This window comes from Alnus glutinosa, chromosome 5 (assembly GCF_958979055.1).
Source record: "Alnus glutinosa chromosome 5, dhAlnGlut1.1, whole genome shotgun sequence".
Lineage (NCBI taxonomy): Eukaryota > Viridiplantae > Streptophyta > Magnoliopsida > Fagales > Betulaceae > Alnus > Alnus glutinosa.
In genome coordinates, this window is record NC_084890.1 from 27312027 (window position 1) to 27456205 (window position 144179).

At 35.5% G+C, this 144179-nt stretch overlaps 12 protein-coding genes across 14 annotated transcripts; 7 read left to right on the top strand and 5 right to left on the bottom strand.

Moving 5' to 3' along the window:
- Positions 1-19509: 19509 nt before the first annotated feature.
- Positions 19510-24817, bottom strand: LOC133869893 (uncharacterized). Of its 2 annotated transcripts, XM_062306986.1 has the most exons (5): positions 24436-24817; positions 22936-23076; positions 21344-21418; positions 20140-20281; positions 19510-19565 (listed from the first exon to the last, which is right to left on the bottom strand). In XM_062306986.1, the coding sequence occupies exons 1-4, from the start codon at positions 24787-24789 to the stop codon at positions 20174-20176; spliced, it is 678 nt and encodes a 225-aa protein (XP_062162970.1). In that variant the 5' UTR covers positions 24790-24817; the 3' UTR covers positions 19510-19565; positions 20140-20173. The 2 variants fall into 2 exon arrangements, with proteins under 2 accessions (XP_062162970.1, XP_062162969.1); XM_062306985.1 differs by lacking the exon at positions 19510-19565 and having other exon boundaries at positions 20030-20281.
- A 1323-nt stretch (positions 24818-26140) lies between these two features.
- LOC133869805 (uncharacterized) lies at positions 26141-30375 on the top strand. Its single transcript, XM_062306875.1, has 4 exons — positions 26141-26663; positions 27433-27573; positions 29196-29273; positions 30097-30375. Exons 1-4 carry the CDS (start codon positions 26361-26363, stop codon positions 30307-30309), a joined length of 735 nt encoding a protein of 244 aa, XP_062162859.1. The 5' UTR covers positions 26141-26360; the 3' UTR covers positions 30310-30375.
- Positions 30376-48326: 17951 nt separating this feature from the next.
- Positions 48327-52060, bottom strand: LOC133869619 (uncharacterized). The gene is made up of 4 exons (XM_062306661.1): positions 51370-52060; positions 50137-50277; positions 49311-49391; positions 48327-48624 (listed from the first exon to the last, which is right to left on the bottom strand). Exons 1-4 carry the CDS (start codon positions 51961-51963, stop codon positions 48511-48513), a joined length of 930 nt encoding a protein of 309 aa, XP_062162645.1. The 5' UTR covers positions 51964-52060; the 3' UTR covers positions 48327-48510.
- A 1998-nt stretch (positions 52061-54058) lies between these two features.
- On the top strand, positions 54059-55649 carry LOC133869191 (uncharacterized). Its single transcript, XM_062306149.1, has 3 exons — positions 54059-54361; positions 54889-54928; positions 55474-55649. The coding sequence occupies exons 1-3, from the start codon at positions 54059-54061 to the stop codon at positions 55647-55649; spliced, it is 519 nt and encodes a 172-aa protein (XP_062162133.1).
- Positions 55650-58340: 2691 nt separating this feature from the next.
- LOC133869707 (uncharacterized) lies at positions 58341-69024 on the bottom strand. The gene is made up of 4 exons (XM_062306771.1): positions 68338-69024; positions 66071-66211; positions 59002-59082; positions 58341-58674 (listed from the first exon to the last, which is right to left on the bottom strand). The coding sequence occupies exons 1-4, from the start codon at positions 68944-68946 to the stop codon at positions 58564-58566; spliced, it is 942 nt and encodes a 313-aa protein (XP_062162755.1). The 5' UTR covers positions 68947-69024; the 3' UTR covers positions 58341-58563.
- A 1738-nt stretch (positions 69025-70762) lies between these two features.
- Positions 70763-74606, top strand: LOC133869689 (uncharacterized). The gene is made up of 4 exons (XM_062306757.1): positions 70763-71118; positions 71931-72077; positions 72222-72299; positions 74125-74606. The coding sequence occupies exons 1-4, from the start codon at positions 70816-70818 to the stop codon at positions 74350-74352; spliced, it is 756 nt and encodes a 251-aa protein (XP_062162741.1). The 5' UTR covers positions 70763-70815; the 3' UTR covers positions 74353-74606.
- A 2534-nt stretch (positions 74607-77140) lies between these two features.
- On the bottom strand, positions 77141-79557 carry LOC133868567 (large ribosomal subunit protein P2y-like). The gene is made up of 4 exons (XM_062305496.1): positions 79410-79557; positions 79231-79330; positions 77773-78008; positions 77141-77319 (listed from the first exon to the last, which is right to left on the bottom strand). Exons 2-4 carry the CDS (start codon positions 79316-79318, stop codon positions 77293-77295), a joined length of 351 nt encoding a protein of 116 aa, XP_062161480.1. The 5' UTR covers positions 79319-79330; positions 79410-79557; the 3' UTR covers positions 77141-77292.
- A 10180-nt stretch (positions 79558-89737) lies between these two features.
- LOC133869192 (alkaline ceramidase TOD1) lies at positions 89738-93260 on the top strand. Its single transcript, XM_062306150.1, has 4 exons — positions 89738-89999; positions 90101-90304; positions 90568-91128; positions 92557-93260. The coding sequence occupies exons 1-4, from the start codon at positions 89738-89740 to the stop codon at positions 92907-92909; spliced, it is 1380 nt and encodes a 459-aa protein (XP_062162134.1). The 3' UTR covers positions 92910-93260.
- A 2566-nt stretch (positions 93261-95826) lies between these two features.
- Positions 95827-96186, top strand: LOC133869193 (probable leucine-rich repeat receptor-like protein kinase At1g68400). Its single transcript, XM_062306151.1, has one exon. The coding sequence runs from the start codon at positions 95827-95829 to the stop codon at positions 96184-96186; it is 360 nt and encodes a 119-aa protein (XP_062162135.1).
- Positions 96187-97253: 1067 nt separating this feature from the next.
- Positions 97254-97919, top strand: LOC133868698 (uncharacterized). Its single transcript, XM_062305677.1, has one exon. The coding sequence runs from the start codon at positions 97291-97293 to the stop codon at positions 97744-97746; it is 456 nt and encodes a 151-aa protein (XP_062161661.1). The 5' UTR covers positions 97254-97290; the 3' UTR covers positions 97747-97919.
- A 1311-nt stretch (positions 97920-99230) lies between these two features.
- Positions 99231-102737, bottom strand: LOC133869814 (nuclear intron maturase 1, mitochondrial). 2 transcript variants are annotated; one of them, XM_062306891.1, is made up of 2 exons: positions 99825-102737; positions 99231-99539 (listed from the first exon to the last, which is right to left on the bottom strand). In XM_062306891.1, the coding sequence occupies exon 1, from the start codon at positions 102708-102710 to the stop codon at positions 100590-100592; it is 2121 nt and encodes a 706-aa protein (XP_062162875.1). In that variant the 5' UTR covers positions 102711-102737; the 3' UTR covers positions 99231-99539; positions 99825-100589. The 2 variants fall into 2 exon arrangements, with proteins under 2 accessions (XP_062162875.1, XP_062162874.1); XM_062306890.1 differs by having other exon boundaries at positions 99231-99640.
- A 29094-nt stretch (positions 102738-131831) lies between these two features.
- Positions 131832-134292, top strand: LOC133867677 (large ribosomal subunit protein P2y-like). The gene is made up of 4 exons (XM_062304434.1): positions 131832-131924; positions 132006-132105; positions 133423-133649; positions 134107-134292. The coding sequence occupies exons 2-4, from the start codon at positions 132018-132020 to the stop codon at positions 134131-134133; spliced, it is 342 nt and encodes a 113-aa protein (XP_062160418.1). The 5' UTR covers positions 131832-131924; positions 132006-132017; the 3' UTR covers positions 134134-134292.
- The last annotated feature ends 9887 nt before the right edge of the window (positions 134293-144179 follow it).

A 144179-nucleotide genomic window follows, 5' to 3' on the forward strand; every position in this document is an offset into this window, starting at 1 on the left:
GGCTTAGTCCAACCAGTTTCAACAATACTCCAACAGTCAATAGATTTTAAAAAGAACTGCATAAGAGCTTTCCAATAGCCATAGTTCGTACCATCAAAGGCAGGAGCAATATTAAGACTTTAAGACATTTTATCAAATAGAAGTCAAAAAGAGTAACACTCAAGAATTGAATTTAAACAGAGTGTACCAGGCTCTGATACCAATTGAAAAAAATAAAGTGACTTCTAATATAAAACAAGTGTGTGTGTGTGTGCATAAAGTGTTAACAAGAATTTTGTTAACGAAGTGGAAACTCAATAAGAGAAAAAACACTCCGGAGCAGCCAAACCCAGGATATCTACTATTCAAAAGACAAGACTAGTTACAAAGTAGTAGCACTCACATACCCCTGATGCAGTGGTCGTACCTTGCACTCTAACGTATAACCCAACACGAACGCCTCCCAACCAGGTCTTCTACCTAAAGGGGTCTTCAATGGAATCATTTACCTTTAGGCCAACCCCTAAGATAGACTTCAGATCAGCGCAGTAACAGCACACACAACAATGGCTTAAGAGAGACTAACTCACGATAATAACTTTACAATATAACTCTCTAAGCACTAAGGAATTCAATACTGAATTCTTGCAGTTCTCTAGCCTAGGGACCTCTATTTATAGGCTGCAGGTTCAAAAGAGCATTTGGCTTGATAAACCTAGACCCCGTCCTGACGATAGACATAAGACGTCCAGAAGGACAACTGTACGATCGGCTTCCCAAAATTTCCCTGAAATTCTTTCCTGTTTTGAGCCGTGTCTGAACGTTGTTGCCTTGTCGTCCGGACGGTCACACTTTAGCTGCACGCAATTTCCATATCAAGGCTTCGCGCGTCCGGACCAAGGGAATGGTCATCCGGACGACTGATCAAATGCACGCAATTTCCATATAAGTAGATCACGCGTCCGGACCATGAAGGCTATCGCCCGGACGTCTGAATTTTGAGTGCGCAACTTGCCATATGGATGAGCGCGTCCGGACGGGAATCCACATGTCTGGACGGTTGCAGCGATCTTCCCATATCTGTGTTTTGGAAAGAAATCCTATAGCTGGTCGAACACTGAGTGTCGTTCGGACGTGCTGCTGAAACGTTCGGACGGATGCAAGCTGGAACAGTTCGAAGCTTCTTGATACAGAGGAAGGTCTGGACGGAAAGTTCTCGTCGTCCGGACGAATGATGCTTTGGACAGTTGGGCGTCCGGATGGTATATCACGTCGTCCGAAGGGCTAAAAGGGATCCGATTTTTCTAACTTGTAGACTGTGTAGAATCTTCTAGATGACCTCTGAATAGCAGAATCCCTGTTTAAAAGCATCATTACATAAAAGTGATTTTGTCCAACAGAATGAAGCCAATTACAAACTAACAAGTAATGACAAGCATTTCAATGAAGACAATGAAGAGTTATTCATAGTTGAAGATAATAATAATTAGAATGATATATTGAATACAAAACGTTAGAAGATGTATAGTGAGATAGGGGGTGAATAGTTGTAATCATTCATAATTGTAGAAGAGGTTGAATGGTTGTGTAGTTGCTATAAATATGAATACAATGATCCAATAATATTCATAGGGAGAAACTTGTAGTTCTAAAGAGGAATAAGAGCAACATGTAGCCCTTTGGGCTTTATCTTGTGGACGTAGGTCACAGACCAAACCATGTAAAGTCTTTGTTCTTATTTTCTTTATTCCAATTTTCATTATGTATTTCTATAGCATTATCTTTTCTTTCATGGTATCAGAGCCTTCTAATGCACCACTGCTGTTTTTCTTCGATCCTCTATTTTGTTTTCTTCTCAATGGCTATCCCACCATCTTCTACGATTCTGTCATCTTCGTCAACCATTAATGGGTCCACATAGTTAAATTCTTGCTTTATAGTTTCTGCTCATTGATAACCAGTTCTTTTTTTTACTATCCCTATCATTAGTAGAATGACACACCAATGATGTGGTGTTCTTCACCATCCTTAATGCCCGTTTTGACTTAATGTCTGTTGATTCCATTTTGGCCATCAAAACGTCAATTCCTCTTATGGCTTCAACAAGGTTCTTCTATATCAAATATTTTTCTCACCAAATCTTCCATGCAACTTTCTATTGCATTGTATCTCTTATGGTTACCCTCTTAGTTTCACAAATCAAAGCCCCTTCTATCCCATACCCGAGTGTAACGAGGCCAAACTTCACTCTCTCCATTGTCTCTCTCCCAAATATGCAACAATATTTTCAACATAAATTAACTCGCAACAACTATTTAATGTGGCATGTTCAATTTCTTCCCTACTTCAAAGCTCATCATCTCCTGGTTATGTTGATGGCATTCTCTTATGTCCTGAACCCATGTCTTTGAATGATTTATATGCCTATTTATTAAAGCATGAAATGTGTTTAGAGTACCTCTCTACTTCTCTAGATCTCTCGGGCTCCTCTGCCAATGCAACCTTTCTCACTCATTGTTTCTTTCACTGATTATGTAAACCACTACCCAAATCTCAAAGGACTTTTCCTTTCTCGGCTCACTTTACCCAACCTCTAAATTAGGTTAATGGCTTTGTTTAGGGTCTCTTTGTTTTTACTGTTTTTCCTTGGGTCCACACTGCTATGCATCCATGCCTCAGTTTTTCTGCTGACCCCTACATCTTTCTACCTTTTTGTCTCTTACATAACTGCCTCCATCTCGAAGTTCCTCAACAGATCTCCTAATGATTTGGCTTGGAATTCAAATGCAGTGAAATTCATAGCAAGACGGTCTTCTTAGCACAAATTGTGCAATTCATCCAAAGAGGAATTGGACTTATTTTTCAACTAAATGATCAATTGGGATCTTTTTCTACTTCCCATCTCTCAATTTCAGAGAGTCTCTGCTGGCTTTGGTAGTTTCATTATTAATAATTGGGATATAACCGCAATTCCCTTTGCAAACCCAAATGGCGTCCCTCACTCTTCGCTCCAAACTCAACGTTTGTCCCTTTTCGTTGAGTTTGCGGGGGCATGTTAAAGATACAGCTCATATTAGTAATGACAAGCATTTTAATGAAGACAATGAAAAGTCATTCATAGTTGAAAATAATAATAATTAGACAGATGAAGAGTTCGTATGATACATTGAATACAAAACGTTAAAAGATGTATAGTGAGATGAGAGGTGAATAATTGTAGAAGAAGTTGAATGGTTGTATAGTTACTATAAATATGAATAAAATGATCCCACAATATTGATGGGGAGAAATATGTAGTTCTAAAATCTTACACTATTATTTTTTTTTTTTAAAAGGTATGACATGGTGTGGTGCAACGTCAGCGGGGATGGACGCTAGAGGGACAACAGAGTGTCGAGTAGAATTACTCGTACAATTTATACCTTCTCAAGTCTACCTGCCCCCGCCCCAATCCCCAAGCCTTGCCTTGGAAGATACGGGAAATGACAATGGTTGCGTCCTTGGAGTTTTTTGTTGCACCTCACATTCCCTTGTCTTGCCTTGACATTCAAAATATAAAATCTTAAAATTAAGATAAAATCCTAAAATCAAGAGCATAAATTTTCTACAAACTGGATTGTGGGAATATTCTTTGAACCCAATCTTTAAAATGTCATGTTTCTCTTAACATGTGAGAAGTAATTTTTTTTTTTTTAATAGCATGTGTTTCTCACATAGTTTTTTATTATTATTATTATTATTATTAACATAAAAATAAAAAAATAAAAAATAAAAAATAAAAACGGTGCTTCTACATGATCAAGGGACACATAATATTTTTAAATACTGAGGTTAATGAATTTCTACACCTGAATTTGTAAGAAATTTATGTCCTAAACTTAAACAATTTATCGATCTTTATGTATAAGGTTTGATCCACTCAACTAACATAATTCCATTAATGTGTCTGTACTCTCAAAGCCTATCTACTTGAGCTAAGCTTTTTACGAATTAATTAACCCATACTTGGGTAGGGGATCTTTCATTCTCAATCCAATTTCAACTCACCATTTACCAATGAGAGTGACAACGACAAGGCAGTTATGTTTCTATCTATATCATGAAGGTGCCGTGGTTGGAGCATGCATGCTTACTGTCCCGTCTCGGAAACAAACTTAATTATTGGCTTGTGGAATGACACCTTTTAATAGTTATGGTCAACAGTCAAACTTGAACTTCTGAAATCACTTATGGGCAAACCTAATCAATTATGCAATATAGGAAAATGCTAAATGTACAACTCCTTTGTACAACTTGGCCACAACCCACTCACAATGGGGTGGGTCCCACCCCATTGTGAGTGAGGGTTGTAGCCAAGTTGTGATGGAGTTGTACCCCAATCAACTCCCAATATATATATACCTTCATGACAAGGCATTGATCGTGACAGTTCATTATACTTTAAAAAAAAAAAAAAAAAAAAAAAACTGAGCAGGATTCCAATTTCTGATTTTGATTAATTTGAAAATTCTGTCCATATGCTTAAGTAGCATATATATTCTGAATGAAGAAAGTTTTAAATTAAACTGTTTTGCATGAATGATCGAATTGCTAGAACTGTAGAAGGAACGGGCTTGGAAGGTGGTTTTCTAATGTTTTGAGCTCAAATGGAAGAATTATTTCACACAAAAGAGTGAGAGTATATTCTTTTGATAATGGATAATTACGGCTCAATAGCATGTAAAATGGAACAAAAACAATTCTTCCATTTTGTTCAAAGTATATATCACTTCTCTTAGGTAAGGTATACGTACGACCTTTGTTTATAGTAAATGGACGGAAGCAAATTAAGGTCCCGAATATGTTATTCCTTACAAAAGAAATATGATACTGATTACCTTTTACTGACTTTAATTAATTGAGGAATAGCTGCTAAAATGGTTTCTCAACTGAAAATATGCAAAGGAACATCTCCTAACCTCTGGTACTTTTGTTCATGATAAATTCTAAATGTAGGGCTAGAAAATATCCGGAAATTTTCTCCATTATAAAAGAGTTTTTAACTAATCTCCTTTGACTGCTATGAGTTATCTGCTTCTTTTAGATGAATATTGCCATCAATTATAGAGAATCATGAGTTGGACTAAATTACTGTCATCCCCTTCCTTTAGATGACAATGACAGAAATGATGTGTTGAGAAAAGAAAGGAGGGAGAGTTGGGAAAGTTGACTGCATATTTGAGTGGTGAATAGACAACTCTCAGAAACTTTCTGATTTCTTTGGGGAACCGTTAGGGGAGCTGTCAATGGACCACGTCTTTGATGATTTCCATGGAAAATATCAAAACAATGTACTGCAATGTCAGCTGCCGTTCTTTTCTCAAAGAAAAGAACGTTAGACATGTTGGAATCGTTGGAAATGTCTACCCATTTAGGTTTTGTTTAATGTCAAAATTTGGTACCGAAATTCAACGGTGAAAAAGGAATCGGTAATTTATAACAAATGAAACTCAAGCAGCGGTTCGATATACATAATTGGGTGAGACTAACCAGAGGTGGAGGCTAAAAAGCTTAGTGGATCTCAAAGTTTTAGCAGCTAGCTAAACCGCTGCTTATATGTTAAATTAGCATCATCTTGTTCTTTTTTTCAAGAATTAGCCAAAATCTTGATCCGCAGCATAAAAACCAACGTTGAAATATTCGTATAGGTTGCTACTAAAAGAAATTTGTGAAATGTCAATGACTACCAGTGCCATGCAAAGTACCTTAATTTGTTTTATGACCATGTCTTTGATGATTACCACAAAGAATATCAAAACAATCTAGTGTAACGTCAGCTACCGTTCTTCTCTCCAAAGCTACCGTTCTTTTCACCAAAAGAACGTTGGACATTTTGGAATCGTTGGAAATGTTATAGTATGGAAATGCCTACCCATTTAGACTTTGTTTAATATTAAGATTTGGTGCCGAAATTTAAAGGTTCAAAAGGAATCGGTAATCTATAACAATTGAAACTTAAGCAACGGTTCGATATATATAATTGGGCAAGACTAACCAAAGTTTTAGCAGCTAGCTAAACCGCTGCTTATATGTTAAATTAGAACCATCTTGTTCTTTTTGTCAAGAATTAGCCAAAATCTTGATCCGCAGCAGAAAATCTAACGTCGAAGTTGTATGGGTTGTTACTAAAAGCAATTTGCGAAACGTCAATGACTACGAGTGTCATGCAAATCACCTTAACTAACTTGTTTTATGATTATGGCTTTGATGATTACCATAGAGAATATCAAAACAATCTAATCCAACTTCAGCTGTTGTTCATTTCTTTGGAGAAAAGAACGTTAGACATGTCGGAATCGTTGGAAATGTCTACCCATTTAGGTTTTGTTTAATATCAAGATTTGGTGCCGAAATTTAAAGGTGCAAAAGGAATCGGTAAAATCTATAACAAATGAAACTTAAGCAACGGTTCAATATATATATATCATTGGGCAAGCCTAACTAGAGTTTGGAGCTAAAAAACTAAGTGGATTTCAAAGTTATAGACGTTAGCTAAACCGCTGCAGGCATTGCTTACATGTTAAATTAACACCATCTTGTTCTCTCTCTCTCTCCTTCTTTTTTTTTTTTTTTTAAAAAAAAAAAAAGAAAAGAAAGAAAGAAAAAGAATTAGCCAAAATCTTGATCCGCAGCATAAAAACCAACGTAAAACTCGTAAGAGCGATTTGTGAAATGTCAATGACTATGAGTGCCATGCAAAGCACCTTAACTTGTTTTATGAAAAATTAAGCATATATATAGCGATAACATCATAATTTCATATATAAGGAGCACAAAAAGAAAAAAAAAAAAAAAACACTTGGAGTACTTTCAATAGTCCAATAGCAATAGAGAAGTCACATATATATATAGGATTGCATAAATTTGTGAGAAATTTTAAACAATATCGACTGTGAGTGACTCCAAAGAATATTGTAATAATTGGTTGGTTTGATAACATCATAATTTCAAACCTACTCCACTCTTAGATCACCTAGGGCCTCTTCCCTCGATCCTCTCCACCCCACAACCATCATGTACATTGTACACCTCCAGTTCTTCTCTTTCTTACTTCCTTTTCTTCTTATTCTCTAGTTTTTCTACTCGTTTGTTTGGGGTCATATGAGCCACCGCTCTTTCTGGATCTCCTCCATCACAGTTCTTTTGGATCTCCTTTATAAAATCTTTTTGGTCCGACAAAAATTTTAAATTCGAATATGAACCTAAAAAATATCTAATTTTGTGATTTTTTTGCCTTATTGGCTCAAATGGTGTCTCCTTTGCATATATACATTAATTACCTCTTAGTCTTTCCGGCTAGAACTAAGTTAAATAGGGTTTCCTTTATTAATACCCACGACGTCCACCTTGGGCCACTCCAACTAATTTTGCTGGCAGCTTTTCCCAATTGCTTTCTTCACCTTCGAGGATCCATTCTATAGCTGTGGTTGGATCAATGTTTAGATTAAATTTTGTTTTTTATCTTTTGTATTTTACATTTCTATAATTTTTTGTGTTTTTTTTTTGTGTTGTTTTTTTTGTGTTTTTTTTTTTTTTTTTTTGTATATGTGTACTTTGCATATATATAAAATTAAATTTAGAGAGCGATTTTAAAATTGTACCCCACTACCTATAATGAGTATGAAGCACCCTAAGTAGAAACAACCAAGAAACTCGGCCATGTTCAAATCAAAATTAAAAACTGACACATCTTCCTTCCTACAGGGTTGATACACAAACTATAGAACTTTGTAGGACTGGAAGAATTATAATAATGAAATTGGGGTTTTCTTTTCAAAAAGTCAAATAAAAAACATTCTAATTTTTTATTACTATTCAAATAAAAATAATAATAATAAATTCACTACAAAATAAATTTCTTTTTCATTTTTTTATAAAACAATTCCAAACTTTGTTTATACTTTATATCCTATCAATCACTTCTTACTAATATTCAAACAAGAATTTCACAACACAACCATTTATCAAACACACACATTTTACATATTTAAGGGCTTGTTTGGCAAGGGAATTAAAATGTTCCCTTTCCCTCTTCACTTATCCAAAAACAATTAACTTCAAAACATTCTGAGCTTGATTGACAACTATTCCCAACTCTCTCTCTTTTTCTTTTCACTTCTCTCAAAAAAATCAAATAAAAAACATTTTAACTTTTTTACACTTTTTATATCACATCAATCATATTTTATTACTAATCAAATAAAAAAACTCACTACAAAATAAAACTTTTTCACTTTTCTATAAAACATTCTCAAATTTTATATCACATCAATCACTTCATACTATACAACACACAAATATTCCACAACACAATTCCACAACAAATATTCTGGGCCTGTTTGGTAAGTAATTTTGTTGGAGAATATTTGTGTGTTGTGTAATAAGAAGTGATTGATGTGATATAAAATTTGAGAATGTTTTATAGAAAAGTGAAAATGTTTTGTTTTGTAGTTGGCTTTTTTATTTGAATAATAATAAAAAATGATTGATGTGAAATAAAAAGTGTAAAAAAGTTAGAATGTTTTTTTTTAGAGAAGTGAAAAAAATAGAGGAAAAGTTTGAGTAGTTTGCCAAACTTTATATCCTATCAATAATTTTTTTATTATTATTTAAATAAAAAAAATTCACTACAAAATAAACCTTTTTCACTTTTCTATACAAATTCTTTTTACTTTATATCGCATCTATCACTTTCATATCACACTACCAATTTTTTTTTTTCCCTACCAAACAAGACAATGAAACTCAAATAATTTAGTGTATGCTACGCCAAAAAAAAAAAAAAAAAAAAAAAAAGAAAAAAAAAAAGAAAAAAAGTAAAAAGGGTAAAAAAACAGGAGAACTTGTCAAACACACCTATCTACGTGCGTATCTTGCACGATCTAAGTGCCAAATCTTTCACAACCCTCTTTTAGGAGAAGTACATCCTGTTGTTAACTCAAAGTGACAGAAAAGTCTTCTATAATTCCCCTAAAAGTAAAAAAAATAAAAAATAAAAATAAAAAGGTAAACTAACGGCCACAGATTGATTGAAAGTATTATGGGGGGGGGGGGGGCGGGGCGTTCGACATGACAAGTGACAGGGCAATGTGAATCTAGTTACACTTCCTTTCGCTCTTTCTTGCGGAACCAAAAGGCTGCACCCCACTCTGTTTTTTCTGAGTCCTACTTTTGTAGGACAGTACCCAGAGGTGCTCTGATTTCAAGGCCTCATCGCAGCTCGATCCAGTCCCAACTACCGACACGTGGGCGGCCTGGGCTGAATATCCAGTACAAAGCTTGGTTAGGGTGATGCCGTGTCCCCCCCTCATTCGTTCCTTTCCTTGTCGGTCAAATAATTGTTTGGTTAGGCACAGCTGTTCATGGTATCCAGGTTGTCCAACAACCATATCCAATATCAAGCGCCCTTTCCTATCTCTTAACTGTCTATTTCGGGCTTTCAATTTTATGATAATGGCTCCTTTGTGGTGGCCAATGGCCATGCCTAGGGCCGGCTCAACTCTTCATAAATTAATAATTGTATAATAAAAGTTTATTCTAAACAAAGATTTTTTAACGTTCCAAAAAAGATTCCCTCGAATGAAATATTTAAGGGAATTGCTGAATGGGAACACTCATCCGTCCTCCATCACCTATATATAATAAAAAAATAAATTTTATTAAAAAAGTTAGCTTTGATGGGACATCAAAGCCAACTTTTTAATAAAAAATTATTTTTTTACAATAAAATGCTCACAGGGGATGGATGAGCGTCTCCTGTGTAGCAAGTCTCAATATTTAATGGCCTAAATTAGATTTCTTAATGTCCTATTCCTTATAACTCCCATCCGGTAAAAAGTTAACAAATAATCTCTAATTAAGTCTTCAAATTAATAATTGTATAATAATATTTTTTTAAAAATTAATATAATAAAAGTTAATAATAATAAAAAAAAACTCTAATTAGGCCTCAATTATGGTAAAATCTCTAAACATGAGCTCGAGGATTAATTGACTCTAGACATGTGATCATTTCAATTCTTCTTGTGTATACAATTCATGTTCATAAAGAATGGAATTTCTTTGAAAGTTAATAATTAAAGCCCTCATCGTTATAATTTTTTAAAGTATATAAATTCTTGGAATGTCAACTTGTTCACTTTCTCCTTTTCACATTCATAAATTGCCAATAGAACATGAAAATTTTGTCTCCAATATGCTCCAACACTAAATCACTCTTCAACGCCCAGATTTATTGGTATCATATTCCAATACAAATCACTCTTTATAATTTTCAACTCTCTCTCTCTCTATCCCTCTCCTTCTCCCTCCTACAAGTCTTATTCTTTCAAGTTCTTAAATCAAGTGATAAGCCATTTTATATCTAATAAGTGATAAGAAAAAAAATCAGTAAAAAAAGGTTAGGCAATACGTTCAGGTTTGAGAATAAAAGTTCGAGGTAAAGTAAACTCACTATGGAATTACAAATAAACTTTCCTACATGATGTAACAGATGAAAATTGAAGATGTTCTCACAACAAGAAATGATATGATTTTCTGACATGATGTGAGTGATATTTCCAATGCTAAATTATGTTTTATGTACCAAGCATGTTGTAACTATGAAAGATGATGAAACAATATAGTATGTTATAATATATGGAATGAGTTATGATTACCATGAGAAGGGAGTCGGTAGGCAGTACGAATTACTCGGTAACGGGTTCCGATCTGAGTATGGCTACCTTGCAAAGAGGTGTCGGTATGTGTTATAGTTACTTGATGATGGGTCTCTAATATCAGTTACGGTTACTGTAATGCCTGAGAAATTAATTAACTTCATGTTTCATATCCCAATCTTATTTCACAAGAGATAAGACTCAGGGATCTCTATTCCTAAAAAAGATAATACTGCGCAGCGAAAACATTAAATGTTATACCAACATTAATTACAACCAGAGCATCTACTAGGAATCATTACATTAATTGAAATCACACTATGCATATCATCGATATAAAATATCAAAACTAAATCTTAATACACAATCAAGCCTCAAATACTAAGCCTATAACAACACCCAAAAGTTTTAATTACCATGAATGATCTTCAAAATCTTGCAATCAGTACTCAAGTATAACCGAATTGATATCACTACGGCAAATTACCGCTTCAGCCTTGAGGTCCATCTCAAAAATCCAACATATAAATGTAGTCCAATTATAAAACAATGTAGACAGTGACATGTTATAATGTAGTAAACTTAGTTATTTATAAATCGCATACATAAATGCAATGTAATAATTTGTCATTTGACAATGTCATCATAGATACAATATAGATATACTATATGTTTTAATTCATGTCATAACTAAACATCATATGGTCTACCCATATTGCTTTTTATTAGATGAGAAATGATCCATACACTCATTTCTCACAACAGCCCCACAACAAGCTGACGTGGCTGGTAATATTTTAATATTTTTTACAAAAAGAAAACAAAAGAAAACAAAAAAAATAATAAAATATTCCCAGCTACGTCAGCTTGTTGTGGGGCTGTTGTGAGAAATGAGTGTAGGGATCATTTCTCTTATTAGATATTAATCGGCTCTGATACCACTTGCTATAGAGATTGACACATTGAGGGTCCTTCAATGGAGATATGCTACCTTTACAACTTATGTACAACTCTTGTACAATTCCAATATGCTAGAGTTGTACAAGGATTATATAGAAGTTGTAAAGATATCATATCTCCTTTCGGTGAGACCATAGTATAACGAGTATAGATACCACCAAACCCAAAAGCTGAAGCCCTATAAATTTAAACTCAATTATGATATATTAACCACTCACACTTATGATATATTTCCACTCAATCATTTTACACTCACGTGTACACTCAACACAGTTATCGTATCTCCCTACACATTATATCCAATGAAATCTATATTAGTACTCCATAATAAAACTGAACACACCCATGACCACATAATGAAAATTGGATAGAATTTTTCTTCCTCTTCAATATTTCTTTTCTTAACTTGAAAAAAGAAATACAAAATAAGAATTAAATATTTCATAAAATCGAAGATAAAAAATTTATTGAAGAAAGTGGATTAATTATACAAGTAGGTCTAGAAGTAATAGAGGTTCAAAAATAAAAATTACAGCACTAATTAAGACCCATCTAAATAAACTAAGCTTCGAAAATAAGCAGATGAACATTAATGTAATGAGAGAGGTGAGCTAGCTTCAAGCCTCCCAACCAATTTTTTCTGCCTACTTCATAGTTTTGTGTGTGATGTTCGTGAGAGAGAGAGAGAGATGCCTTCCAAGAGAATTATTTTCATAGATTCTTTCTTTAGTTGACTTTTAAAATTCAAATCCCATACGGTATTTGAAGTCACTGGTTTGGAAGTTTTTTAAAATTTGGTCTATATCTATGACTTTCTAAAGCAAATAAAGACCCAAATATATATATTATATATATATATATATATATTCTTCCTAGTTTTGGGACGATCATATATTTTTCTTACCTAGCTTTGGGGCCATGGCCCGCCAGCTCCCTTAACTCCGCCACAGCCATAGAAAAGCTTTTGGGCCATATTTTGGTATTTGTGAAGAGATATAATTACAAAAAGGCGTACATTGGTAGCACACATGCATCATAAAAAAAAATAGTTGCATATCTTTTCATTTGAATCTCTTTAATTCTCCTCTTCTTCCTTCCACAGTTCCACTCACTCACTCACTCAATTATAAAATAGAAAAAGAAAAGTAATACATAGATAGTCGAAAAGCATATCCTCATTTGGTTGGGTTGTTGGAACCTGGACTTTACGGGAAATCACGTGCATGCAGACACTCGCGCAGACATGATTTGCACTCTGATAATCCTATGCTTGTTGCGCTGGTCGGCTGGTTCTTTACAGGACGTGTGTCGGCAACTGACGGTGAAACGTGGAGAGACTGGGACAGAGGAATGAGATTGCTGAAGCACGCGGTACTTCATAAAGGTTGGCAAATGGGACTGAAAGGATAAGATATGGAAATGATCGACACCTACGTACAGCATGCAGTCAGGTCTCGTCAGTCTTAAAAACCCCGCAAATATCTCGACATGCCAACACTGTTGCTTAGTACTGTAGCTTGTCAAGGTCTCGGTAGCTCATAAATCCAGTTCATCCACGCTGGAGCTCTGGCCCAATTAGGTTAGGTGGCAATCGAGTAAGGTGTGGCAGGCATTCAGTTTTATCCTAGCTCGTTTATTTTTGGGATTATGAATTGAGCAAATTAACTAGTGTGGGAGCATCTCTATCTTCTTTGGTAGAGATTTTCAGCAATATTTATCTGTTAAAGCTGGTCTCAGGAAATTCACTTATTTGTTAGGATAGGAGGGCTCCATATATAAAAGCTCTGCTCACTTTTTTTTTTTTTTTTTTTTTTTCTTCAATCGGATTGTGTTAAAATGTCACTTGTCCTAAAAGCTGATAGTATATAATAAATTTAATAAACACGTAGAATAAATGTGAGGTGAATTGTTGAATCAATATTTGAACTTATGACCTTAAGCTCTGATACCATGTAGAATACAATATAAACTAAAATAATATGAAAGAGGAGACAAAGCGGGAGCGGAAGAGACGTATGGGCTACATTTTGATCAAATTGTATTATAGTAAACTGTATTATAAGAGTGATGAATAAGTTGACCTAAACTAATTAAGGAATGAAATAAACCCTACAAGGAATATAAAGATTCGATTACTATCAAACCTAAGTGCGAAATATTTTTCTAAGAAAATAAACCAACATAATATAAAATATATATTCTAACAGCTAACAATTCAGATAAAAAATTGCTGAAATCCGAATCCACATAGAAAATATGACAAGTGACTAAAATTAGTAACATGTCTATTTTACACGTCAGTACTAATCAGTGGCGTGTTAAACTTTAACACGTCACTAAATGCCATTTAGCAACGCGCTGATTAGAGACATGGGCAGCAAGTCACTAAATTCTTGTTACTAAAATCCAGTTTTCTTGTAGTGCACCTCCCTAAGGAAGAGATCATTTATTATAACACGTCACTAAATGCCATTTAGCGACGCGCTGATTAGAGACATGGGCAGCAAGTCACTAAATTCTTGTTACTAAAATCCAGTTTTCTTGTAGTGCACCTCCCTAAGGAAGAGATCATTTATTAAAAAGAACTTAATAATATCAAGCGCACAGTTATATGTTTCATGTGAAAGAACTATAATGAGAAATTAAGACTACAATTACGGGGGTTGTAATAAACAAGTCAGCTAATATTAATCGTTGGTATTTATGTATGTTACAATTTCACTAGAAACCGTATCCTTAATCCTCCTCATTAATTTTGTGAATATAATGCCCAGTAGGTTAGGTGGCAATAAAGAGGAAAACTTCTAATTAAAGGATTAAAGCTTAATTACGGATGTGTTGGGTAAATGGTTGTATTGTAAAATTTTTGTTTGAATAATAATAAAAAATGATTGATGTTATATAAAGTATAAAAAAGTTTAAAATTATTTTATAAAAAAGTGAAAAAAAAAATAAAAATAAAAAATTGTATACGTACATATTTGAAATATGGATTGATTTTGAGCAGCTCTTCTAACATAATAGTAGTTTTGATTCTTATTAATATTTATGATTTACCTCAAAGGGCATTCAAATCAAATGAAAAAGGATAATTAATAGTGATTCGATTGATGACTTGACTTATGAACATTTTGAACTTTGTTTAGCTAGCTATATCAATAACACCTTATAACTTGAGTTTTTTTTTTTTTTTTTTTCTTGCCTAAAGAGAATGTGACCACATGCAAGTGTGGTGATTTACGTCAACTTATTTGTAACAGCATACACGCGTGCTAGCTTTTGCGAGGACAGAAAGTATATAGTATGATACATATGGTTTCAAATTGATATATATACATACACACGGGAGTTATAGCAATTAGTTGTTCAAATTGTTAGTAATTAACTGTTTAAATTACTAGTAATTTGAAGATAGAGTATATGTGAGATCCACCTGCATGCTCGGCTAGTACTTAGAGCACAACAACTTCTCTAAATTCTATTTCTTTCTCTCGATGTGGAAAAACTCTTACAAAATTGATTGAATTAGATTCCCTTATTGTTTCTTAAGTTTAGGAAATATGAAAACCAAAAGTAGTACTTAAGATCTAAAGAAGCAGAACTTGTTCCTTCACATTATTTTAATAGAAAAAACTCTCTTTGCTCTCTCATTCCTCTAATATTTATTTAAAATAATATTTAAATAATTTTTCTTTCATCTCTCTTTCTCTAATTAGTATAGAAAAATGATAAAAAGAAAAAGTTATTATATAGTGTATTTAAATAAGGAAGTAAAAAATAATTTTTAATACCTAAATTAATGAAAGTTCAAAAATAAAACTACGGCTAGTAATCTTATATGAACTAATGAACCCTTTTATATTAATTAATTACTTAATTTAAACAGTTAATTGACGTGAATCTTATCCATATATATTACATGGCCTACTCATCATGACCACCATCTTTGCACCTAAAAGGAACCTCGAACTTACCAAATAAGGAAATAAAGCCATTATCGAAGTTTGTATTTAGCTGCGTAGATGCACTAAATTTTAGGAGACAGACCGCATACGGTTAACCCATCACGTGTTACAGCCGTGGCCATTGGCAGCTCGTGGCATACATATATGGCTAACTCTCATCTAATCATCTTCCTGCTCATGATCCAAAATCACATTCCCCGCGCTGTCCTTTGTTCAGGATAGGGGAATTAATAACTGAATCCCTCCACGTACGCTCGTTGACGGATTTATGGGTAAGGGAAACACTGCCACGTGTTTTATATAGCCTAGTCATTGCAAAAAAGAACACGTAAGTCTAACTTAAAGGATAAAAAATCTAAGATGATTTGATTTTTTGAAATTAAGGGATTAGATTTGTATATGAATTTATTTAAATATCGGTAAAACTTTATAAATAAAACATTGTAGAATGTAGGTCATACGCCGAATCACCTTAATATTTATGTGTTTCTCTTTTTTTCATCTCTTTATTTTATTATCAGTTTCTATAAAATGCTCCTTCTCCCGAACTATAGGTGGAGCCAAACCGGGTGGCAAGGGGGGCAAGCGATTCTCGTAGCTCGTATAAATAAATGTTTCTTAAGTTTAAATAATTTAATAAAATTGTTCCATGTCCATTCTTAAAAAAATGCACCCCTGATCATCTAAACAATGACAGTCGTCATTGAACGTATGAAGTATGACATTCTAAAATTAAAGCCAGCGAGATTCAAGAAGGAGAGAAGGGAATGTGTGCTTAAGGTACTTGTCAAACAAAGAGCTTACGTAGAGTTAATAAGCTTCAAAGTTTTCAAAGTGATGGTGTTAACCTCAAAACTCAAAAGGCAATCAAGAATTTTTTTTTTTTTTTTTTTGGATGCTTAAACTTTTCAAACATATATAGATCCTCCGTATCTTCAAACTTCAATTTTCAAAGCGCTTAAATGTCCACATGTGACACACTTCTTCAAAACTTTCAATGGGGTTAAAACCCCACGCCAAGGGAACTAGCTAGCTGTTGTATGCTGGAGCTCAAGAAACAAAAAAAATCTACTATGTAGTGGAAAGACAGTGCCTAGAACAGAGCGAAAAGCCAGCCATTTTCTCCTTCTTTCAACACAACAAGCTAAGGGCACTCTCGATGTCTAAATGGATTATCTATTTACAACTTTAAGCCAGAATAGATAACAAAAGTGCTAAAAAGAGACTCCATCAATTTATGTATTCCAACTCTAGAATAAATTTTTCTTAATTCTATAAATAGTGCAACTTTACAAGTAGAGTTATACTATTCACTTATCTATTTTTTTTTTTATTCTTTATCTCTATCTTTTTAACTTTGTTTTTTTTTTTTCCTTTTTCCCTCCACCGCTCCACATTTTTCCTTTTTTTTTTCTTCCTTTATAGTGGAGATCTAAGGGAAAGTGTGTAAAGTAATGGAGTTATCAAGCGGAATCCACGTGAAAAAAAATACTATAATGAAAAATAATAATAATAAAATAATATAGAGTTAAGAATAGATAATCGGATGTATAGTGTATTTTAAAATTCATTAGCTAAACTAGATAAAATAGATTTTAATTAGCTATTCTAGATTGAAAAATAGATAAGCCTTTAGGAGTGCTCTAAGGTAGCCCACGTCCATAGTATTTTCTGCTTTCAATTTTGCAGTTTCACACGATCTCCAAGTGCCACTTTACTGCATATAGTTTCTCTATTCTTTTCTTTTTTTTTTTTAAAAAAAAAAAATAGGTATGGAATCAAATTTTTATATTTATTATTAAGAAATAAAATTATATATCTAAACTTTTATAGTTAATTAGACTGCTCTTTAAATTAAGTCTTGGTGAATATATATTTCTTTTTTACATATTTTAATTGTATAAAATATATAGTTATAGTTATTTGAGATTATGAAGAACAATAAATGATTCTATTAATTAAGTCCCCTCAATCAAACTCTAAACAAGCTCGTCGAGGTAGATTTAGTTAATCTACTAGTAAATCATTGCTTAGGAAGAATACTTTCTTATTACCATTCCAATGAGGGATAATGAAGAATCATGTAGCGACTTCAAAATATGAAAACTCAATGCGGACAACTGAATAAATTAACGTTAATTAGGCGTGAAAAAATAAGTTAGAAGTTATATTTATATGTTTCTAACGATAATTAAATTTTGTTGAATTGTTTATATATATATTTTGCTAGTTATATTTTCTAATAATTTTAATTAATTTTTGTTATTTTTTCCCATTAAAACTAAAATTAGGGCTCCGTCACCGCTACCATACAACGCTGCGCACTACTTTTTATATGCACTGTTTGCATGGGCGTGATATATAAGAGGCACGTATCTACTATGCCGGTTGGGCTGGCTGGCTGAAGCATGAAAAGTAGCTAGTTCTGGAGGGCCGATCTGGGCCTGATTTTCTAGTCCCATTTAACCTTGATACCTGCCATTATCCATATATAGAGGATCCCTGCCAAAAGAACGGCCGGTTTACACAACGGATACATTCAAATATAGAGGGTTTTACATGGAAAATCTTGTTTTTTCTTTTCTTTTTTCAAAAATTACAGGAAGCAAATTGGATAATTTAAGGTAATAGATAGTTATAAAATCTCCATATTTTACCTCAAGATTTCATCAGTTAGGTATTTTTTGGTAGAATGTGACGGTTTCTTCACGTTGTTGTAATTTAAAGGAGAAAGTCCACGTACTGATCTATAAAACTACCACTCAATTAATAATGTCTCCCTAAACTTTAAATTAAGACAATATCCTTTTCAAATTACCAAAATTTGTCAATATCTTTCCAATGATGGAAATATCTTTAATAAAATAAAAATTAAAAAATCTTAAAAAATAACCTATAAAAACAAAAATCATATGCATAATTTATGTGGGTGAAAATTTTATTTAACAACTACAACATCAAAACCGAATTTTGTTGACAAAAATATAATGATATATATGATAAATGTAAAACAATGAAGAAAGGTAGAAAAAAGGGGACAGTTTTTGGTCTCATGAGTCGTTACTAATTATAAGATTAACAACTTAAATGGATAATAATGCATGCATTTGTTTCTCAGTTTTTTGCTCTAGTAAAGAGATTGCAATATCCAAGATGCTTTTCTTCCTTCTCTAGGGACATGGGTAAAGGTCTGCTTGGATTTGCAATTTTAAAAAGTGTGATTTAAAAATAGAGATTTTTAAAATGTGGGATTTTAAAAAGTGATTTTTAAAAACGCAATTAAAAGTTTGAGAAAATTACAGTTTGACATTTAAAATCGCAGGTTCATTTTTAAAATTCTGCGTTTTCCAAAAAGTACTTCCTTGGTGCGATTTGAAAAGACAATTTTCTGCATTTTCAAATCGCAATTTTTTAAAAACGCAATTCCCAAACGATTCATTTTTTTTTTTTTTTTTTTGCAATTTAGTTTAAAATCGCACTTTTTGTTTATGAAATCGCAATCCCAAACGTACCCTAAGTAGGAATGCTCCGTGGAATCCACCGTATAAGATGTTGAGATTTGTGTATAAATCTAAAATAGAATAAAAGCGGAATAATAGCGAAAGTAAGAGAGAGAAAAGAGACAAAGAATTTATGTGATTCAGTCTATGACCTATATCCACATGGTAAAGTTCAAAGGGCTACATTGTGCTCAATAACTTGATTATTTACAATACATAGGTCCCTATTTATAATTGAATAAATAGGGACCTAAATCGACTTATACAAGGAAACACAAATCGACTTAGACTAAGAAATATAAATCAATAATATTATATTTAGAATAAATAATCCCCCCTCAAAATCAAGATGGAAAACGGAGGTCGGTGGTGAAGACTGACGGATGTTGCCAGAGGAGACAAGAGACTGGCGAGCGGCAGGTGGTGACAGCCGATGGTGTAGACTGATGAACACTGACTTGAGCCTGAAATTGAAAAATGAATGATCCATTTCTTCTTCTTCTTCTTTTTTCCTTTTTGTTTTTTTTGGAAAAGGGGCCGACAACCGGCCAAAAATTGAAAAGGGGCCGACTACGGGCCATAAAAAAAAAATGATGAGCACACTTGGGCGGTTATCGGTAGGTTCTATGGGCCTAGAACCGACTAGGGGCCGACTGCGGGCCAAGAAAAAAAGATGAGCCCAATTGAATGGTTATCGATTGGGAGGCGTATTTTGAATATATTCTAACATAAGATCGATATTTGAAAAAAGATTTTATTGATATCCTTTGGATGCATTATATGAAATTCATATAGAGAGGGACGTTTATATAGGATCGATGGAATCTTAGACTAGAGATAATTCATAAAAAAAGATTCAAGCATAAACCTATAAAAAATTGTGGAGATTATATCTCAGCTGCCTCAATCAAATCGTAGAGATAGAATCTATTAATTAAGATATAATGCACTATTGATGATCTAGTGATCTCATTTCAAGGTACAAATATTATCACGCGCGCAATGCCTGTGATTTGACTGATAATTAAAGGCGATAACCTGAGGTTGCGCACATAACATACAGTTTGAAACATCACTCTATATCTATAGGTATGTCCAATCCTCCTTCAATGATAGTTATAAACTTTTCCCACCAATTCTTTGCTTCCTCGTTGTTATCCAACATAGTATATACAATAGCCTGCAGAAGCAGAGAGATGGAATGAGGAGAAATAATTTTCAATTTTTGTTGAAATATTATATGTTTTTATGCGAACTTCTATTATGACATCTACAATATTAGAGTTTGTGATGCAATCGATCATGTCCTATATATATTGCGATTTCACCAATAGCGTTTCAGCTCAATCACTACCAAGAAGTTTTGTGTCAACAAGAGTTCTCAGTTTTATCTCTATTAGTTAGTTTTTGTTTTGTTCACAGTTACCATGTTTTAGTAGTCTTTGTGTTGTGTGTTTTATCTTATGTTTATTTGTTAGTCTTTGTCTTGTTCGTACAACTACTATGTTTTGGTGGTTTACGTCAAGTATGTTTTATCAAATAAGTTGGTGGGTTATATAAGATGGTGCAACGATGTTATAATTAGAGACCAGTGGATAAATAGATTGATTGAAGAGTTATTATTTCTCTGTTCGGGTGCGACTCCTCTCCCATTCTGTAGAAAGACTCTACGTACAAATAACCCATAGTTAATTAGCAAGTGAGACCCTGTTCATGTAGATCTATTTTTATTTTTTTGTTGGCCTTCGTTTATTTTAGATTGTTCCTGTGTAAGTTTGTCTGACCATTTTTTAAAACCTAACAAAAACTGTTAGATAGTACAATATGCAAATTTCTTTACTATTCAACATATTAAACTGTTGAGGAATGCTAGACCTCCAATCCTTTTAGTGTCCTTCTGGTGTCATTCTATACTGACATGACACCCTGTATTTTTTAATAAAAATAGGAGAGAGAGAGAGAGAGAGAAATCAAGTTGTAATTTTTCTTTATTAAAAACAGGCCGATGACATGTTAGCATAGAAGGACACTAGAAGAATCTCTAACATTTCTCTAAACTTTTAGGATATGCATATTTTAACATAACAAATTAACCCCACTACAATTTAAATTTTTGGATAAATGGTAATTAGGGAAAAAATATTTTTGTAAGTTTCTTTTTGTTCCAAAATATGGCTGCATGTAAAACTTAAGGAATAATTTGTCCAACAAAATTCATCTTAACAATGTGGAATGCATGAACCTTATAAAGATGAAATCGAGCATCGGAAGGGTGAAGTTGGTCCTTGAGACACTTATGAGCTTCTTCGTATTTTGCCTGTATAAGAAACATTAATTCAATCTTTACATAAACAAGAAATAATTGAGAAGAAATAAAATAAAGAAGAAAACGTACTTTACGGTCTAACCAATTAATCTATCTTGTTATTCGGGTTCTTTAAACAGGAAAATTTTAATTAAGGTTTGGCCAATATATATTGTTAATCAAGTTGTTAGAATAATCGTTAAATGATTAAATTTGTCTCATCAATTTAAGATTTATTTATTTATTTGGTATCATTACGTTAGGCCAGGTAGGATTGAATTAAGCAGCACTTCTTCTTTTATGGTTTACAAGTTGCCATTAAGCCAAAGCAACCAACATATATAAACGTTGTGTTTTGCAATAGATTATGGTCACAATAAATAACACAAACAATCACACACAAAAATTTACACGATTCTCTCGATATAAGGTTTGTCTATTTTCAGAGATAATCAAGAAGAAATTCAGTAACTGGAGATGGAATACAAAATAATGGCAAAAAAAAAAATACTCAAATTCTAAATTCTAATATACCAAAATCTCACTTTCACACGCAATATATAGAACCTTTTTCTGGCCTCTAACAAAAGAGAACTTTCTCTTTGTTCATCTTGTACATGTTGAACTTTGGGGCTTCTTTCTTGTGACGGCCAGAAGAGTACTGCCTGTGTTATTGTCCCAATGACAAAATTAAGAGCTAAACCTATAAAATATGCTCCTAAGAGCACTTCCAATGGCTTATGTATTTTTTAATCTAGAATAGCTAATCAAAATCTATTTTATTTAGTTTAGCTAATGAGTTTTAAAATGCACTATCCATCCGATTATCTATTCTTAACTCTATATTATTTTTTTTATTATTTTTCATTAATTTTTTCATTATAGTGTTTTTTTTCCATGTGGGTCCCGTTTGATAACTTCACTACTTTACACACTTTCCCTTAGATCTCCACTATAAAATGAAGAAAAAAAAGGAAGAACGTGGAGTGGTGGAGGGAAAAAGGAAAAAACAAAAAACAAAGCTAAAAAGGTGGAGATAAAGAATTAAAAAAAAAAATAAAAAATAGATAAGTGAATAGTATAATTCTATTTGTAGAGTTGCACTATTTATGGAATTAAGAAAAATCTATTCTAGAGTTGGAATATATAAGCTGATGGAGTCTCTTTTTAGCACTTTTGTTATTAATTTATTCTAACTTAAAGTTGCAAATAGATAATCCATTAGGAGTGCTCTAAGTCGGCTAGGTAAGTAGTATGTCGGTTAGGTCTTTTCGTTGAAAACAAAAGTGGTGCATTCAAACCCAAAGTATTCCCACCATAAGACTTTAAGGAATGGATGATCCAAGTCGAAAATTATAAGCACCAACTACATGTAGTTGCTATCCAGAGTGTTGTCTTTTGTGATTTTAAGGAAATAAAAGTTTGTGGTTGAGCAGTTGAAAATTGTAAAGTCTTAATACATATCTTTAAAATTGCAGTGCCATGCCAGAAGGCTTTTGTTTGCAGCAGGGGTCAGGGAAGTTACATACCTGAAATATGAGAACTTCTGCTAATGCTATGGACAAATTGTATGCAGGCTCAGGATCATCTTCACAATTCTGAATTGCTTGTTGTAGTAGTTCCTCTGCCTCAGTACCCTTCCTTGATCTCAATAGCTGCATTGCCTTCATCTACAAGCATAACATCGAACAAATAGTACAGCATGGTACATTGTTACTATTGCTTTCAAATTAAATGGTTCAGATTTTGGTATTTCAACATCTATCTCTTTTAAAATATGGTAAATATTGAGGTTATAAACATGGTAAATTCTTAATTGTTCAAAGCAATGATTGAAATTTGAGGAAAACGATGTGCAAGATAATGAAACCAAACATTTTTGTGAGGAAATCTACGTAATATAGAATACTTTAAAAATTCTAGAAAATCTTGATCCATCAGTACCTACTATCAACTATTAAGGATTAGTAGTAAATGATGCTTAATTACTTCTTAATCTCAAGTGAGCTGAGGGTAAATACTAGTTAGGTCAAAATGAATATGTCGCCTTTGTCAATATGCCTAAGGCTGAAGATCCCAACCTTACTCTTCATGAGTCCATTTCAAATTTGCAACAACTCTAATGTTCCCGTAACATGACTTGTTAATTAAGTAAGACTTAACACGTCTCCAAGGGATAGCTCAATCGGCTGGGGACTACACCTCATATAACGGAGGTCACTAATTCGAATTCCTCCTCCCCCTCTTGTGTGGGCATATAAAAAAAAAAAGAAAAAAAAGTAAGACTTAACACGTGAAATATTTAATTAATATGAAATATAAAGTGTAGAGTCAGGGTTCAAATTTATAATCTATACTCTGATACCATGTGAAGTGTAGAGTCAGGGTTCAACCTTAAGCTTGGCTTCCATTAGCGGGCAAACATAGTACGAATAAGCCAGCAAAAATCCAGTTTATATATATACATATATATTATTAATAATAAGATACCATACTAGATAGTACTTTTACTAACTTGTAGTAGAAACCTATAAGATGTAGCTTTGGAATGATACTGAGAAAAGGTGACTCCTCTATCCCTAGTTCAAATCTGATTTCAAAAGGAGTAATTTCAAGGATCTTCAGAAGTTGAATGTAAATTTACCTAGATACCGGTATACAAACTTTAGGTTGCGTCATTGCAGTTAAAATGCATTGCAAATTATTAGCAGGATAGGTGTAGTATTAAATCACTAGTTATCTCGAAAGATTAAGTTAATAGTAAGTGATGAATTTAATAATTTAATTTATATTCTAGCATTCTTCTTCACATTTGGAATTAAACTTTTTCTTAATAAGTGAGACCCAACACATGAAATATTTAATGGAAATATGAAGTAAATTGATAGAGACGAGGTTCGAACTCAGAATCTTCATTTTAATACCATGTTAAATTACTATCTGAAAAGCTTAAGTTAATAGGAAAATGTATATTTAATCATTTAATTTATATATATTCTAACAAGTAATTAGTAGGGAGAGAAGAGGACCTTTAGAACAGCAACATCTTCTACCGAAGGCCTTGAAGGGATGAGGATGAAAGTGCTCCCCTTTTGGAAGTCTATATTACTGGAGGCTAGGTAGGCACTCATATCCAAAAATGACTGAAGCGCAGCCTTCCCGCCCATGGGGAATGCTGATGCCCTAACAGATGGAGCTTTCTGCTTAATTATGGGTCTGGAGTCATGCCCCTTCAGCTGGCTTGTGGAAGCATTAGAAAGCATAAGAGAAGAATGGCTAAAGGTGAAATAGGGCCTGGTGGCCCTTGTAGTGCTCACTGTGGAAGGGATGCGTTGGGCCAGAGAGGGCAAGGGGCCATAGTGGAGGCAAAGTGCAGATTCCATGGAAGGTTTCTGCTATTAAAAAATATAGCGCAGGCTAGCCTTTGAAGAATTAAGGATACTTGTATTTATTGGTCATATCTTTGAAATTCTTTTTGATTCAGAATAAAGAGCCATTTAGGAGTGAAGCATGGTATCTTTTATTGCTTACAAAACCTGCAGTGCAAAACTGGCAAGGTATCTCCCTTTTGTCCTTCCACTGTCAATTTTATTCGTTTCCCAATTAGACTGCCAAACATGTGCAAGTAAGAATCTGTCTTAGATAGAGATATATTAAGGCCTCATTTAGTAACACACCTTCACCGTTTTCTTTTGAGAGGTGTTTGGTTTTATTTTTTTTACATTATTGTTTTAAATCTACCATTGAATATGTAGTTTCTATATGTGGTCTCCTAGATTCGATGGTTGATTTGTACATCTCTTGTCCATCTGTAGACAAGAAATGTGCAAGAGAATGAAATCAAACATTTTTCTTTCATTTTTCATTTCTACTAAAAAAGTAAAAACATTATATTAACAAACAATTTCAACAAAAAAAAAAAATCATAAAAAATTTAAAGCTAATTTCACATTTATTTCACATCAAAACATTTTTTCAACCAAAACACATCCGAAAAAATGTTATGAAACGCCACCTAAAGCATTGTGAATATTAACCCTTTCGAAATTCTTTAATACAAACTTTGGATATGTAGAACTCTTACATGAAAATCGGTTTGTAAGGGAATAGTGTCCAAGAGCTTATATAAACATGGTTAAGATTATTCTTAAGCCATGTACGATACTTAGAATCATAACATACTGCCACACTCCGCAACTGACGTCCACGGTGACTCACTCAATCGGTACTGACCCGATTGTAGCATTTTTTTCTTTTTAGCTCCACTTATCTATTAGTATTTAATGGCTTAATACCATGCCAATACATAATACCAAGACATTTTAATCTCGACTATAAGTCGCCCCCACGGTGACTCGACCACAAAAGTCACAACCCCGTCGATCCCATACATCAACGTGATAATTGGCTTTGATAACAAATTATACAAATTTTGAGTAAAACTCACCTTTGAAACCGGCTTACAAGTGGATGATGCCTAATAGCTTATATATACACATGATTAATTATGATTGTTTTTAAGCCTTGTAAGACATTTAGAATCGTAACATTCATTGATAGAAGATATTATGCTGTCTCCAAGAAGCTGCATTTATGCTTATACTCTTATAATCTCTTTTAATCCGGTCCTCAATACATAGGAACCATTTCTTCATGTCTCTTTTTTTTTTTTTTTTTTTTTTTTTTTTTCCCTCAATGGTAGATGACAATTATTCTTGCTTCCAATCTAGGAAAGGAACTGGGAACGAACCTTCATACAAGATCTCAAAGATTCCTGAAACTGCATAAATTTCTTTACCCTCCGTGCAAGACTGAGAAATTAATCATTCTATCTCTTCCACTTGTTTGAGAAAAAAATTCATCCAATATACATGTTCTTCCTCTAAAAGAGAGAGACACAGAGAGAACACCCCTGAACAGAGCAAAATTGATTGATTAATGTGCATATTCTCTCATGCGCCTCAATCAGAAGTTTAGAGATAGAGCAATGACTATGGCAATCGCAACACCCGTTTTCATATTTGCGAGCATTTTTGTTGCATGGGCTTTAGCGAGTCGTGCTAGGAAGAAAAAAACTAAGATTCAACGTTTTCCTACGAGGTCTACGTCCATCGGAGCTCTCCACGGAGGAAAACTCGCCTTGCACAGATTGGCTGATTATCATGAAGCGCAAGAGAATGCAGCAGCACTGCACACAGCTGAGACAGAGTTAAAGAATCTACTTGAGCAGGAGCAGCCTGACTTTGAGCAGCTCCAGGTTAGGCATTTCTATATATCCATACTTGCCAGCGTTAGAAAAATTCCGACCGTCAATTTCTTCTTTTGGAAAACTTTATTTATAATTCTAGACCATTCATTATTTTTGTAAAAAGGTACCCAACTGTCAATTTAAGATATTCATCTTTCAATTTTTTTCAATTTCAACAATCATTCAGAATTTTCCTTTAAATCCTATCAAAATTCACAAAATAACCCTTTGTTTATTTATTTTTAAAAAAAGATTATAAAAAATTTTAAAGATTCAAGCATAGGTATTTTTGCAAATTCTGTTAAATTCTGACAAACATCTAATCCTAGCAATTTTTTCGTTTTTTTTCTTTCCTAAAAAAAAGAATGGGTATTTTGGAAATTTTGACAAGATTTAACAGAGTGTTGAAATTGAAAAAAATTGAAAGATAGATATCCTAAATTGACACTTTTTAAAGTTTGGATACCTTTTACAAAAGTGATGAAAGATCAGGAGTTATAAATGTTTTTTTTTTTTTTTTTTTTTTCCCATTTCTGCTTTACCAAACATACCCCTACCATTTATGGTGAAAATACAATTATGTCTTTAGATTTTTTTTTTTTATTATTTTTCAAAAAAGAAAAGCTTCCCTGGTCATGGACATTAAGGGGGGCTATGTGAAAGAGCTACACGTTTGAACGAATAATTAAGTTTAGTTTCCCTTATCTTAAAACTATTCATGGAAAACACAAATCATCCTAACTTTCTGGGTTTATTTCGCTTTCCATTGGGGATGAAGCGAACGGTGGCAAAGCTGGAAATGAGCGGGAAAGAAGATGATGCCGTGGAAATGTTAGAAAAAGCAGTGAAGGCACATGAGGTGAAGAAACAAGAAGCCTATGAGATCGAAATGTTGCTCGTGGAGATGCTCATCTACAAGGTGATTAACGATAAGTATTAAGAGTAGGGAACTATAAATGTCTCTACTATTTTTTCTCGTATGCTCCGTTTATTTTAGAATAAAATATTTTGTAGCATTTGGCCGGTGTGACCGAAAAATAATTGTTAATCTAAAAATATTTTCGGTTTGACTCAAAAAGCTTTTTTAATTTCGGAAAATAATTTCTGTTTTTAAATTTCGCAAATCATTTTTTGAGTTTGAGTTTCTCCTTCTTAAACTGCTGGACTTCCATCAAGCCAACATCAAGCCACCACCAGGCTCCCCCCCGAACTACCCTTAAACCATCACTGAGCTACTCCAAACCACTACCGAACCACCCCTAGACCACCACTGAACAATCACCGAGCTACCTCAAATCACCATCGAGACAATTCGAACCACCCCCACGCCAACGCCGAACAACTAACGAGCCACTATTGGGCCGCCACTGAGCCACTCTCGAACCACCGACGGGCCTCCACCAGACAATTGCTAGATCTCAATTTTTTTTTTTTTTTGAAATGTCCACACAAGAGGGGGGAGGGGGGATTCGAACTAGTGACCTCTGCTTCATGAGGTGTGGTCTCCATCCGATTGAACTACCCCTTGGGGACCAGATCTCAAATTTTTACGTTAATTTTTAAAATTATTTTATATTGTGAATAACAAATTGTTTTTTATAGGTTAATATGATTGAATGAAAATATATATAAATAAATTTTTTTAAAAAAAGATTTATAATTTTTCGTACGCACCAAACATCAGAAAATAATTTGAGCGAAAAACATTTTTATATAAAATGATTTCCTTAAAACATTTTTTACCGGAAAAATTTTACGCAGAATGTACATCAAACTTGGGGGAAGATGAGTCAATGTACATCAAACTTGCAGTAATTAATGAGAGACCAACAATATTCCAAAGTTTTGTAACAACGTAATGTACGTTATTGCAAAGACAACAGGACTTTTATTAATAATAATGTTAAATATTCGTTTGAGTTTGTGATTTCAAAAAATATAATTTAAAAATCTGATTTTAAGAATAAAGTTAAACGTTTGGTAAAATTGTAGTTTAACCTTTAAAATTGTGTATTTTTAAAAATACATAATCATGCCTACGATTTGAAAATACTGATTTTTCTACATTTTCAAATCGCATTTTTATAAAAATGCATTCATATATAATCGATATATTTTCTAGAATTTGGTATGAAATTACACTTTTGATCTATAAAATCGTAATGCCAAACACATTACTAGCAACAAATCTTGACTAGAACCTTTATCTTTTCTATAATGGTAAATCCCCAATGTTAAAAATACCCCAAAGCATCAATATCTTTCATGTTTCATGATAAGAGCTAAGCTCATTAACAAGGGAATTATAAATATCATGATCATAGATATGGAAGTAGTTCCAATTTGTAATTCATATGTGCATTCATTTAATTACTCGAAATGCTTTTCCATTCTTATAGAGGATTTGTGTGGTAGGAAAAGGAAAATAAATCTATTTTTTCTTTCTTTTTTCTTTTTCACTCTTTGGGATCTAAAGGTTTCTCACTTGACCGTTTGAATCTAACACATGCCTGATTTCTTATTGTTTTGACATAACTCTAGGGAGATTTTGAAAAGGCTTCTAACTGCGAGTGCTTGAAACATGAAGAAATTTCTGATGCTCGACGTCCACTCTATAAGGTGAGGACTTCTCTTTTGTTTTCTTGAAAACAAAGCTAAAAATGATAGAGTTAAATCCGAATTCAAAAGCTGGACATCTGCTCTTGCTAGTTTCATTGAAGATCACCCTAATGCAGATAGTTTGATATCCATATATATGATGGAGTCGGGCAAAAAGTCTGCTTTCAATATGAGTTCTCAAATTGAAATCAATTAGCATCCTTTAAAGTCCTTAGGATAACTCTATTGTGGAGTTCATAAAATCTAACCATTAATATTTAATTAAGTTATTGAGCTTTTTGCTACCTCGACACATACTACATTTTAAAAGATTTTAAATGTTCCTTAATTAATATTGAATTACGTCATACTAGAATAGAAACAGCGCTTTTATCTCATTTGTTGAAGCAAAATGTGTGCGAATTAGCCTTTTTTTTAAAAAAAAATAAAAAATAAAAAAAAGGTTTTCATGGCTGATTGACACTGCAACATCAACAGAGTAAGAAAATGGTGGAAACCACTTAAATTGAGTAATACTACTCTTTGCACCTATTTCACACCGGTAATTCACGTAGTGGGTTTTAAGTGGCTTCTACTACCAACCACTTAAAATACATCACATCATCCAGTGCAGAGTGAAACTAACTAATGGTTTGGGGCTTAAAATATACTGCGGCACAAATAACTTTGTTAACAACTTAACATGATATTTGGCAAGAAAAATGTTAAGATACTATAGTTTTATTATAACTTCCTTACAAATTCATGTGGTAATCCATATATATAAGTGTCACGTGATAGTAATTTACTAAATAACATTTCTCTTGTGAAATATATTACGCAGGGTATCATTCACCTCATGTTAGGTCACCCCAAGGAACAAGCCAAAACATGTTGGAAAGATTTTAAGAATTTTCAAGAACACTTTCAATGGCCACCTAATTTGAAAGATAGCCAAGTCGACAACGACATTACCAATTTCAAGAAGTTTGAGAACGTAGTGAAGTTACTCAAAGATGATATCCACAAGGCGCATGCAAAGAAAACACAAAAGTAAGAAAGATATATGTTAGGTGTACAACAATACTGATGTGTCTAGTATTTTAATTTTTTTTTAAAAAAAAATACTAGACACATTAGTATTATTATGCCATTGTTATATAAAAGTTGTACAAATAACATATTTCAATAAGAAATGATATTTCATTAAATTAAAAGCAAAAGGAAGTTACTCCATATATATATATATATATATATATATATACATACTGTAATTTTTTCCCTTTTCTTTTTTCTTTTTCATTCCTCACACTATCGCTTTTCTTCCTTCTTGGATTGGGTTGGATTGGTGAACATGAGCAGTTGAAAATTTTATAGCACCTTTTTTTTTTTTTTTTTGTAATTTGATTTGTCTTTTCAATCATTATAAGTATTAATTATATGATAAGGAAATCAATGATATCCTATTTATTATATGCTACCAACATTCTCAAAAACTGTCGAGTAGATACTCGAGCTTCTGAGATGGAAGGCGGTGGCAGTTGGAGGTTGGATGTTGGTTTTGAGGGAGCAAGGTTAAAAAATAGAATATAAGAAAAATTGATTAAAAATATTAAAGAATATAATATAAAAATATCAATCTCCCTACAACTGTTTACTTGTGAGTCTTTGACTGCTTGCTTTTTAAAAACCAATAATTTACTAATTTTCTTGCCCACAAGCAAGAGCTCTTTAATACCCCAAGAACAATTCAAGAAACCAATCCAGAATATAAAGAGCTAAGACTAGCTAATATAGCTTTTAAATTTGTCTAGCTTTTATATGGACATAGCCACATCATCATCATCTTTAAACACAAGGTCCATAAATCACAGTACACATGCTAGCTACAAGCCTAACCAAACTAGCAAGTACACATGCCTAAATTTGTCTAGCTTTTACATGGACATAGTCTTCCCATCATCATCTTTAAACACAAGGTCCATAAAGCACCGTACATAAGCTAGCTACAAGCCTAACCATACTACCAAGTACACAGGCCATGCACCTACTGGCTACAAGTCTTATAATCCCCCATTCCTATTTTTCAACTTATTAAAATTATAAGAAATTATCTTTTTGCATCTTTAGTACATTTCATATATATATATATATATATATATATATCAACCATTTAATTTTTAGTATTCACATATAAAACACATACATCCGAGAGCATGTCAAAGCAATATAAGCTATACAAAATCATCATATCCAACCAGCTATAAGTATATACATACATTCCCTAGTAAATCACATTATATAAACATCAATAAAACACCATGCCATGCATACCTTCTGAAAAAATAATAATGTGGCTCCTAATTAACGTGTTTGTATGATCAATTGTGCAACAAAATATTAAACGCGAAATTTAAAAAAGACAAATATTTTGTTGACGAAGTGGAAACTCTTATGAAGAGAAAAACAACTCCGGGGCAACCAAACTTAGGAAATCCACTATTCAAAAGACAAAGCTAGTTACAAAGCAGTAGTACTCACATAACCCAATGCAGTAGTCGTACCTCTAACTCTTCCTAACCAGACCTCCTGTCTGAATGGGTCTTCAGTAGACTCCTTAAAGCTAGACTTCAATGGTTGATCAAATCACACAAATAAAACTCTAAAAGAGCTAGCTGATCTCACAATCTCTACCTAAACACCCTTTCTTAGCAAACAGAAATTTGGTACCGAATTCTTAAAGAATATATGCCTAGAGGCCTCTATGTATAGGCTTTAGAAGACCTAATACAATTCTGATTCGAAGTTCTTTAGGCAGCGTCCGAACCAAGACAGTGAGCGTTCGAGCGGCAAGCAGCAACCAACTTCTTTTCACGCGAACTCACGCATTTCTTCATTAAACTTCAGTCATCGCGTCTGGACGGCCTTGCCCTAGCGTCCGAACGGTTGCATGATGTCTTCACTGTTTGCAGCCTTCAGTTTACTGTTCGGACACCTATGCGAACTGGTGCTCTCGGTGTTCCTATTTCAGCAGAATCCTAATATGGTAGTGATTTTGTTAACAAAATATAGCCAATAAACTAACACTTTCTTTTATTCTTTTTATTTTCATTTCTTTATTTCTTATATCACTATGAGAATTAGCTCTCAACAGTTTTAAGGAACGTCTTTTACTTAACATGCATATCATCATGAGGGACAGGTCCCTTGAGCTGTGAGAGTATGCTTAATAAATAACTTGGGAACTAGTCACCCATAACAACATTAGGTTAACAGCATCGAAGGGTGACCCTCAAGGACTGGTCGCTTATTGTGATGTTAGAGGCTAACCCATATACATTAGTCTCTTATGCTTATCTCTTCATTGGTGCTCATGTTCATGATGCATGCAATAAAAATAGCTTTCCTTTACTTTCACATCCGTGTAAGATTTAACATCATTTCTTCAACAAGTTAATAAAACATTTCTTAACACATGTGAAATCATTGAAATTACTCATAGAACATCTATCCTCATAAAATGTTTGGCTTGATAAAACGTATATATTTCATGCTTTAAAAACAAGTCAAATATGGTCTTTTACTCAGTAAGTAATATACTTACATATCCTTGACAAAGCTTGTAAAAGACCTCCCAACTCAAGCCCTTGCAATGCACAACTGCAATTATCACATTGCATGCCACCATTAAACTCAATTCTCCACTAAACTTCAAATATAGACAAACCCTCTTACCTCCCGAATTCCTAAGCACTAAGTACCCATACAAACTCTAAGGGCATTTATGGTTAAAGACAACTATAAGTCCAATTAACCCATACAACAACCAATTTAGGGTTTACAACATAAACCCCTAACTTTACACAATTTAGAAGAAATTTGGGTTTAGCTTATACCTTGATCGAACATTGTGATTGAAGTTTTACCATGAAACTCCTACCTGATGTTCTGGTATACATTAGAACCCCTTTACACACGAAAACCCTAAATAAGTTCTTAATATTGGGCTTCACACTAAAAAATTCACAAAATTTATGAAAATATGGGGTTTCACGATTTTACCTCAAATTGATTAGTGAATTTGATGTTCCAACACCGAGAATCACGTTTCCGTTGTTGGAATTGATGTAGGAACCTTCATGGATTCAAATCCTCAGCCAAACCCTCAAACCCTAAGAGAGCATGGAAGAGAGATGAGACAAATGTGATTTTTAGGCTGAAAAATTGAATTCCAACTATTTATAGTCGATTTTGGCCTTTCTCGTCCCCTTTCAAACAACCCTATTTTTAACACTCTCTTGAAAAACTTAGATGATTCCCTGTTTGAACGGACTTAGAGTGGGCTTGGAACGGGACATTTTGGTACATTTTTTCCAATTCACTATTTGAACAGATTTAGAACAGGACATTGTGGAACACCTCCGTTCGAACAGACTTACAACGGGGCACGCTGGAAAGTTTTACTGTGCATTTTAATGGCATGTTTGAATTTGAAACTTCTTAATTCGAACCAAAGATTGTAAAAACTAAATCTTTCTTAATTTTTTTCTTAAGTTTTATTTTGTTCCATTCATTCTAATTACTTATTCAATTGATAATTTTAATTATTTTCCTGGGTATTACAAACTCCCAAAGACTAGCCATGTTTCACTACAAACCATAGAAAGAGGAGAAAAATCAAATTTCTCTATAAGTCAAGGAGTGACTAAAAAATCAAATTGCCTTAATTCTACCCATTTTCTTAATTTTTTAAATTTTTTTTTTTTAAAAAAAAGAGATATTATTTTATTCCCACAAGGGTAAAATGGGTAAAATTAGGTCATGACACGTTATGACCTAATTAGATATTGTTTTAGTCCTATTATTAGCATGTTATGTCTTTGGTTAGTTAGTGTTTAGCTTCATTTTCGTTAGTCTAATCTCCTAGTTGTAGATTTAGCATCTAGGGTTAATATGCCAGTTTGTTTATGGACATTGCAAGGATGGTTTAAACATTAGGTCTGATATCTTGTTGGATTTGTATGGATAACCTTCTGTTTTAGAGCATGTAAGTAAACACGAGTATGTGAAGAATTCATGATAGATCTAGTGGTGAGTTGGTTGTTTAAAGTCTATGTCTATGATGAGATATGGGTAATACGAGGACGGTGCTTGTGTTTAGGATAGTGTTTGGGTTGTTGTGAGAACCTTGAAATGTGTTGGATTGAGGTTTAGATAGGCCTTGGATTAAAAACCAGGTTTCTATCGAGAACCAAACATTCAATGTCAAGGGAAAACATTCAATGCTTCTAACCAAACTATCGAGGCCAGGTAGGAAGCTCATTTTGAAATAGCTTAGGTTTTAAAACAATTTATCTTAAGATCAGTGACTGATGATGAACCCTTTCATAAATTTGGAGGTTAAAGAATATCAAGGAAATTTCTCAAATGATTTCAACTTGGAAGGTGAGTAAAACTCACTGTATAAGTGGATAAAAACTTTGTTTCCTTTTATTGCAAATAGAAATAATAAATGTTATTAAAAGTACAAAATGATGATATATTCTCTACATGTTGTGGGCGTTGAGCATATTTCAATCGCTAAATCATGTTTCCCTTATCAAGTATGTTTTATCAATGCAAAGCTATGAAATAAAAATATATATGACATGCCAACCTTAATTGTATGAGGGTAAAGGTACAAATATATTACGCTATCATGTGGCAAGGGTACCAGTATGCTATAATAACTTCCACAATATGAGGATTTATACATGGATATGCTATTATGATGAAATAACCTCCATCGTATGATGATTTATATACGAGTACGCTAATATGATGAGATAATGATTCGATGATGGATATGTGAAACATCGTTTTCTCTAATTTCGTGAAATGAGTTTATGCATTAGGGTGAAAATGTCAAGAATCATGCATTGCTTTATAAAATGCTCACTTCATATCTTATAAGAAACATATGTGAAAATCCTCTGAGGGCATGGTGTCTTGAAATGTCATTTTGGGTTTATTACAAATGATTATTTCATAAATTACTTCTATACGATACTTTCTCCCTAAGTCTCAGATTTACACTTTACTTTTTTTCACCTGTAAAACATTTTTGTTTTATAGAAGAAGCAACTAAATCTTAGCAAGGAGGATCTTGAGGCAGAAGCGGCCATTGGGCATAATGTTAGTAATTGGTTAATACTTGAGGACTCATTGCCGGATTTTGGAGGCCGCCAATTGTAATTAGTATTTTTGGGTACATTGTAGACTAGAGTTTTGAGACATGCTTGTGTATAAAGGTTTAGCTTGGATTTTTTGTAATGATGTTATGTACCATACAATATAATTAAATGTGATGATTCGTAGTTGGTAGCGTTCCAACCGATGATTAAAAATACAGAATTTTGATTTTGAAACTTTATCGGTTTTCACAACTACGTGAATTTTAATATTTGTAACCACTCGCAATAGTATGAGACTTTGCAGAATAGGACTAAAGAGGGTATCGAACCACAAAGATTGGGGGTTATTTGGTTATGAAATACCTGAGACGTTATCCAATTTAATTTGAAAAAGATATTTTGTTTTGATTTTTATCATTAAGCTAACATAAACTAAAAACAATTAAAAATTGAGAGATTTAAGAAAATGTAAAGTATATGGAATTCATTTCACTCAATCCTCATACACATGGCATATTATGTCTATCTCGAATTTCCTTCACATGCATAATACGAGCGCGTAATGATTGTCAATCACACAACGACCTCAATATGAAACTACTTTAGTTAAAAGGTAATAATAACCCATCTAGTTACACAATACTCATCCAACTAAAATCTATGCATGAATGATTAATGCTCTCTAGTTAGACTATAAGACCTCTCAATTAGCATACATATCTATGGAGAAAGCATAAACCATCTTAGTTTCGCACATATTATCCACATAAAATTACACTATAATGGAAAAGCATCTAAAAAGCATTTTAACTAAAAAGATGTGGAGTAATACATGTTCCCTAGCATGATCTATCAAATTCACATAGATTATGTCAAAAAGCATCATTACATAGCTATCTCTAGGCTATGTAATCATTAGACATATATATAGAAATCCAAGAATAACCTAATCAAGCCATGGCACTTGGATAGAGTTCCATCAACACCCTATAATTGATTTAGCTACTCATGAAGAAATTGGACTCTCTTATAGAAGAGGAAGAACTCATTTCTCTAAGAGGATTTAGAAACTACAAATCAAACTAACAATATGTAAAACAATTTATTTTAATAAAAGAAACTAAACTAAGAACTAAGAACAATGAAGAAGAAGAACTAAGCAAAAGAAAACCTAAAGAAAAACATTAAAGGTGTGATGACCCGTTTTTTTTTTTTTTTTTTATACAAAACGTAAACGAGTCATCGCAGTGGCACGACTACGTGTCACTCAGCCAACATATGGCACATACCCCATAACATGTACCTAATAATCAGAGTATAACATACATCTATCTATGCAGCGGAAAACATAAATCTGAATAGCGGAAATTACAACTTATATATCTATCACAAATTAATTACAATATTGAGCAATTTAACATCTATCTGTTTGAGTCTTATTAACACAATATTTACATAACAATAATGGCTTAACAAAGAATAAGTGACACAAACGTCACAAGCCATACCAAACCTATAAATTAGTGGACAACCCGTGGTTCGACAATTACAACTGTCGCGGCGAGCTTTAATCATAATATCCCAAGCACACTGCTACCGACCCATCGACTATACCGAAGTACCTGCAACCAAAGAAACATCATCTACACGGTTGTGGTGGTATCCACATCCGCATAGGTGAAAGAATGAGTTCACTGCCTTAGCATGAAACATACTAAGACCTCAGTGGTATAAGACTAACTGAGTTTTCACAAAGAACCAACCCTTATTTTATTTTTAGTCGTGCGAGCACTATATTAGCCACAATTTACCAATAGCTAATGCAGCAAACACTGACTATTTAGAAAAACATTTAAAAACATACTATATAGCTGTGAACATATGTAGAAGTTTCACATATAGACTCCTCTATAATAATACTTTTCACCGGTCGCTTGGACATATGTGCACACGATCACTCCATCACAGATATCACGTATACACATAAGTCTTAAGCAAAGAACATGGCATCTTACTCTTCCGTACTAGGACAACATCTGTCAACAAAACACTCGCAACACCATCTCTAATCGTATTTCAGCTTCGTGCCTTGACACCAGTAGATCATGAGAGCACTAGAGCTAAACTCAATCATGCTAACACGTCTTTTCTGGAGAACAAGAACAGTCAACCCTCCTACTCATAGACATGCCATTACTCGCACCCAAGCAATCATGTATCCATGTACTTTCAAGTTCAATGTATGATATTAACACATGACTATCCGATAGAAATATACATAAGCGCTTTTCATTTAAGACACTTATGCATACCAACATGTCTAGTAAAATCTACTCATTACATAAAAACATCACTCATTAAACAATGCTATACATGATATGCATGACTGGGTCTACTGGGGCTTCGGTCCCCCACGATGCTGATAACTGCTGTTTTACTGTGTATCCTGCTCCTTTACTGCTGTACTACTGTTGATGTATGCTCTATACTACATGCTCAATGTTCCGTGCTTGACCAGTATATATTTCACTACTGTATCATGCTCAAATCATGCAGTTATTAAATCACGTCCTCTCAAAACTAAACAAATCCAGCATTTTACCCAACATTTTGAAATCATTCAAAACTTCGTTTCTTTATCAAATCTACGCAGTTTCAACATGACATGTTCTCAAACAATTTGCATAATTTAAATCTCAACCGCAGAACTTAACACTTTAAATCTATTCAATACTTTTCACTCATACACTATCTCTTTAACATCATTGATATAGTTTAAACATAATTGAAACTAAACAAATCATCTCAAAGCATATACATTTCATCATATGGTCGGTTCGGTTTCGTAAACAATATATATATTTTTATCAATCCAATACATATAAAAATATGTATTTTCTCAGTGAGTGGAATACCCACCTTGGCTGCATTAGACTCCTGACTCGAACTCCCATTGGATTCTAGTCACTTGGACTCTACATTGGAGAACCAATTAAAGTCTCCAATTCGAACACAATCCTGCAAACATTGGTATCGTTAGACTACACTATTGAATCACATACTCTATGACATCCTAACTATCCGCATGCTCACACGTCACGTCACTCGCTTCTAAGCTATCTAGATATCTTAAACTATTATTAGATTAGTCATTGGTTATAGGTTGGTGTCTTATCTTGTTTATTAACTAGAAAACGCATCTACTATTTCATTAGTTTATTTATTACTATTGTGTCACATTATTATTCCTAATCCTTTTTATAGCTTGTCATTTATCATTGTTAACCCATTAATGACTAGTTACTATTTTACTAAGTTAACAATATATATTTAACATGTATGCATGCATATGTATATATGCACCAATATACATATACATATATAACTCTTAAACCTAATCGATGACACACTTAAATACTTTGGGTACCGGAATAGGTGAGTTAGCTACTAAATAGTCACATAATGGATCCATAGTGTATTTATGCGTTTCTATAGGCTTACTAGCTAACATTTACAAACATAGGGTTATTTGGGTAATCTATAACTCATTGACATTCTTATTAGAATTGGTGTTCCCTTTTATATTATCCTTAGGCTTTAGACTTACAATTACTAATATACTTAGTATTTAATCTTTATTAACTACTAACCATCTAGGTAGTTTAAACTATAGGACCTTAATCTTATATAACTTATTAATTTAATAACTCTTATCGAACTAACTTATAATCGCATTTTATAATATCCATTCTTTTATTAATACACCCAATTAAAATCCTCTCAATTAAAACTACCTATTATCAACCACAACGAGGAATCACTAAATATATCTTATAAAAATAAAACCCTATATACCATTGAACTTAATTTATTTACATAATAGCAATGGTATATTTTTCCTCCTAAAACCTCCACATAACTAACCAACATCCTCAAATTACTAACCCAAAACCAGATTTGGGTTCCACTTAAAACACCCATCAAAATCGCTCCAAAATAGCTCCTAAGATGCCACCGAAAATCAACCCACCAATCCAACTCCCAATTTCACACGGCCCTTCACAAGTATCAACTATCAAAAATTAACCCATAACATCCATAGCCAACATAACCCAAAATCATCAAGAATCACATACATACACCCACGTATAGCTTCAATCAACAACCCATCTTTATAAAGGGCTTGGCCTAAAACCTCATTACATAACCACAAATCAACCCCATTTAGCCATCCCCTTCAACATCTTCCAAAAACCCTAAATCACATCTCCAAAATTACCAACTCCAAATCCACAACCCAAAGCATTACACAACCAAACTAAACAAGCCACCCAACCTTAGCATATTAAACATACATAAACTCTAAATCAACACTCAAATAAAACCTAAAATCAGTAACCGGCCAAAATCCACAACACAGAAACCACACGGGTTCAACAAACCCATTAATCCCAAATAAATTTACAATAGTCCAAATTAACCCATAATAATCTTAAAATGAAATTACTAAAATTGTAAGGATTTCTTTTCAGAAAAACTACCGGAGATATCGCCGGAGTAGTCTCTGTAAGTCGCCGGAAAACACACAGTAACCGCCTAAAAACGCACCACTAGGCGACCAGACGTCAACTCACTGGAAATCGGGCCTGGGTTGACCGGAATCCACCCCTAGTTTGGCCATCGTCGCTCCTCAGGACACCGGCGATGACTCAGCACACCGATCGGGTTCTACCGACCTCACGGGTTCACGGGTCACCGGGTTGCAAGGCTCGGGTTTTCTGGGTTGCTCGGGTCGCACAGGTTTGAGCTCACAGGTCGCTGGTCTAGGCTACGGGTCTTCGTGGTTCAGCTCCTAGGTTCCGCCGGAGCTCCTCCATCGCCGGATTCCAGTCTCGGCCGCTAATCATGGAGGATCGGGTCCTCACAGGTTCAGCGGGCTGCATCGGGTCCTTTCCGGATCGAGTCGCACCTCATGGATCCTCTCTTCCCCGTCACTCTCTCTCTCTCGGTTCTCTGCCTCTCTCTCCCAGTCTCTCTCTCACTCTCAATCTCTCTCATTCGGTGAAGAGAAGAAGAAAGGAGAAGAAATGAAGAACAGAGAAGAAGAAATAGAAAGAAGAACAAAAAGAAGATAAGAAGCAATCGTGGATTGCTGTCCACCGAGAAGAGAAAAGGGAAAAAAGAAAAGAAATAAAAGAAAAGGAAAAGTGAAAGGGATAAGGGACATGTGGCGAATTGTGAATGGCTGGGAGAGATTTTCATTTTATTTAAAGCCCCTTACTATTATTAATTACAATAGGACCCCATCTTATTAAAATCATATCGTTTATTAATTAACATTTGACCCCCGCATATTTTTAAACTAAACATTAATCAATGTATTTAATTATTTATCTAATTAGGACCTACTATAATAATTACTCACATCTTAACCCAATTGTATTTTATTTTCCCTATTTATTTTCTTGGTCTTCACAAAAGGAACCAGGTTAAACTCTCTGGAATTTTTGGATTCTAGAGTTGTATCAAACCTAAAATGAAACAAAAAACAAGAAAAGAAAAAGAAAGAAGTTGCTGGAAAATATAAAGGAAAATTGCATTAAACAAAATTCAAACTTTATTTGAATAAAACAGAATTAAAGTGAGTTACAAAACTAAAATACACTAAATCTAAGCTCTCTGGAAAACAATAAAGGAAAGTGGTGCATCAAAGGATTGCACAAAAATTAAAACATAAAAAATCTCTCTTTTACTCTCACGTTCATTCTCTATTTATAGAGAATTTGATACAACAAATTTAACCACTCAATCACTTTCAGCCGCACAAATGAAGAGTACCGACATCCCATTACAACCGTATAACTTGAGGATGATTTTATTCCGCACAAATTAGTGTCGACATCTGCAGATCTTTTCTGAAATATCCGAACTCGATCGATCGCATCCTTAAGTCATGGAATTTTCGATCGATCACATGTATTTCGACTAATGAATTGTTCGATCGCATCCTTTAGTCATAGAATTTTCGATCGATCGAATATACTTAACCGATTTTCTCTTCTTGGTAGGAGCACTTGAACCTCAAATGATCTTCAAATTGTCTTTGATGTATCTTAGGCCTAATTTTGATGATTTGAGCATGTTTTCAATTAAAACCTAAAAATAAGGCAAAACACTAAAACACAACAAGAAATTAAATATACAACACAAACTAAGGATAACAAATGTAAATTAAGAGTTCTTGAATCGAATAATTCAAGACTTATCAGTAGTAAATGCTCATGTTATAACGATCATTAATCTTTATAGATTATCATATGTTTCTGATGCTTAGTGTTCTCTTTTGATGGATAGAGAGGTGTACTCAAAATTTAATTTCCAACTAATCAATTTTTTCGATGCATTATATAAGGTGTGTGAGAGATCCCCAAAGGTTGGATCGCATACGAAGTCATATGGGTTGTTAGTTGCATGACAAGAAGTGCATGGCCATAGAGAAAGTTCTTAAAAAATATTGTATAAAGTCTCTCACATACTTTATTGTAAATATACATTTGTAATTTACTTATTTTTCCTCCAAAACATTTAATGAAATTTTGTTTCATGAACAAAACACTTCCTTTATTGCTAGCACACCAATACACATAATTTAATCTTTTTTTTTTATAAGTAACACGACTTAGTGAGCAGTCACATGTGAAACACACAAGTATGCAGTGAACTCAATCTTTTATAAAACATTTGAGGATATCACACTACATCATGCAACTAGAGTTTCCAACAAATAAATAATGCAAAAAATCATGCTAATGCCATAAATAAATAGTAATACATGTGTGTACTATAGTCATAACTATCCTCCATATGACCTATTCATACACTTAACCGTCTTACGGTAAAATTTGTTCATTCGAAAGACATCTGATACAACCCGGATGCCCTGAGCGTTACAAATAGTGAGCTATCACTACTTTTAGAACCAGGTTCGACGTCAGGCAATCCACATAACTAGTGATACCCATACCGCGATGGCACCACCTGTGGGTGGTTTTGCCGGTCACAATATCCCTCAAGTACACGGTTAACTCACTCATCACATAACTAGGCAATAGGATCAAGTTCATATAAATTGGTATGCACATGCCCTAGATTCTTCAATTCTTTTTTTCATGGTAGCTAAGTCATACGATTGTTTTTATTTCATTATCAATGCATATAAATAAGAGTCAAAAAATCATTCATTTTGCAAATTTTTTCATTTTTACTTATAAACTTAGAGTTCACAGTATTATATCATAAAACAATTCATGATAGAACAAAGATGCACATTTTATATAAAAAATAGACATGCTTGAACATTATTAGAGTTTCACCAGAGTTTATTCACTTTGCTCGTAAAACTCCCCCACAAATCCTTCCTCAAAAGCTTATGCTCCTTCGTCTGCGAGATATCTTACCATTAGTTGGGTTCCTAAGGTGTAAACCCTAGTCAAGCACCTAAACTATAGTTTTTCCTTAATTATGTTTGGTACCGCTAGAACAGTGTCTGAGTATTGCTTGAACGGTAGGCACCATTTTACGACGAAACCTGAACAAATGCGAGGTCGAATCCACAGGGAATTGGGTTATGAAAATTAATTTTTATTTAAACTAATTCTATTTTAACATGGTTCCAATTTTTTGGGGTTTTATCATGCAAAATAATAAACTAAATTAAACTAATTAAGAACAATTGATAAAAAAAAAAAAACACTAAGGTTTTCAGAATCCACTTTGCCAAATCAAACAACACATTCTTGTAGTTTACTCATACATCTGGCAAACAAATAAGCCTTATTCCTTGTTCAAGGTTCCATAAAATGCATATATGAATCCAAATCAATAACAAATCACAATGAATGATTTGATTTCAATTGGATATTCGTTGAAATCAAATCATTCATTGTATCCGTTTGATAAACAAATCACAATGGATCTCCACATTCAATCGAATGATTCGATGAATCCATCAATTGAAACACATTAAATTTCCAACTTTTAATAAATAATCATCACAACATTCAATTAAAAGAGATAAATCAATTAATTGAATTGGACTTGAACAATATTTTGATAAATATCGGAATTGTATAAATAAAATAACAAGAATGTGAGTATAATCAATGGCGAGGTTTCATCTTCAACCTTAGTTGAAGATTTAACCTCTTATGACTAAATTCAACACACTAAATTTTATTAAAGCATAAAAATTGAAAGACTTATGAAGAGAAAAACATGCAAGAGAAAAAGAAATAATGCACTCGCACAAGTGTGGCTACTGGGACAAAAATACTACTCAAAAGTTAAGCCTCCACAAGTCTTTTTTTACAAGAGTAAAGAAAGCAACATAAATACTAATAAAAACCCTGGTGTCTCGGTCCTGCCAAGTCTGGAAAAAGAATGTAAAAGCCCACCCATGCACGGATCCACGTCTAAAGAAGTAATAAATCTCCACATGGTGCCACTAGGTCTTGAGAATAACGTACTTTTCTATGCTACCCGTTTTTGGAAAGAAATCAAGTCTTGTATATATCACGCACAGCTCTAGGTCAAGACAATAAAACCCTCTCTGGCGCCGTACACGTGCCTTTCCTGGTATGTCCTTGATTATTTCCTTCATAATAGTCTATATAATGCTTTTATAGTGGCAGACTGAGCCAAGGGTAGGCATGGAAGTTGGCCTTTTCGTTGTTCATTTTTTTTCTATTAAGGTATTGTGCCGACATTTCTGCTTCTTTGTAGTTTCACATAAACACCGTCATTTTCTCTCAATGACCTACAAAACACTAAAGTACCAAAACTAACCAAAAACATCAGAAAATAACAAAGTTAAAAGTTTAACAAATACAAATTAAGGGGTCCAAATATACAATATTTGGCACTCATCAAACACTGTCAAAAAGGTGTTGACCGTCGTCCGAATGGTATCGTTTTAGCAGCTCACACAGTATTACAATAATGCACTTTTCATCATCTCCGACCTCAAAAAAAATCACATTTTTCTTTTACTTCCTACAGGGCTTCCAAAGGCCTTAAAGATGATACCTTTTTACAATTTAACCAAAAAGTTCCTAACTTTTCATTCCTACTATTCTTCTTTCACCAAAACTCGTTAAGGTAGCCTATTTTATTCCTCACAAAGTCTTAGGCCCGACTTTAGCCTTATTTAACTCATGTAGAACATCATCTACAAAAAGCTAGGGTTTTTATTGGAAAAGCTTTCACCTTTACCATTCCTACACCCTTTAAATACGCCTACATACACATATGTTATCAACGTAAAAAACGTAAAGCGCAAGAAGCTCATAGACAAAATAGACTATGTTAGGGAGTGAAAGGTTAAATCCTTATAGCCTTGGACTCCAAAAACTCCAAGAACACTCCATCTTTCCTTCTTTATCTCTTCTCCCTCCACTCTCTCGCTCTAGTCGCTCTAGACAACCAAATGGTCGCTAGGGTTTCTTAAGGTGCCTTAAATAAGCTCCCTCTACTTCTACATCTTTTTGGAGTTATCTAAATTGCATGCAGTCTGTCATCGTTAGAATGGTGCTCGTGCCATTCGATCGCTATGGTATTTTTTTTATCAATTTATCCTACGTGGCTTCGCTCCATACTGTTTGAATGTCTTAACCATTATCTTTTATTTATTTCTTAGCCCTTGTTAATGTGTTCTTAATCTTATTTTAGAATAGGGTATTACAGGGTACGAATGTAACTAAGAATGTATCCTCTAGAACTCGATTCTTAAAATCCTTGATGATCTCCTTCAAACACATTTCAAACAGGATTGCAAATGAAGCATTTTTTCTTGAAGCTTTGAACTTTTTAAATTTGTCTTGTCCAAACACCATTCAAACGTTGTATCGAACAAGAGGTTATGTCTTTCATTCTAAACCAAGTTTGGTAACCATCAATTGAAGACCTATTTAACCACTAACCTTATATTTACAACCAACCTAGTTTTGACATTAAATTTCCCAACATAAAACCTAACATTTGGGAAAAATATTTCAATTTATGGCATAATTGGAGCTAAAAAGGAAAGAAAAGGCATTATAAGTGGGACCCACAAGCACGTACACAATCTCTAGGCAATTGCTGACTGTAAGAGAATGGCCTTTACAAGCACAACTCGACTTGTTAACTAAGAAGAGAATGGCCTTTACAAGTACAATCCTACTTCCACTCCTAGTCGATGTAAGCTAAAGATCACCCATTTTTCAACTCTATATGTTAAAATTTCCCACCTATTCAACTCAAAATATGTTGTATTTTGAAATTGAGAAAATTTCACTTATGACTCATGATCTTTTGTCACTTTTGCAAAATCTTGTCAAAATTTTCAAAATGCCCCTCATATTTTTAGGAAAAAAAAAACAAAAAAATTTTTTTTCAGGGATTTAAGTATTAATCAAAATTTAATAGAATTTGCAAAAAGTACCCATGCCTAAATCTTTGAAAAAATTTATAATTTTTGTTTTTTTTTATTAAAAAAAAAAAACACACAATGGTATTTTGAAAATTTTGACAGGATTTAACGGAAAATTCTAACGAATGGTTGAAATTGAAAAAAAAATAAAATAAAAGATAGATACCCTAAATTAATATTTTTTAAAGTTTAAGCACTTAATTGCAAAAATGATGAAAGATCAAGGGTTATCAGTGAAGTTTTCCCTTTGAAATTTGTTACCTAGAAAAAGAAACCTAATTATAAACGAGTACTCAAAGGTAGATTTGGGAATGGCCGAACCACCAAAAATAGGTGGTTCAGTCACTCCAACTCTTCTTCTTCTTCTTCTTTTAATTTATTGTAACAGTCTGTGTTGTTTATTTTAAATGCACGATTCAAGTAAAATATATTGGACCAAGTATAATACCCTAGGCATTACACTGAATCTCAATTCAAATAGAAGCAAGAGTTGTGCTTATAAGAGCTATAGTCTCCTCATCTCCTTAGTAATTGCCTGAAGTTATGGTTTTGGAAATTCTACTTATGTATAATACCTTCTCTCTCCTATTCAGCTCCAACTGCATGATACATGTTGAAAGAGTAGTGCTAGGAGTATTATAACTTCTACTACAAAGTCTTTTACAAAGTAACATGACAATTCATAATTAGTTAAAGAATTAAACAAAAAAACTAATTTATCAATTTAATTTGTTAGTAGCTGACTTGTCAACCATCACTCTTAATTATTTCGCTAATTATGAACTACCAAATCAGTTTGTAAATAATGTTGTAGTTCAAATTGTAGTACCCAAGCATTTTCCATGTTGAAATTGGAATATGCTTTTTATTACAATTTTATTCAAATTTATGTGACTTTTCATAATTATAGTGAAATAGTTAAGAGTGTACCATTAATAATTAAACACTAATTAATTAAATTAACAAATTAGATTTTTTTGCTTATTTATTTCTTAAAGAGTAGTGCTAGATACTATGTTTTTATTCTACAATTGTCCAACAATGTTTTCGTGGCACTTCTAATCTACCATTGGATCTCTTTTTTATTTATTTATTTAACAATGATTAATCCAATGGTTAGTTGGGAGCTTCGCGTCAGCCTTGTAGGATGAATGTCAAATAAAATTATAGTATATAGTACTTCTCTTTCACAAGTTATAAACTGCCACATCAATTTATTATAAAAATTAAAATAAATATATATATATATATATATATATATATATATATATATATATATATATATATATATATATATATATATATATATATATATATAGGGAAAAGTAAACATAACCCCCTCAAACTACCACTCAATTGTCAATGTATCCCCTAAACAACCAATTGCGTTAATGCCCCCCTCTAAACTACCAAAAAATGTCAATGTCCCCCCTAAGACCAACAAAAAGACAAAAATGACCCTAATTTTTTTTTGAATAAGACAAAAATATCCTCATAAATTCAAAAAATTAAAACTAAAACTAAAAAACTTACAAAAAAAATAAAAAACTAAAAAAAAAAAAAATTAAATGAAAAACGAAAAAAAAAATTTTAAAAAAAAGAACAAATTTTTTATTCTTTAAAAAAAAAAAAAGCAAACAAAAAATAACAGAAATTTATTTTTTATTTTTTAAAAAATAAAACAAATGAAAAAAAAAACCAGTTTTTATTAAATTAAAAAACAAAAAAGAACAATTTTTTTTTTAAAGAAAAAAAAAAACGAAAAAACAAAAAATAACTGATTTTTTAAAAAAATAAAAAAATAAAACAAATGAAAAAAAAAAAACCAGTTTTTATTAAATTAAAAAAAACGAAAAAGAACAATTTTTTTTTAAAAGAAAAAAATGAAAAAAAAAAACTGAAAATTATTTTTTAAAAAATAAATAAATAAATAAATAAATAATAGTTTTAATTTTTTATTATTTTTTTGGAATAAAATTTTGTTATTTTCTATTTTTTTAATAATTTTATGAAGGACATTTTTGTCATTAGGGTGACATTGACATTTTTTGATAGTTTAAGGGGGGACATTAACGCAATTAGTAGTTTGAGAGGTACATTGACAATGATGTGGTAGTTTGAGGTGATTATGTGTATTTTTCTTATATATATAGTACTATCCTAACCACTCTGAAATTTTTACCTAGAAAATTACACCTCCTACTTTCCAATTGGGCCCGTTATCACGTGCTTCTGCCTGCGCCATTTAAGTGATCCATCACTGATAAAGTTAATTACTAATTAGGCCCACCATTTCTTTTACAAGTATTACCTGCGCCATTTAAGTGATCCATCACTGATAAAGTTAATTACTAATTAGGCCCACCATTTCTTTTACAAGTATTACTTAAATTAACAAAGAGTTTTCCTCAATGCATTATATATAGTCATGAGTGACTCGAAATTGAAAAAAATAAATAAATAGAAATTATGATCAAATGGTTAAACAAAGAATTGCAAATAATTCTTGTTAAAACTGTATGAAATATCCGAAGTGCTTTCATCGCTGCCATGCACCAACATTGCTATTTGCTACCTGTCTTCGATCGGACTTTGTGTGGATGGAAAATGAGGTGAGTTAATCGGGAAGGCCTTGTGGATCGGGGATTCCTCCTCCTTCAACAGCTTTTATGTATTCTTTCCACCATGTTTTTGCAGGCTCCTTCTGATCTAACATAGTGAATATAATAGCCTGCACAAGTAGGAATATAAGAGGAACACATTGCGAATTTGATCAAGAAACAGCCAGGGACGGAGTCAGAAGTTCCTATGGGCAGGGGCCGGTGGTAAAAAAAAATTATTGGTAGGGGCCAATAGGCTAAATTTTTAGTTTTTTAGCTTATATATATTTTTTTTTGAGATTTTTTTTTTTTTTTTAAGCTAAGAATTTTTTTTTTCAAGGAAATTGGGGGGGCCATGGCCCCTGCCAGCCCCCCCCTCCCTCCGTCTCTGGAAACAGCACTATCGGAACTTAATAGGAGAAATAGGCTCGGAAACAGCCGGAACTACCGAGATATTCTATCCAGGTAATTGCCGACCTAAAAAATTGCATCTATGCCATTTAAAAGGATATAAATATAATTTTTTTAATTACATCTATGCCATTCCAGGAGAACACCAGGAGATGTTCTAGCATTTCTCTTTGTCAAGAGCACACTCTGCTCCTCTCTTGGTTGCCGTGGAACTTAAATCCTATGATTTCTTTTTTTCTACACAACACTGGGGAAGTGTGGGGAAAGTTCTATGCAAGAGATTTAATATTGAAGTATTACTCTCAAGCTACAAAGTGGGTCTTTGTGATTCCTCTTCATTAATTCCTTTTCATTTTTGTTTTTTATTCTTAAATTAGTATTCTTGAAGATTATGTAACGCACATACCTTGTAAAGAGGAACTCGAGCATCTGAAGGACCAACTCGCTGATTGAGGCAGTTGTATTTCGAGGCCTCTTCATATCTTCCCTGTATAATTAAGCTCGACATTCCAATATCAACAGTGAGTGATTAAAGATAATTAGAAGAATGCTTAGCGATGTCCAATCTGGTTTACTCGAGCAATGGATCTTATTTTCTCTCAATTTTTCATCCTTTTTGGACCATTACCTAGGATTTGAAACCATGCATCTTGTTTCTTTTTATTGGAACAGAGTACAAGGAAACATCAATCTTAACAACGAAGAGAAGATCATGAAGATCGAGAATGATGAGAATTAAGCAGCATGCAGCATGCAGCATGATGATAAACACATATATGCAAGACGTGATAGACTCATGCTATATTTGCTGATATGTACTCTTGATGATAAGGTTGTAAATGTTATAAATACTACGTTGTTTTGGACAAAACAATGTAATTATGAGGACCTCGATCAATCAAAGGTACTTTTCAAAGAAATTACAGTGCTAAACGTGAATGCTCTAGCTCATATATACTTCCTACAACCTAAGAATTCGAAAGTGAAGCGCCATCAAGAAGTTGACTAATATATGCATAAGAACACTCAAAGCAAGTATTTGCTAGTACTTATAATTTTTAGATATATACGTAAATTTGAGCGTGTTAAATTATCGGTTGTATAAAAAGCTTAAATTTTTAAATTTAATATTTAAATACTCTTCAAACATGTAGGATCAAACAATGCTCAAATTATTTTAATTGAAATGTGAATAAACGATAGAGTCGAAGTGGGGAAGTATTAGGTCATACCAGGCATATGAGAACTTCAACAAGTGCCATCTCCACATTGAACTCAGGCTCCGGATCCCCATTGCAGTCCTTATAGGCCTTTTGCAGTACCTTCACCGCTTCATCACCCTTTCCAAGTTTCAATTGCTGCATTGCCGCCTCCTATATAGTTGTGAAAAAAAGATAAATAATAATAATAATAATAATAAAGAAGAGAGGCAACGTGTTAGAGTTAAACTGACCACTATTAAAGATATAGAGGCCTCGAAGTGCATTAAGTTGCCAAGTAATCTTACTCAAGTTTGTTTTTGATTGACTAAAACTTAATTAGCAAAGTTTGTTGATTATGTTGATATGATATTGTATATATCAGTTATCATTGATTTCTATAAAATTTGAAACCTAGGGCGACAAGTTTAAGTGTGACTTTTCTAGTATTTAAATATTAATTAAATAATTTTATTTTTAGTTTTTTTTTTTTTTTTATTTAAACATTGTTCTTCTCACTTTTTTATCGTATTTTTTTTTCCCAAATAACATGTAGAATTTATCTCTATTACGAGACATTAATTTAGTTTCAATGAATAACATATTTTCTATTGAGCTACATATAAACATATAATTCTTTTTTTTTTTTAATTTAATTTACGCAAAACGAAATTTACATCATTTCAGTTTTACATTCACACAACATTAAATTTATGAGTTTTGTTACCACTTTAGAGTTGTCATTCTATTTTTCTCTTTCTTTCTCTCTAAAGTCTCAATATCTTGAATTCAATTATTTGTAATTTTTTTTTTTACCATAATTAGGTTTTATTAAGAAGCATTGAACCCTCTTTATCATACTTGAAGCCTTAATTTTTTATTTTTTTTTGTTAATATAAAAAGAAAACGTAATTATCTATTTGAAGCCTTATTCCAATGGGGCGGTAGCCAATCAACCTGCCCCCTAATAGGAGGTTAACTTTTCATATAGCAGCTAAAGCTACAAGATGCTACTTGAACATCGAGGGAAGTCTAATATTGTTGCTCAAGCTTTACTTGTTACGCATTTTATAATTCAAGCTTGAGCTTGCCTTCTATATGAACTCCATTAATATACATACTCAAACAGCCTAGAAATAAAGCTATGCATACTATTATCAAGATAGATCGATATATATATATATATATATATATATATATATATATATATATATATATATATATATATATATAGAAACAGCTGCAGTACTGAGCAGAGAAATATACCTTAATTACAGTTTCAACGTCTGCGGTTGAAGGCTTTTTACTACTCTTATACGACGTCGAAAAGGAGCCATATCTTTTGGGCTTTCCCTGACTTGAAGAGAGGTAGACACTCATATCCAACAACGATTTCAGCGCGACCCTCCCACCCTTCGGGTAAATAGTTGTCGTAATTTGAGATTTCTGATTCTTCACAATTGCTATGGCTATTGGACTCATCATCGTAGAGCCGCAGCTGATGATACCCAGAACACAAGCCAATGCCAGCGATGCGCCTACGCTCCCTCTCACAATTTTCTTCCCATCATCCCTACTGTTGGGACAGTTTTCAGATTGGTGACGTACGCCTTTTGATGGTGGGATTATTTCCCAACACCCATCATTGGTCGAAGGTTTTGGGAACCCATTAATGGCACAAACAAGACTGGAGCCATGCCGAGGCGGGCGGTAGATTGAATTGTTAGTGTTTGTAAGTGGAAGAGATGAAAGAGTGAAACTTTTATGAGGCTTGGTTAGCCTTGTAGGCTTGACAGGGGAAGGGATACGTAGGGGGAGAGTGGGCTGAGGCCCGTAGCGGAGGCAAAGTGAAGATTCCATGGAGCGGCGGTTTCTGCTTGCCTTCAGGAATTAGATCGGGCGGCTATCTCATTGTAGCATGAAGGATACCACTACTTATTATTGTTCATAATTTGGATTCCCCATGGCTGACAGCCTGACCAAAAAAAGAGTCTGCCTGGAAGTAAGGTATCGATTATCGGCTTACTACTTCAAGCAAAAGTCTCATTAATTAATTAACTGGCAAGGCATCATTTTAATGCCTTTTTTTTTTTTTAGAAAGAACGTGTTACACATGTATGAGGAAGAGTCCTGTCAATAAGTTTTCAAATTAAATATAATGATGTACTAGTAATTTATATATGACTCACCTCAATAATATAATATTGTCTGCTTTTGACTTTTTCGAATCAGACATCTTAGGAGGACACTCATCCTGATACTACTCTCGTAAAATTACGCTTAATTACGAAGTTCTGATATGTTCATGACCATCACAGTTTTAAAACACGTTGTGTCAAAAAGATTATGAATATACATATAAGCACATACTCATTCCCATACCCAAGCGATGTGGGACGTCGCAGGAATAATGTGATAGTAAAAATTAACTTTTGGATCAACAATGGCTTTGTAAGGAAAAAATAAAAAATCAATAGTTAATTTTCACTAACTTGTCATTCTAGTTGTATGGTATTATATATATGCTAGATAGCGTTTTTGGATTATGTATCTATGTTTATAGTTTGGGAACATTTTAGTGAAAGGTATTTCAAAGAGTTTTAGAAGATGAGAGTACTCTCACATGAGAAATAGAGAAAATAATGGAAATATTTATAATGCCCAAATCACATTAACCTGCAGCATTAAAGCAATACTTGAGTGTGTGTGTGCATACTATAGTTTATCTTAAATAATCTAATCTCAATCTTGTATTACATATATACATTCACACACACACATATACATACACATAAAATCACTCATATGCACACAAAGACAATATTCAAACTCACAATTACAATAATTCAACTTATATCTTTACATAATAAAGAACGTTCTTTTTTAACAAAAATACTTAACATGTTCTCGTTACAAACTTAAAAATCGAGTTATATGAGCCTATATGAGCTTAATCGAGCTTATACAAGTTGAGTCTGAATTTTTTGTTCAAGCTCTTTTTATTTAATAAATGAATCGACCTCGAGCCGAGTCTAAGCTTATCCGCTAGCGGCTCTTTTAATTTGCAGCTCTAGTTTACTAATACTGAATAGATACTAATTTTTTTTCTTATATATAAATTTTCAATCTTGATATATTTTTTTAATGATCCTTTTAGTACCCATATCTTAGGGTGCGTTTGGGATTGTGATTTCGTAGACAATAAGTGCGATTTTAAACCAAATCGCAGAACAGAGATCGTTTGGGAACTGCATTTTTAAAAATTGCGATTTGAAAACACAGAAAATCTGCTTTTTTAAATCACAGATAAGATAGTATTTTTTTGAAAACGTAGAATTTTAAAGGTAAATTCGCAATTTTAAAGGCTAAACTGCGATTTTGCCAAGCGCTTAACTGCGTTTTTAAAAATCATTTTTTTCAAATCGCACATTTTAAAATCGTTATTTTAAATCGCACTTTTTGAAATCGCAAACCCAAACGAACCCTTAATATATCTCTTATATATTGATACTTTGGCCGATGCCCATAAAAATTCCAAGGGCTCCGTTACATGGTAACTCCTATATCTTTTTTAGCAGGTTTTCACCTTTTCTGTTCTTTTTCTCCCTTTAATGTGCAACTGTCATTTCGAATCATGCTTGCTTAAAACATAGAATTTCCAAAGAAACGGGCAAAAAGTTCTTGCTTCTTGTGTAGGAGAGGAACAAGCCGTCTTCCGTACAGTCTGAAAGATTCCTGAAAATTCGTAAGTTTCTTTACCCACCTCGGAAGGTTGTAATCAGAACCATTTCATCTCCTTCGACAAGCTATTAGCACAGCCCTCAATTTCTCCTTTGACTTGCTCATATCATATATATATACCATCATTTCTCTTGGTAAATTTTGCTCCCGTTTCTTTAAAGAAAAAGTTATTATTCCTGATCAGAACAAATCCAGTTAGAAGCTTTGAAATATAATGGGAAACTTTTACGAAAATTTCTCCATGCATACTGAATATGGAGCAGTGGCAGCAACTGCAGCAGCCATCATCATCTTTGGAGGCATTTATGTTGCATGGGATTATGCAAGTCGTGCTCTAAAAAGAAAACATGTTCTGTCGAGGTCCATGTCCATTGGGGTTCTCCATGGTGGCAAACTGTCGTTGCAGAGAATGATTAATTATCATCAAGCCGGAGCAGATCCACAAATAGCAGATAGACCTGAGAATGATTTGAATTCATTACTTAACGCCACGCATCCTGATTTATGGAAGCTGCGGGTTTGCCGTCTCTCTACTTCCATATTGCTTACTTTTCGCTCTGTCTAATTTCTATTGACAGTCAATATTTTATTATCTTTTTCCAGTTTAAATACTTGCAGTTCACCAACATATATACTTTAATTTCTCCCTAATTTAATTTGGTTTCCAGATCTTCTGGAAACAATTTGTGGAATATTCAAAACTTCCTGAATCTTTCCTCAAAACATTGGCAAATTAGTTGTAGGCCACTGTTTGCGGATGGGACTAATTAAAGTTTGCTATGTTATGTAGGTATAATTATATATATATTATGATCGAGGTATCCAGGGCTTTGTCCCGACTAGATTTTCAAAAAATTAAACCATGCAAAGCGCCCATTCCATATGGATCAGATAAGCTCGAGCTTTCGCCTACAGGCGTGGCCCCAAGAGATTATATGTACTGAAGGAGAAAATTGAACTCTAGACCTAATGTTTTATGGCATAAGGGTGTACAAGCAATTACAGTTAGCGGCTATTTCCTCTAACCGCAAATGCTTTATGCAGTTATTCAATTTTCGTAACCGCGAGCGCTCCACCTTAGACGGTTAGTTATTATTGAAACTCATAACCGCTTTTTGAAAATGGGCATTTTGGGCCTATTTTGGTCTTTCAGACCTTTCTTAAGCCTCTTTTTAGGGCATATTATAGATGGTTTTGGGCCTTTTTAAAATAATTAGAAGAATTCAAAATGTAACATAGTTCAAGAATATTATTATTATTGTTATTTTAATGAATAAAGATCAATTTCATTACATTCAAAATGAAAACCCTCTATCAAACGCACCAAAACGTCGTTTTGAATATTATTATTATTAGGAAAAATTGTTAGCGATTATTAACCGACTTTGCCTACCCCTAAAACCGCTAACCACTCTGCCATAGGCAGCTAGCAATTTTTTCTAACCGCCTACTAAAGCAGTTAGCAGTTATTAGACAGTTAATAACCACCCGTTTATACACCCTTATTATGAGGCAACAAGATTAATTGACCTACTACTCAAATCAACCCCTTGGGTTGGGTGGTTAATTATAATTGTCTCTAACAATTGACTAGACTACATTATTCAAAAAGCTATTTTCTCTTGGAAGATTGTGAATTTTGCTTGAGGCTGGAAATGAGTGGAAAAGAAGACGAGGCAGTGAGAACACTAGAAAAAGCATTTATAAAGACCCGGAAGGATCGGAAAGCACATGAAGCCTACGAGATTGAAATGTTAGTTGTGGAAATGCTTATCTACAAGGTGTACTTGAACTTCACACCCTGATATTTTTTGTTGTTTTTTTTTTTCCTTTTTTCAGTCACAACTCTTTGGACAGAGGTTTTGCATGTACTGATCGATCAGTCTAACACAAATTAAGAAGCTTTGCTTTGACCTTCAGGGAGATTTCGTAAAGGCTTCTGAATGCAAATGCTTGGAGCATGTAGAGATTTCAGATGCACGGCGTCCGCTATACAAGGTATATATATATCCTTAATTCTCTGTCACAGCAAACCAAACAAAAAAAAAATAAAAATTCAAGAACATCATTAAGTTTATGATAAATCTGTTACCGATACGTGCGTGTGTATATATATAATATAAATTTTTGGACACCCTTTTAGTCCCATTGCAAGCCGGTTTGCAAGGGCGCCGGTGCATAGATAATGACTTAAAAAAAAATCTATAACATAATTTTTAATCATGTTTGAAAGCTTAAGAATGCGTCAATTAATGAGTAATAATGTTCACATTTATATCAAATCATAACTCTTTTTTCAAACAACAAACATCCACCAAAACATATTAACCAACATATATAGCATGTGGCTTAATTAACTTATTAGAAAACCATTAATAAACAATATAATTCATGGCACAAAATACTCTTCCAAATACAAAACACTTTTTAGAAAAAAAATTCCCACGTTATTATAGGAATATTTTGAGAAAACATGTGCTTACTTTTTCAGTAAAGGGATTAACTTATTAAAAAAACTTCAAAAAAAAAAATAATAATTAGAGAGATGTGGCCCCATGGCCACCTCTAATGGAGGAGAGAGGTGGTAAAACTGTTTATGCATGCAAGCAGTTTTGGACGGAAGGAGTGAAACGAAGACTGTGAAAAACTTAAAAAAATTAAAAATCAGATTTAAAAACGGGGGAAGTAAATTCAAATCGCACAAAAAAATGCAAAGAGTACTTTTAACCAAAATTTCTTTTTAAATTTTTAAATTTTTTATAAGTAAGAAGTTCTCTACACTCTTTTGTACATGTATTCTCAAAATAAGAATGTTTAGTATTTACTTTTTTGAAAACACTACCAAACAATTTTCTTAAATGAAGCCTATAAAAAGCAGTTTCTCAAACTTGGACCTCACTAAAAAAATACTTCAATTCTCGATCACCAAAAAATACTTATCACATTTAATTTGTTTCACGTCAAAACACTTTTTCAAATGGAAAACACTTTCAAAGAGACATACTCCATAACAATTTCAGCCAAAGTTGTTGTATTAGATGATTATATACAACAACTTACCCAACATTTCCTGCCCTTCCCTTATCAGCACAAAGACAACCGTTTTTCTCTCTTATTTAACTCCAAATATGTTGTATCTTGAAATTTGTTACCTAGAAAAAGAAACCTAATTATAAATGAGTACTCAATGGCTAATTTGGGGGCGGCCGAACCACCAAAAGTATATGGTTCAGCCACTCCAACAACCCTTCTTCTTCTTTTAATTTATTGTCACAATTTGGGCTGATTATTTTAAATGCACGATCCAAGTAAAATGTATTGCACCCAGTACAATACCTTAGGCCTTACACTGAATCTCAATTCGACTAGGAGCAAGAGTTGTGCTTATAAGGGCTATAGTCTCCGCATCTCCTTAGTAATTGCTTGAAGTTATGATTTTGTATGTTCTACTTATGTATAATACATTAGTTTATATGATCTATGTTGAAAGAGTAGTGCTAGGAGTGATTTGAATTCAATTACAAAGGCCTTTACAAACTAATATGACAGTCCATACTTAGTTAAATAATTATTCAAAAAAATTAGTTTATCAATTTAATTTGTTAGTGGCTGACTTGTCAACCATACACTCTTAATTATTTCGCCAATTATGAACTACCAAATCAGTTTGTAAATAATTTTGTAGTTAAAATTGTAGTACGTACCCAAGTATTTTCCATGTCGTTGAATTTTCTTGGATTATGCTTTTTACAACAATTTTATTCAAACTGATATGACTTTTCATAATTGGTGAAATAGTTAAGAGTGAACTGATGATGAGTCAACCACTAATTAATTAAATTAACAAACTAGATTTTTTGCTTAATTATTTCACAAAGAGTAATGCTAGATACTATATTTTCAGAGATATGATCTTTTGCCATCCCAAGAAACAACTTTTGACCACCTTGCTCATGTGGCAAGGCAGTCCCCTAACTAGCTTTAGGGTTTTTTTTTTTTTTTTTTTTTCTATATATATATATATATATATTTTTTTTTTAAAAAAAAAAAGTAAAAGTAAAAGTTACTGCGTGGTCAAGAATTGTGTCTTTGGATGACAATATATCATATCTCATATTTTTATTTTACAATTGTCCAACAATATTGACGTGGCACTCCTATTCAACCATTAGATCTCTCTTTTTCTTTTTCTCTCCATTTTTTTTTTTTAACAATAATCAATTCAATGGTTAGTTGGGAGCGACATGTCAATCTTGTTAGATAGAATTATAGTATCTAACACTTCTCTTTCACAAGTTATAAACTACCACATCAATTTATTAAAAAAAAATTATAGTATCCTTACCACTCTTAAATTTTTACCCAGAAAATTAAGAGACACCTCCTACTTTCCAATTGGGCCCGGTATCACATGCTTCTGCTAGCACCATTCAAGTGATCCATTACTGATAAAGTTACTAGCAAATTAGGCCCGGCCACCATTTCTTGTACAAGTATTACTTAAATTAACAAAGAGTTTTCCTCAATGCATTATAGTTATGAGTGACTCGAAATTGAAAAGAAAAAAAAAGAAATAGAAATTATGATCAAATAGTTAAACAAAGAAATGCATATAATTCTTGTTAAAACTGTATGAAATATCTGGAATGCTTTCATCGCTGCCATGCACCAACATTGCTACCAGTCTTCGGACTTTGCGCGGATGGAAAATGAGGTGAGTTAATCGCGAAGGCCTCGTGGGTCAGGGATTCCTTCTCCTTCAACAGCACTTATGAATTCTTTCCAGTATGTCTTTGCAGACTTCTTATCTAACATAGTGTATATAATAGCCTGCACAAGTAGGAATATAAGAAGAACACATTGCGAATTTAATCAAAAACAGCACAATCGAAACTTAATAGTAGAAAGAGGCTCGGAAACAAAACTATCGAGGTATTTGTCAAGAGCACCCTCTGGTCCCACTCTTGTCTGATTTGGAACTTAAATCCTATGATTTCTTTTTTCTACACAACACCGGGGAAGTGGGGAAAGTTCTTTGCAAGAGATTTAATATTGAAGTATTCACTCTCAAGCTACAAAGTGGGTCTTTGCGACTCCTTTTCATTTTTGTTTTTTATTCTTAAATTAGTATTCTTGAAGATTATGTAATGTGCATACCTTGTAAAGAGGAACTCGAGCATCTGAAATGGCATCTCGCTGATAGAGGCAGTTGCATTTCAAGGCATCTTCATATCTTCCCTGTATAATTAAGCTCAACATTCCAATATCAACAGTGAGTGATTAAAGATAATTAGAAGAATGCTTAATTAGCGATGTCCAATCTGGTTTACTCGAGCAATGGATCTTATTTTCTCTCAATTTTTCATTCTTTTTGGACCATAACCTAGGATTTGAAACCATGCACCTTGTTTCTTTTTATTGGAACAGAGCACAAGGAATTAAACATCGATCTTAACAACCAAGAGAAGATCATGATGAGAATGAAGCAGCATGCAGCATGATGATAAACACAAATATGCAAGACGTGATAGACTCATGTGATGCTGATATGTACTTTTGATGATATAAGGTTGTAATTAAATATCATAAATACTACCTTGTTTTGGACAAAACAATGTCATTATGAGGACTTCAAAGGCAGTACTGTTCAAAGAAATTACAATACTAAACGTGAATGCTCTGGCTCGATCATATACACTTCCTACAACTTAAGAATTCGAAACTCATAAAGGTCCATCAAGAAGTTGACTAATATATACATAAGAACACTCACAAGTATTTGCTGGCGTTTCTAATTTTTAGATACGTAGATCAAGCATGTTAAATTATTAGTTGTCTCAAAAGCTGAAGATTTCAAATTTAATATTTTAATTATTAAAGTAGATAAATCATAAGTGATTTCTATCAGGTTTTATGGTTATCTAAGTGTTAGTGTCATCCCAAGTTTGTATTGATCAAGAGTCTTACTTAGAGTTTATGTTTGATTATAGTACTATACTATGACAGTATGTAAAGTCTATCTTGTTTGTATATCCTATCAGCTATCATGGCTATAGAGTTTCATTAGGATAGTGTCTTAGTGTTCTATTAGGTTTCTGTCACATTGACAGCAACAGTTGTAGGGTTATTCTCCTATGAGGACTATGTTTGTATTTCCTATATATATATCAATATAAACCACGTTCAGTGGTAAGCAAGGAAGAAGATTTTTACATGAAAAATGTTAGATTTACAACACCAATACAACAACTGTACAACAATCTCTCACATAAGGGTGGGTCCCACATACTGGGGCTTACCCTCATGTGAGGGGTTGTTGTACAGTTGTTGTATTGATGTTGTACAAGAATCAAATCCCTTTTTACATAGAGAATATCAAGTTCTATTATGGTATCAGAGCTATTATATTAACTAAAGTCTTATAGCTTTTTATCTCTCCTGGTTTTTGTTTTTAGTTGTTCTCTTTTCTTTTTTTTTTCTTGCTTTGATGTCGTTATCCTCTGAATCTTCTACGACCTCATACCCTACAGATTCGACCCCTAAGAAGCCTACTCCTACTCTACTCACGGTTCCTAACATGAATCTGTCACTGCACGTTAAGCTCAACAAACGCAATTTCATTTCCTAGAAAACTCAGGTTGATGCATACCTTTGTGGTCAGGATGCCATGGTATTGTTGATGGCACCTCTGTTTCCCCACTGCATACTCTTCCGAATCCCATCACTGATGATGGTGCTCCAATTTCAATTTTGAATCCCGACTACATCACTTGGTACCAGCAGGATCAACTCATTCTGAGTGTGCTGATTTCCACACTTTCAGAACCTCTAGTCTCCCACGCAGTTGGGTGTGCTACGTCTCGTGCTTTGTGGCCATCCTTGGAGAAAATGTACTATTAGCCTATGAACTACGGTTGGAACAGCATCTTCCTATTGTAGAAATCATTCAGCCCTCTGCAAACTTTTCCTCTCGATCTCAGGAAGGCCTTGGTCGAGGTTTTCGTGGTCGTGGAAAAAATTATCGAGGTGGAAATCGAGGGACGTGGGCAACCTTCAAATGGACATGTTTGTCTCTCTTACTTCAACAACAACACATCCTTTCAACCTCGACACACTTGTCAGGTATGTGGTAAACAAGGTCACACAGCCCTACGATGCTATCACCGTTTTGATCAAGGCTATCAGGGTGAGTCTTCCACCAATCCTCAAGCATTTTACTCCTCACCAACTTTGGTCACCGATGACAATTGGTATCTCGATACTGGAGCTACTCACCACCTCACCAATGAGATGAATAATCTCAACATGTCTTCCGAAGAGTATACTGGAGGAGATCAGATTCGTGTTGGCAATGGTTCAAGTCTGTCTATAACTCACACAGGATCAGCCACTCTCTTTGTTTTCTGTACACAATTCTTATTACAAAATCTTCTTCTTGTTCCTGATATCTGCAAAAATTTATTGTCTGTAAGTTAATTTACACATAATAATAACGTTTTCTTTGAATTTCATGCCACTCATTCTCTAATTAAGAATTGCCACACACGGAGTCTTCTGCATCAAGGTCCTCTTAAGGACGGTCTCTATCAACTCCAACATCCAAGCCTTTTTTTCTTCTTCAATTAAGGACGCTCTTGTTGGTGTGCAAACCTCTACGGACAATTGGCACGGGCGCTTGGTTCATCCAGCCCTTCGTATCGTCCAGCATGTTCTCTCTACTTTTCGTCTTCCAATTTCAGTAAATAAAGCTACTACTCCTTGCTCGACATGTCAGCTTGCTAATGGACACCAACAACCCTTTTATGTTTCCAATTCAGAAATTTGTACTGCTTTAGAGTTAGTTTATTCAAATGTTTGGGGTCCTTTCCCAGTACTTTCAATCAATGGAAATAGATACTATGTTTCATTTATTGATGCTTTTAGCAAATTTACTTGGTTGTTTCCAATCTCCCACAAATCTGAAGTTTTGAATGTCACTACAAAAAAAAAGGCATTTATGGACGGTTTTATTCTAGACGGTTTTAAAAACCGTCTAGAAAAAAAAAATTTGCAGACGGTTTTTTTAAAACTGTCTGTAAAAAATTTATTATGGACGGTTTGATTAAACCGTCCATAAAATTCCAGACGGTTTTGGATGAAACCGTTTAGAAATTTATAGACGGTTTCATCCAAACCGTTTATAAATATTATTTTTAGAGATAACATTTCAATTCCAAACGGTTTCAAATGAAACCGTCTAGAAATTTTTTTCCTCACCCATGTCATCGATCCGCATGATGCTCCCAAACTTCACCACATCCGTTTAATTTTGTTACCAGCCAAAATCACAACCATCCACTTCATTTGACAACCAAAACAAAATTGTACATAGAAATTATAAACCCAGCTGCCCTGAAACTTCACAACTGGCCATCATCGATGCTCACGGATCTGCAGTAACATTTCAGGGTGAGAGTGAGATCGACCTGATTGGGAGTTGAGGGAGAGATCGATGGTGACGGCTCTGTCCCTCGATCCGGATCCACCGGCTACACGGCCCGCGGTCCACGCCGCAGTTCCCTAGCCCACTCTTCCCGGCCGTTCGCCGCAGTTCCCTAGCCCACTCTTCCCTGCCGTCCGCCGCATCTCCACCCTCCCCAACTCCCACCCCTCCAAGGTCGTTCGACCTCTGCGTCTTCTTCATCCACGGCGACGGCCCCTCCTGGCCCTACCCCAACAACGCCAACGACTGGATCTACCCTCCCTTCCTCGGCACGTATCCCACCAGAGGCAGATCGAGCGGTCCCGCTCAAACCCTAGCAAGCTCAAGGCATCGGCCGGATTCGTTGTTTTGAGTCTTTTGACGCCTTGTTTACTTTTTCATTACATAATTAATTAATTAATTCTATTAATATAAAGAAAACGGGAACTGAAAGCAGGAAAAAAAAAAAAAAAAAAAAAAAGGAGCAAATCTGGACGGTTTGGGACAAAACCGTCTAGAAAATTCTGGACGGTTTTGTCCCAAACCGTCCATAATTCGTTATGGATGGTTTTGTGAAACCGTCTAGAATTCCGGACGGTTTTGTCCAAACTGTCCAGAAATTCATTTAGCGACACTATATCCTAGACGGTTTTAAACCGTCCATAAAAAACCGTCTGGAATTGATTCCAGACAGTTTTTTTGCATTTCTGGACGGTTTTAAACCGTCCAGAATTTGCTTTTTTTTTTTTTGCAGTGTGTCTTTCTTAAGTTTCAGATTATGGTAGAACGTTTGTTCAATACTAAAATCAAAAATGTCCAAACCGATTGGGGGGTGAATACCGTCCTCTCAACAAATTTTTCCAATGAATTGGCATTATTCACCGTTTATCTTGTACTCACACTCATCAGCAACAAGGCTGTGTCGAGAGAAAACATCGTCACATTATTGACACAACTCTCGCTCTCCTTGCTACAAGTGGTGTTCCTAAGTATTTTTGGGATGAGACATGTCAAACATCTTGCTACCTTATAAATCGTCTACCCACTCCAAGTTTGAAACATATTTCTCCATTTCAGAAACTCTTTGGTAAGCCACCTGACTACTCCTTAAAAAAATTTAGGTGTCAGTGCTTCCCAAAACTACAGCTATATAATACAAATAAGTTTGAATTTCGCTCAAAAGCCTGTGTCTTCATGGGTTACATCTCTCATCACAAGGAGTATAGGTGTTTTCATCTTGAAACTAAGAAATTTTTTGTGTCACATGATGTTGTCTTCCACGAGTTAGTTTTTCATTTCGCCATCTCAACCTCTAGTGACACGACTCAATCGGCCAGTCCATTCACTCAGACTGAGCCTTCTTTAGTCGCCACAACAACACCTATCTCTGTGTCTTTCCAGCCTCGTGTCCATGTCTCCCCTAGAACCCATGGCTCCTCCCTTCCCACTTTACCTACGGCTGATCCTATTGTGCATTTAGACCCTCTTGTTTCTCCATTAATTGACACAATTGCAGGCTCCTCTACATCTACTTCTGGGTCATATGTAGGTCAAGACCACTCTCTTGATTCAACACATCCAAGGACCCATCCCATGGTTACTCAAGCACAGAACAATATTGTCAAGCCACATCAACTACATGATGGGATGGTTCGATATCCCATTGCCCGGGCTTTACTCACAATACAAAATGGTGCTTTGGCCGAACCCACGTGTTTCTCCAATGCTATCAACATTTCAAAATGGAGGACTACAATGCAAACGAAATTCAACGCTCTCCTCCAAAATAAAATGTGGTCTCTTGTTTCTCATACTACTACCAAGAATGTCGTCGGATGTAAATGGTCTTCAAATTGAAACGAAAAGCGGACGACACTATCGAGCGACACAAAGCAGGCCTAGTTGCCAAGGGATACCACCAACAAGCTGGTCTTGATTTTAGAGAAACATTCAGTCCCGTTGTGAAGCCTACAACTATCAGAATAGTTATGTCCATAGCTTACTCTGCAAGATGAGTTATGAAGCAAATTGATATTCAAGATGCTTTTCTTCATGGGTTTCTATTTGAAGAATGTATGCATCAGCCTCCTGGTTTAATACATCCTTCTCTGCTGCACTACATTTGCAAACTACATAAAGCCATTTATGGGTTAAAGCAAGCCCCAAGAGCGTGGTTCTCCCTGCTAAGCACCAAGTTAATTGACCTTGGTTTTATTGGATCAAAGGCTGATACATCCTTGTTTACTCTTCACTCTCCTTCGGCTACTATTTTTATTTTAATATATGTCGATGACATTATAAATACAGCCTCTATTCCTTCTGCTATTGATGCACTTCTTCAACAACTTAAGCTAGAATTTGTTGTGAAGGAACTTGGAGATCTTAGCTATTTTCTTGGTGTCGAAGTTCTCCACCTGAAATCTGGACTACTCCTTTCCTAGCGTCGTTATATTCTGGATATGCTAAAATGGACCAATATGTTGGAGGCCAAACCTATTTCTTGTCCTATGTCCACCTCTCACACACTTTCGGCATTTGTTGGTGATCCGATGGATGATCCAACACTGTTTCATAGCACAGTGGGCTCTCCTCAGTATCTCTCTCTCACACGTCCAAATTTAGCATTTGCAGTCAACCAGGTCTGCCAATTTATGCATCATCCAACAAAGGTCCATTGGCAAGCAGTTAAATGAATTCTAAGGTATCTCAAGCATACTGTAACGCATGGCCGGTCTACTTCTCACACGAACGAATTTCTCTCAACTTGAGGCCTTTCCTAATGCTGATTGGGCGGAATGTCCGGATGATCACAAATCCACCGGTGCTTACTGCGTTTTTCTTGGGTCAACATCTCAAACATCGAGGGCACCATCGCATCCGTAAATTCATTATCAAATCTTGTCCCTTGGAGCTCAAGAAAACAACCTACTGTCTCTAGATCCAGTACTGAAGCGGAATACAAGTCTGTTGCAAACACTGCTGCTGAGCGCACTTATGGATTCAGGCTCTTCTTCATGACCTTGGTATTCATCTTCATTCTCCACCGAAGCTGTGGTGTGATGATATAGGGGCTATGTATCTCTCGGTAAACCCAATTTTCATGCAAGAGCGAAGAACGTGGAAATTGATTTCCATTTTGTTCATGATCGTGTAGCAGATAACTCTTTTCAGGTTCTCTTCATTCCCAATAAAGATCAACTTGCTGATGTGTTGACCAAACCGGTTGTCTCCACCAAATCTCAACATTTTTGTTACAAGCTCCACGTGCGCTCTCCCCCGTTGATCTTGTAAGAGGATGTTAAAGCAGATAAATCCTAAGTGATGTCTATCACGTTTTATGGTTATCTAAGTGTTAGTGTCATCACAAGTTTGTATTGATCAAGAGTCTTACTTAGAGTTTATGTTTGATTATAGTTCTATACCATGACAGTATATAAAGTCTATCTCGTTTGTATATCCTATTAGCTATCATGGCTATAGAGTTTCATTAGGATAGTGTCTTAGTGTTCTATTAGGTTGCTATCACATTGACAGCAACGATTGTAGAGTTATTCTCCTATGAGGACTATGTTTGTATTTCCTATATATATCAATATAAACCACATTATGTGGTAAGCAAGGAAGAAGGTTTTTACACAGAGAATATCAAGTTCTATTATTAACACTCTTCACACATGTAGAACCAAAAACCAAACAACACGTGGATTATTTTAATTGAAACGTGAATAAACAATAGAGTCAAAGTGGGGAAGTATTAGGTCATACCAGGCAGATGAAAACTTCAACAAGTGCCATCTCCACATAAAACTCAGGCTCCGAATCCCTGTTGCAATCCTTATACGCCTTTTCCAATAGCTTCACTGCTTCATCACCCTTTCCATGTTTCATTAGCCTCATTGCATCCTCCTATATAGTTATGAAAAAAAATAATAATAATAATAATAGTAAAGAAGAGAGACAGAAAGAAAAGTTGTGCACCATTTGATAAATATGGTAATTTCAACTCTAGCTCAATTGGTATCAAGACTAGTTGAAAATGTCACATAATTAACCACCAGGCAACGAGTTAAAGTTAAAATGAGCACTATTAAAGATAGGCCTTAATGTGCATTAATTAAATTACCAAGTAATCTTACTCAAGTTTTGTTTTTGTTTGGTTCAAACTTAATTAGCAAAGTTTGTTGATTATGTTGATATGATATTGTATATATAAGTTATCATTGATTTCTTTAGAATTGAGACATAAGGTGACAAATGTAAGTGGAGCTTTTTTACTATTTAAATATTAATTAAATAATTTTATTTATATATTTTTTTGTTTAAAAATTGTTCTTCTCACTTTTTGCTCATATATTTTTTTTCCCAAATAACATGTAGAATTTATCTCTATTGCGAGAGATTAATTTAGTTTCAGCGGATAACTTATTTTGTGTTGAACTACGTATAATTCTTTTTATGTGGAATTTAATTTGCACAAAATGAAATTTACATTATTTTAAACATTATTTTAATGAATAAACTTATTCAACAAGTCAGTTTTACGTTCACACAAAATTAAATTTATGAGTTTTGTTACTACTCTAGGGGTGCCATTCTATTTTTCTCATTCTTTCTCTCTAAAGTCTCAATATCTTGAATTCAATTCTTTGTAATTATTTATTTTTATCATAATTAGGCTTTATTAAGAAGCATTGAACCCTCTTTATCGTATTTGAAGCCTTTTTTTTTTTTTTAATATAAAAGAAAAGAAAAAATTACAATTTAGCCTCTCAAATTACCAGTCATTCTACAGATAGCCCAATCTACCAACGCTTGGACTCTGGCATCCCAAACTACCAAAAAGTTTCAAAAATGCCCAATTTGACGAAAAATGCCTATAATACCCCTGCCACGTGTCATTTTTCAATTAAAAAATAATAAAAATTGAATTTAAAAACTTAATACTTAAAAAACTTAAAAACTAAACAAAACAAAAAAATTATTTTTTATTTAAAAAAAAAAAAAAATTAGTGTTTATAGGTCGTTGGATTGATAAGGTTATAAATCAGTATGAATTTTTCGGTTAGTAAATCCAAAAAAAGTAATGCCTTATGCTTATGATATAATTTTTTTCATAATCTAGTGTATATATCAAATATAATATGTAGTTTTTTTCTACTATTTTAGATATATAAAATCATAACTCTTTTAGTCTATTTTATAAAAACCTTGATTAAATCGAATGAAAACGTAATTTGAATCGCAAATTTTGGATAAAGATTTTATTAAAATTAGTCGATAGATTCAGTATGTAATATTTATTAAATAAAATTTGTTTTAGAGGGTGATTTGTTGACTCGCTGATATGACAAAAATTCTGTTAATAATTTTTTTTTTAAAAAAAAAAAAAATACAACTTACAAAAAGAGTGATCTTTTAAAAAGATTAAATCTAATTTTTTTAAAAAAAAATGAGTTCATACTTTTATTTTGAGAAAAGATAAAAATAAAATAAAATTAAAATTAAAATAAAATTTTAATCAACTAAGATTGTTCTTTTTTTTTTCAAAATTTATTTTTTTAATTAAAAAATGACACGTGGCAGGGGTATTATAGGCATTTTTCGTCAAATTTAGCCTTTTTGAAACCTTTTGGTAGTTTGGGAGGCTATAGTCCAAGCATTGGCAGTTCAAGGTACTATCCGTAAAACGGCCGGTAGTTTAGAAGGCTAAATTGTAATTTTTCCAAAAAAAAAGAAACTTAGATTAATTATCTATTTGAGGCCTTATTCCACTGTGGCCGCGCGTAGCCAATCAACCTGCCCCCCAATAGGAGGTTAACTTTTCATATAGCAGCTAAAGCTACAAGATGCTACTTGTAAATGCTTCAACATTGAGGGAAGTCTAATATTGTTGCCTATAATTCAAGCTTGAGCTTGCCTTCTATATAAACTCCATTAATAGACATACTCAAACAACCTAGAAATAAAGCTATGCATACTATTATCAGGATAGATATATAGAAACAGCTGCAGTACTGAGCAGAGAAATATACCTTAAGGGTTTCAACGTCTGCGAATGAAAGCCTTTTACTCTTCCACGACGTCAAGACAGATTTCATAGATATTCTATGCTTTCCCTGACTTGAAGAGAGGTAGACACTCATATCCAACAACGATTTCAGCGCGACCCTCCCACCCTTCGGGTAAATATGTATCATAGATGGAGATTTCTGATTCTTCACAATATCTGCAATGGCTATTGGACTCATCATCGTACAACCGCAGCTGATGATACCAAGAACACAAGCCAATGCCAGTGATGCCCCTACGCTCCCTCTCACAATTTTCTTCCCATCATCCCTATTGTTGGGACAGTTTCCGGATGGGTGACATACGCTTTTTGATGGTGTTTTCTCCGATTGTGGGGTTATTTCCCAACACCCATCATTGGTCGAAGGTTTTGGGAACCCATTAATGGCACAAACAAGACTGGAGCCATGCTGAGGCGGGCGGTAGATTGAATTGTTAGTGTTTGTAAGTGGAAGAGATGAAAGGGTCAAGCTTTTATGAGGCTTGGTTAGCCTTGTAGGCTTGACAGGGGAAGGGATACGTAGGGGGAGAGTGGGCAGAGGCCCGTAGCGGAGGCAAAGTGAAGATTCCATGGAGCGGCGGTTTCTGCTTGCCTTCAGGAATTAGATCGGGCGGCTATCTCATTGTAGCATGAAGGATACCACTACTTATTATTGTTCATAATTTGAAACAATATTATTGTTCATAATTTGGATTCCCCATGGCTGACAGCCTGACCAAAAAAATAGTCTGCCTAGAAGTAAGGTATCGATTATCGGCTTACTACTTTAAGCAAAAGTCTCATTAATAATTAACTGGCAAGGAATCGATCATTTTAATGCCTTTTTTTAGTAGAAAGAACATGTTACACATGTAGGAGGAAGAGTCCTGTCAAAAAGTTTTCAAATTAAATATAATTATGTATGAGAAATGTGTAAACTGCGATTTATATACGACTCATCAGAATAATACAATATTGTCCGCTTTTAGCTTTTTCGAACCAGATTTCTCAAGAAATTACTCATCCTGGTACTACTCTCATAAAAGCACACGAAACTACGGAGTTCTGATAGGTTTATGGTCATCATGACTTTAAAACGCATTATATTAAGAAGTGCACGAATATACATATAAGCACATATGCATTCTCATACCCAGACACGCGATGTGAGATGTCACAGGAATAATGTGATAGTAAAAATTAACTTTTGAATCAACAATGGCTTTGTAAGGAAAAAATTAAAAATCAATAATTAATTTTTACTGACACGTCATTCTAATTGTATGGTGTTCAGCTAAATAGCCTTTCTGGATTATGTATCTATGTTTATGTTAGTAGTTTGTGATCATTTTAATGAAAGGTATTTAAAGAGTTAATTTTAGAAGATGAGAGTACTCTCACATGAGAAATAGAGAAAATAATGGAAATATTTATAATGCCCAAATCACATTAAGCTACTGAATTAAAGCAATACTTGAGTCTGTGCATACTATAGTTTATCTTAAATAATTTAATCTCAATACTATAGTACATATATACATTCATATATACACATACACACACACATATGATATATATATATATATATAGACACACACCAAATACACATAAAATCACTCATATACACACAAAGATAATATTCAGACTTACAATCACAATGATTCAACTTATATCTTTACATTACGAAGAATATTCTTTTTTTTAAAAAAATGCTTAACAGGTTCTCGTTACAAAGTTAAAAATGAAGTTATACGAGCCTATACGAGTTTAATCGAGCTTATATAAGTTGAGAATTTTTTATTCAAACTCTTTTCATTTTAATAAATGAATCGACAACGAGTCGAGCATGAGCCTATTCGCTATCGTCTCTTTTCATTTGGAGCCCTAGCTTTTATTAATACTGAATACATACTAATTTTTTTTCTTATATATAAATTCTCAATCTTGATATATTTTTTTATTGATCCTTTTAGTACCCCTATCATAATATATCTCTTATATATATATATATTGATACTTTGGCCGATACCCATAAAATTCCAAGGGCTTCGTTACATAGTAACTCCTATATCTTTTTTAGCAGGTTTTCACCTTTTCTGTTCTTTTTCTCCCTTTAATGTGCAACTGTCATTTCGAATCATGCTTGCTTAAAACATAGAATTTCCAAAGAAACGGGCAAAAAGTTCTTGCTTCTTGTGTAGGAGAGGAACTAGCCGTCTTCCGTACAGTCTGAAAGATTCCTGAAAGTGCATAAGTTTCTTTACCCACCTCGCAAGGTTGTAATCAGAACCTTTTCATCTCCTTCGACAAGCTATTAGCACAGCCCTCAATCTTCTCCTTTAACTTGCTCATATCATATATATATACCATCATTTGTCTTGGAAAATTTTACTCCCGCTTCTTTAGAGAAAAAGTTATTATTCCTGATCAGAACAAATCCGGTTAGAAGCTTTGAAATATAATGGGAAACTTTTACGAAAACTTCTCCATGCATACTGAATATGGAGCAGTGGCAGCAACTGCAGCAGCCATCATCATCTTTGGAGGCATTTATGTTGCATGGGATTATGCAAGTCGTGCTCTAAAAAGAAAACATGTTCTGTCGAGGTCCATGTCCATTGGGGTTCTCCATGGTGGCAAACTGTCGTTGCAGAGAATGATTAATTATCATCAAGCCCGAGCAGATCCACAAATAGCAGATAGACCTGAGAATGATTTGAATTCATTACTTAACGCCACGCATCCTGATTTATGGAAGCTGCGGGTTTGCCGTCTCTCTACTTCCATATTGCTTACTTTTCTGTCTAATTTCTACTGAAAGTCAATATTTTAGTTTCTTTTTTTTTTTCAGTTTAAATACAAGCGATTGCGGTTAGCGGCTATTTCTTCTAACCGCAAACGCCTTAAGCAGTTATTCAATTTTCGTAACCGCAACCACTCCACCTTAGACGGTTAACTGTTATATATTGAAACTCATAACGTTTTTTGGAAATGGTCTTTTTGGGCCAATTTTAGTGTTTCAAACCTTCCTTAAGCCTTTTTTTAAGGCATATTCTAGATGGTTTTGGGCATTTTTTAAATAATTAGATGAATTCAAAATGTAACAAAGCTCAATATTATTATTATTTTAATGAATAAAGATCAATTTCATTAAACTCAAAATGAAAACCCTCTATCAAACGCACTAAAACAACGTCACTAAAACAACGTCGTTTTGAATATTATTATTATTATCACATATTAGGAAAGACTGTTAACGGTTATTAACCAACTTTGCCTACCTTTAAAACCGTTAACCACTTCGCCATAGGCAGTTAGCCATTTTTTCTAACTGCCTAATTAGGTAGTTAATAATCACCCGTTTGTACACCCCTATCATATATGAGGCACCAAAATTAAGTGACTTATTACTCAAATCAACCACTTGGGTTGGGTGGCTAATTATATTTGTCTCTAACAATTGACAAGATTACATTATTCAAAAAGCTATATATTTTCTCTTAGAAAATTGTGAATTTTGCTTGAGGTATAAGATTTTAATTATGAGCTTTGTTGTGTGTTTTTGCATATATGAAGAGTGCTGTAGCAAAGCTGGAAATGAGTGGAAAAGAAAAGGAGGCAGTGAGAACACTAGAAAAAGCATTGGAAAAGGCCCGTAAGGATCAGAAAGCACATGAAGCCTACGAGATTGAAATGTTACTTGTGGAAATGCTTATCTACAAGGTGTTGATCAAACTTCAGACTCTGATATTTTTTGTTGCTTTTTTTTTCTTTTCCTTTTTTGTGTCACAACTCTTTGGACAGAGGTTTTGCATGTACTGATCGATCAGTCTAACACAAATTAAGAAGCTTTGCTTTGATCTTCAGGGAGATTTCGGGAAGGCTTCTGAATGCAAATGCTTGGAGCATGTACAGATTTCAGATGCACGGCGTCCACTATACAAGGTACATATATCCTTCTCCATGGCCGCCAACCAAACAAAAAATAAATTCTAAAACAACCTTAAGTTTATGATAAATCTGTTACTGATCATACATGTATGTATATATATAATAATAATAATATAAATTTTTGGACACCCTTCCGGTCCCATTGCAAGCCGGTTTGCAAGGTCACCGTATGTTTGTATCAAAATCTAAAGCATATATAATGACTTTAAAAATAAATAAATAAATAAATCTATAACATAATTTTTAATCATGTTTGAAAGCTTAAGAATGCATCAATTAATGAGTAATTTGTCCACCCTACCTTTTGTTTTATGTCTTTTGTTTCTCTTCTCATCAGAAAATATATATATATATATATATATATATATATATATATATATATATTATTAACAAACAACTCAAACACAAAACACTCTTAAAAACAGAAAAATAATATTCACCTTTATATCACATCATAACACTTTTTTCAAACAAAAAAATCCACCACAACATATTAACAAAGGAAAAGTACGCATAACTCTCTCAAACCACCACTTCATTGTCAATGTATTCCTCAAACTACTAATTGTGTCAATTTCTCCCCATAAACTACCAAAAATTTTCAATGTGCCCCTAATGACAAAAATACCCTTCATAAAATTATTAAAAATAAATAAAATAAAAACTAAAAAAAATTATTAAAAAAATATAAAATAACAAAAATTTATTCCAAAAAAATATTAAAAAAATTAAAAACTCTATTTTTTATCGTTTGTTTATTTTATTTTTAAAAAATAATTTCCAGTTATTTTTTCGTTTGATTTTTTAAAAAAAAATAATTTAATAAAAAACTGGTTTTTATTTTCGTTTTTTTTTTAAAAAAAAAATGTTTTTATAATTTTCAATTATTTTTTCGTTTATTTAAAAAAAAAAATCGTTCTTTTTTCGTTTTTTAATTTTTTTTTTCCTTTTTTATTTAATTTAGTTATTTTTTTTCAATAGGTTTTTTTTTAATTTTTTAGTTTTAGTTTTTTTTTTTTTTTTTTTGAATTTATAAGGACATTGTCTTATTCAAAAAAAAAAAATTAGGGTCATTTTTATCTTTTTGTTGGTCTTAGGAAGGACATTGACATTTTTTGATAGTTTGAGAGGGTACATTGACACAATTGGTAGTTTAGAGGGTACATTGACAATTGAGTGGTATAGTTTGAAGAGTATATGTGTATTTTTCCCTATTAACATACATAGCATGTGGCTTAATTAACTTATTAGAAAACCATTAACAAACAATTCATGACACAAAATACTTTTCAAAATACAAAACCTTTTTATAAAAAATTTCACACCTTATTATAGGAATATTTTGAGATAACATGTGCTTACTTTTTCAGTAAAGGGATTAACTTATTATTAAAAATAAATAAAATAAAATAAAATTAGAGAGATGTGGCCCCATGGCTACCTCTAATGGAGGAGAGAGGTGGTAAAATTGTTTATGCATGCAAGCAATTTTGGACGGAATGAGTGAAATGAAAACTGTGAAAAACTTAAAAAAAAAAATTAAAAAATTAAAAAAATTAAAAAAATTAAAAAAATTAAAAATTAAAAATTAAAAATTGGATTTAAAAACCAGGGAAGTAAATTCAAAACTCAAACATTTCCTGCCCTTCCCTAATCGGCAGAAAGACAACCTCAAAATCTGATTCCAATAGTGTGGGTTAACCAAGGCTACATTCAATTTCAGAACAATTCAAGTGTATTCATAGTTGATTGCTCTCAGAATTAAGATTACCTTCACCATAATAAGTAACAAAAATTAAAAAAAAAAAAAACGTCACAGGCTATTCTTCACATATTGTCGGAGCACCCAGAGGACGAAGCCTCAAAATATTGGAAGGATTTTGAGGCAATTCGAATTCACTTTCTATGGCAACCTAGTGTGCAAGAAGACGAAGTACTGGACGTCGTCGTTTCGAATTTTGAAGAGTTTAAGGAGGTCGTCAATTTGCTCAAAAATGATATTCAAGAAGCTGGGGAGGCGAAGAAAAGAAAGAAAACACAAAAGTAATAGACATGTTAATTAGAAATAAGATTTGGAGTTCCTTACCTACTATTGAAGCACAACTCTCCAAGACAAAAAAGGAGTCCATCTCATCTCCAACACTAACGAAGATACAGAAGATTAATGTTATTTTGAATATTGCTGCATATCAACATTATTTGAATTTGTATTTGCATTTTCAAAGAGTCCTATATATCTTAGCAACACTTATCTTGTAAAGCTTATTTACAATCCTACCAAAATGTAAATAAATAAATAAACATTTCAATCATGATGAAAGGTGGTACTTAGCATTACTCTATTTATATAGCATACATGATATATTGAAATCAAGTAGTGAAAATATATTTCCGTCACAAACGTGTCTCAACTTTCTTTACCTACTATCGGTTCATGTTCCAAGTATATGCCCCAGAAAATACTCAAGCTTCCAAAAAGGAAGAGAATAAATTAATAGGATCAAAATAGTTTAGGCTCTTTTTGTTTCGACGTAAAATATATTTTCAGTTGACCAAGAAGACCTTCTTTAATTTCCGTAAAATGGTTTTTCTTTATAAAAATTGTAAACCATTTTTCGAGTTTGAGCTTCTTCTCATACACACTCTCTCCAGCAGTTCTTTCTCCGCCCCTACCGAAGTTCGCCAAAATCCATCAACCGCCACTGGAGGTTGCCAAAATCTGCCATCAGAATTTGTCAGCCATCGTTGATTTTTAATACGAACCAAATGCCAAAAGATATTTTCAACTAAAATTATTTTCCTGAGAAATCATTTCGCTCAAAATATAATTTAGGCATACCTAATATTATGCCTTTAATTACTTTAAAAAATAAAACGTGTACCTTTTATTTCAAATGAACAATGACAAGCAAAAGTCAAAACTAAAGAATTAACAACTTCTAACACATAACTTGCATATAATTTAAGCCAATGTAAATGGCCATTGATCAATTGTTAGATGAAATACACAAGCATCAATAATTTTACAGAATTTACAAAGGAAGATTTTGCACAAATAATTTGTCATACAAGGGCAGGTTTTGTACATTTTACAGAATTTACAAAGGAAATAGAACTTGCAGAAAATATGTGCTACTTTATATTGTGTTTGATGGTAGTTTTCAAGTCAATACAGATTTAAGTGTTACTTGTACATTTTACAAACTATACAAAGAATAAGCTGCTTTTAAGTTTAATGGCAGTTTTCAAGTTATGTCTACTATTTGAACCTGATAAATTATGCTCTGGTCTTGACACAAGGTGTATAAAGTAACGTGACACAATGGTAATTCTAAATTGAAATTTAAATAAGATAAGCAAAGAACTTCAATTTCAAAAAGAATTATTGTTTGGGATTTCGGGTATAATTTTTGGAATTGCTATCCCATCAAGGAGAGTGCCTCTAGGAAGTGACTAAAAAAGCATTGGAGGAAGAATTTTTTTTATTTTTATTTTTTTTAAGTGACAGTAAAATGTGATTAATGTGATATAAAGTTGAAAGAATTTATATAGAAAAATTAAAAAATTAAAATTAAAAATAAAATAAAATAAAAATTAAAAATGTTTTGAAGTTGATATTTTTTTAAAAGAAGTGAAAATAAGATATGGGTAGGAGAGTAGATTGCCAAAACGAGCATATATTATCAGTAGTATTCAAACCAAAATTCTAAGTACATCACAGGACATCCACCAGTGTCAAATCCAACCAAATCAAATTAATAGATGCTTAAATCTGGTTTCTATCAAACAAATTGCATTAACTCCCCCAACGGTCCTGGACACCTCCACCACCTTCCTTGACCTTTGGTAACAGGTAAGCTGTCCATCAGAGGACATCCACCAGTGTCAAATCCAACCAAATCAAATTAATAGAAACTTAAATCTGGTTTCTATCAATCAAAGGGTCTGTTTGGAATCAAATCCGCACTTTTTTCCTTCCACCCCGATACATTCAGCTTTTAGTTAAAAAAAAGTTAACTTGTCCATCGGCCATAATGGGCAAATCAACCTTCAAAAAGCTTCACTCATGCATTTTACCCAATATACTCCTTCACCTAATCATCATTTCCACGGTTGTATACAGAGGTAAAATGAAGAAGAAAAAAGAGCATGTGTAAAACATGTTTTTTTTTACCCATTCTATCCGTCAAAGAAAAAAAATTATACAGTATAAACAATTGTGTACAGGGGTAAAACAGGAAAAAAAAAACAAAAACAAAAAGCCTGTCCTATCTTGATAAAGTGGGCTGATTTTTTTAAGCATCTACCAAAGACCTGTCAAAGTGCCAGTGAAAATATGGGCGGAAGTGAAAAGGGGAAGAGAATATCAAACAGGACCAAATTACATCAACTCCCCAACGGTCTTGGACACCTCTACCACCTTCCATGACGTTTGGTAGCAGGTAAGCTTAAAGCCTTATGAGCCATTCAATAATAGTACAGAAATGCTACGTACTCTTCCACTCCCAGCACACTCTGCCCCCACCAGTATATTTTGGATGAACCATTATTGAATTATGGACTCATTGATGATTTTCATTGACACATCAAAGAATGTGCACTTAAAAGTATGACTGAGTGCGTGGCATCTCTCAGTAATAGTAATTACTCAAGATCTTTGTAGTCTTAAGTTGCAATGAGCCTAACAATTCTGTTCAGATGCAAGCTCAACTCTTATTGGACGACTGAGAATGGTAAGTACTAATTCCTGGTAGAGACAAACAGCTTCCAAATGAAATGCACATGCAACGTTCAAAACACAGAAAAAAAAAAAAAAAAAAAAAAAAAAAAAAGAGTTAGTCTGTAAAATTTTAGCACAGTTATCAACTTCCCAGTCTTAACAGAGAAACCTCCAAAAAAAAAAAAAAACAACAGCCGCTAGAAAGAAGAACTCTAAAGTCCTACCAAGTCCTCAATTGGAGATATCTTGAAATAAAAATGATATTCCTCAATCAAAGAGACTGAAGCCCATATCCTGCAAAAAGTAGAAAGAAAAAAAAAATAGCATCAGAAAAAATGAGATTAAATTACACAGCCTTTTTACAAAAGAAAAAAGTTTGCCCCGTTATGTGAAATAGTTCGATATACAGAGAGAACAGGAGAAGTTCTCCATTTTCACTAGTCTAATCGGCCCAACCCTAATAACCTACATCCCCATGATATTCATCCATGGCGCAAGAACAAGAGAGAAAAAGAAGAGAGGAGAGGAGAAGAGAAGGGAAGGGGGATGAGGGGATGGACTCATTTCCAAACTTAAGATATCAACAACTGAATTTGGTATTGCAGCAACACATACTTTATAGAGCATTTGATGGAAACGAGGTTCTTGGAGTTAAGGAGGGCCAGAAGAAATTAGATCAGAAAGTCAATTATAGAAGGTTTAAGTTCACAAACTTCAAGTTATGACATAAAAGAGCAGAATGCTTACATCATCTGATTCCTCTTTCTCTTCCACCTTTTCCTCTTTCTTTGACTCGGCTGCAGCAGGAGCACCACCACCACCACCACTGCCACCTGTTGCGGCAACTGCAACAGCACCACCACCACCACCAGAAGGTACAGATGCTAATTTCTCTCTTCCAGATGCAATAAGCTCAGTTATATCTTTACCCTTGACTTCACACAAGAGCAGCTCAATCTTATCATCATCAACTTCAGCTCCAACTGCAGATTAAAGTAACAATTTTTCAATAATAATCATAATTAATGCCTAAAACCTTTTTTTGTTTTCATTTATAGAAAATGTTATTCATAATCATAGGATGATAACAAAAACCATAAAACGAGATTACTTCTTAATCTAAAATGGACCAGGTAAATAAAAGCACCAAAAATTGTTCATTCACAATTAGAACTAAATTTGCTACTCAAATAACCAATGCTGGAATATGCAGTAACCAATCTCTAAAATAAGATCAAGAAAGGCATGGGAAATTTATTCCGATATTAAGTTTAGTAAATTAACCTTTAACAACAGAGAACATACTAACCAACTATTACATATCATATTATACTCTTGAAATCAGTAAAGCGTCCCTCAAAAAATCGATTGAAAATCCTCTACTTTTTGCCCAAAACTCCTAATCCCAAGCACCATTCAGGTGACACCAAATACCCAGAACTTTCTCCAAAATATGCTCTGAGATGCTCCTGTTTGACCCTTTAAACAACAAGTCATATAAGTTATACAGTCAACTTGACTGCAAGATTGATTGACTCAACCAACGAAAGGTTTAACCATAACAATCATATTTGAACATTTCATTCACTCAGTATCTCATAATGTCAGCTTTAAAATGCATATCGTCTATCCATCTCCACTATTACAACATATTAACTGTCAACTGTTCATCTAAGTTACGAGTTCAGATCAACTCTGGAGCTGACATTAGACTACAGACAGCATACACCAAGTAGGAAAAAACCAAAATCTACCAGAAACCAAACACAATGCATTTCTTCTCTAAGAACAAAAACCAAACTCTGTTGTAATAAGAGTCACAAATCCCCTGTTCAGTTATCAAGCAAACCGAGGAAAACAATGACGCTAACAACCCATACAACTTTTAGCCCACTAATTCTTTAAACATTTTTGGCCCCTAGTTATCATATTTTAGGCCAAGTAGGAAAACCTTGCAAGATTCAATAATTTTGGAAGCAACCAAAGCAATAAATTGAACCCATTTGAAGGGAAAAATAAAAACTAAAAAAACAAAACAATTCTCTTCTGTCAGTAATGTAACAATTGCTATGAAAAATGAACCCATTTGAAGGAAGACAAAAATAATTTACAAGACATTCTTTTTCTCAGTGGTAAATCTAGGGCAACCCTCTTAACCCATTTGAAGCAAAAAATGAGAAAAATCAAGCAACCAAGAGAGCGTACCGGATCCAAGAATATTCTTCAAATCTTCAGCTGAAGGGCTAGTGTTCCCTCCCAACACAGCCAGCAAATATGCGGCTATCACCTTCATTTTTCCTTCTTCCTGCAAAACCAACCAATCTAAATTAGGTTTCATCAATACCCTAAAAGAGAGATAGAGAACACACAGAGGGAGAGAGTACCTTGAGGGCTGCTGAGACTGAGAGGTTGGAATTCAGGGCAACGGAGCAGCAGGGGCGGCTTTTAGAACAACATTCAATAGAGCTAGGGTTAGGGTTTGGCTCCTTGTTCAGCTTTTAGTTTTCCAGGATTTCATTTTACCTTCGGAAAGGGAATTGCCTTTTATATTGTATGTTTGTTATTAATTTCTCTATTTAATTGGTGATTGTACGGTGTCATTTTTTGAAATTCTTTTGTACTTAATTTTTGTTCTCGGGTTGGTTTGGAATTGTGATTTCGTAAACTAACAAGTATAATTTTAAATTAAATCGTAAAAAATAAATCGTTTGGAAATTACGCCTTTAAAAAATTACAATTTGAAAACGCAAAAAACTGATTTTTCAAATCGCAGTCAAGTTGATGCTTTTTCAAAAATTCCGCACAAGAATTTCAAAGAATTGTTTGGAGTCAAACATGTCCAGACATGCAGCAGAGCCCATTCGGACAAATGTTTCAAAGAGTGCATTTTTTTGGGCATATCTGAACAGCGCGTTGGCGTGTTCGAACATACAAGATATTAAGTTACGGAACCCTAGAGACTTTCGAATAAGTCAGGACGGCATAGGAATAGGCCTGGACGACGTTCGGACATAGTCGTTGGAATATTCCGATTTTCTATTTAAAAACTTGTTACGAGACTCAATTGGTATGGGAAAATTGTGGAAACAATGAGAGGTTTTTTTTAGGTTTTCTATAAAAAAGTTTGAGAGTTGAATAATTTAATCGACGTACGTTTATGGATGGTATAACCGTAAAAGTCTGTAGTATTATTTTTTTGCCATCATAGTGAAATCTACTACAACTTTTGTGTTCTTTTGTAATTACCTATTTATCTTTCTTTCACTCTCTTTCTTTTTTTGCATCCCTAGGGTCTTGAGAAATATGATATATTTCCTAACAATGTTCCCTAATAGAATTCCAGAATAAGAAGGCAGTGGTATTATTATGTACAGTAAAAAACTAATGTAATTTATCTGATCTATTCTTATCAATAGTGTCTTGTAGATTATTTAAGGAACTTACCGATGAATAATATTACCAACAATTCATTGTTTCAACTCGAGTTATTTTAAGAGGTTTAAAGTTTCTTGAATTATCGTACAATTATTTAAATATTATTCTTTAATTATCAACGTAAGCTCAAAAAAACTAATCATGTAGCGGCCTTGCCCGTTCAAAGGCCACTTACTCGTTCGCAGTTCCAGTCACGTAACAACGTCCGCACTTCTACTCTTTTAGTTAGAGGTGAAAACTCGGTTACAGTTGCCTGTTATTGACTAAAACCAGTAACCATAACAGGAGTAGCCGGTTAGCCAAAATCTCCAATTGGCTCTGATAGCCGGTTAACTGGTACTTGGTATCCAATTATCAAAATCGGTAATTAAAATTTTAAAAAAATAAATAAATAAAAAATGGTAGCAAAGGGAAGTTTGACTTCGAAAACTTGTTGAGGAGTTTGTTTAATTAATTAATTAGCAGAATATTGATCGTATACATAAATATCAGAATAGAATTAGCTGTTTAATTTAGACCATTAACGTAAGTACTTGGGCATGCAACCGTAATAGAATTAGCTTATGACTCAATGGGTGTTACGTTATAACCTGTATCATATATGTAAGTAACCTCATTTTCTTCCAAAATGGCAAAATGGGTGGGTTAATTTTGATCATATTTGTGATAAATTTTCAATTTTTTTACTAGATTTAATGAGATCAAGAGTCTCAGAAGGTTTTTCCGAGCATGAATAGTTAATTTGTACCCCAGTTTTGCCACTATGCCTACTCTTTTCTCCATTCTAGGTACGTACCTAATGAAAAATTCTGTAATGCTATATTGCAAAAGCTTAATTACAATGAGAGACTAGTAGGCCTTATATACACGGTCTTTGACAAGTTCAAAAACTATTAACAAGGAAACAATTCTTTCACAATTTGTTACAATGATCGAGAGCACTGATTTGCTTTGCATAATTGGTGCTGGATCTTTCCTTTCTATGCATTGATTCTTCCCTTCTCCAGAGGATTTGATCTTGAGTGACATGCTGACTGCCTTGGAAGTTACTCTTGGCTTGGAGATCACGTTTGATACCTCAGAGAAATAAGGCTGTATGTAGCGGCTGATATGGTTGATTTCCTTTCCATCTTGAGTTGTTAGACCAGATCGCAAATTATGTCTAGCTAGAATCTTGTGGATATGCTGCAGAATGGTGTGCTGTTGATATGGGGTGATTAGACGTTTCTGATATAGGAAGATTTGCTGCATAATATGCATGCAGCATGATATGCGGCCGGTGATATGGAAGGGTAGCTAGGCTGTTGATATGGGAAGGTTTGCTAGGCTAGGAAGGTTGGCTGCTGATGTGGAAGGATTGGTTGCATATGTGCGGTCTGCTGATGTGTTAAGAGGTTGCATGTGTGCTGTCATGAGGAGGGACCCTAGGAGGGATTGTGATACATGCACAACTAGTACACAATTCCAGTGTGAGTCCCTCTCAATATGTCTTAGAGTTGTACACTAGTTGTATTTTTAACATTTCACCTAAGAGATATGTTAACACGTAAGATATTGAAATGAAAAGGTTTAAAGTCAGGACCACCTTAGGCCTTGGGGCCTAGCCCCCCAAGGCCCAAGGTGTTCCCAAAAAAATAATTCCTTAAATTTTATTTTATTTTAGTTTTCACCCCTCTAAATTTTTTTTTTCAATTTGGCCTCTTAATCTATGAAAGCTGGCTCCAGCCGCTCCACCCTGGACATGACTATTTGCTTTAGTTAAAGTATGATTTACTGACACGAAGTCAACACGTAAACTATGATTTCACATCTTTCAAAGGATTTTTAAACATCAATCAACAATGCTCTATAATGTTTCACAAAGGTACAATGTTTAGGGTTGGCAATTTTTGACACGACCTGCGAACCCGACACGAACACGACACGAAAATTTAGGGTTTAGGTTTGACATTATCGGGTTTAGACACGATTACACGATTAGCTCCTTTTTTTTTTTTTTTTTTTTGAAGTCAAGTCCAAAAGGACCGAAATGGCGAAACCCTACCCGAATCACGCATCACCCATTTCTTGTTTTCTTTTCGCTTCACGCCATCACCCAGTTGGGCCAGTTCATCGTCTTCAATCTTCATGAAGTTCACAGTTCACACCGCAACCCTCCTAAACGGCCGAGACGCCTCTCAGAGACTCGAATCCTCCACGAGGTCCAGGGGCCCAAGCTCTCAGAGCCGCAAAAGCCAAGTTCTCAAAGCCGAGCTCCACCACGCAACCCTCCAAAACGGCGACGTCTCCATCGGCTCTGTCTGGGCTTTCCCTTCGATCTCCACCGGCGTCGTCCCCACCGGCTCTTTCCCTTCAATCTCCACCGGCGTCGTCCCCACCGAATCTTTCAAGGTCCAAGCTAGTCGAACCTCCTAAAGGCTGAAGTGCTCGGTTCTAGTCGTCAGATCCGGAGGCCTAGGCTTGCCAGCCCTGCTCGGCTGCTCTACCTCGTCGACGTCGTGTCCTGTGGGCTGTGGGGTGGGCACTGGGCTCGTCGACGTCGTGTCCTGTGGGTTGTGGGGTGGGCAGTGGGCACGCGTTACCGGGTTCAACGGATTCGTGTCGTGTAACCCGGTTCACAACCGGGTCGTGTTCGGGTTATAATGTTTGACCCGATTAATAATCGGGTCGGGTTCGTGTCTGACCCGATTGTGTAATCGGGTCAGCCAGGTCGACATGAACCCGACCCGCCGACCCAAATTGCCAAGCCTATCAATGTCCATGCTGGAAATTTCCCTAGTTCCAGGCTCAATAATATTAGAAAGATTCTTTGGACTTTGCCCCACTTACTCAATTAAAATTTCTTATTTTAATTTTTTAAATAAATATATATATATATACTTGGTTAGCGATTATAATCGGTTTCAATATTTTTTTAAAAGCGGTAACATCTTTGATAAAGCCAGTTATCGGTTATTTTCAACCAGATACCAAAGCAATTTGTCAGTTTGTCGATTATCGATTGGTACCCAATTACCGATTACCGGCTTGTTATAACCGGCTGGCTTTACATCCTTGCTTTCAATCAAAGATCATATGTTTCTCTTTGTTCTACCTTTTCACCTCTTCAAATCCCTCCGTTCAACCCAATCCTAAGCAGATCCTATTTTACTATTGTTTAAGTTTTGTTTGGGTTTGTACGTAGGGGCGGGCAAATTATCCGCCTACCGAACCGAACTGCTATCGACTGCCTACCGATTCTACTAATTAATTTCAGTTCGGTAGTCAGTATAAAATTTTATTCTGAAAGTCGGTTCGGTGAATCGAACCGCCTTTTATTCCAATCGATTAACCGAACCGACATAAAACGAAACGACATCGTTTTAGTAAGAGCGAAACGTTTGATTTTTATTTTTATTTTTTCATTCAAAAAAATGAAAACGACGTCGTTTCATTACCCATGTTAACCAATTCAATCAACTTAACCGACTTAATTAACTTAACCGATCGCCTATTAACCGACTTAACCAAAATAAACTTTCCGACTGCATTCCAATAAAAGTCGGTTAACTGACTGAATTAACTGACTTAACCGCCTACCGAACCGATACCCACCCCTATCTATACGACTGTTGGAGTTATTTTACTACAGTGGAGTGCTTTTGGTCCTTGTGGAGACATCACTACCAATTTGATAATAATGGGTAGTGGGGTTAAACTAAGATCAATCGCAGGATCGTTTAGCCCCACACTTCCTTTACTAACTATATAAGATTTTTATCACAAAAAATAAATAAATAATTAGGTAAGATCTTGCAATGTGAGCCAAATCAGTAGAGGTGCTTCTTTTATAAACAAAAGGCAAGATAGAAGAACAAATTTCTAATTTATGCTCCGTTTGTTTTAGTATAAAATTTTTTTGACATTTTTCGGAATTTGATGGGGGCGAAAAATAATAGTCAATGGAATCATTTTCAATTTGATTGTAAAATCTTCTTTAATTTTTGGAAAACGATTTACGATTTTGAAAACCGTAAATTGTTTTTTGGATTTAAACTCTTCATTTTTACACGCACATTTGTGAAAATCTGCCACCATCGAGCACTTGAGTTTATTGGTAACCCGACTCTACCGCCAAAGATCCCCGAATTTTAGTATCAGATTGCCGAAATTCAGTAATATCGGCTAGATTTTGGCGAACTAAATACCGGCCATTACAGCCGAAATCCAGCTAGTACAGCCGGATTCCGACAGTTTTTTCCTGGATTCCGGCCAATGCCAAATTCCAGGGGATCAAATTCCATCTAGTTTGGTCACCTGGTCAGAACTTGACTAGTACGGCTGTTTTTTTTTTGGGATTCTAGCCAAACGCCGGAATCCAACGACATTGCGGGATTCTAATGGATCAGATTCCGGCCAGTACAGCCGAATTCCAGCCGTTTTTCCTAGATTTTGTTTTACGTTGTTGGTATTTTTTCATACGAGTCAAACGCCGAAAAATATTTTCAAGAAAATCATTTTTTCTGAAAATGATTTTGTCAGAAATATTTTTCAACGAAAAACATTTTACGTCGAAACAAACAGAGTATCAGTTAAAAAAATAACTAGGGGATTTTCGTTTATCAAGAAGAAATATCTTACTTAGCAAATACAATATCACCAATAACCACAGAAAAATCTTTCATTCAAACATGATTTGAAGACTGGGAAATTAGTCGCATACGTTAACCTAAATGCCACTTCGTTTGCATTCATTTTTACATGTTCAATAAATCATGACCGAAAATTGTTCAGAACAATTTTTGCATCATTCACCAACTGCCCATATTTGTTCAAACAGCTCCCTCTCTCCGTAATGCATGAACAGTTTTCAATGCATCTTCTTCCATCATAGCTGTTGTTGTGGTTTTTGGCAGTTTTTTTTTGTTTTTTATGTACATTCTTTATCTTTTCACAGTCTACCTTTGTAATAAACTATAAGTTACTTGGACATTTTAGGTGGCGTGTAAGCTAGACCAGATTCTCTTATTGTAGTTGTGTTGTGCTTGAGTGTTAAAGAGAGAACTCAATTATATGTTCATGTAATTTTAGTCTTGTTGCTTAGGTAGCTGCTTTAAGCTAGGCTGTTTCCTAGCTTAGTGGTTAGAGATTCTGTACCTCTAGTCACTACCTTGGGCCTACGGGCATGGGTTGTAGCTTTCGGGATGGTGGTTTGCCTTCGGGCTGTTGTAATTGCCTTCGGGCTCTTATTATTGAAGTTCATGTTCCCGTTCAAAAAAATATATATTTTGAAATCTCAAATCACTGCTAAATTTCACCACCTTCGAAGCCACCACCGCCTATGTACATAACAATGTAAAATATAGGACTTTATGTCACACATTGAAGCTAACACTTCTCCACTGAGATCTTTCTTTTTATTTTTGTCAACAGCAACATTACAATTTACAGAGGCGTGATTCACAGGGGGGGCGGAAACCGTCCTCCACCCGCTCCTTTTTTATAAAAAAATTATTTTTTAATTAAAAATGCTGGTTGGGGTACGGAAAAACGTCCCCTACAAATCATTTCCACAATTTATCTCGAACTTTCCTACTGGTGGTCTTACTCTTCTAGTGGACTTGGGCCATCCATTTCCTTATAACACAACAACTCCCTCATTTCACTACAAGCAGCATAACTCATCTAAAAGTTTTTTTTTTTTTTTTAATCAAAATCGTTCCATTAACATTTTGGAAGTCCCACTCAAGGTGTTATGATAGTGAAGTCAAACAATATTATATTAATCAATTATTTTTATCCCTATCATTTAATATGTGACTTGACATTTTAACCAAGCATATCACTTAGCTAGGCATAAAATTCTTTTAAGAATAGTAAATAAGATGCTTGAGGCTAAAGAAAAGTACGATAAAGTAAATTTGATAATTTTTTAATTTTTTAATTTATTTATTTATTTAATTTTTTTTTTTATGTAAGCGTGCCACTTGGATCTCATTTGGCATTATTGAATGAGTAATAATACGGCTAATGCTTAGAAGGAGCATTCTTTTCGAAATTTATCTCGAAAAAGTGATTCTCCATAACACACTTGTAAATATTATAATTACAAGTGTGCCATAAAGAAGCACTTTTTTCAGATGAATTCCGGAAAGAGTGCTTCTCCGTAGCACTGCTCGTAATGATACATACTTTTACTTTTTTACACTTATTTTTATACTTTCTTAAGTAGCTTTTAAAACTATTACTAGATTAAAAAATCCAATAAAAATTTATCTCAAATTCAATGGTAGTTTTAAAATTAATTTAAGAAAGTGTGGAAATTGATGTGAAAAAGTATGAATGTGTGTTGCATTACTCTTAATGAATTGAGATCGGATAGATATTGCATTGGGAGCGACACATTTTATTCTAGGTGGTTGGCCATTGGAGGGCTGAATCATCGGCCAAATGAATGTGGTTTGGCTCCCGTAAATTGGCAATTGAAGGTGGTTGAATTGTCCATGCATTTTAGTTAGAAATATATATGATGCGTTTACAACTTTTATACAACTCGTGTACAACTTGAGCAAATTTTTTTAAAATCAGCAAATGGATATGTAGAACTCACACGTAGAAAAATATATATAATTGTTAGTTTAAAAAAATAAAAAATTGTTAGAGTTGTACAAGAATTGCATAAAAGTTGTAAACGTATCATATCGATCTCTTCTAGTTAAGGAATGATACGGCTGCGATAATTATCTAATCTACCCATTTTTTTGTAATTTGTTGTCAGAATCTGAACCGTCCATTTAAAATAAACGGCCAAATAAAATGTATTGCACCATGCCTCAATACAATACGGCATTGTTAGCTAAAGAAGTAAGAGAAATAAGGCCAAGGAATCAAGAGAAATTTTGGTCATTTTGCGAAGAAAGTTAAGGTCTTCAATTTCAAAGAATTCTGACCTAATTTACCAAGAATTAAAGCTGCATGCATATATCGTTGAGAGGAAACTGTTTTAGGAATCCTGTTAACATGTTCAAAGGAAGTTTTGTGGCATGCAAGTTCAAAAGCTGTGGAGTCTCGTATAGTCATATATATATATATATTGATTCATAACGAAATTCAATCTTAATTTGTCACATCCAAGACGTAAGCAATCTTCCCAGGCCGTATAAATTGTCTTTCCCTTTTCTAACTAATGTTTGTTATTAATTTCTCCAATTATTTGGAGATTATTCAACATATATAAACTCGTGCTATATATATTTACTTTTGCACTTAATTTGCGTCTGTAACATATCACCAATGAAGGTATTTTCGTGAATTTCATATTTTTTTTTTTAACAGATAACATGAGTTATCATATATTACTGAAGAACGCCCGAAGGCAATTACAGAGAATAGAGGTACAAGACCTCATACACTCTAAACCAGAAAAATTTGACTTAAAACAGCTACATAAACAACACACAAACATTATATGAACAACGTTTGAGCCACTCTTTACGTTTAAGCACAATCTAAACAAAGGAAAAGATGACTAATCTAGCTATTATGCCAACAAATAGTCCAGTAACAATTGAGCATTACAAAAGCAAATTATGAACAGAAAAACAAACAAAAAACCCAAACAGAAACCAAATGAAATCGGGGTCGGGAAAAAGCTGTCATCAGCACCAGCACGTGTAAAATTAGATGTATATGGATATTTACCCGATCTCAAAAATGATATATATCACTGGCTTAAGTGGAAAAATTAATAAAAAAAAGAAATAGAATGTACAAAAATAGGATTATAATCGAGCCAAGTCGCGTTAAGACGTACTTCAGTATTATGTCAAGTGCGAAACGAGTTCAAATACATCAACGTCACCGAATTATATTATATGTTCATGTTGTAAATACCTTCACTTTATACCTTTTTATAAAATCTATCATAATTATTAGTTCTTCGATTTTTATTTATAAACTTATAAAGATTAATTTCCCCAACCCTATATTTGACAATATTTTTTTATTATTATTATTATCATAAAATAGACTATTTATATGACATTTTATGACTGCGCGCGAATGCGCCCTTCTCATTTTTTATTTTTTTTTAAATACTTAAAATATGTTCTTATTACTAAGTTAAAAATCATATCATGAAAAATAATAAGAATGAAGCCATACAAATTTATACAAGCTTATAAATGGAACTTATATGAGATGGGTTGATTTAATAAATGAGTCTATGTTTTAGTTCAAACTCTATCCATTTAATAAATAAACTATATTCAAGTCTGGTTTATATAAATTGATTTACAACCATGAGTACTCATAATGAATGTCGACGATCATGTTTTCTTCTTCTTTGTTTAGTTACTTTTTTGGAGTGCTTAGGAGTTTATAATCATTATGCTATTAAAGCACTACAACTTAATTCCAATTTTCAACTCTGATTATGGGACAGAAGAACAAACGAAAGGCATTTCTTCATATTGAAGCCAACCCTCAAAATAGATATGAAAACCCATTACCCATTGGAACATCAATCATTTTGAAGGGGTGCGTGTCCCTTTCCCATTAACCCAATTCAATTTAAATAAGGGTGCGCGAGTGAGCGGTTATTAATCGCTTAATAATTGTTAATTGTTAAAAATCGCTAACCACTAAACGTAGAATCGCATAACTACTTTTGTAAGTGGTTGATAAAATCGTTAATCGCTTAAGGCTGAGCAGTTTGTGATTTTAGGATAGATAGATGCGGCTAATAATCTCTAACTACCTAAACTTATATATATATATATAGCTTTGTTACATTTTAAAGCCTTCTCAATAACCGCTAATCTGCACTTAATTTAAAACCGTTAAACGCCTAAGACGGAGCGGTTGCAGTTACGAAAATTTGATAACCACCTAAAACGGTTATGGTTGGTAATTAGAGACAATAACCGCAACCGTTTGTATACCTCTATATATAAATAATAATATTTAATAGACTGTTATACTATTGTCATACAATTTAATAATGTGACAGTGAAAATCTGCATTTAAATTAACACTTGTTAAAAAAAAATAATTAATTAATTTTCACTGTCATATTATCTCATCTCAATTGTATAACAGTTATTTAAGAATTTATTAAATAGTATTACTCGTTAATATAATATTCATATTCATCATATTACGTTAACACACATGGTATTTATTCTTTTTTTATGGTATATAATTCCTTATCGTGAACCTGCCACTTGGGATCATCAATTAAAAGTGAAAAATAAAATAAAATAAAATAATGAAAGTACAAAACTAGGCGTGGAAACTCATGGGATTGCACTTTATGGGGAAGGCAACGTCGACACCTCTGCTCTTCCAATCAAAGCTCCTCTGTTTCTCTCTGTTCTACCTCTTCACCTCTCTCTTTCTCGCTCTCTACACCACTCTCTCCCAATCGCAATGCCTCTTCAGATCCTCTCCCTTCGACCCAATCCATACCCCTCTCTTCTCCTACCCTCCCGCCTATGGGGAGCACAAGTACGCCATACCAACCCACCGTTCCACTTGCTCTTCCCCTGTCTTCTTCTCAGGTACGTACCCTTCATTTCTTTCTGCCCGTAATCCTTGAATTGCTGCTTTCGTCGATCTTAATTATCGTATTTGGATAATGGGTTTTCGTTTTTGTGCTTAGATTATTGGACGGTACTGAAGGAGATCCAAGATTTGTGTAAGAATTCTTTGTTGGCTTCGCCGGTTTTGACGTATATGCAGGGCCAGGCTGATAGTTTTGGTGGAAACTTCAGTACCCAGAAAAGATTTTCTTATTTTGACAATGAGAACAGTAGCGTAGAAGTTCCTTGTGGATTCTTGAAGAAATTTCCAATTAGAAATTACGGTTAGTTTTGTACCAGAATTCTCTGGAATTAAGGTTTTTTTTTTATCGTCTCTTTTCGTGTCAGCTGAATCTGTTTGGGTTGTGCTCAATTCATGGAACTGAAGCAGCATTAGGGAATTCATAAAACATTTACGTATTTTAACTTTTTAATTGGCAAATTTTAGAACTTCGATTTTTATATATAAAGAAAAAGGGTAGATTTATCTGGTAAATTTTCAGTATGTTTGAATTGTGCTATTTTGTTGTACTTTTGTGAAATTCAGATCAAGCTGCAATGGAAAACTGTAAAGGAGTGGTCGTAGTCTCGGCAATCTTCAATGACCATGACAAAATCCGGCAGCCAAGAGGCCTTGGATCCAAAACACTAGATAATGTATGTTTCTTCATGTTTGTGGATGATATTACCCTCAAAGGACTTGATTATCACAAAATAATCTCAAGAAAATCTGGCGAATATAAGATAGGCGCATGGAGAATCGTTAGAGTTTCGAGCAAGGACTTGTATGGGAATCCAGCCATGAATGGTGTGATTCCTAAATATTTAGTTCATAGACTTTTCCCGAACTCGAAATTCAGCATTTGGATAGATGCGAAGCTGCAGCTAATGGTTGATCCGCTGTTGTTGATTCATACACTTGTTGTATCTGAGAAAGCGGATATTGCCATTTCAAAACACCCATACTATGTTCATACTATGGAAGAAGCAATGGCAACAGCAAGGTGGAAGAAATGGTGGGATGTCGATTCCTTGAAGACCCAAATGGAGACATATTGTGAGAATGGGTTGCAGCCATGGAGTTCCAAGAAGCTACCCTATAGCTCAGGTATTGTAATACTATTTAGTAAATTGTTATATAACTGAAATAACGTAAAAATAAAAATCAAAATTTGAATCAAGTCCTATAAAAAATACCATTTACGAGCTGATTTTCACTACAACCTCATCTCAATTTTATGGTTATCTTATTCCAATCTACTAAATAATGTTCTTTTATGATATTAATACATTTCTTGTTTTGATCCTTTCCTTATTTGAGGTCACTGTCAATCAAAATTGGAAACAGTTCAAAATTTCTAGAAATCCTGAAAGTACCCTTTGCTGGAAATGAAATGGTACGTACTGTTGAAACATAAGAATTATGTCAGTCCAGTGCAATTTTATCCCCGCTGAAGTAGTTGGTTTTTTGTGTACACGCACATTTTTATGTCATAAATGCATACAAAAGTTACATATCATAAGTCGTAAAGCGATTCAACAAAGAGTATAGGAGTAGAAATCTATGGTATAGGGCTTTGACGGGTCCAAAATATCAAAAATCATATTTTAATTTGTAAGCGTTTTAAAAAAGCTTGGGATTGCGTAGTGAGACCCCTAGGATGGTCCTAGGTCCGGATCTTTTTGTCAGGTTAAAAGCTTCCTTAGATGATGATTGATCAGAAGCAGTTACGTACCTATGATGTTTTCCCTGGTGGAGGCTCAAACGAGGTAGGTCAGAGGTGCCAACTTCACCGGTCGTCATGTTTTTAGAAGCCAACAACGACTGCCTAGGTTTGGGTGAAGGTTCTTGATCAACCCATCTTTTGTGATTATCTGAAGAGTTTCTTTTTCTATTCAATTATCTGCAGAATTTAGTTGTGATCCAGGTATGCATATTTTGGTAGCTTCTTTGTATAAATTATTAGTATTTGGAGAGTTGACTCCAATCTGAGAATTCACTCGTCGAGGAGCTACTTCAGCAGCCTAGTGCCTTGCCAAAGATACAAGAGTAACAAAAATACAACCATTAGTATGAGAGCTTTTTCCTAGTAACGTCAGGGGTAAGAACTTTGCAAAAGTAGAACATATAGGATTTAGACATCTTTTCAAAAGAATCTTACGAAGTTAAAGTTTTTGTTTTATGTTCAGAAAACAAAATACAGTAATGCTTTTAAAAAAAACATAAATAACTTTCATCTTTACGTTACATCGAAACAAAAATAAATCGTGGTCTTTTAGTGTGGTCCAGAAACTACTGATGTTGGATTGAATTCATGGCACATGGTTTTCAAAGCAATGATGTGTGAGCTACCATGCACACGTATACATATATACAAGTTGTATTTTGTTTGCTGGCTTTGGTTCTTAATTATTCTTGTCTATTCTACTGCATGTGGTAGGTCCAATGTTCATCTAAACTAAAGTTTCTCATGCTCTATAAACCCATTGAAAAACCAATATGAGGAGGATTTGATCTATTTTGGCTTTTTCTCAGATGTACCAGACAGTGCTCTGATCTTAAGGAAGCATGAACTGGGCAACAACCTCTTCTCCTGCCTATTGTTCAATGAAATGGAAGCTTTTAACCCAAGAGATCAGTTGGCTTTTGCATATGTAAGAGACCACATGAGACCAAAGCTCAAGATTAACATGTTTGAGGTTGAAGTATTTGAGCAGGTTGCCGTCGAGTACAGGCACAACCTTAAAAAAAGAACTGGGGCCACTAGCAGCGGAGAACACAAGACCAAAAGAACCAAAAGAGCCAGGGCAGATTTGTTGTATGTTAATGGCAGCTGTTGCAGCAGGTGCCAGAAGTACCTTTTGGATATGTGGGGTGAATCCCAATAAATGATTTTGCCTCTAAACTATGAAATTAACCCAAAAAAAAAAAAAAAAAAAGTTGAAAAAAGGGCTAAAGAATCCAAACCAACCACTTTTCACAGAGAAAGCCTGACAGACAATAACAGGTTGGCAGGGGATGTTTCTTTTTCTTTTTGTTTCTTTTGTCCATTCTCTTTTCTTGTAGGCGTTGACAGGTCATACAGGCAAAGTATTTACTATTTAGATTATTATACAAAGTGGGTTATCATATAGGTTGCCTTTGCTCCTTCCAACTGAGACATGAATCCTTTTGGTGGCTACCATACATGGTTTTATACTGACATGTTCTGGTAGAACATTCTTTAGCTTTTAAACGAATTTGGGTCTCCAATAATTTGTTGTTTTCTAGCAGTAAATCATAAGAGAATCCTTATAAATGCTACGTGTCGACGCATATAGGCGAGCAGCCTGAGATTTATTCGGGTAAATAGGCCTTGTAAAAGTCTTTCATAATTTGCCGACCAAATTACAAACAATCAAAAAGGCAATATATAATATGAGAAAGCTATGACAATATGCACAGAGGACTCGGTTCACGTTGACTGCTTATGAGCCAAACTAAATCTGGATGGCAGCCCAACAATAACCTCAAGAAACAGCCAAGAAGCACAGGTATCCTGAGATTTAGGAGTAGGAAAAAGAGAGATGGCTCACGGATCATGGGGTTCACGTTTCAAGTTTAGAGAAATGCTAATTAAGTAATATAATATGAGAAAGCACACATTTTCCTACTAATATAATTCACTTGTATAAGACAGCACTATACTTGAGGAACCTTTAATCTGTAATAATAATCATTGAAAAAGATTAATCATCACATTTTTTGGGTATATATATTAAAAATTAATTTTGGGTATTTCCACGACCAATCAAATGACTTAGAAAAAAAATAATAATAACATTAATTTGGTGAAGTCATAACAGTTGTCCATGTACCATTGGAAAGCCCTATGTCTCTAGTTTCCAATGCATCCAACAGAATGCAATTTGGAGTGCTTTAGAAAATAAAAAAATAAATAAATAAATAAAATAAATAAAATTATGGCAGTTTTAATATTCTCTTGCTTTTTAATTATGTATTTTGGTTTTCCCATGTATCTTTTATTTTTCTAAGTATCTTTCATAGTTATATCCTTCTTTTTTTTTTTTTTTCGAGAGGTTCATAGTTATATCTTAAGTATTAATACTCTTGTAGGTTGTATCTAGTGAAGAGTCATTGTCTTCTTGATTAGAATGTCCTTTTCAATCCAAATGAATGAATAAATTGACATTGTTTTTAGAAAAGTTGAATTGATATGCTTTTGCATAAGAAGTTGAACTATTGAACCAGTTGAAGCAATGAGAATATATACCTCCTACCCCCAACATAAACCGATGAAAACGACAAACTAGAACAAATTCTTTCAACACTCAAATCAACTTTTAAAGGCATATATAAACTTTCCATCAATATTATATGATGTAACAGAAAGAAAAAGAGCTTAATTTTAGGGGAAAATGCAAAACAGTACATATGGTTTATCTGATTTGTAATTAGTTTCATGTGGTATTAAATGAACTCAGAGATCCCGAGTTATGCTAAAAAAATAATTTATTCCGTACAGTCAAATTCTATCAACGGAATTAACAAGTTTCGATAACGTGACACATTCAAGTCAATAAAATTATGACACGTGTTTTATTTAAGTCGGTGTCACACAAACAGAATCTGTTAATTAAGTGGACAAAATTTAACTATAAGGAGTAAATTGTTTTTTTGGCATACCTCAGGGACCTCTAAGTTTATTTTGATACCACAAAGAGCTAATTATAAATCAAATAAACTACAATGACTAATTTTACATTTTCTTTCCCTAATTCTATGCCAGTTCTTTTCTCTTCACGAAGATTCTTCACCCCCATAGATTTTCTTTTAGTCTTGACAAACAATTCCGATGCATTTAACATCTTTCCTTCAAATATATTAGAGTAATGCTATAGGCAGGCAATCTATCCAGATTTTATTAGGATGGATTGGGACTGCCATATTAAAATTGAGCCAAGGTTGCGACCATCATCTCTTAGGGGTATATAAGCATGCAGTTATTAACTATTAATCGCCTACCATCATGTATATATATATATATATATATATATTTGAGAATTATTATATTTTGGATAAAATTTACATACCTTCCTCAAACTAACACTCAATTGACAATGTCTCTTCTAAACTTTTAATTTGGCCAATGTGAAAAAGAGAAATAAAACTAAAACTCAAAAAAAAAAGAAAAAACTAGAAAAAACCAGGGGTGGACAAATTAAAGGAAAACTTTTTTTTTTTTGTTTTTAAATTATTTTTTTTAAAGAAATTAAAAAAAAAAATTGTTTTCCTTAAATAAAAAATTTTTAGTTTTATTTTCTTTTTTTGAATTTATAGAGATATTTTTGTCTTATTGAAAACATTGTAAGGTAATTTGTCTTTTTGATGGCATTGGGGGAACACTGATAGCTTTTTAATAGTTTGGGAAAGACATTGTCCAAATTGAAAGTTTGAAAGCACATTGTCAATCAGATGGTAGTTTAGAGGTGATATGTGAACTTTTTCCTTATATTTTGAAGTCTTCTACTTATTAAAAAAGACCCAAAAACATCGAAAATTAGGATTGGCAATTTTTTACACGACCTGCGAACCCGACACGAACACGATACGAAAAAATCGGGTATGGGTTTTATATAATCGGGTTCGGGTCAAAATCGGGTCAACCCGATTCTAACCCAGTTGTATTTAAAAAAAAAAAAAAAAACTAAATGGAAATGTCAGATGTGGGATGCCCAAATGCCCAAATCAAACACGATTTTGCCCAAACACGAATATTTAGATGACTTGTGTCCGGTGTGTAAAATGCCCAAACACAAGAACTGCATTGGAGTGGAGCACAAGGATAAACGTAGCCTCAAATTCTGCGCACGGCCTTGCATTCCTCCATTCTTAAAACAAAGCCAAGCTCTTCCAAGGACACCTCACATCATCCTACTCGATCACTCCGGCACTGCTTGTATATCTGACATCGGTCTCCACCACCTCTTCTTCCCGGCCACCGCGTCCTCCTCGCACGACGCCTACAAAGCCCCAGAACTCATTCTCAGCCAAAGAAACAACTTCACCCAGAAATACGACGTTTATAGCTTCGGGGTGATTTTGTTGGAGATTTTGACGGGAGGAATGGCAGTAGTGGAAGAGGGAGAAATGAATTTGGTGTAGTGGGTTCTTTTTCAACGCATGTCAAGAGAAGAGTGTTGTACATGGGAAGTGCTTGATTTTGAGCTATTGGCGTACAAAGAGATGGAGCTGGAAATGATGGCTCTTCTGCAACTGGCTTTGCTTTGCGTCGCCCAATCGCCAAGAGATCGTCCCAAGATGAGCATGGTGCATAGGATGATCGAAGATATTCGTATGAAGGGTGGGGGAGAACCGGAGAAATTGGGGCAAAGTTAAAGCATATGAAAAAACATGCATATTGTGAAATTGATGTTGGGTTGGGTTGTGTCAGGTAAACGGGTGACACGATTATTAGTCGTGTTTATTAGGTCGTGTTCGGGTTACCCAATTATTAATCGGGTCGCGTGTCACAACCCAATTAATAATCGGGTCGGATTCATGTCAGACCCGTTTATGTAATCAGGTCGGTCGAGTTGACACGAACCCGAATTGCCCACCCTATCAAAAATAGACCCTAAAAATAGGTTAAATGAAGGCCCGAAATACCAAAATAAGCCAATTTCTAAAAAACGGTTATGCAGTGCCGTTAAAAGTTTCAATAACCGCTAACCGGAAGTTATTTTAAAAATGTTAACCACCTAAGACAGAGCGATTGTGATAACCACCTAAAACGGCGGTTGCGGTTAACAGTTGTTGACAATTAGAGACAATAACTACTAACCACAACCGCTTGTATATCCATATCGTCTCTAATCAAGAATTAATTAATATTCTCACATCAACAAAGTGAGATAAAAACATAATTTATGATATTACTTGAAAAAATATAATTAAAATTATGGTCTAATCATCCTATTTTCACCGTTTATTCCTTTTTTAAAAATAAATAAATAAAATCTAAGAACTTTTTTTTTTTTTGCTAAAGACAAGCCGCCTATAAAGTTTATAGGATCACGTGAGCATCATTTCCGAAAGTCTCATCTCATATCATGCAAGTCTGATGAGGCGTGAGCATAACTTTCTCAATTACGGTATTACCCCAAAATCTCCCACCAAAGAAATTCGCCCACTAACAGCCCAAGCCCATTTATATAAAACCCACAACGCTCCACCTTCTCAGTTCTCACCCCAACAAAAGCTTTGAAAATGGCGAGCCAGCAAATAGCAAACCACAGAGACGACGCGGAGATCTACCACGGCGAGGCTCTGTGCAAGCAGAAATCGCACGAGGTCCTGGGCGGGATCTCTCTGCCCAAGGGGCTCCTCCCTTTAGACGAGGTAGTGGAGGTGGGCTACAACCGCACCACTGGCTTCATCTGGCTCAAGCAGAAGCGCAAGAAGGAGCACCGCTTCCGAGCGATCGGGCGCACGGTGTCGTACGACACGGAGGTCACGGCCTTCGTGGAGGACCGCCGCATGAGGAGGCTCACTGGGGTCAAGAGCAAGGAGCTCCTCATCTGGGTGTCCATCTCCGACATCTACGTCGACGATCCTGGGTCCGGGAAGATCACCTTCGCCAACCCCACCGGGATCTCCAGGTCCTTCCCGGTCTCGGCTTTCGAGCTCGAGAAGGAGGGCAGCACCGGGAATCACAAAAAATGAGGGCTTTTTTCTTTTGGGATTGCGAATGAAATTGTTGAATTTCAAGAATTTCGAGTTGGTCATGCCAGAATAATGATTTACTGGTGAAATTGATCAATTTTTATAACCAATTGGGCTGGACGAGTTCAAACCGGACTTCTTTCCTGCAAAATATAGAATAATGTTTTGTTTTTTGTTTTTTTTTTTTTTTTCTCTCTCTCTAAATATAGAATAATGGTTAAGTTTTATAAGTTTATGCTTTTGATTTCATTAGAAATTGTATTCTGAACTATAACTCAAAAGGCCTCGATTGATTTTTTTTTTTTTTTTTTAAAGTAATAATAAACAAAACATACCATTTATAAGGAGCTATGCATAACAACAAATGAAAGGAAGGAAGGAAGAACCGCTCGTGCCAGTAGTTCAATGCCCTAAAGGAAATTTTCATGAGGTTAAGCAAACACTAGGGGTGAGTTCAAATCCTGCAATGTGAATCACTCATTTCTGAGAGAGAGAGAGAGAGAGGGGTAAAATGAAGTATACAGTAAAAGCATAATTACAATACAGAAAAACCATAGCTGCTGCATTTGTGCCGCCTAGATTAGGCTTCTAATATAACATGGTCCCTTCTAATATATTGGTGTCAAGGTTAAGGAGATGATCATTTGGGTAACAATTTGCCAGATTTACCTTCAAGATCCTTCTTCAGACAAGGTCGTGTTTGCCATCCCCAGTGGCCTGACTCGCATATACCCAGTTTCAGCATTTGAGCTCGAAGATGATAAGGCTAACAATGGTCAGAAGAACAACAAGAAGAATTTTAAGGTATCCACCAAGCAGGGAAAAGAAAAAATAAAATATAGAATAAGGCCTTATAATGTAGTGGGGGTTTATGGAGGCTGAAGTTCCACTTTTTTTTCTCTTTTTAGAGATTCTTATATGGTTATTTTAGACAAGAAAACTTCTATAGCATCCACTTAATTGGATTTTGATGCTGTTGCAATAAAACTATTTCTTTCTAGTTCACACGCTTTTAGGATCATTTTCTTTCTTCCCACATAATTGGAAATTTTAACACACATCAACTGTCAAATATAAATTGCCTAAATCGAGAATCCTTTCATTTTTGGGTTATGGAAGCTTCATTCTGTGATAGTTTTTTGTTCCGGGGTGTGATTCGTGGCTTCAATGCCATGGAAAACCAGATGGGATGATCGGTTTTCAGGGGAGTTTGAGAGACACCCTTGGGAAAAAGTAGTTTAGCCAGTAATACGATGATATTTAAATCATCTCACTCTCCATAGCTACAATGCAACAGCAAAAAGTGCATCACCAAATAAAGGAGAAATTAATAATGTCAATATAAAGTCAAAATTAACTGTTATCCTTATTAAATTTTTGGAAGTACCAAACCATTTTTGTTTAGGCATACATGTAGATGTAGAAAGAAATCATGCCTTACCAGCGACAAGCCAATCAAATTTAAGCAAGAAATGCTCATCTTTAGTGAAGAACACAGATTGTTAATGCCAAAACAGACAGTCTACTATCATCATGGGGATAAAAATTCACATGATGTTCCACAGCATTTACATGGAATGTCAATACACACAATTTACCAGGGGTTTGCCATTCAATTGTATATTTAAATAATTTGCCACTATATGCTATACCATTACATAAGATATTTTGCGCATCAAAGAATAGCTGCAATTCTGTCCAATCCCTTCATCTGATTCTTCATGCTATGAAGTCACTAAGAAACTCAAGATCACTTCAGAAAGTCCACAGCACCTCATCAACAACGTACTATACTGAAAGGAAAGAATTCCAGCCCCAGAGACTTTTAAGGATAGCTCTTCAATCAGTTAGCTATTCACAATAAAATATTCCCAGGCAAGTCGAGGCTATGCATCTTCTTGAGGATTTGGCGAATATTTATAAGAATGAAAGTGATGTGCACATACAGCAAAAAGAGTGAAAGAAAATGAACAAAACTACATGCAAAAATAATTCAGTAAAACTGAAAACTGTTGTCAATCAACTACTAACTGATATATAGAAACACAGCAGGGCTCCAAGAATTAGTTGCCACTTACCAATTATTGTGGATCATCCAGAATCTTTTAGCTGTTGATGAAACTTTTCGTTCTTTCTATTAGAAGATCTTTCCTGAGAATGCTACGTTCCTGAATTAAAAGAATCCAACGGGAAAGGCTCCTCAAAGCTCCACCCACTTTATCAACAAAATCCCTCCTATGAAACTGAAACAAGTTGACACTTACAAAATCCAGTCACCATTTACCTTTTTCTCGCACTTTTCCTGTAATTTTATATGCAGGCAAATCCACTTTGCTATCTCAGCCAAGTCCTTGGCCTTCCTCTTGTCTCAGCTAGCACATTCAGCTTGAAACATATCAATCCCTTCAGGAGCAGTCATTCTTGTCTACTACATGAGTCAAGAAGTTCTAGAAAATCTAATCTCATCTAGTTCCCCAGTTAGTGCCACTGCTCACTTGTCATGATTGTAATCATTTCAAGTCTGTCCTTGTCCTGCTAGTTCCCATATCAACACTCTCATTTCAATCACTTCCACCATGGACAAATTCTTTCTTGGCTATAGACAATCACCTAAGAATGACTGCAAATTCATTTTTGAGAGGGTATTGAAGTGTCAACCATGTACTGTATTTAGCCATCTAGTGTGAAAACGTTTGTGTCCAAGTGTTTGCGGTTGACAAGTATTAATGAAGATGGAGGATGCCCCATGACCATGTTAAAAGGACCTCCCACCAGTGCCAACTTTCCGTTAAGTTTAATTTCAAGATCCAAAATTTCTTCTCTATATTCATAACCTAATTCATTCACAGTGCCTCATCCACGTTACCTGAGCCATCGTCTGTTTTATTTTCATCATTGGACCGGCGGCTCCAGGCCCCAAGAGTTTTATAGTCCCAAACAATATCAGATATCTCATCTTGAGGCAAACTTAAACCATGCCGTTTTATTGATCTATGCATGTCACAGAAGAATTTCGGATCTTCCAGTCTAATATACTCTCGCAACACCTTCTCATGAGCTGGGACCCAGTTCCTTGGAAATGGAGTGTAATCACATGATGGAATCAAAGACATGTGAGAAAACTGAACACCTTGAATAGCATCAACGAGTCCCATCCTCAAAAGATCTGAATATTCAGGAGCTGAATTGTTACTGCTCTCCCTCAGTGGATGGCTAAGATCACGTGAAGCTATCTTATACACCTTAGCACGAGACTTTAGTCTATACCTTGCAGCATAAAGTTTGGCCAAAGAGCTCCTAATCACATAAGCACAAAAGCCAACAACTTTCTTGCGATTATCAGCATATCTGTACCAATCGGCCATGGTCTCAAGAAATTTATTCATCTGGGAATTTGTATGAGCTTGACCTGAATACAACATTGGATTGCAAGGCAGTGGCTCAGGATCCTTATCACCCTTAACTAACTCAAGCCGCCGGAATTGGCGAATACATTGTTGTAAGCTAGCAGTAACCGAAAGCAAAGTACCTACACCCTTTTCACTCCTGATATTACCCCCAGTGGCCGTGTATCGAAGTGTGGGGTGTATCACCCTGCGACAAATTATATGATCCAAGAACTGTATACCCCTGGTAATGTGTTCTATCTCCACCTTCGAATTATCTAACCTTAACCCAAACTTGCTCTCACAAAACTCAATGATTTCCTTTCTAACTTGCACCACATCCTCTCTCGGCCCCCGTATCCCAATCAAGAAATGACCCCCATATCGTATATAATCCATTTTTCTAGTTTTCTCTTTTCCACTAGATGGAACAAACTCCGGCCACGCCGGGTTATGACACCCATCATTAATCGAATCTTTCCATATCGAATCAAGCTTAGATGGCCTAAAAAACGCCACTATTTTATCTTCCATCATATGATCCAATTCATTAAGACACACATTCGCAAATAAAGGACTAAGGATTCCACAATAGCCATAAGAGGGTACCTTGGCAGCTTCTTTGGGCGCAAAATTGAAGAAAGTTCTTAACCAATAAGGGTCCGGCTTCGGCTCATTCTTGTTGAGAATCTTCTTCTTCTTAGGCGCCTTCTTTTTCCTCTTCTTCCTCATCTCTTCTTTACCTTCAGTTTCTGATTGTGACCGATCTCGAACCTGTCCTCTAAGCGACGATTTGATCAAACCCAACACTTTCCTATCCTTCACGGCCTTTTCAACGCAACCCAATACCACATTCCCGTCTACATTGTCGAAAATCTCACTCAAATCTCCTTTCAGGAACCACAAGTACCCAGCAAAGTTACTACGAATCGTCCGAATCACCGTGTGCGCGCTACGACCGGGCCGAAAAGCGTGTGATTTCGGCGAGAACCGGGCCTCGAAAACCGGCTCCAATACCATTAGCAAGACCTCCTGAACGACCCGGTCCTGGAAGCACGGCTCGTCGGATTCAAGAATCGCCTGGAGCTTGCGTTTAGAGACCAATTTGGTAAGGGGCTTCTCATTGGGGCTCTGAATGTACTGCTGGGTCTTCTTGTTCCACAGGAATTGGCCGCGGACGACGGCGTTTCGAAGGGAGAGCAGGTCGGAGAGGACGTGGAAGTGAATGGCGTTGCGGGGAGGGAACGTGCCGGTCACGTGGGCGCAGCAGCGCTGGTAGGCGAGGACCCAGAGGTCGAGCTTGGAGAGGAAGCCGGTGAGGTTGGGGAAGGTGGTGTTGGGTGGGGACGAGAAGGTCTTGACCCAGAGGGACGAGCAGATTTGGATTGGGTCCTCCTTGAGAAGTGAGTATGGTTCTTGGTTTTGGATACTCTGCTGTGGGTGTGGGGGCTTCGGTGGTGGTGGTGGTGTTGGGTGGTGGATGGTGAGGGAGGAGACGGAGCGAGAGGACGAGAGGGGATGGAGGAGGCAGTGGGGGTGGTAGCAGTGGAGGTGTTTGATGGTTGTTTTCAGTGACATTTCTATTTTGTGTTCTTTGTATCTGTTTGGTTGGTGAATGAATGATTACGAGCGAGAGACTATATACTTTCCGGCATTGGTTAAGAACTTAAGAGGACTAAACCGCAGTTTTATATATATATATATTTTTTTCCTTTATTAGGATAATTGCAACATTAATTCTTAATGTTTGCTTAAATTATAAATCACTCATTGTAGTACAAAAAGTTCATTGAGGGTCCTTGTAGTAAACTACAATTACGAATCACTCCCTAAACCCGTTTTCTGTCTACCAAATTAACAGATTCCGTTAGTTTGACACGTCATACTCAATAAGAAATCGACACGTGTCCATTACAATAAAAAAATATATGAATAAATTAAACTTTTAAAATATTTTTTTTAAAAAAAAATAAAAATTAGCAAAGGGGTGGCCCGGCCACATCTAGGGGTGGCTCACGGCCTCCCCTAAGCCTGGAGTGGCCACGTATCGATTTTCTATAAGATATGACGTGGCAAATTAATGGAATCTGTTTTTCGTCCACTAAGTTAATAAATTCAGGGGGTGATTCGTAATTATAGTTTACTACAAAGACCCTCCATGAACTTTTTGTACCACAAATTGTGATTTATAATTTAAGCCAACCCCAATAGCCAGTAGTGCAGTTATCCTTTTATTTAAATAAATTTGGTATTAATTCTTTTTATTCCTTCTCTATATTATTTAAATATTATTTTAAATAAATACTAAAAAAATAGATAAAAAATAAGAAGACATTTAGATGTTCTTTCAAATAAATACTAGAAAAAATGTGAGAAGAAATAGATAAAAATAATAATAAATAAATAAAACATTTTTTTATATTAAAATAATGTTATGGACAACAAAAATTCTATCTTAAATTTAAGATAACACTTTTGATTTTTTTGGTATTCTCTTAGGCCTCGTTTGGTTTGCGAAATGGATATTCCATTAGAAAAATGAATAGCTATTCCTAGGAATAGAAACTGGAGGAATAGAATAGTTATTCCTAATCTTTAGTTTGGTAAGAACTCATATATTTTAATTGGAATTCAATCAAAGTTACTAAAAAAACCCCACATTTTTTAAGAAAAAAATTAAAAACAAAATAAATTATTAATAAATAAATAAATAAATAAAAACCCATGGCTGGCCGACCACCCATTGGGGTGGTCGACCGCCTACCAAGAGCCGGGGGTGGCCGAAGCGAATCGGGGGTGGCCTGGCCACCCCCAAAATACTCTTCGAGGGTGGCCAGCCACCCCCGAAGCCAACCCGAGGTGGCACAAGCCACCCCCAAAAGCGTCAGGGGTGGTCACACCACCCCCGGCTCCATATATGGGCTGGGTGGTCAGCCGGCCAGTGAAGAGTTTGGTTTTTTTAAAAATAAAAAATAAAAAATAAATGGTTTTTCTGGAAAATATTGTCTTTACTTCAAGGAATAGCTATTCCTCTCATTTTTTAGAGGAATATGTATTCCTCTTCGTAAATGAATAAGTATTCCAATGGGAATAACTATTCCAAGGAATAGACCCCTACCAAACAAAATAATGACTAATCCATAGGAATAGCCATTCCATTCCAGTGTTTATTCCGCGAACCAAACGGAGCCTTAGTTTAGGAAATACCAAAATAATATTTTGCAAAAAAAAAATATTCCTACATTAAAAAAAAAGAAAATGGAATTTATAAAATATATTGCTTAAAGCACTAGCTGCAGACACCCACCGATTTTTTCCTAAATTTAAAGAAAATTTAAGGAACCAAACCGTTTTTTACTTCGACATCCAAAGACATTCCATTCCTTTTATCTTTCCTTAAACTATTAAAATATTATTTGTATTTTTTATTCATTTCTCTTCCACATCCATCCTTAACACCGTAGAGCTCCATCTTGTTTGGCCATGAATCATTCTGCCTTTCAACTATTTTGCCTTTTTTTCTCTCCAAACAGAGAGACAGAAAGAAAGCGAGGAAACCTAAATTGGCACAACAAAAATCAAGAAAAATACAAAACCGGATAAACACAGAGGAACAACCAATATCAACATAAATTCAAAACGAAAACAAACACCTATTCGGCCATTACCAAAAATAGCCTCAAAATCACTATCACCCAATCGGCCATCAATTTCCACAAGAAATCAACAATCTATTGAAACCCAAAATCAACACCCACAATTTATCTACAATCCTAGAAATTACAACAAAAGCCAAAATCAACCTAATCGTCATTGAGCTTCGTCGGAGCTATGTCATGCGTCCACCGCTCCAACTATTGCCCGCTCCACACCGATGGTGGCCGTCACGCCACAATCGCACCTCCCTCTCTCTCTCTAACACAAACTCTCTCTCGATTCTTCAACTTGTTGACAGCGACATCGTCTAAGGCCTAGCCCTTGATCCGATGCTCCAATGAGTACACCAAAAGGAAGGAAAAATTTAGAGAGAGAGAGAGAGAGAGTATGGAAATTCATAATTGAAAGGAAGATCAAGTGATTCAAAGCGCAAAAAAAAAAAAAAAAAGATACGTGATTTAGAATAAGGATGTTTGTGTGTGTGTGTGTGAGAGAGAGAGAGAGAATGATTATATTAAGCATTGGGTAGCTACAATGCTACCCAATAGTTTAGGGAACTTATAGGATGTCTGTTTCAAGTGTATTTATATAATTTTTTTCATTAGATTTCTTTATTGTTGGTACAGTTTCCGGTGTGGTGACGTGTCGCCTGAAGATTCGCTGTTGATTTCTACCGAATACCTCAACCCTGCAAAAAGGAACAAACAACTCGTCGGGGGTGCCGACCACGCCCACTCCGATGCCTAAGTCAGTCTAAAAAGTTTTCTGCAGAGTATTCTGAATATTAATCTCAAGAGCTTCGAGAGTTCGTGTTTATACCTGGTGTGACGGTCTTTATTTATAGGCCGGACCTTCTTGACACCTAGTTGGATTAGGAGTTTGAGTCCTAGCCTGGTTGAACTTTAACTACATCTTCAGGGAATTCGAGTAGGAGTGTGAAGTCCGTAGTTGATCGCGTTTGTACTTCTTTGAACTTGATTCCATGTCAATAACCATTTTATCCCATAAATTATGGATCTGTAGTTTATCCCTGATCTTCTGGGATTCTATCTTTATCTCACTCTAAGACGGACGTGGCGCATGGCACCTTTTAGAAGTCTGTAGCACATTTCAGTTAACCTCCGAGGCGATGATATCCGAGACGTGTTCGCTCCGACCTGGAGATCTCGGGATATATCGAGACGTTATTACTCCGAGACACAAATATCCGAGATATGCTCGCCCTATTCAGACCAGGATATCTCGGGACGTTCCATATACCGTAACCTGGAGTGTTAAGACCGAGATGTCGTTTTGCCTCCGAGATGTATTTGTACCGAGATGTCGTTATACCTCCGAGATCTATTTATACCTAGGCAATCTTTTCTTCGCTGGCCGAAATAAATGTCCGAGACATAGATCCGAGATGTTTCTGAGTCCACGTGTCTCTAGGGTTAATTTTATCCCTAACATTTATAATTAGGGAATAGAACATGTTATAAGGTGTTCGTTGCTAGTGCACTTGATTAGGCATGCAATAACAAATGTCGACAGACATTGGAATGAGAAAGATGGGGGTAAAGTGTTTGAGCTTGGTGATGTTAGAGGTTGGTATGAGCTTTCACATAATAACAAGTCTTGCCCCGTTTAGTAATCCCCTCCCCTTCCCTTTGTGAGAATTTTTTTGTTGTGTGAAAATAGAAAGTGATTGATATGATATAAAGTAGAAAGAATTTATATGGAAAAGTGGAAAAAATTTGTATTGTAGTGGATTTTTTTAATTAAATAATAATAAAAAATTATTGATGTGATATAAAAAGTAAAAAAGAAAAGAATGTTTTGAATTTGATGTTTTTTGGGAAAGGTAAAAGTAAGGGGAGGGAAGGGAAGGGGAAGGGGAGGGAGTTAGTAAACGGGGCCTTAGTGTCTTTTTCTTTATAATTTTTTTTCTCCTTTTTTAACCTTCTCTTTATAATTTTATTTGGTAAATGTATGATAAATCCCTGACTAAATACGTGATTTGAATTAACTCCTTTACTTTTTAATTTTAAAAATTAGATGCCTCAGTTTTCAATTATTCGCAATAGATCCACATCAGCATTTTTGCTTAAAATAATATTTTAGTATTAAAAATTAAAATCTAAAAAAGAAAACCTAAAAAAAGAAAAATTTCGGGCCAAAGGAATTGGTAACCAACCCTAACTTAGACACATCAACACTAATGTGTATATCAATCCATGTCAATATCACAAGGGGTCACAAAACCAACAAATCGATGATGCTTGGCTTATATTTGATAATTGAATGTTCCACGTGGTAATTTAACCTAAATTACAAATCTATACTAAATAAAAAATTAAAAAAAAAATGTGAAGCAAAACTAGAAAATTAGGGAAAAAAAAAAAAGGGTGGGTTGGCAGACACCCCTCTCCTCATGTAAAGGCACCTACCCAAATGGGAGGGTAGGTAAAGCTCAAAAAATTGTTGCACTTTTTTTTTTTTTTTTTTTTTTAATAGGCGTTTTGTAAAGTGTATTTCTAATAACGGAGGAAAATGAGATGGAAATTGAGGAGTTTAAAGAAGAATTGAAAGGAATAATACTTGATTGCTAATTTTGAGCAATTCGAGAGGCTTAGTCTCTCCAAAAGGAAGCTTACAATAATTCTCAAGTTTATCTTTCTCTCTTCTTCTTAATTCTTATATAGACTTTCGGTAGGAATAATCCTAACCACTTCACTCTCTCTCCCCTTTAAACGACTAACAGCAAAGATACCATATAGGGCAGAAAAGTGAAATAACAACTTCTAGAATCCTTCTAGAAAACTCTTTCAGCTAACTCTTCCACGTCACCCATCTCCTACGCCTTGGCTGTAGGTCGAGGATGACCATGGTAGATCCATGACAAGGCCTCCCCCATCAGAGCACCTTGCCCACAAGGTGCGGGTACTGGTGTTGCAAGGTCCAGAGGAGCTCCCATGAATCATTTTCGGCAGACGCTCCTTTCCAGCGAATGAAGACCTCTATTGCAACCCAACCACGTTGCTTCACCATCCAATGATTCACAATCAGTTCTGGCTCCGGACGAAGTTCACCAGAGGAATCGACCAGGGGAAGAGTGGAAAGAGGGGTAATCTGATTACCGAGTTTCTCCTTTAAGCACGACATGTGAAAGATCGAATGAATCCGAGCTTCGGGAGGAAGAGCAAGCTCATACGCCACGAACCCAATGTGACGCACCACCTGAAAAGGGCGAAAGAAGCGAAGGAACAGCTTCAAATTTTTGGGCAGAGCAATGGATTTTTGGCGGTAGGGCTGGAGCCTTAGGTAAACCCAATCCTCAATCTGAAACTCTCGTTCAATGCAGTGGTTGTCGGCGTGATGGTTCATACGGTTCCGGGCCTCGCGTAAGTATTCTTTGAGCAGAGAGACCAAAGTGGTGCAATCCCACAGCTGGGAATCCATTGCAAGATTAGCCGAGGTGCCTGGAACGTAGGATAAAAGAGTGGGGGTAGGATAGCCATAAATGGCCTCAAAGGGAGTAAAACTCGTAGAGGAGTGGTGGTTCGTATTGTACTACCACTCAGCCATAGGAATCTATACACTCCATTCCTTTGGCTTTGCCCCCGCATAAAATAGAAGGTAGGTCTAGAGGCATTTGTTGAGAGCTTCCGTTTGGCCATCCGATTGGGGATGGTAGGCCGAATTGAAAGCCAGAGTAGTGCCTTGGAGACATAAGAGCTCCCCCCAAAAGGAGCTGATGAAGACCGGGTCTTTGTCCGAGACTATGGTGGAAGGCAACCCATGAAGTTTGAGGACATTGTCCAGAAAGACTTGTGCCACCATTGCTACCATATAAGGATGGGTCGTGGGAAGAAAATGCCCGTACTTAGTGAGGCAATCAATCACCACCAATATCACAGAAAACCCGTGAGACAAAGGAAGTCCCTCAATGAAATCCATTGAGATGTCAAACCATATGCGAGAAGGAATGGGCAATGGTTGGAGCAGGCCCAGTGATGGGACTGTTTCGTGTTTATTGGTCTGGCAAACAGTGCATTCACGCACAAATTTTTTGATATTTGCACGCATCCCTTTCAAGCATAAATTGGTTTTGGCCTTTTGAATTATCTTGTGATACCTGGAATGACCCGCAGCCGAGTTGGAGTGAATAAACTCCATGAGCTGGTGTTGAAAAGAGGAATCCATCACAATCCATAGTCTGCCCTTGCAAAGGATTAAGCCCTGCAGTTTAGAGTAGCCTTTAGAAGTAAGGTCCCCCTTTTGAAGAGTGAGTAAGAGCTCAGATGTATACTGGTTCGAGTTGTAGGACCCCTTTAATTCTGAAACCCAAGTGAGGGTTGGAAAAGAAATGAGGGCAAGGGACATACCCTTGGAACCTGGTGTAGAATTAGCTAGCCACGACAAAGCATCGGCGACCTTGTTGTCACGGCCCTTCTTATATTCAATGAGAAAATCATACCTGATTAGCTTGGACAACCAACGCTGCTAGAAGACAATTCCTACTCGTTGTTCCAAGAGGAACTTGAGGGCTTGATGGTCAGTACGCACCGTAAAAGTATGGCCCAAAAGATAAGGGCGCCAGTGTTGCACCGTAGTGACCAAAGAAAGCAATTTCTTCTCATAGGTGAAACTATGGAGAGCCAACCCTTTGAGGGCTTTGCTGAGGAAGGAAATTGGTTGCTCGTGCTGCATTAGAACAGTGCCAAGGCCTGTGCCACACGTATCACACTACACCACAAAGGGTGAGGAGAAATTCAGAAGGCAGAGGACAGGAGGAGTGAGCATAGCTTCCTTGAGTCGGACGAAAGCATCAGTGGCCAAAGCAGTCCAGAGGAATGCATTCTTCTTTAATAAGGTCGTCAAGGGAGCAGCAGTGATCCCATAATGCCGTATGAATTTCTGAATATAACCAGTGAGGCCCAAAAATCTGCGTAAGGCCTTAATAGACTGTGGGATGGGCCAATTAACCATGGCCTCCAACTTTGATGGATCGGCCTAAACCCCTTGCTATGAGATCAAATGACCGAGATACTCAATTTTAACTACAACGAATGTACATCTTGACAACTTTGCAAAAAGTTGATGATGTAGTAAAATTTCCATAACAGACTTCAAATGCTGCAAGTGGTCTTCCAAGCTACAACTGTAAATTAAAATATCTTAAAAAAAAAAAAAAAGAGAACAAATCGCCGTAAGAAAGGTTTGAATATGTCATTCATGAGGGCCTAGAATGTGGATGGGGCGTTGGTCAAGCCGAAAGGCATGACAAGGAATTCGTAATGGCCTTCGTGCGTGCGGAACGCTGTTTTAGGAATGTCCTTCGGTCGCATCCGGATCTGGTGATATCTAGAACGAAGGTCGAGCTTGGGGAAAATGGCTGCACTATGGAGCTCGTCCAACAGCTCATCAATGACCTGAATCAAAAATTTGTCTTTAACAGTATCATGGTTAAGAGCCCTGTAATCCACGCATAATCACCAACTCCCATCGACCTTGCGAACCAACAACACAAGAGCGCACAAGAGCGGATAAAGGGCTCTAGCTTGGATGTATCACCCCAGTGAGTAAGAGGTCACGAATGATCTTCTCTATCTCCGTTTTTTGGAAATACAGATAGCGATAAGAATGGACATTGACCGGTTGTGAGCCAGTAAGAATAATCATGTGATCATGGGTACTGGTAGGAGGCAACTCGGTTGGAGTGGCAAAAACAGGAGCAAAAGAGTGAAGGAGGGCCTGGATCGGTGTAGGCAAGACAGAGGCAGCTGGGGTTGCATCCCAGGAGAGTAATTTTAAAAGTAAACCCTTAGTAGTCACAGGGTTGGTCTTAAGAAAATGCGTCCCTTCTTCCAAAGAAAGCCCCCTAGAAGTCACTCCCATCAATGTAATGGAATAGTACACAAGAGTGTACTGCATTGTCATGTGGGTGAAATCCCACAGAATCAGACCGAGGGTGTGCAACCACTCAACACCAAGAACAATGTCACAGCCTGCCAATGAGATCAGATAAAAATTTGTGACTATGGATTGGCCTTGGACCCAAAAAGTGACAAAGTTGACCTACCCACAACTCTGAATTGAAGTACCATTCGCAATTTTAACTTGAAGCAATGGGGTAGGAGCAATCTGGAGCTGAACCTTGCTTAACAAAGTCGGATCCGGGAAGTTATGAGTACTTCCTGAATCGATCAAGATACTGACTTGATGATGCCCTAAAAAACCCCAACAGACGCATGGACTTCAGCCTCAGAGATCCTGAAATAGCATTCAAGGAGATCTCGGGCTCTTTGCATTTGACGATATCAAACTCCGAAACAAGCTCAATCGCCTCAGTGGAATCATAGTACACGTCCTCAGTGAAATCATTCGAAGGAAGTTCTAACCCGGATAAAAGGTACATGCGCGGGGACTTGCATTTATGGCCTGGCTGCCATCTGTCATCACAATAATAGCAGAGTCCCTTATCCTTGCGCTCCTTCATTTGAGTGGCAGAGATGCGCTGGACCGGAAAACCCGAATGTGGCTTGGAAGGAAGGGCCAATGGAGAAGATAATGGGCCTAGCAGTGGAGAAGAGACCTGTCTAGCATGATTTCAACTCTATTGGCAACCATAAGAGAAAGAAGCCGATGCAGAACGGGGAGAATGTTTGGAACTTTGTAAGTACTCCTCCTAGAGCTTCGCCAAACCGTAAGCAACACTAAGAGTGGTGGGGTTTAACATTCGCACTGGAAGGCAAAAGTCGTCTTTCAACCCACTAAGAAAACAACTCAGCGTGTTCCGATCAGAGACGCCACGAAGCCTATTTGAGAGGGACTCAAAATGGGTTGTGTAGTCGGCGACAAGTGAGGATTGACGGAGTCGCATCAATTCCTCCATAAGATCATCATAGGCCAGGCTAAAGCGAATCGAAAGAGCATGCACAAAGGCATCCCAAGTGGGAAATTGCCTTGATTCCTCCGCGTCTTGAAACGAGATGAGAGCCTCACCCTTGATGTGGAATAATGCCATGCGAAGCCATTGATGGAGTGGGGTCTGATAGTAATCGAAGAACTGATTAACTTTATAGGTCCACCCAGCTAGAGTGTCGCCATCAAAACGGGGAAACTCGAGCTACAAGGGTCTAGTATGCATCAATCGGTCCCCCTGGTGAGGATCGTGATGGACGTCATCAAATTGGAGACTGCGGTTGTCATGGTGATGCCAACCAGGATTACCCAAGAACCCGCGGTCGTCTCTGTCATGCTGGTGCTCAACACGAGCTTCACAGCCATTGAGACGTGGATTGTCTCGGCCAAGAAAACCTATAGGAGGAACCTGGCCTAGTTCGGCCAAAGGTGTGTGCTCTGGTGGCCTAGTTTGATTAGTTACTAGGGTTGGCAATTTTTGACAGGACCCGCGAACCCGACACAGGAAAATAGGGTTAGGGTTTACTGTAATCGAGTTCAGGTCATACTCGGGAATCATGTCTGGCGGGTCAACACGCTGGTTGACCCGCCAGACACGATTCTGACCCGGTTATGTTTAAAAAAAAAAAAACAAGGCAGTTGGTCGTCGAATTAGTATGCCTTGAGAGCATGGTCTGCTGGAGAGCATTCCGGGCTGGGAAGCGAGGAATGTGAAGCGGTTGAAAAGATGGAGAAACTGCTCGCTGGAGAGCATTCCGGAGCTCTGCAACTGCGGAGTGGCCATAGAAGACACCGACATTTTTGGAGTCCCAGCCAGAGCCTCTTCTCGAATGACTATGCCTTTGTCGTGCACGCCTTCTTTTCTCGTTAAAAACCCCCAGCCTCACGAACGAAACTTTGTTTGCTCCTTTGATATTGTGGATGCTAGTGCTACTCAAGGCATGGTCCGCACCAGCATTGATCAATTACGAACCGAGTAGAAAATGAAGAAAGAAAAGAAATATCCAAGAAAGAAACCGGCAATTGAAGACATAAAGGTAAAAACTAAAATTGAAGGTTGAAACTTGAAACTTGAAACATGTGAAATTGGTGTCAGGTCGTGTCGGGTCAAGTTAACGAGTTACACGATTATTAGTCGTGTTTATCAGGTCGTGTTCGAGTTACCCGATTATTAATCGGGTCGTGTTCGGGTCACGTGTCACAACCCGATTAATAATCGGGTCGGGTTCGTGTCGAACCCGTTTATATAATCGGGTCGGTCGGGTTGACACGAACCCGACCCGAATGCACGAATTGCCAAGCCTATTAGTTACCAAGGTACGTAATAACTTTGAAACCTTAGTAAGTTGCTGTTGAAAGGATGTGTTATGGTTTTGTTGCTGATTGTTGGAAGGCGGTTGTAGAGTTTACTGCTGGGGGATGGTGTCTTGACATTCCTTCAGGGACTCGAAAAGTTGGAACAAGCGGGTGCCGTTGGCCATGATAAGTGATGAGTGGTCAACCCCTTAATTTGCACTTGTTAGGCCTTTAGCATTGTTATTTTCTGAATTATTTTGTAGCTTTGGTGTTTTAGCATTTTGTAGGTCATTAAGTGAAAAATTGAGGTTTTGAGGCAAAAAGGCTAAAAATTCGGATTTTCTGGAAATGGGCTTGAGCTCAGCTTTGTTGGGCTCGAGCGCACGTTCCCCTCAACAGTCCTCAGCCCGCTACGATGTGTAGCAAAGGAGCCTTTCAAGCGAATGGGCTCGAGCTTAGCCTTGTTGGGCTCGAGCGCATCAAGCACAACAGCCATCTGCACACCAGGATGTGCCGTGGAGACATTCAAGCCGAATGGGCTCTAGCGCAGCCCTGTTGGGCTCGAGTGCACTCTACAGAACTAGTGAAAACGTAAACTAGGACCAGAACTCCAATCCGACCATTTCTCATGTCAAAAGCACATGTTTTTTTTATTTCTGCAGCAAGTCACGCTGCATTCGTGTTTTTTGTTGTCTTTTGCAAGAGAGGAACCCTAAAGAGGGGTAGATGAGTCTTTTTACATGGCCATCAAACCCTAATGCTCCTCTATAAAGCCATAGCATTCCCCCCCCCCCCCCCCCCACTTGTAAACCAATGAATTAGGGCAGTAGCTAGGCCATTTTCTCTTTTGTTGTAACTTAGTTTCAGAAGCTCTTTTCATTTTATAACTCTTTTCTTTTAAGTTTCCTTTAAGTTCATATTATTTCTTCAAGCTTTTGTGGTGTTTTTAGTCATGGGAGGCTAGAACTCTCAACTAAGGTTGACGATGAAACCTCACAATTGATAACACTCACATTCTTGCTATGCTATTTGTACATTCCAACTTTTATTGAAATGCTATTCAAATTTCATTCTCTTTATTGCTTATGCCTTAGAGTGAATGTGCATTTATTGAAGTAGAAGGGCATTTAATGTGTTTCAACCGATGGATACATCGAATTATTGGTTTGAAAGAGGGTATCCATTGTGATTTATTATTTGAATGGGTACAATGGATGATTTGATTTCAAATGAGTACTCTTTGTGATTTATCTTTGAGTTTGACTCATTAAATAGTTCTAACATATATGGGTAAGTACTTAAATAACAATGCAAAACTTAAATGTTCTTTGGGTGTTTAAATGGAAAATAAGAATGTGTGTTATTGGATTTGGTTTGGTGGATTCTTAAGCCTTGGTTCTTTTTATATTTTGTTTTTCATCATCTTTAACTTAATTGTTATTTTGCATGTTTGAACCTCAACATTTGGAACTAGGTTAAAATGAACATATATGGGTAAGTACTTAAATAACAATGCAAAACTTAAATGTTCTTTGGGTGTTTAAATGGAAAACAAGAGTGTGTGTTATTGGATTTGGTTTGGTGGATTCTTAAGCCTTGGTTCTTTTTATATTTTGTTTTTCATCATCTTTAACTTAATTGTTATTTTTCATGTTTGAACCTCAACATTTGGAACTAGGTTAAAATGAAGTTAGTTAAAGAAGAAACTGATTTTTGACCATTTCTCTGTGGGATCGACCTCACACTTGCAAAACCCTTTATTGCAAACGATTTGTGCACTTGCGAGTTAATAAAATTTGCACAACAATAAGAGAAAAAAAAAATGGTGTGAAGAAGGCAAAAATTTGGGGAAGCAATAGGTGTGGAATCAACGGCTCTGATACCAAATGTAAGGTGTGTTTCTGATAACAAATGAAAATGAGATGGAAATGTAGGAGTTTAATGAAGAATTGAAAGGAATAATACTGGATTGATAATTTTGAGCAATTCGAGAGGCTCAGTCTCTCCAAAAGGAAGCGTACAATAATTCTCAAGTCTATCTTTCTCTCTTCTTTTGAGTTCTTATGTAGACTTTCGGTAGGAATAATCCTAACCGCTTAGTCTCTCTCTCCTCTAAACGACTAACAACAAAGATACCATCTAGGACAGAAAAGTAAAATAACAATTTCTGATATCCTTCTAGAATACTCTTTCAATTGACTCCTCCACGTCACCCATCTCCTACGCCTTGGCTGTAGGTCGAGGATGACCATGGTAGATCCATGACACGTTATTTTATTTCTTTTTTTATAAACAAAAAAAAAAAAAAAAAAAGGAAAGTAAATATATGATAAATCCCTCAGTCTACGCGTGATTTGAAATCACTCCCTCACTTTTTAAATATAAACTTTAATTCCTTAATTTTTTTCGTGAATTTGAAAGAGGTTCATTTGTGTGTTTTCCGTCCATTTTGAAAACGTCTGTTAGTGTCACATTATCATTTTTTCCACGTCACTTTAAAATAATTATTTTTATTTGCCATAATATTATTTTTAAAATAATTTTATTAAAAAAAAAAAAGGAAAAAAAAAAGGGTGAGGGGCATCCCACCGCTGGTGGCGGCCAGTGGTGGAGTGTCCTCCTTCAGGGTGGCCGACGAGCCACCCCAAAGGTGGCTGGGGGTGGCTGGCGGCCACCCCTTGTATTTCTCTTTCTCTCTTCCGTTCCCTTTGCGATTCTCTATCTTGCCATTTTTCTCTCATTTTCTGGCTCTCTCGTGGTGCAAGATGCAGTAGGAGAAGAAGTGATCATGTCATTTTTCTTATGTTTGAAGCTATCTTATGCAACCAACAATCTTGAATGCAATTGATCTCCAACAACATGAGCAGTTGGATTCACTTCCTATTTGTTAAATTACCAAAACTCAAATCCTTAATTTTTAAAATTAGAAACTTAGGTCTATCCGTCACATACACAAAACTAATATCCTTAATGGTTAAAATAAATAAATAAATAATGTAGTTTTTTTTTTCCTCTTGCCAAGAAAACACAAAGGGAAAACTTCACTTATAATCTGTGATCTTTTATCACTTTTACAAAAAGGTACCCAAACTTTAAAGAATATCAATTTAGGGTATCCATCTTTCAATTTTTTTTCAATTTCAATACTCTATTAGAATTTTCCGTTAAATCCTGTCAAAATACCCTTTTTTTTTTTTGGAAAAAAAATTGCTAGGATTTAGGTGTTGGTCAGAATTTAATAGAATTTGTAAAAACACCCATATTGGAATCTTTGAAAATTTATATATATATATATATATATATATATATATATATATATATATATATATATATATTAAAAAAAAAAAACCCACATTTTGGGAATTTTGATAGGATTTAACGAAAAATTCTAACAGATGGTTGAAATTGAAAAAAATTGAAAGATGGTTGCCCTAAATTGACACTTTTTAAAGTTTGGATACTTTTTTGTAAAAGTGATGAAAGATTATGGGCTATAAGTAAAGTATTCTCAAACACAAAAGAGATACACTACCAATTAACATAAGTAAAAATAAAAAATAAAAACAAGTCAAAATAAGGAAGCGGTGTGACATCCAACATCGCCTGGGAATGTGTATGTACTTATATGTATATTCGCACACTTCTTGACACAATGCGTTTTAAAGTCGTGATAGCCATGAACCTATCTCCGCAGTTAAGCGTGCTTCTACGAGAGTAGTACTGAGATGGGTGACATCTTTGGAAGTCTGGTTTGTAGAAGCTAAAAGCGAACAATATTGTGTCATTGGGGTGGGTCGTTGCAAATGGTATCAGAGCCATTGCCCAGCCTGAGATGGGGGAGTATGCACAACCTCATGAAGGTCGCCAGCGAGGACGCTGGATCATAAGATGAGATGATTGTGACATCCCACATTGCCTGGAAATGGGTATGTACTTATATGTATATTCGCACACTTCTTGACACAACGCGTTTTAAAGCCGTGATAGCCATGAACCTATCTCCGCAGTTAAGCGTGCTTCTACGAGAGTAGTACTGAGATGGGTGACCTCTTTGGAAGTCTGGTTTGTAGGAGCTAAAAGCGAACAATATTGTGTCATTGGGGTGGGTCGTTGCAAATGGTATCAGAGTCATTGCCCAGCCTGAGATGGGGGAGTATGCACAACCCCATGAAGGTTGCCAGCGAGGACGCTGGATCACAAGATGGGATGATTGTGGCATCCCACATCGCCTGGGAATGGGTATGTACTTATATGTATATTCCCACTCTTCTTGACATAACGCGTTTTAAAGCCGTGATAATCGTGAACCTATCAGAACTCAACAATTAAGCGTGCTTCTGTGAGAGTAGTACTGGGGTGGATGACCTCCTGGGAAGTCTGGTTTGGGGGAGCCAAAAGCAGGCAATGTTGTGTCATTGGGGTGGGTCGTTACAAACGGAAATAAAAACTAAAAATAAATAAGACATTTTTTACATATCTAATCAATTTTTATTTGGGTGGGCAACACCAATTCAAATCGAGTAATTCTACTCTTCACAACCATCTACTCTACATTGATGAGATTAGCACCCTTCTGAACCGAATACAACTAGCGATCACTAAAGCCTTTGGACTCTTTCATCTTTGGAAAATTAAACCTATTTTCAGACAATGAAAATAAAAAATAAAAATAAAAAAACAAAACTATAATGGATAGGAAAGCCCTGGAGATTCCAAAAAAGTGCATTGTTGGAACTAGGTTGGAGCGCCAAGCTGCTCTAAATTCGAGCCAACCCTATTATTCGGGGATCCATGTGAAGCAAATCGGCAAACCAGAGATTCCCAAAGGCACGAACGCAAGGTTGCAAATGTAACTCTCAGAGTTTGATATTGTGCCTTAGCCAAAACAAGTGACTAGTCTTCAGGCTATGGGGTATGTTTGTTTCATTAGGGAAGTAGCCTAGCTCAGCTGGGGGAAACTCCTAATGGAAAGGAAAAAGTTCTTGCGGCTCGAGCTAGCTTTGTGGCTTGACCTGGATGACATTCAATATCTCCCATAGAGTGTACATAATGGAAATGTGCAACTGCATAATAATTATTTCTTAGAATTTATTGGCAACCAAATAGAAGATAAGAGCATAAAAAAATAAAAGTGAAAGAAAAACAAAATGCAATGACTTAAAAAAAATTTAAGGGATAATTACACTTTACCCTCCTGTTTTATTCACGAGGTGGCAATTTACCCCCCAATGTACCAAAATTGTTAGATGACCCTCCCAAACTTGTCAACGTGTGGCAAGTTTAACCTTCCATCCACTCACCCGTCTATTTGGACGGAAAGTCGGTCATGTGCGTTGCACGTGACTATTTAATACATTTTTCCTTCCCAAAATACCCCGTCCCCATCAGATATTATACCCGCACATGCGTCCACTATAGTACCACCAACTTATGCATTTCTCCTTGTCAAAGTACCATCGACACCAAGACCGTCCTAGCCCTAACTGGCCGGCTCAAGAGCTTCGACTCCAGCGTGGGACTGAGCTTCGAGCCCAGGTTTACAAGGCCATTCTCGCAGAACAAGTACGTCGGCTCTTCCTTCATTTCTCAATTCATGGATCCTTTATCTCTCATGCATGGCTTCCACGATATCTCCATCTGTAAATTCAATTCTTCCACGACGTGCTTGTTCCTTTCAATTTCTGCAGGACCGAACTATTACAATTTCTCTCCAAAAAAACAAAGACTTGCAGCACCGAATCCATGGGTGAGAATCAAGGCTCATGGCACTTTCCATAAAGGGCAGGGCCGATATGCACGTCATTTCCAAATTCATGCAGCATCGACACCTGTTATTCTCCAACCTGTAGCCGTGCACCAAATCAAGACATGTTTTCTTTCCATATCATGCAGCAGAAAACACGTGATCTTCCAGACCTGAAGAACCGAGAAACACGCACTCAAGGATCACACGTTTTCCTTTAGATATCAGCACCAAATGAAAGACACACCCGACAGTGCACTAAAACAGGAAGGAAGAGCCGTTGGGCAATCTATCGCAATCCAACGGCAGTCCATCCCGATCGTGGCCAGCAAGTGTTCTGGGTGCGGTGTTGGTGCAGTGGGTGCACCAATGTACCAATCTCTGCATTGGATACTTCAAAAAGAACATCGGTTAGTGATACTTCCCGTATCGAGAGCTTGGTGATCATGACATGTGGTTAGTTGATGGAGGTTTGGCACGGTCTGGTCTGGGCAACCACAAAGATTACAGTGCAGTAGCTCTTGATGAATATGATGTTGTAGGAAAACTTACCTTGACATAAAAAAAAAAAAAAAAAAAAAAAAAAAAAAAAAAAAATTCTCCACGTCCTCTGTTTCCTGTTCAAAAAACAGAGCATGACAGAGCCAATCCTATATTATCGTTTGGTTCTCGCCATCTGGCCACTTTCTGTGTTGACCTGCTTGCCTGACCATCATGGATTTGAAGAGAGAGTCATGCATATGAAAAATCTGTCACTTTACTAATTACTTAGATATTTGCGTGTCTGTGTCTGATATTCTGTGGGTTGGGTTTATATATATATAAAACTACTTTATCTAAGATAATAAAAAGGTACTTCTAAAAACTACAATATTATCTTCATGAAAAGAACCTGCAGAAACAGAACTTCACATCGGCAAGTACTTTAACCCAGTAACACACATAATGATGGAAAGATCACAATTATTTACCATAAGCTCCAGTATCTTCACTGCTCAACCATATCTCCTTAACTCCATCAGCTATTACAGATTTTACACGTCCGACCTGCAGTGTTAAAATTCTGATAAAATAACCACCTAATTCAAGTAAATGATAAATACCTATATCATGATACTTACGAGGCTATCAGTCGTGTAGCTACCTAAATGACCACGGGCGTGCTTTGTCTTGCAATAAGTTCAAGCACCTAAACAACCAATATTAATCGGAAGAATCTCAACAAATTTGTTCTTTCTCACCATTCATTCACAAAGATACAACAAGCCGGAGAATTCCTCTTTCAGCGATAGTCGCACTGGTGAGTCACCGCGCCGTGTTCCCGTGCAGCACGAGCAACTTCGAGGAGCAATTGGACAATGTTGGAGCAGCTGGACAGACGGGTTGAATGGGTTTTTTTTTCCTTTTTTTTTTTAATGCATGTACGGGTATGAAGGCTGTTTGGGACAGGGGTATTTTGGGAATGAAAAATGCATTAAACGGTCACGTGTAACGCATGTGACTGATTTTCTGTCCATACTGACGGGTAAGTGGACGGATGGTTAAACTTGACACATGTTGGTAAGTTCGGGAGGGTCATCTAACAATTTTGGTACATTAGGGGGTAAATCGCCACCCCGTGGATAAAACAGGGGGATAAGGTGTAATTATCCCAAAATTTAATGTTTTTCTTTCATGGGTTACCCTTAAGAGTTGCAACTGCACTACTAAGCACTAGTAGCCGATGATGCTAGGAGTGAGAGAAAGAGCATGTTCAAAAGAAAAGAGTTGCAGTGGCAGTAATTGTGGAACCACGTTAAGGCCAGCAAGGGCCGTGGCCCCTCCAATTGATCCACGCCCCCATTGAAATCTCAACAAGAGCTCGTCAAAATTAAGATATCATCAAAACAAGAAATGATATAAATATGTATCCTACACATAGGAGTGAGCATAACTTGCAAATACCTGCACCAGCCCGCAATACCTGTCCTGCCCTGCCCCATCTAACAGGAAAACCGCACCTTTGGTGCGGGCCACGGGCCTGTATTTGGGCCCCTCGCACGGTGCCGTGCGGGCTGCGGGGGAGGCCCTTGAAAATTCTCGGGTCCTCGCCCCGCCCCTCACCCGCACCGCATGTTAAAAAAAAAAAAAAAAAAAAAACCTCTTAAAACTTCTAACTTCTAACTTCTAACTTTCTAACTTGAGTTACCTAACCCTAGTTGCTCTTTGAGTTGCACAAAGCACAGCGTCGCACCCCGCACACACCCGCAGCAGAGGAAAGAGAAGGCCCCTGCTCTTTTGGATGAGAGAGAGAGAGAAGGTGGAAAGGTCCATTTCATCAAGGTGAGGTTTTCTTACTATGGTTGAATCGCTTCGTTCTTCGCATTGTGTTTTCCGATTGTTCTTTTTCGTTTCTGATTTCGTCTTTTTTACAATTTTCCAGCGTGTGTTGTGATATTCACGTGCGATTCTTGACTGCTTTTTAATCTGTTTTTTTAGGAAGAAACTAAGAGAAAAGCGAAGGAAAATGCGACTGATATTCTCGGTTGTTTTTATTTCTTTTGGTTCTTGATAATCAATTCGATTTTTTTTATTAGTCACGTAGGGTAGGTATGGAGACTTGTAGTGTCACATTCTTTTTAGAATAAAAAGTATTGAATGTTATAATAGATTACAAATTGAAAAAAAAAAAAAAAAAAAAAAAAAAAAAAAAAAAAAAAAAAAAAAGCCCCAAATTGAAAAGTATGAACCTCTTTCAAATTACATTCTTATTTATTTGTTTTTTTTTTTATGATTTTTTGTCATGGATTTTTTTTTTTAGTTTTCTATTCTAAATTGCATCAATGACTTCCAAATTGTAGTTGTTTTATTTTTAATTTTGTTTTTTAATGTATAGGTTCTTCTATTATTTATATTATAAGATAATTTTTCTTATTATTATTGTTGTTTCTTTTTGTTTTAAAATTATTTAAGTTATTAAATTGTTGCACCATAAACTAGCTAGTTTGTCCATTTTGAATATATCTTTTGTAACAAAATTGAGAAATTAAAATATGATTGGAGGTCTAATGATTGTCTCTGCACATATTGTCCTTTAGTTCATCTTTTTTTTTGAGATTTTGATGGAGCTTCACATGGAGGCAATACTAGGTGACGTGTTTATTAGTATTTTGTTATTCTTAATTTCTTTGTGAGTCTTTTATAGACCTTTTACATTATATAGCTTAGCTTGTAGTTTGTTAGTTGTGAAAATGAGAATAAAATTATTAAGAACTTTAATTCAATTTCTATACTTGATAATTTTAGTTATCTACAAAACTGAAAGCTGCAATTTTAGATACTTTACTTTTTGCTTTTATTAGTGTCTACATGTTACCTTACTAATATATCAATTGTTACACACACAAAGATACATACACATATATATTTCTTGTTATACTCATATTATGTTATAAAATATTTCATTTTTATTTATATGGTGTTTATTATATTTTTTGTATATAGTAAAAATATAGGACATAAAGAGAACAAAAAAAATAAAAAAACCAGCCCTCCCAAAGATAAATTTCTAGCTCAACTTTTGGTTATAGATGAAAATTAAGCGCAAAAAAATTGCAAAAGTTGACGCTGTACAATCAGCAAATAAATAGGGAAATTAATAACAAAAATAAAATATAAAAGGCAATTCACTTTCCCAATGTAAAATGAAATCCAGGAAAGCTAAAACCTGAACAAGGACTACCTTATTCCCAAACAGGCAACATCCCAGAAAATAAAAAGGAACCAAACCCTAACCCTAGCTCTATAAAATGCTCTTTTAAAAGCCGCTCCTGCTGGATGACATTTAATATCTCCCATAGGGAGTACATAATGGAAACGTGCAACCGCATAATAAATATTTATTAGACTTTCTTGACAACCAAACAGAAGATGAGGGGAAAAAAAAAATAACAATGAAAAAAAATAAAAAAATGCACCGATTATAAATAATGTATAGTCTTTCTTTCATGGGTTACCCTAAAGAGCTACAACTGCACTCCCAAGCACTAGAAGCTGATGATGCTTGGAGTGAGAAAAAAAAGCATGTTTGATGGAAAAGAGTTGTAGTGGCAACAGTGGTAAAGCCACGTTAAGGTTTGCAGGGGCTGTAGCCCCTCAATTGCTTTTTTTAAAAAATATTTTGTAAGAAAATTTGTTAAGTAATTGATCCATGCCCGTATTGAGATCTCAATAAGTACTCGTCAAAATTAAGATCTTAACAAAACGAGAAATGATATAAATATATATCCTACACATCTCATTTCAAATCTATCGTTGGATTTATGGGACCCACATTGGGTCACACAAATTCAATGATAGATTTGAAACTTTATTATATGGAGATATGTAGGGGATATATGCAATGACGGTGCCACGTTAAAGCCAACATCGGTCTTGACCGCTGCAATTGTTTTAAAAAAAAATTATTTTACAAGAAAAATTGTTAAGTAATTTATCCATGCCAACACACGCGATTCCTTATTCGATTTTTTTTTATTAGCCACATAGGGTAGGTATGTAGACTTGTAGTGTCAGTTGCTTTTTAGAATAAAAAATATTGTAAATTGTAATAGATTACAACTTGGAAAAAAAAAAAAAAAAAAAAGTCTCAAATTGAAAAGGATGAACCTCTTTCAAATTGCATCCTTATTTATTTGTTATATATATATATATAGATAGTTTTCTCTTATGGATTTTTTTTTTTCCTTCTATTCTACATTGCATCAGTGACTTCCAAATTGTAGTTGTTTTAATTTTTTATTTTATTTTTTATGTATAAGTTCTTCTATTATTTATATTATAAGATACTTCTTTTTATTATTGTTGTTTCTTTTTGTTTTAAAATTATTTGAGTTACGAAATTGTTGCACCATATCTAGCTAGTTTGTCATTTTTGAATATATCTTTTCTAACAAAATTGAGAAATTAAAATATGATTGGAGGTGTCATGTTCATCCCTGCCTTAATTTTTTTTTTTTTTTTTTTTTTTTTTTTTTTTTGTTTTAATAGTTTTATGTCATGGATTTTTATGTTTTTGCAACGTAGACTTCTCTTTTAAAATTAAGTTTTCTTTTTTTTTTTTCTTTTTCTTTTTTTTTTTAATTTTTTAATTTTTAGTTTTCTATTCTAAATTGCATCAGTGACTTTCAAATTGTAGTTGTTTTAATTTTTTTAATTTTTATGTATAGGTTCTTATATTATTTATATGATAAGATAATGTTTTTTTTGTTATTATTATTATTATTGTTGTTGTTGTTTCTTTTTGTTTTAAAATTATTTGAGTTACTAAATTGTTGCATCATAAACTAGCTATTTATTTTGTTTTGAATATATCTTTTGTAACAAAATTGAGAAACTAAAATATGATTGAAGGTGTAATAGTTGTCTCTGCACATGTTGCCCTTTAGTTCATCTTCTTTTTGAGATTTTGATGGAGCTTCACATAGAGGTAATACTAGGTGACATCTTTACTTGTTTTTTTTTTTTTTTTTTTTTTTTATTTTATTTATTTTTTTTTTTAATTCAACTAGTATTTAGTTAGTCTTAATTCCTTTGTGAGTTTTTTTATATACCTTTTATGTTATATAGTTTAACTTGCAGTTTGTTAGTTGTGAAAATGAGAATAAAATTATTAAAAATTTTAATTCAAATTCTATGTTCTGATAATTTTGGTTATCTACAAAATTGAAGGCTGCAATTTTAGATACTTTATTTTTTGCTTTTATTAGTGCCTACATATTACCTTACTAATATATTTTTTTTGAATAGATAGTTCTCATTAGACGATAATGGCTTGCTCAAAGGCTACAATATCCTGGATTGGGGAGGGACACTCCCCCAACCAGGTGCAATCATTCAGTACACATAACCTATATTTTGCCAGCAAGTGGGCAGCCTGATTAGCCTCCCTCTTGACATGCTGGACCTCCACAGGTTGAACCTCTTGTAGACAAAAACGGGTATCTTCAATAACCTGCCCATAACTGCTCAAGCAAGGAAGAGTGTTATTAATAGCAGACACCACTACAGAGGAGTCTCCTTCCAGGAGAACATGATTAAAGCCCCGTCTATGGCAAAGAGACAACGCATGCCGAGCTCCCAAGGCTTCTGCAGAAGTTGGATATGTGACAAAAGGGACCACAGTCACTGATGCGGCAACAACACCACCTTCAGCATTTCACACAACCACCCCGAACGCCGCCTTCTTCCATTCCTTGCTGATTGCAGCATCCCAATTAGTTTTCAACCAACCCACTGGTTGCTTTTCCCATAAGCTTTGAAGCCGAATAGAGGGACTAGCATCCAAGCTAGGCTGTGCTGCTACCAAGTGGAAATTTGCAATCATGTCTCTTGCCTCGGAGACAACTACCATTGGGTTGGAGAATCTGTTACTGAAAACTAGGTCATTCCTTCTTAACCAAATCCTCCTAGCCATCGAAAGAGCTTCTAGCATTTCCTCCCCATCCAGTCTGTCTCGTAATTGCTGCAACCAATCCATCCCATCAGTAGGAATGATCGATAGCTTTTGCACCCTACGACTCCCTTCTTGCCATACAGCAATGGACGAGGGACAACTCCAAAGAATATGGGCTAACGTTTCAGGTTCAGTCAAACACACCGGACATAGGGGGTCAGGAGCTATCTACCTTCTAAACAAATTATGTTTAGTAGGCAGAAGGTCATGACTAATTCTCCATGCAAAATTCTTCACAACTAGTGGGGCATTAATACTCCAGAGCCATTTCCAGAAATCAGCTGAATCCCCTTTTCGTGAGCTTTCCCCCAATTCTTGCTCCTTTCTTAGCACTTCTAGATGGTAGGCGCTTCGAACAGTAAAGAGCCCGTTCTTTCCTCCCCGCCAGATTAACCTGTCCGGTTTGTTCAAAGGATTGAGAGGCAGGCCACATATAACATCAGCAATATCCTGGGGGAATAGCACTTGAATGAGGGGGGGAATTCCAATTACCCGACTGGTCAATGAGAGTGGACACCCGCGTATCCGAATCCAACCCCAGAACTGGATATAGAACCTGCAAATTAGGAGAGGACGGAATCCATCTATCACCCATAATTCTTATATTTTCTCCATTACCCACTCTCCACATAAGACCCTGCTCAAGCATTGCCCTAGAATTGAAAATACTCCTCCAAGTAAAAGATGGATTCCTACCCAGATTTGCTTCCAAAAAAGAAGAATTTGGGTAGTACTTCGCTTTCAAAATCTGCGCCACAAGAGAGTCTGGATTTTGGATGAGCCTCCACCCTTGCTTCACAAGCAGAGCCCGGTTAAAAAGCTCTAAATCGCGGAAACCCATTCCCCCACTCTGTTTTGATTTGCCCATACTTACCCAATTCTTCCAAATCATACTCCTTTGATTAGATTGGTGTCCCCACCAAAACCGATTCATCATAGAGTTAATGGATCGGCATATCGAATGCGGGAGCTGGAAGATGCTCATACAATAGGACGGGATGGCCTACACAACTACCTTTAGAAGAATTTCCCTCCCCACTTGGGAAAGGAACTTTTCCTTCCATCCGATCAATTTTTTATGCACACGACCTTTTATGGCAGCAAAAGTGCGAGTCTTTGCCCTTCCCACCATAGCTGGCAGCCCTAGATACTTCTCAAAATTCATCATTTCTTGGATGCTCGAAGAAGAAATAACCTCTTTGAACTCAGCACTAGTGTTTTGACTATAAAAGATGGAAGTCTTGTGATCATTTAACTTTTGCCCAGATGCCCTTTCATACTTGTTGAGTAGGGACCTGATATTTCCCCATTCTACGGAGGTAGCCCTACAGAAGAGAAGACTATCGTCTGCAAAAAGGAGATGACTCAGTCGTACTCCTCTAGCAGACATTGGAATACCCGTTATGAGCCCATCAGTGTCAGCTTTCCGCAACAGGAAAGACAACCCCTCTGAACATAAGAGAAATAAGTACGGGGAAAGAGGATCCTCTTGCCTTATACCTATTGTAGGGATGATACGTCCATGAGGGGTCCCGTTAATTAAAACCGAGTAAGAAACAGACTTCACACACTGCATAATCCGTTCTGTCCAGGCCTCCTCGAATCCCAATTTTCGCATAATAGCTTCAAGAAAAACCCACTCCACCTGGTCATAGGCCTTGCTCATATCGAGCTTGACAGCCATGAAGCCTTCCTTTCCCCGCAATCTGGTACGCATAGTATGGAGAGCCTCGTATGCCACTAGGATATTGTCGGTAATCAACCTACTCGGTACAAAGGCGCTCTGTTGTTGGGATATCACCAGTGGGAGCACCCGCTTCAACCTATTCACAAGCACTTTGGCAACAATTTTGTAAATTACATTATACAGGCTAATGGGCCTGAAATCACTAACAGAACTCGGAAGAGAAGTTTTTGGAATTAGCACAATATTAGTAGAATTGACAGAGGTGTTGGTACAGTTTCCGGTATGGTGTGAATCTGCACGTTCCTTTGATGTTCTTCACGCCTCTCAGTAATTCTGCAAAACAACAAAAACTAGGGACCCTTCCGGGGGTCCCGCTCCGATGCCTAAGTTAGCTTCTATGAGAGAAATAATGCTCTATGCATAAAAATTGAGTCTTAGTTTATACCTGGGGTATGGGCCTATTTATAGGCATAGAGGTGGAGTCAAATCTGGATTAGGACTCCTGCTCCTTGTTGATCTAGAACTGCTGTCCGAGTTCTAATTGGACTTCAATCCTTTACTAGACTTCTAATTGGATATCTTCTTAGACTTCCAATCTGATATCTTCTTAGACTTCTGATCTGATATCTTTTTAGACTTCTGATCTGATATCTTCTTAGACCTCTGATATGATCATTATTCTTATCTTATCATTATTCTTATCTGTTTGGACCTTATTAGACTTTTGAATCTCCTCTTTGGATCGGGTTGAGTGGGATTTATCCCCAACAGTTACCCCCCAATTCCCTTATCCAAAGCTTGCTTGAATAATGGGAATTCCATGTCTAAAGAAACCCGATCTTTGTCTCCTTCTGAAAACCTGCTAACCTGCAAAACCCGAGGGTTAAATCTTACCCCCCAATTACCTTCTTGTTTTTCCTTAGGGTTTTCTCCCTGTATCTTGAAAAATCTGCAAAACCCGAGGGTTAAATCCGACCCCCCGAGAAGTTTCTTCTTGCTCTCGGCTAGGACTGATCCGGGACTCTCGGCTAGGACTGATCCGAGAGGCTCCTTCTCGGCAAGGACTGATCCGAGAAGTTGTTCTTGCTCTCGGCTAGGACTGATCCGAGAGGCTCCTTCTCGGCAAGGACTGATCCGAGAAGTTGTTCTTGCTCTCGGCTAGGACTGATCCGAGAGGCTCCTTCTCGGCAAGGACTGATCCGAGAAGTTGTTCTTGCTCTCGGCTAGGACTGATCCGAGAGGCTCCTTCTCGGCAAGGACTGATCCGAGAAGTTTTTCTTGCTCTCGGCTAGGACTGATCCGAGAGGCTCCTTCTCGGCAAGGACTGATCCGAGAAGTTGTTCTTGCTCTCGGCTAGGACTGATCCGAGAGGCTCCTTCTCGGCAAGGACTGATCCGAGAAGTTGTTCGTGCTCTCGGCTAGGACTGATCCGAGAGGCTCCTTCTCGGCAAGGACTGATCCGAGAAGTTTTTCTTGCTCTCGGCTAGGACTGATCCGAGAGGCTCCTTCTCGGCAAGGACTGATCCGAGAAGTTGTTCTTGCTCTCAGCTAGGACTGATCCGAGAGGCTCCTTCTCGGCAAGGACTGATCCGAGAAGTTGTTCTTGCTCTCGGCTAGGACTGATCCGAGAGGCTCCTTCTCGGCAAGGACTGATCCGAGAAGTTGTTCTTGCTCTCGGCTAGGACTGATCCGAGAGGCTCCTTCTCGGCAAGGACTGATCCGAGAAGTTGTTCTTGCTCTCGGCTAGGACTGATCCGAGAGGCTCCTTCTCGGCAAGGACTGATCCGAGAAGTTTTTGCCTGCAAAAGAAACAACATCAACGGGTTCCTGGTCCTTAGACCGGGAACACTCCGATGCTTAAGTCAGCTTTATTCATTTATTCTGAAAATACTTATTCCCAAAATCTGGGGAATTTTCTGTCTAGTCTGAATTAAAAATAAAATTCTAGTTCTTTGCAAATATAAATACTAAAAAATAAAAGCAAGCCTGAAATTCCCGAGAGTCCTTTTTATGGGATCACGGGCAGATACTGTTGTTGCCTCGGCTCTCTATGCTGTGGGCTTCTGCTTCTTCGGTCCTCTCTTCTTTCTATGTCATCTCGGGGAGCATTCTCTTGAGGCCTTTCGTCTAGCTGAGGACGGTCTCGGGGATAATAATCCCGTGGCTGTTGATCTCGGGGCTGATAGTCCTGATGATTCCGAGGCCTGTTATTTCCTGGATGGTTCCGTCGCTCTCCCAAGAACCGAACTAGCTTGCCATTCTTTATGAATTCTTCTATTAACAACCTTAGGGTTACGCACCCCTCGGTGTAATGACCTGCTTGTTTATGGAAATCACAATACTTCCCTGCATTCTTATAAGGAGGATCACCTGGTATCTTTTGTGGTTCCCGAAACGCCGGATCTCTCTTGATCTCCATGAGGACTTCTGATATCTCGGCATTGAGAGGTGTAAAGTTGTAATCTTTGAACTTCTTTACCTGCCTCTGCTCTTCCCAATCAGCTTTCTTGAGTTCTTTCCTTTTCTTTTCTGGGGCTGCCCGGGGTAGTCTAGAACTGGCCATAGACTTCAGCGTCTCTTCCTGATTGATGAATTCTTCTACCTTATCCATGAGGCCCTGCAAGGTACTCGGTTGCTTCCGGATCAACTTCTTCATCAAAGGCTCCTCGGGTGAAATTCCCTGATAAATGGCAGCAAAAATCATATCCTCGGTCGGATCTTCGACCGTAGCCTTCTCTCGGTTGAACCGAGCCATAAACTCCTTAAGACTCTCATTGCCTTGCTGGTGCAATGATAGCAAATATCCCGAAGGCTTCTTCCTTGTCCGGAAAGCCAAGAACTCCGTTAGGAATATCTTGGACAATTCCTTGAACTGATCAACGGAATTCGGGGGCAGCTTCCTGAACCAGTCTCGGGCATTCCCCGAAAGAGTAAGAGGGAAGGCCCGACATGCTACTTCATCGGGTGTCCCGTGAAGGTCTAGATGAGCTTTGAAATTCTCTAGGTGATCCAAGGGATCTCTGTCTCCTGCATAACTTAGAATTTGGGGTACCTTAAACTTATCGGGAAGCTGATAGTCTGCCACCCGTCTGGTGAAGGGTGAGTCTGTACCCATTAGGAGCTTGTCCACCATTACGGATCTGCCTTTGTCCTTTCTTTCCATCTCCATGTCCGTGCACCTTCTCTCCAGCTCGGCAATAATTCTGCTCAGATTTCCTTGACGGTCATCCTCCCTCCGAGGATTAATGTTGCTATTGTGATCTTCTTCCTCACGCTCATCCCTGTTCATCTCGGGATTGGGCTGTCTCGTCCTCATGCGTAACAATTCTGCATTTAAGTCTTCAATCTGGGCTTCCAACGCTGCTATGCGATCTTGATCTCCACCCCCCGGGGGAGGGTTCGGTGGAGGCTGCAAATTATTCTGAATAGCCGGTTCCTGTGGGGCCACGGGCTGTCGATTGGTCTGGCTTCCGGAACGTGTGTTCATCACCATGCTGGATCTTTTTTTTTTTATGAGGAACGAATAATCGTTTCCCACAGACGGCGCCAAACTGTTGGTACAGTTTCCGGTATGGTGTGAATCTGCACGTTCCTTTGATGTTCTTCACGCCTCTCAGTAATTCTGCAAAACAACAAAAACTAGGGACCCTTCCGGGGGTCCCGCTCCGATGCCTAAGTTAGCTTCTATGAGAGAAATAATGCTCTATGCATAAAAATTGAGTCTTAGTTTATACCTGGGGTATGGGCCTATTTATAGGCATAGAGGTGGAGTCAAATCTGGATTAGGACTCCTGCTCCTTGTTGATCTAGAACTGCTGTCCGAGTTCTAATTGGACTTCAATCCTTTACTAGACTTCTAATTGGATATCTTCTTAGACTTCCAATCTGATATCTTCTTAGACTTCTGATCTGATATCTTTTTAGACTTCTGATCTGATATCTTCTTAGACCTCTGATATGATCATTATTCTTATCTTATCATTATTCTTATCTGTTTGGACCTTATTAGACTTTTGAATCTCCTCTTTGGATCGGGTTGAGTGGGATTTATCCCCAACAAGAGGAATCAAAAATACCATTATTGAGGAAATCCAACACTGCCTTCCTAACCGAGTCTCCAACTGTTGGCCAATGCCTTTGGTAAAAACAGACACCAAACCCATCCAGACCTGGGGCCTTTAGGGGTTGCATCTGGGCGCGCGCGCGCACACACACACACACACACACACACACATATATATATATATGTGTGTGTGTGTGTTCTTGGCTGACTTGGGCCACCCCTATGGCCTTTAGACAAAAAATAGAAAAATAAAAAATAAAAAATGGAGGGTTTTGACCCTAAGAGTTGGCCCATTCACCCTCAAAACTTTTTTTTTTTTTTTTTTTTTTTGGTTTTTTTTGTCGCCCCTTGCCCATGGGCCATGGGGTGGTTTGGCCACTCCCAAAGGCCAAAACCCTCTATTTTTTTTTCCTTTCTATTTTTTGTCCAAAGACTATAGGGGTGGTTCGGCCACCTTAAGCCAGCCAAAAGGGTGGTTGAGCCTCCCCCTTGGCCAAAATGGAGGTGGCTAACCACCCCCATTTTGCCCAAGCCACCCTTTTTTCTTTTTTCTTTTTTTAATTTTTTTTTTTAAAGTTTCTAATATATTAATTTTAATTTTTTAATTAATTTTTAAAGATTTTTATTTTTTTTATATTGTCATCGGTTGACATGTGGCAATCCGTTAAAATTTGAACAAAAAAATAGATTGAGGTATCAATTTAGTCTTTTTTTTCAAAACCTACATACTACTTACGAAGCGAAATAAAACTGAGGTACCAAAAAATAACATTTTTAAATCACATGTATTAAAAATATGTATTTAAACCAATTAAAAGGCCGTTCTAAAAAAAATAAAAATTAAAAGAGCCAAACCCTAACCTAGCTCTATAAAATGTTGTTTTTAAAGCCGCCCCTGCCACTCCGTTGCTCTGAATTCCAACCTCTCAGTCTCACCAGCCCTCAAGGTACTCTCTCCCCCTGTGTGTTCTCTATCTTTCTCTTTTAGGGTATTGATGAAACCTAATTTAGATTGGTTGGTTTTGCAGGAAGAACGAAAAATGAAGGTGATAGCCGCATATTTGCTGGCTGTGTTGGGAGGGAACACTAGCCCTTCAGCTGAAGATTTGAAGAATATTCTCGGATCCGGTACGCTCTCTTGGTTGCTTGATTTTTCTCATTTCTTGCTTCAAATGGGTTAAGAGGGTTGCCCTAGATTTACCACTGAGAAAAAGAATGTCTTGTAAATTATTTTTGTCTTCCTTCAAATGGGTTCATTTCATAGCAATTGTTACATTACTGACGGAAGAGAATTGTGTTTTTTTTTTTTTTTTGTAGTTTTTATTCTTCCCTTCACATGGGTTCAATTGATTGCTTTGGTTGCTTCCAAAATTATTGAATCTTGCAAGGTTTTCCTACTTGGCCTAAAATATGATAACTAGGGGCCAAAATGTTTAAAGAATTAGTGGGCTAAAAGTTGTATGGGTTGTTAGTGTCATTGTTTTCCTCGGTTTGCTTGATAACTGAACATGGGATTTGTGACTTTTATTACAACAGAGTTTGGTTTTTGTTCTTAGAGAAGAAATGCATTGTGTTTGGTTTCTGGTAGATTTTGATTTTTTTCCTACTTGGTCTATCCTGTCTGTAGTCTAATGTCAGCTCCAGAGTTGATCTGACCTCGTAACTTAGATGAGCAGTTGACATTTGTTAATATGTTGTAATAGTGGAGATGGATAGATGATATAAATTTTAAAGCAGATATTATGAGATACTGAGTGAATGAAATGTTCAAATACGATTGTTATGGTTAAACCTTTCGTTGGTTGAGTCAATCAATCTTGCAGTCAAGTTGACTGTATAACTTATATGACTTGTTTAAAGGGTCAAACTGGAGCATCTCGGAGCATAGATTGGAGAAAGTTCTGGGTATTCGGTTTCACCTGAATGGTGCTTGGGACTAGGAGTTTTGGGCAAAAAGTAGAGGATTTTCAATCAATTTTTTGAGGGACGCATTATGGCTACAGCATTTCAGTTCTTTTAAATGCAAACTAGTTAAGAATTGGATACATGTTGTATCAGGTTCAGAATGAATATTAAAGGCTTTAGTGATTTGAAGAGTATAATATGGTATTTAATAGTTGGTTAATATGTTCTCTGTTGTTTAAGGTTAATTTATTGAACTTAATATCGGAATAAATTTCCCATGCCTTTCTTGATCTTATTTTAGAGATTGGTTACTGCATGTTCCAGCATTGGTTCTTTGAGTAGCAAATTTAGTTCTAATTGTGAATGAACAATTTTTGGTGCTTCTATTTACCTGGTCCATTTTAGATTAAGAAGTAATCTGGTTTCATGGTTTATGTTATTATCCTATGATTATGAATAACATTTTCTATTAATGAAAACAAAAAAGGTTTTAGGCATTAATTATGATTATTATTGAAAAATTGTTACTTTAATCTGCAGTTGGAGCTGAAGTTGATGATGATAAGATTGAGCTGCTCTTGTGTGAAGTCAAGGGTAAAGATATAACTGAGCTTATTGCATCTGGAAGAGAGAAATTAGCATCTGTACCTTCTGGTGGTGGTGGTGCTGTTGCAGTTGCCGCAACAGGTGGCGGTGGTGGTGCTGCTCCTGCTGCAGCCGAGCCAAAGAAAGAGGAAAAGGTGGAAGAGAAGGAGGAATCAGATGATGTAAGCATTCTTCTCTTGTATTTCATAACCTGAAGTTTGTGAACTTAACCTTCTATAATTGACTTTCTGATCTAATTTCCTCTGGCGCTTCTTAATTCCAAGAACCTAATTTCCATCAAACGCTCTTTAAAGTATGTGTTGCTACAATTCCAAATTCAGTTGTTGATATCTTGAGTTTGGAAATGAGTCCATCCCCTCATCCCCCTTCCCTTCTCTTCCCCTCTCCTCTCTTCTTTTTCTCTCTTGTTCTTGCGCCATGGATGAATATCATGGGGATATAGGGTATTAGGGTTTGGCCCAGTGGACTAGTGAAAATGGAGAACTGCTCCTGTTCTCTCTGTATATTGAACTATTTCACATAACGGCACAAACTTTTTGCTTTTGTAAAAAGGCTGTGTAATTTAGTCTCATTTTATCTGATGCTTTTTTTTTCCCTCTTTTGTTCTACTTTTTGCAGGATATGGGCTTCAGTCTCTTTGATTGAGGAATATCATTTTTGTTTCAAGATATCTCCAATTGAGGACTTGATAGGACTTTAGAGTTCTTTCTACAGGCTGTTTTTTGTTTTAGTTTTCTCTGTTAAGACTGGGAAGTTGATAACTGTGCTAAAATTTTACAGATAACTCTTTTTTTTTTGTTCTTTCTTTGTGTGTTTTGAACGTTGCATGTGCATTTCATTTGGAAGCTGTTTTATCTCTATCAGGAATTAGTACTGACTATTCTCAGTCGTCCAATAAGAGTTGTGCTTGCATCTGAACAGAATTGTTAAAACTCATAGCAACTTAATTACTCAAGACTACAAAGATCAAGATATGATCTTGGTTTGAATACTTCTGATTACATAGACAAGCCCGAACAATGATTTCCGAGTACTTCAACTCATGATGTGAAACATGCTCAAAACTGCAGCAATGAGAGTGTGGCAAAGATATCCAAGGCTTTTTTAGTCACTTCCTACAGGTACTCTCGATGGGATGGCAATTTCAAAAATTATACTCCAAATTCCAAACAATAATCCTTTTTTGAAATTCAAGTTCTTTGCTTATCTTGTTTATATATTTATTGTTTGGACCTTGGTTAAATTTCAATTTTAGAATTACCATTGTCTCGCGTTACTTTATGTGTCAAGACCAAAGCTCAATTTATTAGGTTCAAATAGTAGACATAACTTGAAAACTGCCATTAAACTTAAAAAGCAGCTTATTCTTTGTAAATTTTGTAAAAGTGTGCAAGTAACATAACACTTAATTCTGTATTAACTTGAACACTGCCATCAAACACAATATAAGGTAACACTTATATTATGTGCAAGTTCTATTTCCTTTGTAAATTCTGTAAAATGTACAAAACCTGCCCTTGTATGATAGGAGTAATTTTACATATGATATAAATGTTTATAGTGTCTATCAAATAATGAGGTGGCTTTTAAAATCACTATTAGGTATGATTGATCAAATTGTGAATTTAATCCATCACTTGGCAAAGCCAAGCCCACCAAAAAGTGACCCGTAAAAAGCTATGAAGAGACTAAGATCCCGATATACCCGGAACGTGTCTTGAATGCGTTGAGGGCCACGTTCTGGGCACATAGCAACCCCATGTTTCGGAAGGTGGGTGCACACAATCCGGACACGCGAAAACATACAGGCCGAAAACGTGGAATTTCAAATCTTATTTCTAATATGTTTATTACTTCTGTGTTTTCGTTGTTTTCTTGGTCTCCCCAGCCTCTTGAATATCATTTTTGAGCAACTTCGTTATCTTCTTAAACTCTTTGAAATTCAAAACGGTGTTGTCAAGTGCTTCATCTTCTTGCATACTGGGTTGCCATAGAAAGTAATTTCGAACTGCCTCAAAATCCTTCCAATATTTTGAAGCTTCGTCCTCTGGGTGTTCCGACAACATGTGAAGAATAGCTAGCGGATTTTTTTTTTTTTTGTTATAGATTTTTTTGAAGTCATTATATATGCTTTAGATTTTGATACAAACATATGGTGCCCTTGAAAATCGGCTTGCAATTGGACTAAGAGGGTATATATATATATATATCGTGGACGCCGTGCATCTGAAATCTGTACATGCTCCAAGCATTTGCATTCAGAAGCCTTCCGAAATCTCCCTGAAGATCAAAGCAAAGCTTCTTAATTTGTGTTAGATTGATCGATCAGTACATGCAAAACCTCTGTCCAAAGGGTTGTGACACAAAAAAGGAAGAAAAAACAACAAAAAAATGTCAGAGTCTGAAGTTGGATCAACACCTTGTAGATAAGCATTTCCACAGGTAACATTTCAATCTCGTAGGCTTCATGTGCTTTCCGATCCTTCCGGGCCTTTTTCAATGCTTTTTCTAGTGTTGTCACTGCCCTCGTCTTCTTTTCCACTCATTTCCAGCTTTGCTACAGCACTCTTCATATATACATGCAAAAACACACAACAAAGCTCATAATTAAAATCTCATACCTCAAGCAAAATTCACAATCTTCTAAGAGAAAATAGCTTTTTGAATAGTGTAGTCTAGTCAATTGTTAGAGACAATTATAATTACCCCCTCCCCTGTCCTTATGGGGGAATTTTTTTTTTGAGTGAAAGTAAAAAGTGATTGATGTGATATAAAGTAGAAATAATTTTTTTGTATTGTAATGAGTTTTTTTATTTAAATAATAATAAAAAATTGTTGATGCGATATAAAAAGTAAAAAATGTTTGAAGTTGATGTTTTTTTGGAAGAGGTAAAAATAAGGGGAGGGGGAGGGGAGGGGGTTATTAAATGGGGCCTTAATTTTGGTACCTCATAATAGGGGTGTACAAACGGGTGGTAATTAACTACCTAATAACCGCTAACTGCTTTATAGGCGGTTAGAAAAAATCGCTAACTGCCTATGACAGAACGGTTAGCTGTTTTAAGGGTAGGCAAAGTCGGCTAATAACCACTAACAGTCTTCCCTAATAATAATAATAATATTCAAAACGACGTTGTTTTGGTGTGTTTGATAGTGAGTTTTCATTTTGAGTTTAATGAAATTGATATTTATTCATTAAAATAATAATAATAATAATAATATTCTTGACCTTTGTTACATTTTGAATTGGGTTAAATATATTTTAGCCCCCCAAACTACCACCCTTTTTTCGGATAGCCCCCCAAACTACCAATGCTTAGATTATGGCCCCCCAAACTACCACTTTCTGATTTTTTGGCCCCATCCGTCTATTTATGCCGTCAATTCTAACAGAAATTGACCAAAAACCCGAAAATACCCATCCCTTAACCGTGGGAATTTCAAAGTGTATGAGGGGTATTTTCGGATTTCTGTTTAGAATTGACGACATAAATGAACGGATGTGGCAAGTGGTAGTTTGGGGGGCCAGAATCTAAGTATTGGAAGTTTGAGGGGCCATCCGGAGAAAGGGTGGTAGTTTGGGGGGTTAAAATATATTTATCCCATTTGAATTCTTCTAATTATTTAAAAAAGGCCCAAATAGGCCCTAAAAGAGGCTCAAGAAAGGTCTGAAACACCAAAATAGGCCTAAAAGGCCTATTTCAAAAAAGCGGTTATGAGTTTCAATAACCACTAATTGTCTAAGGTAGAGCGGTTGCGGTTACAAAAATTGAATAACCGCATAAGATGTTTGCAGTTAGAAGAAATAGTCGCTAACCGCAATCGCTTGTACACCCATAAGTTATAAAACATTAGATATAAGGTTCAATTTTCTCCTTAAGTGCATACAATTTCTTGGGGCCACGCCTGTAGGCGAAAGCTCGAGCTTTATCTGACCCACGCATATGGAAGGGGCGCTTTGTGTTAAAACAGTTTTCGGTCTAGTAGCACAAGCTTCTCATTCCGATACTTAAGTCAGTTCTTTAAAAAATGCAAGTAAATGCCTCAATCACCACAATTTCAGCTAGAAGAATACATGAAGGTGGGTTTGTATTTATACTGAAGAGTAGAGTCGATTATCTCCGGAAATGGAGGGAACCAGCTCTCTAATCGTGGGTCTCCACTTTTGGAACGTGGGTCTCTGCATGTCCGGCCTATATGTCTCTTGCGTCTGGATCGTACTTACCCACATTCCGGGACTTAAGTGTTGAGAATGTGGGCCGAAATGTGCGTGAGACACGTTCTAGATGTCTCGGGATCTCGGTCTCTTCGGGGCTTTTCATGGTTTACTTCCAATTGGGCATGATTTTGCCATGAGATGGATCATGTGGCGACCCTTTCGGTGAATCGATGGTCTTGGTCGATGGGCTCAGTCGATTTGCCGTATAGTTAGTCCTCTTTAGGACTGTAGATAGTGGATGGGTCGAGTTGGGCTTTCGGGCCCATTTACTGATCACTATTGGGAATATTTCCTAACACTTTGCATGGTTTTCTGGAAATCTAGTCGGGACAAAGCTTCGGATACCTCAATCATATATATATATATATATAAAATTATACCTACACAACATAGCAAACTTTAATTATTCCTATTCGCAAACAATGTACGTATTTAAAAATTTAAGTATAATCAAAGATATCGTTAGATGTACTAACTTTAAATCTTGACGATGTCACTGGAAGATGTCAAACATAATAGAGCAAACTTTAATTTTTCTCATCCGCAAACACCGTTCATATTTAAAAAATTTAAATAAGTATATTTAAATCTTGACCACATCACCGGAAGAAGACTTTGACATTTTCACCCATTAAACAAAGGTATAACCTGTACTAGTTGTTCTCTTACTCAATATGCTCATTGACTAAAGAGGCCAGGGCCAGTATTAATCTGGGCTGTGTATATATATATATATATAGATCCTATAGATTTGTGCAAACACATTGCAAAGTGAGCCTTCCCATTGCATGCATGGAGTACACGCTACGAAAATGTCAATAACCCATGAACGATGCAAACTCACATGCTTTCTTCCTGTATTTTTGGCTACAGCTTGTCCGACGGCCGACACAAACACATATTATTGGGTCCCTTCATTCATTCGAAGGACCAAGGAAAAACATAACAAGATGTCAAAGTAACAGACATCTGAGTAGCGTACATGTCAAAATTCCCACACCATTAATGCAATTCGATTTCAATTTAGTAAAACCTAAAGAAAAAATAAATAATTATCGAAAGTCATAGAGCAACACTAAATACTATAATTTTATTTTACAATTGTGCAATAACATTGGCGTGATATTTCAAATCAACTATTGAATATTTTTTAGGGAATAAAAAATCATATTTAGCCTCAAAGTTTTCATCCGATTTGGATTTAGTTCTTAGGTTTTCAATTTAAAAAATAAGGTCCTTAGGTTTTACTCAAATTTTAAATTGGTCCCTCTATTGCTTGTTGTCAAAGTTAACCGTTTTCATTTGTCACATGTGTTTCATTTGACGAGTCAGGGTTCATATTAACACCCAATACAATATCGTCAATGTCCATATATGAGCATCAAAGTTAACGGTTTTTCCTCTAATGTTACAAATTTAGAAGAATAAGATGACAAAGAAGATGATTTTTTGTTTATAAAGTTGGGTCTTTTTTTCTTTTTCTTTTTAGACTGACTTGGCGTTTAATGACGTGACATTTGTATTATGTGCTGATAAAGACGCTAATGTGTCGATTGAGATACACATGAAATATGACAAACTATTAATTTTGAGGAAAAAAGTGACGGGAGACTTATTTAAAATTTGTGCAAAACCTAAAGGACCATATTCTTGAAATTAAAAACTCAAAGGCTAAATTCAAATAAGATAAAAACCTAAGGACTAAATATGAATTTTCCCTTCTTTTTTTTTTTTTTTTCTTTTTTTAATTTTATTTACCAATGATTAATTAAAGGAGCTAGAGTGCAGGTCACGAAAGTCTTGTTGAATGAATGTAGGATATAATTATAATATTTCTCAGAGTCAAAAGGGCATGGTCCCTTTCAATTTATTTATTTTTTTTAAAAAAATGTATCTTAATTCGCTATTAATTCTCCAGCATATATATATGCTATTGCTTTTCATTCGGGGCAAGTTTTAATTAGTTGTTGCTGATAATTAAATCATACTTCAATGCATTTATAAACAAGCGTTAATTAGTACATAATGGAATAATGACCTTTTGAGCCTAAATCTATCCTACTGTTTTGATCTTCAGAAGAATAAAAAAATGTAATATTTCACAATGAAGAACAAATTATCGAAAGAAAAAACATATAATTTCTACAACATTTTCTTGGGTACTGCATAGTCGACGATATAGACACACACACCCACATATATATATATATATATATATATATATATATATGCATGAATATATATAACATTCAAAGAAAGAAAGAATAAGATTCTGATTCATCTACATGATTGTTTGACTATTGTCATCACTCGTATTGCCCTTCGATCGTTACAAGAACAGCAATCATATTAACATATACTCAAAGTCGGCCACCTTTTTAGCGAAAGATGAGAGAAAAGTGTGACAAGAATATTACCAAGAAAGATATAAAGAAAGTGCAAACAGAATATAAACCACACGAGATCGATCGACGAACGGATCTTCATCGATCTCTAGCTAGGGTTTTGTGGTAGAGAGATCGCAGTAGGTGACGGAGTTGGGATATTCATTGTGGCAAGGAGATGAACCAGAGGGAGGAACAAAACCCTTTGGAAGCATGACTGAGAAAGGCTTGGTTTTCCTGTTCTTCATCTTCTTTCTCCTCGTCATTTTCTTTTTGGTCCTCTTCTTCTTGCTGTTGCTGAGGTCTTCTTTGTTCAAGAAGAATGTGTTTGTGTTCTTGAGGTATAGCTCTCGGAACTGGGCTGGGACGTCGTTAATGGAGGGGGCTTTGGGTTGGATTTCATGGGGGAAGGAAGGGGAAGGAAAGGTGGTGATGATGAGGAGAGAAAGGAAGAGAGAGGCTGCGAAGAAGTAGTTCAAGTTTTTTTTGAAACCCATGAGAGTTGAGAGATATTTGGGTTATGGTGCAATTAATATTTGTGGTGTAATTCTGGAAGGAATTAGAGAAGATGTCAGAAGGCTTCGAATGGTTAATTATTAATTTTCTAAAGGACTATCAGGGGCTTAAAGCCTATATATATTGGACTAATCTGTAATTTGCAATTGATTAACATAGAAATTATGGGATTTATGGAGTTAATTAACCACGTTGGAAACTGGGGCTTGCTATGTATTTTAAGTTTAAACAACATTGATGACTGGGCTACAAGACTTGATTTGCACAATGCATGGGACTACATAGCGTAGGATGCCCAACAAACTACAAGTCAAGCCCCACTTCCCCCTCCCTCAATTTCTTTTTCTTTTTTAATAAAGCTAAAAATAATATTTTATCTCACCAATATTCTATTATATTGATGTAACACAGTTTATTTATTTATTTTTAACTAGAGCTAATCTAAGATGGATTAATTGTAGCACATCAGCATCATTGGATAGTAATAGAATAAAAATATGATTTATAACTTTACTATTTTTTTTTTTTTTTTTGTGCAAATACAAACGACTTCGTGGGACTTGCCATAGAAGTAGGAGGAGGAAGGTTCAAGGAAGTTTAAGACGAAGAAGCCATAGAAGTAGTGTACTTAAATTTTATTTTTTTTTTTTTTACAAAAAAAAAAAGAGTAGTGGGACTTGCCTAGACAAATAAGTAGATGGAGTATTAAATACGGAAAAATGTTAGACTTATATATAATTCTTTTAAAATTTGTTGACACATGTCAATAAGTGATTAGAGTGTTAAGATATTTTTTTAATAGCTACCGTAACTCTAATCATATGCTAATAAGTACTTGTAAGCATAGCATTACTCGCATATATGTATTGAACTTGTTTTTGGGACATACAACCCACACTCTCCTCTCCCAAGAGTAGTGTCTCCCTCCAAATTTCTCTTCTCAACCTTGACCCCTTTTAATTAGTCCCTTTTCTCTCCTTCTATTGAACTTAATTAGTTTCCTCTTTATGGAGACAACGGAGTCAAAAGCCTTTATGGACAGAAACAAAAAATTAAAAAAATTTGTTGATAACAACTAATAGGCTAAATTTTTATTTTTTGAGAGGGGCATAGCCTATACCCCTCCTAAATCCGTCCCTCCTACCTATTAATTCCAAGTTCCCTAAAGAGACTTAAGATTGAAAAGGGAAATCTATAGTCATTTATGTTATTCAACACGTACAACTATCTTTCTTTATGTTCCTCCCGTTCTGTCAAGACATCATTTATGTCTCCTCTCAAAGACTTCCTCCTGGTGAACTGAAAATGCCATTGTGTGCCAACTTCATTGCACATAACTTAAACAATTAGGTCACTTTCATCGACCAATCCAGGAAGCATTACAATGAATGACGCAAAGATTTTGACCAACCCCCTCGATCCCCCAATTTTCAAAAGAATTTATAAGAATTGAATACTTTGTTTTCATTCAAAAGATTTAAAACTTGTTTTCAAGTAATAATAGTAAAATAAAAAATAGGGTTAAATACATTCGACCCCCTTGTAGTTTAACGACTTTATTTTTTGTCCATGTGGTTCATTTCGTATTATAGATAGTACCTCATTTATAACTAAAGAATGAGATGGCGACAATGTGTTATTTTAAGTTTTGGGATAAAAGTATACTTAATCTAAATTTTGTACAAAATTTTTCAAATGTCTATGTGAATATCTATGTTGTTGTAGAAATTAGTTGATTTATAATTGTGATTGGTTTTTCATTGACAATTTTAAAATTTTGAACACATGATCACACAATTAGAGATTCTAAATTTGTTTAATTACTTTTGGCTATGAGATCCACTTGTGTAATTACTTTTGGCTATAAGATCCACTTGTGAAATTTGAAAATCATGACATACGTACATTAACATATTGTTTGTGGGGTATGTACTTAAGTTAATATCTTGCATATTTGTTTTTAGTGTCTCGGATGAAAATTAAAAAGACTTGTTAGATGGATGACGTGGGCTTAGTGAATTTGCAATTAGTTAAAAAAAAAAAAAAAAAAAAAAAAAAAAAAAAAAAAAAAAAAAAAAACTTCATTGAGTAACCGGACCTCTTGCCTCATTAAGCAGTGAGTGTTCGCATCAAAAGATGCAAGTAAATAATAAATTGTTAGTTTGACTTCGTAGTTCTTTTTTACTTGAATTATTAAGCTCTTATGGATGTTTTACATCTAGTGTCCTAAAGCCATCTGGTTTGGGAGTCACTGACTTAACACTTGGTACATAGGTAAAGGAGTTGAGCATTGCACAACCATAATAAAATAAATTTTGTCTATGCCTTAGTGATTCCATCTTATGAGAGATATAAAGAATTTGGAGACACTGGAGCATGTATATAGGTTATATTCTTTGAAAGCTCCATAATTGTATGTTAATACCAAACTGCATCATTTTGGACATGTGAGATCTTAGCCGGCCATTTGTAAATAAGTAGACTATGATTTCTTTAAATTGTGTGAAGATAAAGTTTATTAGTTTAAAGTCGTTCATGAATTATGAACCATTGTTGTGATGATACTTCTTTCTTAGAGATAACGTGTATATTTTTAAAGTTAATGTTTGTAGGTAGCATTTCTGCTAAACCTTCACGAGACTTCACTTGTCCGCTAGGTTAGCCTAGGGGTTTAAAAGACTTGCTGCATGTACTAAGTGTAATCGTGATTCCCACAAAAGATGATTTTTAGTAGTTGTTTGTATTTAATTTTTAGTTGTAAATGCTAGAGGCCGGACTAGCATTATGTAAGTTTGGAGTTGTGATAAACATTGGATGTTTACATTCAAAGCCCCTTAATTCGCATATGTTAAATCCTAAAATGTGTTGTTAAATAATGTATTATTGTGTTTTAGTGTTTCAACTCTTTTTTTGGGTCCTAATTGGAAACAAGAGCAAAGTCAACACCATTAGGCCTAAGGTACATCAAGGACAAAAATTGAAAACATTTGAGGTCCAGAGTGCTCCTGCAAAGAAGAGCAAAAATCGGTCAAGTATAATCGATCGATCGACTTCGGATATTTTAGAAAAGATCTTCAGATGTCGATATATTTTTGTGTGATCCTAATTCATCCTCAAGTTGTGCGGTTCTAATTAGATGTTATAACCATCTTTTTGTGCGGCTGAAAGTGATTGATTGGGTTGGGTTGGTTTTTATTGTATCAAATCCTCTATAAATAGAGGATGGACATGAAAGTTGGGAGAGAGAGAGTTTTTAGTCATTTTCTTAGTTTTAGTTTTTGGTGTATTTCTTTGATGCACTCTTTCCCTTATGTTTTATAGAGCGCTTAGATTTAGTGTTTTCTAGTTCTATAACTCACTTTAATTTTGTTTTTATTAAAGTAAAGTTTGAATTTAATTGATGCAATTGTTCTAAATATTTTCCTGCAACTTCTTTCTTCTTCTTTTTCTTGTTTGTTTCATTTTATGTTTGATACAACCCTGGAATCCGAAAAGTCCAGAGAGTTTAGCTAGTTTCTTTAATGCTTTTCTTTATGTTTTCCTTTCCTTAATTATTATTCTTTATTGTTTTT

What these genes read in the sequence shown, in the direction of transcription:
- LOC133869893 (XM_062306986.1), bottom strand. Translation starts at nt 24,789, where the DNA reads ATGGAATCTGCACTTTGCCTCCACTATGGCCCCTTGCCCTCTCTGGCC. An exon ending in AAGATGTTGCTGTTCTAAAG is followed by an intron (nt 23,077 to 24,435) that starts GTCCTCTTCTCT and finishes TTATGCTTGTAG; the next exon opens with ATGAAGGCAATGCAGCTATT. An exon ending in CAGAAGTTCTCATATTTCAG is followed by an intron (nt 21,419 to 22,935) that starts GTATGTAACTTC and finishes TTTCTTATACAG; the next exon opens with GCAAAATACGAAGAAGCTCA.
- LOC133869805 (XM_062306875.1), top strand. Translation starts at nt 26,361, where the DNA reads ATGCGCCTCAATCAGAAGTTTAGAGATAGAGCAATGACTATGGCAATC. An exon ending in TGGAGATGCTCATCTACAAG is followed by an intron (nt 27,574 to 29,195) that starts GTGATTAACGAT and finishes ACATAACTCTAG; the next exon opens with GGAGATTTTGAAAAGGCTTC. An exon ending in CTCGACGTCCACTCTATAAG is followed by an intron (nt 29,274 to 30,096) that starts GTGAGGACTTCT and finishes TATATTACGCAG; the next exon opens with GGTATCATTCACCTCATGTT.
- LOC133869619 (XM_062306661.1), bottom strand. Translation starts at nt 51,963, where the DNA reads ATGGAATCTTCACTTTGCCTCCGCTACGGGCCTCAGCCCACTCTCCCC. An exon ending in TTGAAGTTCTCATATGCCTG is followed by an intron (nt 49,392 to 50,136) that starts GTATGACCTAAT and finishes TTAATTATACAG; the next exon opens with GGAAGATATGAAGAGGCCTC. An exon ending in CTCGAGTTCCTCTTTACAAG is followed by an intron (nt 48,625 to 49,310) that starts GTATGTGCGTTA and finishes CTACTTGTGCAG; the next exon opens with GCTATTATATTCACTATGTT.
- LOC133869191 (XM_062306149.1), top strand. Translation starts at nt 54,059, where the DNA reads ATGGGAAACTTTTACGAAAATTTCTCCATGCATACTGAATATGGAGCA. An exon ending in CTGATTTATGGAAGCTGCGG is followed by an intron (nt 54,362 to 54,888) that starts GTTTGCCGTCTC and finishes TGCTTTATGCAG; the next exon opens with TTATTCAATTTTCGTAACCG. An exon ending in CGAGCGCTCCACCTTAGACG is followed by an intron (nt 54,929 to 55,473) that starts GTTAGTTATTAT and finishes TTCTCTTGGAAG; the next exon opens with ATTGTGAATTTTGCTTGAGG.
- LOC133869707 (XM_062306771.1), bottom strand. Translation starts at nt 68,946, where the DNA reads ATGGAATCTTCACTTTGCCTCCGCTACGGGCCTCTGCCCACTCTCCCC. An exon ending in CAGACGTTGAAACCCTTAAG is followed by an intron (nt 66,212 to 68,337) that starts GTATATTTCTCT and finishes ATAACTATATAG; the next exon opens with GAGGATGCAATGAGGCTAAT. An exon ending in TTGAAGTTTTCATCTGCCTG is followed by an intron (nt 59,083 to 66,070) that starts GTATGACCTAAT and finishes TTAATTATACAG; the next exon opens with GGAAGATATGAAGATGCCTT.
- LOC133869689 (XM_062306757.1), top strand. Translation starts at nt 70,816, where the DNA reads ATGGGAAACTTTTACGAAAACTTCTCCATGCATACTGAATATGGAGCA. An exon ending in CTGATTTATGGAAGCTGCGG is followed by an intron (nt 71,119 to 71,930) that starts GTTTGCCGTCTC and finishes GCATATATGAAG; the next exon opens with AGTGCTGTAGCAAAGCTGGA. An exon ending in TGGAAATGCTTATCTACAAG is followed by an intron (nt 72,078 to 72,221) that starts GTGTTGATCAAA and finishes TTTGATCTTCAG; the next exon opens with GGAGATTTCGGGAAGGCTTC.
- LOC133868567 (XM_062305496.1), bottom strand. Translation starts at nt 79,318, where the DNA reads ATGAAGGTGATAGCCGCATATTTGCTGGCTGTGTTGGGAGGGAACACT. An exon ending in GAAGAATATTCTTGGATCCG is followed by an intron (nt 78,009 to 79,230) that starts GTACGCTCTCTT and finishes TTTAATCTGCAG; the next exon opens with TTGGAGCTGAAGTTGATGAT. An exon ending in AGAAAGAGGAATCAGATGAT is followed by an intron (nt 77,320 to 77,772) that starts GTAAGCATTCTG and finishes TACTTTTTGCAG; the next exon opens with GATATGGGCTTCAGTCTCTT.
- LOC133869192 (XM_062306150.1), top strand. Translation starts at nt 89,738, where the DNA reads ATGGGATTGCACTTTATGGGGAAGGCAACGTCGACACCTCTGCTCTTC. An exon ending in ATTTCCAATTAGAAATTACG is followed by an intron (nt 90,305 to 90,567) that starts GTTAGTTTTGTA and finishes TGTGAAATTCAG; the next exon opens with ATCAAGCTGCAATGGAAAAC. An exon ending in GAAGCTACCCTATAGCTCAG is followed by an intron (nt 91,129 to 92,556) that starts GTATTGTAATAC and finishes GCTTTTTCTCAG; the next exon opens with ATGTACCAGACAGTGCTCTG.
- LOC133869193 (XM_062306151.1), top strand. Translation starts at nt 95,827, where the DNA reads ATGCCCAAACACAAGAACTGCATTGGAGTGGAGCACAAGGATAAACGT.
- LOC133868698 (XM_062305677.1), top strand. Translation starts at nt 97,291, where the DNA reads ATGGCGAGCCAGCAAATAGCAAACCACAGAGACGACGCGGAGATCTAC.
- LOC133869814 (XM_062306891.1), bottom strand. Translation starts at nt 102,710, where the DNA reads ATGTCACTGAAAACAACCATCAAACACCTCCACTGCTACCACCCCCAC.
- LOC133867677 (XM_062304434.1), top strand. Translation starts at nt 132,018, where the DNA reads ATGAAGGTGATAGCCGCATATTTGCTGGCTGTGTTGGGAGGGAACACT. An exon ending in GAAGAATATTCTCGGATCCG is followed by an intron (nt 132,106 to 133,422) that starts GTACGCTCTCTT and finishes TTTAATCTGCAG; the next exon opens with TTGGAGCTGAAGTTGATGAT. An exon ending in AGAAGGAGGAATCAGATGAT is followed by an intron (nt 133,650 to 134,106) that starts GTAAGCATTCTT and finishes TACTTTTTGCAG; the next exon opens with GATATGGGCTTCAGTCTCTT.